Source organism: Lotus japonicus, chromosome 4 (assembly GCF_012489685.1).
Source record: "Lotus japonicus ecotype B-129 chromosome 4, LjGifu_v1.2".
In the NCBI taxonomy this organism is placed as follows: domain Eukaryota; kingdom Viridiplantae; phylum Streptophyta; class Magnoliopsida; order Fabales; family Fabaceae; genus Lotus; species Lotus japonicus.
Window position 1 is genome coordinate 68,690,377 of NC_080044.1, and position 141,697 is coordinate 68,832,073.

The window sequence follows — 141,697 nt, forward strand, 5'->3', positions numbered from 1 at the left end:
GTGTTAATCATAAGTATCCCCTATTTTGGGTGACAACACAACAAGATCACATTCATTAAATAAACTTAATCCTGACTCGGTTACTAGCTACTACTATATGATATTGATAATCTACCGCAAGTATTAAACGGCTAATTTTCATCCACGTTTGTTGCAGGACTCAAATCTCAAATTTGTGCCACGTTAGTACCTGATTATGTCCACCCTATAATTATGAAACGACATGGTTCTTACCTCGTTGCATTTGCCGTTTATACCTTCCATTCTTTTTGGTTTTTGACTCTCTTGGTCATCTTTTTCTTCTGAGTATCGATCGGCACCGAGCACTTTCCTGCCACAGTGAAGAGGTGCAAAGTCCTTATCAATTTTAAGGCGGTGCTTTTGCAGCGCATAAATTTAAATAAACTTGGGGTTTGGATTGGTTACTAGTCCTATATTTTAAGGTTATAGAAGTGTAGTAGTAACATTATTCTTCTCTAACTCCCACAAATAATTTCTTTGACAGGCTCAATAAAGCTGTTGGAACATTAACACACAGAGAATCGGTGACACTTGGCACTCATGCAATGTCCACCGACAGCAATGACAACTCTGCATGGACCGCATCCGTTAATTAAAATTTTCAACATTTTATCTATTCACAGTTAAGAGTTAAGTTAAGATATATACATCTCTCCATTTCTTTTCCACCTTCATTCTATTTATTTATCTCTTCTTTATCAATCAAATCATATATCACATATTTACTTTTTCTCTCATTTCTTTCTATTTATCTCCTCTTTCACATCTCCACACCTTAAAAGTGAGGTGTGAAGATATAATTATCTCACGGTTAAACATACCAGGAAATTAGAAATAGCGAAAAGCGTTAAAAAAAGGTGTGTGCCTCAGTTTATAATTTCACCTTCTATTTCTATATATAGTAAGTAGCAATTGGTAATATGGCTAAAAAGTAAACACTAATTAATACTAGAAAAAAGATTATAAAAAAATTAATACTAGAAAAAAAATATAGTAGATAAGTATATATGAATTAGGGGTGAACATGGGCCGGGTAGATCCAATGAATCCGTCCAACCCAATCCGATTCAATAGAAAAAATGCGGGTTGGATCGGGCAATCGGGTTAATCGGATGGATTTTACTACAACCCAACCAAGTTTGGATCGAATTTCTGATTCAGTTCAAATCTATCCAACCCAACCCAGAATCCATACATATAATAATAATGTTTTTGTAATTTTACTCATACTTGGAGTGCTAGTGTCGGAGTGATGATTTTTGAAACTTTAAGACTTAAGTATTTGTAGTTATTTGTCATATTAGAACTTAGAGTATTTGTTCGTACTTATTTGTTACATGTTTATATATAGTTATTTGACATGTTGGAGTCATCTATTATCTAAGTTCTAAGTATCATGTCATGTCATTTAGTGTTGTTTTTCACTTTTTAGGTACTATTTACGTTAGATTGTTTCATATCATTTGGTAATGAAGTTTTTTATTTTCATGATATTTGGCTATATGTCATTTATGTGGTACTATTTCATGCTATTTGATATGACTTTTTGGTCTTTTTCATGCTATTTAGTATTATAACATATTTAGTATTTTTTATAACTTTTTCTGAATTTATAATAATTTTTGCAAGATTTTTTAATATTTCAGATATATTATTATTTTAATATAGTGACCCAATCAATCCATCAAACCCAATCCGAACTTCGTCGGGTTGGTTCGGATCGGGTCCGAAGAAGAAATTCGTGAAATCCAACCCAACCCAACCCAGACAATTTTGATCGGTTTGGATTTTATGTTGACAAAAATTCATCCAACCCAACTCATGTGCACCCCTAATATGAATAATAATATAATATAACTCCAAATGAATGTGCTTGAGAGCAAGAGATAATATCATAATAATGTTCATTGTTTTTGTCTAACACAAACATTCTCAAGAGATAATAATGTTTAACGGTAGGATTATTAGCTCTTTTTTATTTTGTTACATATACTGTATTATTTAATGAATCACATGTAAAATTAAACATATAGTACGTATTAACTTTATTAAAGTCATTATCTCATATAAAAATGAGAATTCCCTCCGTGCAAATGGCAAGTAATAAGCAGGAAAACGTGGCTATTGAAACTGACTTTCCAAAAATAAACAGACAGCACAGAGATACGCTATCTTAATTCCTTCAGACTTCATCTGTGTCACTCACAGTGTTCAGTCTCTCTCTCTCTCTCTCTATCTATCAACCTCTTTATTTTCTTTTTCCAGAAAAAGAAAATTTCAATTTTAATTTGCACATTTATTTATTATTTATCACCATCAAGATATCTATAAATGGAAACCAAACCAGACAGTGCAACCTTTCCCCAAGCACACTCGCATCGCATCAACAACACAGTGCAACACCGAAAAACCGAAACAACATAGAACCCTTCGTTCAGAAGAAGCCATGGAAGCAGAAGGAGCAGCGAGAGTCAAAGCAGAGTTACTGGACGACACCAGTTCCGGCCTCTCCGACGACGGTTTCAGCGAAATCAAAGAGCTAGACGCCGTTCACATCAAACAAGAGCTTCCTGACGCCGCCGCCGCCTTGCCGAAACCAATGGAAGGGTTGCACGAGGTGGGCCCACCGCCCTTCCTCAAGAAAACATACGAAATGGTGGATGACCCGGACTCCGACCCGATTGTGTCATGGAGCCCCGCCCGTGACAGCTTCATCGTCTGGGACTCTCACGAATTCTCCAAAATCATTCTCCCTAAATACTTCAAACACAGCAATTTCTCCAGCTTCATTCGCCAGCTCAACACCTATGTCAGTCCAAATTTCTCAATCACTTGCACATAACATGTTTGATAAATGCTTAAGTCACAGATATAACAAGTTTTATGAGCAGTTTTTTATGCATACTTATTGTATAGTTGTAATCTCATTAGTTATTTATGTGAGTGTGAAGTAATTGAGCTTTGTGATTCCAATGACATGTGTTTGTTTTCCTTTTTGGTAATTATGGGAACAGGGGTTTAGGAAGGTTGATTCAGACCGTTGGGAGTTTGCAAATGAAGGGTTCCAGGGAGGGAAGAAGCATTTGCTGAAGAACATAAGGAGGAGAAGCAAGTACAACAAGCTGCACCAGCAGGGGACAGGGTTCAATTTGATGAAGCCTGGGTTGGAGGATGAGGTGGAGAAGCTGAGGAAGGACCAGAATATATTGAAAGTGGAGATTCTGAAGCTCAGGCAGCAGCAGGAGAATTCACACGTTCAGCTCACCAATGTTCAGGAGCGGATTCGGCGCACGGAGTTGAAGCAGTGCCAGATGATTTTCTTCCTCACAAGATTGGCAAGAAGGCCAATGTTTGTTGAGCAGTTGATCCAAAGGGTCAAGCGGAAAAGAGACATTGAAGGCACTGACATGGGTAAGAGACCAAGATTGCTTGGAACTCAGTGCCCTGTTACAATTCCTAATGTTGATTATAGACACCAAGGTTGTGATCAATTTGCTACACTACAATCTGAGCTGAATGGGCTCTTGTCTGAAAATGTTGATGCTAGCAGGATGCAGCCACCAGGTCCCTCTTCCCTTGATGATGAATTGTGCAGCTCAGTGCAGGGTTTAAGGGCATGTGGTTCTAGAGCACAGGATGTGTCTTCTGCTTATCATGTGATGTCAGAAAAACTGTTGGGGGAGAATTCTATTGTTGAAGAGGAACTTGATGTGAATGACTCCAATATTTATCTTGAGTTGGAGGATTTGATAAGCAAGCCAGCAGATTGGGTTGGATCAGCAAGTGGGTTGATGGGGCAAACTAGTTGAATCCTGAATGAATATCATCCATGCCTTGAGTCATGGTAAAGTTTCTCTCCTACTTTGTAAATTTTGTGCATTTCAATAATATGCCTCAGATTGTTTCATTTGACATTGGGTGCAGTGTGTGTTCATTTGCAGATTGCAAGAGCATGTCTATGCTGATTCATACTCTGCTGCAACAAGATGAAGAGCAAGATATTATAAGGCTCTTAAAGTACCAGCTCCAAAAGTACAGGACCAGATGCTCGCATCAGTTTTATATGTTCAAGCAAGAACTTTTTGTTTCTGTTGGGCTGGGTCCAAACTGTGGATATGTTGTCTAGCTCTAGCTCCTTTGTGTTTATATTTTGATCTTGAAACTTTCGTTTTCCTTGCTCGTTTCTTATATACCACCATGTACATAGCTAAGCATCTTAAAAAGCAGTAGTTACTATGTAATTTGTAATCTGAAAAATACTTACAGTTCCTTACTTTTCCGTTGTGTTCTAATATTTTAGAGTCTTAGATTTTACCAAACTAATGTATTTTGGTATGTCACCGACATTGCTATAATACTATCGATCAATTTCAGAATTTTCACACTTTTCCTCCGAGCCATCAGTGAGATACCACTCTGGAAGAGCTAGAATTCTAACCTTGTGCCAGAACCTACGGACCAAGGGATAGTCTCCCTAAAGGTAACGGAGGCGTGCAAAGGTCTTTTGTATGGGATAATCTAGTATCCTTATGCCTCAAAATAAACACGTTTCCCCTTACAAGCGCCATGCTGAAAATCAGCTTCAACATACCTTTAGGAGAGGCTGACATTCTATCATCGCTCGTTCGACTATAACTTATTTGGGTTACATGGACAACACTGACCATGACCCGATCATATGTTGCCCCCAACTGACCAAATAAATTGTTGACCATGGCCATACTACCACATGTCGTCACTTGATCATGACCATATTCACGGTACTTGGCTGAATGTCGACCATCAACTTGACCCAATATACTTATTCATGGAACATGGATCGCCAACCATCAACTTGGGTCACGTCTAGCGTCTTTCCACCACCCCCCACTGCCCCTTAACTTGCGTATTGTTTGGTGGAAATACTGCCCCTTAACTTGCGTATTGTTTGGTGTATTTCCACCACCTTCCACTGCCCCACCTTAGCGCGAGACTCCAGAGATCAATAGCTCTCTTGCTTAGAAACTGTCACAAATTCATAACACTCAAGAAATCAAAGTAGCATGCAAGTCCCTCGCATGAAGTAAGCATGCGAGCCTACCGCACACGTTTGACCAATGACACCATGTATTTCCTTGTCATATAATCAAAAGGCCCCCACGGGATAATATTGTACCATGAACTCTGAGTGACGACTTTACTTTGTCTTCTTTAAATTCGAACTTATAAAAGATAAAGAAAAATTCATAAAGTACACACTTCATATCATTTTCTCATCTCTCACATCTCACACCACTGCTTTCAACAACAACAAAAAATCTCACACCACTATTCGCACATCAACCGTTTTTCCTACTCACTAAAATACTCTCATGAGAATCTTGGTTCTTCTAACGATTTGATTGTTGGAATCTAGTCCAAAATTCTGGTTATTCTAACTATTTGAATTGTTGGAATCTAGTCCAATTGAAGTATGAGTTGTTTACGTGTATGTAAAAAGTATGATGTGTGCTCACTAATGGCGGAACATAGTAGGGATAGGAGTCTCCAAACCCATAAAAAATTATGATAGTGTATATAATTTAAATTGTACATATATTTAATAGGTGCACATCTTAAATTAAAACAACTAGCATCTTCACGTGAGGGTACTTTACTTCGTGTTTGACGAGTAGAGCCTTCTATTGTTCTTGCGTCATGTGTTGGGATGGAATAATTATTTGTTCACACCTCAAAATGTGGTGAAAAGAGGTGGAGGAGGAGAGAGATAGGAAGAAAAGAAAAAGTAAGAAGGAAAAAGTATAAGATGCGATTGATTAGCCTTATGTCTGTTTGAGTGGTTTTTGAATCTTAGTATCTGTTTGACGTCTTGTTGATTTGCGAAGCTGAAGTCGTGCAAGGTTGGAGCTTCTGAAACTGCAGTTGGTTTCCCTGATGTTAGTGTGTCTGTTAGGAACGTCTCCTTACCGTTTCTCGTTCTTACTCTTTTTGCTGGTTTTGGGCCCTTGCTTGGCCTGATTCTGATTTTGGTATGTGTACAATTTTTTTAATTCTTTGTTCTTGGGCTTGAGGTACCCCTACCTAGTACCTCCTTCTATAATATATTTTTGCCTATAAAAGAAAATGTTTCTCTTGTAACAAAAAACTCCTAGTATTTTAGTGATTACAAAACTCGATTTAGATAACCTTGTATAGGGTTTGAATCCCACCAAATTTCAATCTTTTAACTAGCTGACTCCACATTTATGTATATTTAATCACAATGGGAAAATGTGTTAAAAGTTTTAAATTTGTAGGTATATTAGTTATTAATATATCTACCACGTCAACTTAAACTAATCACATACACATCTTTTTTCTTTTTATAAAAAAGTGGGAGTTCGAAATACAAATGCAATAAATTTATCAAGAAAAAATCATCAAAAGAAAAAGAATATTTTTTTCAAGTGGAAGAATTGTAAGAATAATAAAATAAAAAATCTGATAAAGATAAGAAAAATTACTTAAAGGAGAAAATATATGGGGAGAAAATACAAAATTGAAAAAATGGTAAGCGTATTTTCAAAAATATTAACTCAACATATAATAATTTTCTAATATTCATATTAAGGGAGCAAAATATTTTATTGGACCAAAAAGTAAGAGAATGAGAGGGGAAATATTTTATTCGGCCAAAATGACCTTCCCTTGCACAATCAATGTCTGTTGCTGCCAATGCCCTTCCTTTCCTGGGCTTATGGCTTCCATTCAACACCATCCATTTACAGGAAATCCTCTGATTCTAGATGTACAAGCTTGCATTGGCACGCAAAGCTTCAATTTAGCATGGAGGCTTCCATCTCTAGGTTTATATGATTTGGGGTTACTGGAATTTCATATGCCTAGGCACTCATTTGCTCTATCTAAAACACTCTCACTGTTAGGCTCTAATTAATTTTTATTTTGGGTTTCAATTTAGGGGTTATGTTTAGATGCTAATTAGTTGTTTGTAAAATGGTTTGTGTTGTTGCTTGGATCCGTCAAGAGAGGGAAGCAACATTGCAAGTGTTTGGGATGAACGACCACACATAGTTGAAGCAGCTATGAAGCGTGAAAAGTCTTTTTCCCAACAGGAAGCAAGTTAAGCTTGCTGCACAATAATTTGTGAACTTATCTGAAATTAAATATAACCTCTATTGGTAAACAAAATGTTTTCATCAATTAATTCACAGTTTATTAAAAAAATCTAGGCGCAAACAATGCTTAGTTGGTTGAATATGAGGTTGACAAGCTTTAAAGGAACACAAGAATGTCTCTATTTAGATTTTTGAGTGAGTTTGATTTCAAATTTTCAATAATTAGTTTTCTAATTGAAGTAGGTGCCAAGTTAAGCTAGTTGATGAATATTGATGACACACCACACTCATGAGTCATGTGACTCATGTCCATAAACTTCACTAGTGTTCTAATTGTTCTAATTTCATTACTTTGTTTCATTTTCTCTGTCAATGGGTCTAATAGTCTTTGGTATGAGACTAAATTAATTAAGGCTTCAAGTATATATCTTTGGTTGAATATATCTTTCATACATTAAGTGCTTTACGAATTCATTCCCTGTATAAAAGTGCTTCCGTTTGGGCTTTTATTTTTGTTTGTCCAGGTGTGATTGGATGTAGTTTAATAACCACAATGCAGTGCACTATAATCATGAATCTTTTATGTTTTATCAAGTCATAAAGATAACAACAAACTACAACCTTATGAGAATTTCCTAAAGAATCGGCTAAATTAACATGACTAAAAAGAGACAACTTTCCCGTTTTGGATATGTTGGCTTGTTATTTCTACATTGTTTCTTATTGTTACTTCTGTTGACATGGAATTCAATGTGGCTTAGATTTAACAACAATATTCGCTGCTGTGATCTTGCAGAGGAGCTAACTAAAGCACCATTGAAGCCCTTCCGCAGAACTATGCTGAGCAGGTTTGGATTTTTGGTTTTTGATGTTTTTCCTAGTTTCTTAATTGGATAATTGTTGCTCTATTGACATACTTTTGTTCGTTATTTCATTTTGTTAAGTTATATTCAATTATTTGTTATTGATGTTTAATTAATCATCATAATTCCTTATGAGCTGATATTAAAATCAGGCAACAGGAGGCTGCCAAAATATCCTGCGCCACCAAACGAGAAGCAGTATCCAGAACTTCCTCCACCCACACTACATCTATGTAAGTGGAAGCGTTCCTCGCTAACAAGTCAACTAAAGCATTACTAGAGCGTCTAACAAAAGCAAAAGAAAAAACGTCAAAACCATAATTGAGAGTGTGACATTTGCTGAAAATAGTCGCTAAAAAAGAAACCCCTTCCCCACACGACCTCCACCAGTTGAAAAGCTGCAAACAGTCCGTCTAAAACTCAACACGACGAAATCCCAACTCTATAGCCAACCTGAGTGCCCATCTGAAGCAACCCGCTTCCGCCAGCAAAGGTGAGAGAGACGCCACCGGATACGCTGTCGCCGCTGCCATAACTTCCCCCTCACAGTCACGGGCCACCATGCCATATCCCGCTGATTTTTTATTGTTTAGCGAATGATTTCTCCCCTCTTTGATTTTTGTAGTAGCAACATTGCGCCTCTCCACTTCTCTTTGTTGTCTTTCGCTCTCGATCCCTCTCTCCCTTTCTCGAATCTCGATGGGTAGGTTTCAAAATCGGAAGAGGATTTCTAGGTTTGCTTCTCCGACTCTCGCTCTTTGCTTGAAGCTAGTTTTTTTTTTTCCAGTCAAATTTCCCCTCGTGGATTGATCAATGAAACCTATATGTCTATAAGCTCTTACCATTTGAGCTATCCCTCAATTACCGTTCGCCATTCAGTCAACCCATCATAGAGATCCACAATTCTTGAGCGATTTCGATGGTATCATTTTGATTTATGGCAGCAGAATTCGGAATTGTTTTCATCGCATTCACCTTCATCTCTAAGAAGATGGGGAGAAACCTTCGAGGCAGCAAAATGGTGGCGCTTCAAGAAAATTTTGAGGCAACAAAGTTCTTCCCTGACTCTTGTTTGTTGCAATAACATGTGAAACAAAAAAAAAAGACGAAATTATAATTCTTCAGTGGCTGAGAAGGATGCGTGTATGAGGTAAGGTTGTTAGAGAGGATAAAATTTTGATAGAGAAGATGGAGAGGTGGTGGGTGGGTGGGAGGAGGAGGAGGAGAAGGAGGAGGAGGATGATGATGATGATGCATGATGAAGAAGAAGAAAACACATTACGAAACTGATGGAGAGTTCTTCAGCAGGATCGCTTCTAACTCCACATCAGATCTATCAACCACTCGGATGGCCACCGGTGGGCTACGAGCGTCTTTCCTAACAAGTCAATCTGTCACACCATTATCCTCTCTAGGAATCCAAGTTACACTCATCTTCCAACTCCAAGACAATCGAACGAATTAAGAAAATTAGTTACTAGTAATAAAATTGCAAAAAAGTTAATTAACTTTCTAGATTATCTATGATTTTCTCTCTCCAAGTTAAATGTTTTTAAAAATCACACTATCTCTTTTATATTACATATGAGGGTAAACATGAAAAAAAATTAATCAATATTTCATTGATAACGGAGAGTAACTTATATTTTAAAATTGTTTTTAAAGAAAATGTGATGTATAATATTGGACATATAAGAAGAACATGATTTTTGATTTTTTTTGATACAAGAACAAGAACGACATGAATTAATTAAACGGTTTGGAGACTAATTTCATATATTGAAAGATGTCAAAAATGAGAGTAGGGGCCACACACGCGCCAATTCAATTCCTCATCAAACGCGTGAGTAAGCATCTGAAACAATAACAACATGAACATGCATATAAATGCCACACTCTTCCACCGCTTTCCTCTCTAACGATTGCTTTTAATGGAGGTTTCATCCTCCAATGGTCTGTCTTCACCTTCTCCAGTTGCATCTTCCGCTACAGACCGTCTTTTTTCTCACAACATTATCCTTAATTTCCAAAAAATTGTGCATGATCCTCAGGTTCAAGAACAGTATCTCAGTGAGGAAGATCGAGTCTCTGAAATTGTCAATCCAGCATTTTCAGATTGCAAAAATTATTCAATATTTGTGACTTATATTTTGGGAATTGTTTTAAAAAAATGAGACTTATAATATGGATCAAAAGAGTATATAAGAACTTAAATCCAGATATTGAATTTTTTTTTATCTTTTCTCAAAAAAAAAAATTTGGGTTTATCTTCACGCATCAAACGCGTGACATGAAAACAATAACCAAATATAAATGTTACTCCAAGCTTTCTCTCTCTGACGCCATTTGCAAAAATTTCAAATCTCAATCATTACCTCCAGACTGTTCTTCTCTTGCTTGCTCTCCAAGTTTCTTTCAAATTATCATTCGGGAACAATAACACTGGTTAATAACACAATAAATGCCAACTTTTTTCCCAAGATGTTTGAAAAAAGTAAAAACTATTTAATTTACATATTCAATTATTATTATTGCATATTTGTAATCTATTAATAATAAATTACAACCTAATTTCGTAAAAGCAATTAAAATAAAAAATCCATAATATGATTATAACTAAAAATTGACATTATTTTGTATGTTGCACCACGTTATATTAAAATTAAAATTTGAGAGGAGATGCACGGGGTTTCGTCCTAGTAACAAAATACAGTCATATAAATTGCTAGCCTTCTTCACCAAGAGGCTACTCGATCAAGACGATTTTTGCACCTGTCCAATAGAGTTGATTGTTTCGGTTAAACCTTCTCGTAACAATAAGATGAAAGAGTGATTTGCTACAAAATCTAGGTAACCCTTAATATGCGCCACTTTTAGAGTAATGCAATTTTACACCACTTTTTTTAACCTGCTATAATAGGTCAACACATCTTTTTTTAAACAAATTTAATATATAACAAATTTTTAATAATACTTTTTTAAAAAAATTAATGTGTTGACCTGCTATAACCGGAAGTAAGTGGTGTAAAATTGCAGCACTTTAAAAGTGGTTTTTTTTATAGGCTAATGTTAGTTGTTACTCCCTCCGTTCTTGATCTTTTGTTGTTTAAGGTTATGCACATTGTTTAAGAGTGCAATCATTGATATATTTGTTGACATAAACACCCCTATTTAATGTTGAGTTAGAGTGAAGAGAGAGAATGATATTTACTGGTTAAGAAAGTTGTTATGATTTTGATTGGTGAAAATAAGAGGTGGTAGATGAGAGATATAGTATTAAATGAAGGTATACATGGAATAAATTGAGAAAAAATGCATTGGGTTAGTAAAACAACAAAAGTTTTGGAATTTATGCCAAAAGTTAAAACAACAAAAGATTAGGAATGAAGGGAGTAATTGTTAGTAAATTAGTTCCTTCACCATGATTCAAACCCTGACCCTTCACCCTGCAAATCCCTTCATTCCCTTAGCTCGCCAAATAGTGAACCGGTTGTTGTTGGAGTTGCATGGCCTTCTTCATTTACCTCAATATTACCTCTGGTCCTATTTATAAGAGACACAAAAAAACTATCTCACACAGTTTAAGAAAAGAAATTTCAGTAGTTAAATGCGACAAATTTGTTCTAAATTAATGTTAAACTTCCAAAATTACACTTGTCATATTATGTGTATAAACTATAAAGTGGCATAAGAAAGTGAAATTAGTCTTAATGAGTGGGATAAGAGAATATAATTAATGAGCTACACATTTTATAGTTTAAAATTATTAAGTGTAATAGTGTTAAAAAATAATTAATATGGCACAAGCTTCAGTTTCATACTCATAAAAAAAACTACTCTTTTTTTTTGGTTACAAGGAGGGAACAAAAAGCCCCAAGCCCAATGGCTAACTACCACCAATTAATCCTTTGGTTCTTACAGCCATAGATATTGGGGTTGTAGATTTTATTTTTCCAATCATCATATAAACGTATAAGATTCCTGTATAAGATTCCTTCTGACGGAGGGTTCAATCTCAACCATGGCTCTTGCCTTCTTGCTCTTTACCATCATCATCGTCTTCATCTTCCTCCTCTCCATTCTCCTCCAGTTCAAAATCACTAGATTCCTCCTCCTCAGCCTTGTCACTGCAGGCACGGTGTTTTTCTCTCAAATCCTCCTAAAATATTTTATGTATAAGAGTAAGTCAAATGCCTAAAATATAATAAAATGAAATTATACTTGCAGTGATGTATTGACGATAAAATAATGCAACGCACAACAGGTGCAGATGGCTAACATTTTATGTTTAACTGTCTTTATTTCCATTTTTACTTAAATAACAAATTATGTAATGTAAGACATGTTATTGAGTTCTCTTAGCGGAAACTTCAAACTTGATTGTGTTGTATTGATTCTCAAACCTCACAAATTGCTAAAAATTCAAGTGACAAATACTATGCCAATGAAAGACCTGGTCCATAATATAATACACATCTTAAGTGAAAAGAATCGTAACTTCCCGACGTGAAATTGTTAATCACAAAATAAAAAACAATCAAATATTTAAATTACTAACCTTCACCAATGGGTCTACTCCATCAAGAGGATTAAGCACTTGCCCAATGAAAATGATTGTTCCTGTCAATCTTCTCATATCAAGAAGAGGAAAGGGTGGTTTGCTATAAAATCTATGTCATCTGGCACACAACAAGTGCCGAACATTGAAGCAGTCGTTGCTATAGCTTTAGTGCCCTGTTCATCTACCTCAATGGAAGCTTTGTGAAACATGCTTTCGATGTATACTCGTTCTGAAGGAGGGTCCATCATTTTTGTAAAATCTGCATCCAATTGAGAGAAAGGTGAAACTACTCCATGCTCTTTCAACAAATTAGAAACTTCAAGTGTAAAAGAAATCTTGAATTTTGGAATCTTGAATATACATACTCGCACTTTTCAGCGATGAAGCTTGTCTTTCAAAACACCAGATTCTGAAGCCAACTTTTCAATTAAAGCTGACAATCCATTGTTTGCATCTGGAAGGAAAATGTACATAGAGAACCGACGCTTTTTATCCCTACCTTGTTTATAAGAAAGACGAAGGACTTTAAAACCATCAAAAGTTCTAATAAACTGTGTCTCCTTCCCACTGCGCATGAAGGGAACCTTGACTGAGGTACCATTAAGGAGGTTAAAGTCATAATTGGATGTACATCAAGCATTAAACTTGTATTTCCACACACCCTTGAAGGAGAGCGCATTTGCATAGACAAGCTTGGTTAACTTGTCTACTGCCTCGGGAGGAAAAAGCTCAGTGATAAGGCCCTTGGTCTCTCTTTCAACCCATGAATTCACCTCATGGCACACTTGATCACCCTATAAAACAACATCAAAATTAATATTTTTTTTCATAGATGGATTTGTTGGATGGATTTTCCAATTATAAAAAATTAAGATGTTGCTAAAAAAGTGATACATAGTACCTTGGTCTGAAAATCAACTGAAGACAGAGACGCCTGGTAATGAGTGGCCACAAGTTGTTTAAAAGAATGGGATATTGAAATCGATTTATCAACCCATATTCCATCGACAAAAGAAAGATGATGTGACGATGGAGAAGCAACGTCGAAGAGTACAACAGAGACGAGATGAGAGTAAGAAGGTGGTGAGATGGTCGATGGAGTCAGATCGGAGGAAGGAAAGAAACTCGTCGAGTGTGCTGCCTTGTGAACTAGCGGCCATGATGCTAAGAACAACATGGAGGGACAAAGGTGAAAACATGAGGTTCTTGTCCTGATATTCTTGTTTAGAGAATAAATGCTTTGTGATGGTGAGGGCAACATCTGTTTGGCACCTCATTGATTCTCTGAGGTCCATCTACTTTCAATTCAATGGTTCAAAAATCTAAACAATAAGCAATTAGTCAGTGATTCAGAATGGACTAGAAAATTGCATTATCATCCCAAACTTTGCCATGCCACACAATTTGAGAAAGAAAGTAACATAACACAGTAACAATTGCCCAGTTAGTTCATCAGGAACTCAGTGAGATAAAGAAAAGATCATATACCTTATAATGTTGAACTAATAAACTGATGAAATAATTAGGGAAATAACGAAAAGAAAAGCAATCAAACTTCAAAAAGTGAAAAGAAAAAAAGGCATTTAACAACAAACAATCAAACTCATAAACAAAGAAAACGCCATTGCATGCAGTGATTGATTGAACATAGAAAAGAGAAGAACCTTGGCGAGAACGGCAGCCGCTAGGGTAAAGATGAGGAGCAAAACAAATTTATGTTGTGATTTTAAGAATTAAATTAAAAGAAAAGAAAAGAAAATTCTAAAAAACTTCTATTTTTTGATACATCGGAAAATTAACAAACAAGTAAAAGAAAACTATGTTACAACAAGAGAATCCTTCAGCAGGAGAAGTTGAAGCTCACTATCCGGCTGACTAATGAAATGGACACCAGGAGCCAAGAGGCTATAGCCATGTTTAGCAAGCCAGTCTACAGCTAAAAAATTTCTAGTTAAGTGATATCATATTCAAATCCAAATTTAAATAAGAATAATTTTTTATTAAAACTAATCAAAATTATTTTCTTTCAAATTTTCTAATTATGGTCAAATTTTAAGCAAAATATTTAATATTCAATTTTTTTTTAACTTTTATTATCTTAATCTAAAATTCCTAAAGTTTACAATGTTTTTGAAGTGTTACTTCTCTAAATTTTACATTAAGAAGCAAATATGGTTTTAAAATCTGAAATACAACCAACGAGCTACAATTTTTTTTTTTGGTTAAAAGTCAATGGATAACATTGAAAGACAGGCCGAAGCCTGTTCTGGGAATGGGTCCAGTCCATTACAACCTATTGCATAAAGCCAAGGCAAAGAACATAAAAAACGGGCTAGCAGGTTGGGCCATAATCACACTTAGGTGAATTGACCAAAGGAGTATAGAAACTACTAGGAGACTAATGAGAAAACAGAAATGAATACAGGGGACCTAATTCTGCAGAAAGAATTAAAGCAGTTACACACTCAGGCAGAATACATCTAGAGACCAAAAAACAGTGTGAATGATGTTCTTCCAAATTAGGGTCACAAGGCCAAAGACGGCACCACCAATTGGGAAGGACAGCAAACAGTCCTCGCCATCAAGTTTTCAAGTGTTATTTCTCTCCTTTGTGCATAATTGAGACTATCAGGAGATATTTTAGCTGATTTACTGCTTCTCTTTTGGGCTTTAAGTTATAGTAAGAAGTTTTTTGGGTCCATAAGTTAGTTGGAACACTCGTCAATCTTGGCCCTCCTGGAAAAAAATTACCATTGGATTTCAGCTTGTTAATTGTAATCGAAAAGTTATGGACTTAATTATGCTTATTAATAGAGATGACAAGAAAATCCAAATCCGTGGGGCCTAACCCGAACCCAACCTGAAAGTTACGGCGAAACCCGATTTCTTTGGATTTGGGTGTGAGTTTCACCCGAGTTTTAAAACCTGTTTGGGTTCGGGTGTGGCATTGATTAAACCCGCCCCCAAACCCAAACCCGAATTTGTGGTTTATTTTATTATTTTGTTATATTATTTGTGGTTGTTGTTGTTTGTTGAAGACTTCGAGTGAGAAGTTTAATTAGAAGAATATTAAAGAATGAAGTTTAGTTAGACATTTAGAATTGAGATGTTTATAAATCCATGATTTATGTTGTTTATCAGCTTATGTTCATGAACTAATTTTTCCTTTGTATTGGAAAGATGATGAGGTTTAATCAACTTATGTTCATGTTGTTCTCTTATGTACATGTTGCTTTCGGGTCGGGTTTTTGAGTTTTTTGTGGGTTCGGTGCTTAAATCGGGTTTTGGGTTCGGGTTTGGGTAACACAAAACCCAGGGTTTGAGTTTGGGTTTAACATTTGCACCCATATTGAGTTTGAGTTTGTGTGTTAAGTTCGGGTTCGGGTATGGGAATGACCAAACTCGCACCTACGGGGCCCGTTGCCAACCCTACTTATTAATCATTAATTGAACCCGAGGTCAAAGTTAATTCAGTATAATAATGTAACGAAAAAATAAAACATTCAGTATTATACTGGAGCACATACATTAACCCATTTACTAATGGGCCCTTCATGATAGTGGACCATGGCCCAACCCATGATATGCTTTTTTTTATAAGCCAAAACATTGCATTCAAATAGCACAAGGGTATCGTGGTGCGTTACACGTTTCTCTCTCCCGAAAAGAGCTGTGCTAGGGTTTTGTTAAAGCTGCAGCCGCCCCCTTGGGGGGCCTTTCTCCTCCATTAGGGAGGTTCCTCTCCTACTAGTTTAGGCCTTCTCCCACATCAGGTGGGTTTTCTACCATATTAGGTGGTTTTATTACCCAAATAAGTTGGTTTTTTTGTGTTCTCCGTTCTTTTGGCCTCCACCACCACCCTCCCTCTTTCGTTCAGCAACCATCATCCACCTTCTACTCCGCCGCTTCATCACTAGCAAGTTGTGTCTCAGATCTAGCCACCTCGCCAGCGTTTATGCAACCCAGGCCCGTGACCTTCGCCACCTTTGTCCGCCGCTGCCACCTCTGTCCTTCTCGATCCCTCAGATCACGGCTGACGCCCTCCATCCACCACTTGCGACCACCTCTGTAGCTTCCACTGTCATCCATCAACCACCATCTGCATCCGCTTGTCTATGTGATGGTGCCCAAACTCAGATCTAGCACTTTCTGCTGCTGTGGGTTTGGGTCTTCAAAAGTTTTCCTCTTCTGCTTGTACTAAGAGTTGCTGTTTTGACCCCTTGTGGTGCCGATGAAGCCACTCCGCTGACTTTCCTGTTCACGGATGCAATACAACTCTGGCAAAGTCGTTTAGTTGTAGGAAGGGAGCACTGGTTAAAATTGTTTTTTTTATCTTATTTGCTCAGAAGTCATTAGGCTCTCTCTCTGTTATTTTGGGGTTTGAGGGGCTTTTGTTTAAACTCTAGGGGGTTTACTTCATGTTTTTAGCTGGTTGTTTTCAGCTGAGTGTAGACATGCTTGTTCTTAATTTTCTTATGTTTATGTGCATTGTAGTAGCACTCTTAGAGATGCTTTCTCGCATGTTGTAAGTGTCGTTTGACAAACCCTTGAGTTTTAATCTATTCACTTTTGACAAAAAAAAATAGCACAAGGGGTGCCTACCCAAAAACAAAGAGGAAAAAAAACAAACCAAGAAAAAACTAGAACCAACTAGAAGAGGAGAAAAAATACAGGTAAATTTACATGATCAATTTCCACCAAGTGAACATGACTACAAATACAATACTAAAAAGCATGACAATTCCCTTCTTGGAAAAAACTACCCTCTACAATAACCTCTCGTTAGTAGACCATGGCTCAACCCTTGCTGTATAAATTAATTCCTTTTTAAATATTTGATTCTCCACCTACATTTTCCAGGACATGGAGAAACACTGATGCATGATATTCTAATATAAAAAATGAATGATCTATCAAAAAGTTTAACATATGTGAATAGTGTTTTGCCCAGAGTCGGTAATGGTATATGAGCTTTTTCAAAACTGTAAGTAGCAGGAGCTTTAGAGATGTTAAAAATAAGTTGGCTGATGGAAACTACTTCAAATATAATGATGATGTTTTGCTGACATGCAAGGGCTCCAAACATAGTTCATCTGCCAAGTATAGTGGAATATTGTTGTTCAACAGTAGAACTGCAGAAAAAACGTAACATGAACAAGAAAATCAGAAGGCAGAAGAAAATATTGGAAAATGGAGGTGGAGTCAGTAATGACACAAGTCAATCTACAGATGAACAGAAAAGACGACGTAAACAAAAAGAAAAACATAAGACAAAAGCAGAAAAAAGAAAACATAAGTGAGGATAATAATGAGGACTCTAATGATAGTACTCATTTTTTTTCGGGTACATTAATGGCAGTACTCATGACTCCACACAAGTAAGACATTAAAGTGTTCTTAATTTGTATTTGTATATTGCAAAATTCCTCTAACTTAAAAATTTATTTGGGTTTTGTAGATTCAGGGTAAAAAAAAGCTCTGTATATATATGTGGATTCTATTGAAGGTTGTAATGAAAAGTTGTAGGCTATCTTACCAAACTTCTCCCTATTGAGGAAACTTCTTCAGAACCTAGGATTTGAAGACGAGGAAGTCTTGTGTGATATGGTAGAGAATACAAGTGCTCAAAACATTGTTCATCTGCCAAATATAGTGGAATATCATTGTTCAACAGTAGAACTGCAGAAAAAACGTAACATGAACAAGAAAATCAGAAGGCAGAAGAAAATATTGGAAAATGGAGGTGATGTCAGTAATGACACAAGTCAGTCTACAGATGAACAGAAAAGACGACGTAAACAAAAAGAAAAACATAAGGCAAAAGCAGAAAAAAAAAAGAAAACATAAGTGAGGATAATAATGAGGACAATAATGAGGACTCTAATGATAGTACTCATTTTTTTCGGGTACATTAATGGCAGTACTCATGACTCCACTCAAGTAAGACATTAAAGTGTTCTTAATTTGTATTTGTATATTGCAAAATTCCTCTAACTTGAAAATTTATTTGGGTTTTGTAGATTCACGGTAAAAAAAAGCTCTATATATTTGTGTGGATTCTATTGAAGGTTGTAATGAAAAGTTGTAGGCTATCTTGCCAAACTTCTCCCTATTGAGGAAACTTCTTCAGAACCTAGGATTTGAAGACGAGGAAGTCTTGTGTGATATGGTAGAGAATACAAGTGCTCCAAACATTGTTCATCTGCCAAATATAGTGGAATATCGTTGTTCAACAGTAGAACTGCAGAAAAAACGTAACATGAACAAGAAAATCAGAAGGCAGAAGAAAATATTGGAAAAGGGAGATGATGTTAGTAATGACACAAGTCAATCTACAGATGAACAGAAAAGACGACGTAAACAAAAAGAAAAACATAAGGCAAAAGCAGAAAAAAGAAAACATAAGTGAGGATAATAATGAGGACTCTAATGATAGTACTCATTTTTTTCGGGTACATTAATGGCAGTACTCATGACTCCACACAAGTAAGACATTAAAGTGTTCTTAATTTGTATTTGTATATTGCAAAATTCCTCTAACTTAAAAATTTATTTGGGTTTTGTAGATTCAGGGTAAAAAAAAGCTCTGTATATATATGTGGATTCTATTGAAGGTTGTAATGAAAAGTTGTAGGCTATCTTGCCAAACTTCTCCCTATTGAGGAAACTTCTTCAGAACCTAGGATTTGAAGACGAGGAAGTCTTGTGTGATATGGTAGAGAATACAAGTGCTCAAAACATTGTTCATCTGCCAAATATAGTGGAATATCGTTGTTCAACAGTAGAGTTGCAGAAAAAACGTAACATGAAAAAGAAAATCAGAAGGCAGAAGAAAATATTGGAAAATGGAGGTGATGTCAGTAATGACACAAGTCAATCTACAGATGAACAGAAAAGACGACGTAAACAAAAAGAAAAACATAAGGCAAAAGCAGAAAAAAGAAAACATAAGTGAGGATAATAATGAGGACAATAATGAGGACTTTAATGATAGTACTCATTTTTTTCGGGTACATTAATGGCAGTACTCATGACTCCACTCAAGTAAGACATTAAAGTGTTCTTAATTTGTATTTGTATATTGCAAAATTCCTCTAACTTGAAAATTTATTTGGGTTTTGTAGATTCAGGGTAAAAAAAAGCTCTATATATTTGTGTGGATTCTAATGAAGGTTGTAATGAAAAGTTGTAGGCTATCTTGCCAAACTTCTCCCTATTGAGGAAACTTCTTCAGAACCTAGGATTTGAAGACGAGGAAGTCTTGTGTGATATGGTAGAGAATACAAGTGCTCCAAACATTGTTCATCTGCCAAATATAGTGGAATATCGTTGTTCAACAGTAGAACTGCAGAAAAAACGTAACATGAAAAAGAAAATCAGAAGGCAGAAGAAAATATTGGAAAAATGAGGTGATGTCAGTAATGACACAAGTCAATCTACAGATGAACAGAAAAGACGACGTAAACAAAAAGAAAAACATAAGGCAAAAGCAGAAAAACGAAAACATAAGTGAGGATAATAATGAGGACAATAATGAGGACTCTAATGATAATACTCATTTTTTTCGGGTACATTAATGGCAGTACTCATGACTCCACTCAAGTAAGACATTAAAGTGTTCTTAATTTGTATTTGTATATTGCAAAATTCCTCTAACTTGAAAATTTATTTGGGTTTTGTAGATTCAGGGTAAAAAAAAGCTCTATATATTTGTGTGGATTCTATTGAAGGTCGTAATGAAAAGTTGTAGGCTATCTTGCCAAACTTCTGCCTATTGAGAAAACTTCTTCAGAACCTAGGATTTGAAGACGAGGAAGTCTTGTGTGATATGATAGAGAATACTAAGTTGAACAAAGAGAATATTGTGAATTCGGTTCAAATGAGAGATTGCTAATCCTTCAATTTCTAGCAGTTAGATATGGTGGGGATAAATTATCTCTCTACTATTTTTTATGATTGTTTTCGTTTTTTATGATCTTCTCTGAGCTTTTAAGGGGACTAGATGTTGCTGGGTATGCCTTATGAACTACCGTTGGAAAACTCCATTTATGGGTATCCGTTGGAAGTGTCCAAACGAATTTGATCATGAAAATCAAACGTTTGGTCACATTTAACCTGAAATGATAAAATGTAGTTTTTGAATCTGTTGAACAACAACCTTGCTTTTAGAGTATAAACATCCAAATATGAATTACTTCATCAATTTGCCTAGTCCCATCCAAACATAGATCCTAATTATGTCTTTTGCTTTATTACCACAAATATGTTGTAAGTCCTGATTGTTGGCGGTCAACACAAAAGTCCAAAGCTGATTCCAGAAAGACCGGAAAGAAACGACAAAGAGATGGTGATGTATCCTAGGCTTTTGTGAAGAAATTGAAGACAGTGAAGATCCTCTTTGCTAGTAATTTCATTTGCCACATGTAATTGGAACAAGTAATCACATTGAACAAGTTATGAATATTTTCTTGTAATGAATCTCCTCTAAACATAACATTTGTGTTCTCTTATGTATCCGACTTTTGCTACAAATGTGGATGATTCAGGTAAACCCATTGACATCACCAAGTATCGATGAATGATTGGTCCATTACTATATCTCACTTCTAGTAGACTTGATATTATGTTTGTGTGCACGTTATCAATATTTAACATTTTTTTACTATTTAACAATAAATTTGTCACGCATCAAACACGTGACAAGGAAACAATAACCATAAAAATGCTACTCCTCTCTTTCTCTCTCTGGCGCCATTTTCAGAATTTTAAAAATTCATCATGCCTCAAGAATCTTCTCATCTTGCTTCCTCTCCAAGGTTCTTTCATCTGTATGCAGAGACACTGAAGGAAGAAGGAGCATATTCACTTCATCTAGTCATCTTTGTTCTTTCTTAGATTTCAAATTTTGTTGTTCTTTTGTTATCAATTTTCAATTCTGTATTTGAGATTTCATTCCGTTCTTCAAATGTTGTTTTTCTTTTGATATCAATTTACAATTTTATAGATTTCACTATGTTCTTTTGATATCAATTTTCAATTCTGCATCTGAGAATCACTGTTAATGCTGTTTCATCCACCAGTTTTTTTGTCTAATTCGAAATTTCCTTTTTCAGATGAGGACATTGCAATATTTGACAAAAACTGTCTTGAAATGACAGAGCAGAAGATCAAAAACCTTATGCTAGCGGATGCTGAGTCTCGCAGGCTAATCAATTGGATGGATAATGGTATGTTTAAACTTATTGTAAAGCTAAATTGAACTTTAGGATATGGTTTTGGTCATGTTCATGCCATGCGTTGTTTCGTATTACTTTAGAAAATTTTAAAAATTATCTGAATAAATCCTCTAGAAAATCACGTCCTTGTTAAATGTACCATCTTTTGGCAAGTACGGATTGAACCTTTTAACTGATATAACATGTCTATCATTTATTTATTTTAAAAAACTTCAACGACTGAAAAGAAAGCATGCAATGGTTCTACTTTACGTAAACAAAGCCAAATAGGAAAGTTTGTGTGTGGCATATTAAGAGGTAGAGGACTCTGAAGAAACATCATAGAGGTGGGGAGGTTTTCATTTTTGGATCTTCACGAGAAGAGAGTACACTTGACCTCTCTTCACATAATAACTATGTTCTATTCTTCGTAACAATAAGTGGTTCACTCATTCTGCTTTAGCTCATCTAACTAAGAAGGATATATTGAAAAAATGTATGAAGTGTGTAAGACACACCCGCATGACTTTTATGCATGATCCCTATTATGTGTGACCTAATTCTAATACAGGAGCTAAGATATCTTATGTCTTAATATGTTGGTCATGCTCATGTCATGTGTTGTTTCGTATTACTTCAGAAACCGATTTGAATAATACTTATAGAAAATTAACGTCCTTGTTAAATGTAAAGACACATCTTTTGGCAAGTACGGAATGAACTTTTAACGGATATAACATGTCTATCATTTGATTTTTATTTTAAAAAACTTCAACATCTGAAATGAAAGCATGCAATGATTCTAGTTTATGTAAACAAAGACAAATATGTAAGTTTGTGTGGGGCATATTAGGAGCCAAGAGACTCTGAAGCAACACCATAGAGGTGAGAAGGTTTTTATTTTTGGATATTCACGAGAATATAGTACACGTGGCCTCTCTTCACACGATCACTATGTTCTATTCTTCATAACAATGAGAGGCTCACTCATTCTGCTTTAACTCATGAGATATTGAAAGAATATATGAAGTGTGTAACACACATCCGTATGACTTTTATGTTCGATCCCTATTATTTATGGTTTAATTCTAATACATGAGCTAAGATATATTTTGCCTTAATATGTTTGTCATGTTCGTGTCATGCAGTGTTTCGTATTATTTCAGAAAATTTGGAAAACGATTTGAATAAATCCGGTAGAAATTTCACGTCCTTGTTAAATGTAGAAACTTCACGTCCTTGTTAAATCAACACAAAACCCATAATAAGGTCAAGCAGATTACAAACACATGGAGCCAAAACACAAGACCTCCTACAATTCAGTAAATTCTCAATGACCATATCCTGCGATTCAAACAACTCGTAGACATCTTAGTACACCCATAAACAACTTCATTACCTAGTCAACAGATGCCCAAAAATATGGATCAGGTCGTCTCTCAAAACAATCTTGGTCTTGAAGAAATGCTTGTAACATATTTGTCAGGGTAGCGCCATGTACACCAAAATTGGTTAATCCAGCATTTTTTTATCGTTCTCTCATAGCCTTACAAAGAGAATTCATGTGAAATCCATGCTTTACATGTTCTTCATTGGATGAACCAAATATTATAATTTCTCATCCTTTGTGATTCATACTTTGTGCCACCCAATCCTTGACTTGTGTTGCTGCCGAGCAATATTCCAAAATCAAAGTTAATGTCACTCTTTTTGCCACGAGCTGGAACATGCTTGACCAGAAAAGAGTTGTTACATAAAAACCAGTTAATAGAAAAACAAGTTACAAAACAATTTGTATGTAATATATTTGACTTTATCAGAGGATGTGGTTCAAAGTACAGGTAATGTAGTCTACAATTACAGGAAAAAGTTGTTCCAAACGGTTCCTCATTAAATATTATTTGATCTTCAGAAGTCCTAAAAAAACAATTGCTGACTTGCATTGAATATTTTTTTATCAGAGGTGCATAGTCCGGGTGGATTCAGTGTTGAGTGTCAACTAAAAAACAGTAGTAGGATATCCCCTAAAGGCTTTTGTGATCAAGCGCTCAACCTCACTTGTTATAACTTCTTCTGTTGGATCCTGAAATTTGTCTATGACGTCATAGAGAACTGTCATGTTCTCATCTCTAAAATCATATAGATCCCTATTATGCATGGCCTAATTCTAATGCAGGAGCTAAGATATTTTTTACTTTGATATGCGGGCTCTATTCATGCCACACATTGTTTCCTATTACTTCAATTTTTTTGGAAAACAATTTTAATTAATCTGGTAGAAAATTCACGTCCTTGTTAAGTGTAGAGACACATCTTTTAGTAAGTACAAGTTGAACCTTATAACTAATATAACATGTCTATCATTTGATTTTTTTTTTAACTTTAATATTTGAAATGAAAGCATGCAATGATTCTAATTTAATTTACGTAAACAAAGTCAAATAGAAAAGTCAGTGCGGAGATTATATTAATATCATAAGTTTGAGTAACATGATATTATTTTAAATAACAAAATGAAAATTTTGGTATAGTATAATTCATCATAATTATAAATATTATCATGAATATTATTTTACGGAGTCATCTTGAAACTAACAAAATGCAAACTTTGGTATAGTATGATTTTGTCAATAATGAACTAAGAGTAATATAGTTCACAAATTAAAATATTTTTATAATTATAATTATAATACATAAAAATCATATTTTAAATAATATTATATTAAATATGACATTTTATAATAAATAAAAATATAGTTTATGTATAGACCAAATTTTAACATGGTGAATAGAATTGCTCATATTTTATTGTCATGATATTTTGTACACTCATGACATGTTTGTTGTTAAACAAAACACATTTTCTATTTTCATCATGACAATAGCATGTATTTTAAAGCTCTGGTTTTCATGTTAATCATAGTAAAAAAAATATCATAATGAAATCCAAATGCTTTAACGTGAGTTGGAGTGGAAAATAAAATAAATTTTAATTATAGTATGAAGTAGAAAATACATAGTATGAAAACTTACGCACTCCACTCTTAAATGGTCGTTGTTTAGGGAAATGTTTCATAAATGTTAACTTACATATTATATTAAAATATGGGTTTATAAATTTTTACAAATAAATATGAGAATAAATTGATCAATAAATATAATCACATTTATGAAAAATTAATGGATATATGAATGTTTATCTTGAGTTTTTCGCTGGGGTGATGCGTCATAGAGAATAATAGGATGTTGTCAGTTTTTCGTCTTGGTGTCATGGTTATAGGATCAAGAGATGATGCTGCTTTGTTTGAGGTTGCTAAATAGTTTCGCTTGGCTCTCTGTTAGTGTGTTTGTTGTTTTGGCAAGGAAACTCTTGCGATTGTTGTGAGCACAATTGCTAGGTGTTTTTCTTTCAAGGAGGCTGTTGGTTTGTGATTTGGTTCTTGAAGTCGGGCCTTATTAATATCAACGATCACTAGTCAATTAAACCACAATGATTGTAAATATGTCACAATAAAAACAATCCTCTCACCTGATATGCCCTATATATATATATATATATATATATATATATATATATTTTGTTATTTTTTTTTGAAAATAGAAATATTCATTGATAGATAATGATCGATAGTACAACATCACATAATAATGTGAATACAAGTCCCCCGAATGCTATACAGTAAACCTAAAAACGCGCTCGTCCATAAAACATTGCAAGGCAACAAACTAACCCAGAGCCACAACCAAAAGGGTCAAAACCCTAATCAAGCGTTAATCGACCAACGAGAGGAGGCAACCGTCGGGGACCTAGACGCGGCAAGAGGAAGCCACACAAACCCAACAAAAACAAAACCTCATCCCGGCAATGGGGAAATACGAGTTAGCACAAGATATCGACCAAAGGCAGCAACAAAACGAACCACACTTCCAGGTTAACAAGGACCTCCTGCATACTCTGATTCGGCTGAACCAGCACTCCAGACAACAAAATTAGAGCGAGGCCAATGACACCTCAACCCAGGAAGTATGAGCAGGGCGAAAACCACCACACCCATAACAGACGTCAACATGCCCAACCAGCACACCTCAACCCACAACTGCCATCAACAGACGCAAAACACCAACAACCCGGCCCCTAATAAGAGGGTCCAAAACTGAGCAAAGAACCCGCCTATGCCAAGCGAGCATCATCCTAACCCTGAAATCATTGGCTAATACAACCTGGAACGAGAACACCTCAGCGCAAAACAACAATGCAGATCGGCAGAGAGTAAGAGATCAGGGAGCTCTTATCCTAAATTTCTCTTCTAGAGAATAATCTTTCTTCTTGGAAGAGAAAGCATGGCTGAACATCAACAGCCTCATCAAACAACACAAAACCCATAGAGCAGGGGCAAAAGTCCTCTTTGAACGCTCTCTCCCTCTTGCGGTAGCATCCGAAAATCGCGTGGGGGCAAAACCCCATCTTCTTCGTTATGGGGAGGCCAAAAACTAGAGGCGGCGCAACATCTTCAAGCACGGTGGAGCAAGACGCCAAGCACCACAACTTATGCACCACGAACGCTTTCCCCACAAGATCTGGCCCGACGAAAACAAGGGAAAGCAGAGGATCCACGTCAGTACTAAAAACAAGGGGACTGGAGGGAACGTCGGAGCAGATCCGGAAGAGATCCGGAATGCTAAAAAACCAACCCAAAACACCAAGCACTGTGGAAAACAGGTCACTAGAACTCGGGAGGGTTGAAGAGAAGGAGAAAGAAGGGGAAAACATAAAAAGAAAGACGAGAAACAGAGGGTTGCTGCCGCGCACAGGGTCGACGTGGCAGCCACCCATAGGAACTGGAAACTATGAAATTTCTGGATCCATTCCTCCATATACTCCGAAGGTGGCTGGTAAATGAGAGAGTTCTCCTTCAATTTCTAGCAGTGAGAGATATGATGCGTTGCTTGTTCATAGTTCGATCATTATCTATGACAAATAAAACACTAGTTAATCATTTATTACTTGGTACAAACTTACAATGAAAAGATTAATTTCTAACTTACTGTTGTCCGTCGTGATTACACTTGTCCAAAAAAACTCACATCATATTGTGAGTAACATTATCCTATATTCCTATATAATACTATACGCACTCTTTGCATACACTAGTGGCCGGACATGCCAGGCTGTATTGTACGTAAGCTAGGTCCATCTCTTAATTTTGTCAACACTTGAACGTAATTTTCACCCTATTAAAGGATGTGGGAAACAAATTAAATCAACTAGCATTGCATTTGCATGCAATTATTACTCCTCTTATCTAATTATCTTTCGTAATAGGAATTAGGGCCCGTTTTCCCATTTTGTTAGTCCCATACACATATATATATCTAAGCCAAATTATGTAGTACCCATAATATTTTTTGAGTGTGATATCCACATTAAGTTATTTAATAGATTATTACTATGTTGTTCAACGTAGATTTTACATTTTTAAATTTTACTTTACTTTTGAATTAACTTTATTCCATATAATTCATTTTTTAATGAAAAATGGATAAGTAGTGACGAAGAATGACGATAGTGGCGATGCGCGTTAAATGACCATATTTGACGGAAGAACAAAGGTTAAAAAACACAACAAACAAATTTCACATCTCTGGCAATAGAATACTACATTACTATGATCTAATAAAATCGAACCTTTTAACGGATATACAAGTTTTTACAACTAATTTAACTTATTTTGGGTACCACGCATTGAATTGACTCAAGGTACCACAACAAGCACCCTAATATAATTGCAATGAGTTATCACCTCTTTCCATCTCTTTTCACCTTCATTTTCTATATATTTCACTTTTCTCTATCAATTAAATTCATTATTACATCTTTACTTTCTCTCTTCTTTCTTCCTATCTTTCTTTTCTTCCCCATTTCCACACCTAAAAATAAGGTGTGAATATATATCTAATATAATTGCAATAGTTGTGTATATAGGCCTATTCTTTGTCAAAAAAGAAAGTGTGCTAGCTTAATCAGTTTTCACGCAATTAGATAATAATTAGACTATTTTATTGATACAAAACTATAGAAAACAGAAAATTAGGACAGGATTGACAGAAGCTGTTTGATTAAATTATGTATTTGCACTATAATTAGTTAAGCGTTGACAGCAGGGAGGATGCAGCAAGTTGCATAAAAAAAACCAGCTGCCCTTCGAAATCGGATAACCAAACATGCCGTACTGCCGACAGGTCAACTACCATGACAACTTAGTTTTGCTAATCTACTCATATAATACATCACTTATACAAATTATCTTTATCAATTAAATTAAACTTTTAGATTTCTACAAATTACAAAAAAAATTGAACATTTTTGTATTTTTTATTTCATTTACTTAATTTTGTTGTCTTTGAAATAATTTATACCACTTAATATAATCTAAATTTTTTTCATGTTGCAGTATTTTATTTTACCAACAAGCCATGCATATTTTTTTTGAACATGAACAAGCCATGCATATGTGCATAGATGTTGTACTCCTTAAACATGTTGACAAAAGTTTAATCATTATCAAATTAAATCTACTTCAGTAATTTTTACGTCTCAAGATGGATCTAATGATGTTGTTTGATTTCTGCACTTAAATGGTTCATTGATGGATAGGAAGGTTCTCTGTTATTTCTGAATTCTTTGGTCTTCCATGAATTCTGCATTTGACTACGGAAAAATACTAAAATAGCACGAGGAAAAAAAATAGTAAACCCTTTTGAAGAAGGACACCGCACTATATATATATATATATATATATATATATATATATATATATATATATATATATATATACACACACACACGGAGTTAATGAGTTTTGACCATTTTGAAGTTAAGGAAATTAACCACAAGCTCTTGCATGGCGGTTATTAATTCGTCTTGATATATAGTTAAGAATTCGATTATCATCAATCAGAATGAAACATATTTTGTAATACGCTACTTACGACTCAGCGTAAATAATCAAGTTGAGATGATTAATAATTGTGGTGGGCGAGTGAGAATCGAAAAAAAGCAAAAAAAATTCATGATATGTGTGTGTAAAAGAAAGCAGCTGGTGGTTTCTTCATGGAACCTCCCAAAAGCTTACTTTGTTTGACCGCCAGCAGCATTTACCTTTCTGGGGTGGGTGCCCTTAAATATCCATCTACGTACACTCCCTCAAATCAAAGACACAAGAGCTGAAAAACGAGAATTCAAACCAAACCACCACGCTTTGAATTCTTCAAACAACTAGTGTGTCCTGCGTGCTGCCACCAGATTCTCAGTTTGGAATTCAAAACCTGCTTCTAATTTTTTCCACAATTCAAAGCACCTCAGAGCCTATATATAAGCAAAGGTAGCCACTGTGATAGACCCATCTTCTTCAATCTTCACCATAACAAAACCAGAGTTAGATAGATATATATCTTCATTCACACATACATCACTCTCTGTCTTGAAGCTGATAGATAAATTGTCGCTTCCAAAGACATGACATTGATTTTAAGACCAGAACATGTGATCACTCAAAGAAGCCTCTCGTTTGTTAAAGAAATGGAAGAGCAGAATCAGAACAACATGGACCCAGATGCTGTTGTTGGGAGCAAAACTGAATTCAAGTGTAAAGCTGTGTCCATGCTTTCAGTTTCTCTGCCTGAACCAGTGGTTTTCTCTTCCCCTAGACCCGTTTCTGAGCTTGATGCTGCTGCAACTAAGCTTCAAAAAGTGTACAAGAGTTACCGCACAAGAAGAAACCTTGCTGATTGTGCCGTGGTGGTGGAGGAGTTGTGGTGGAAAGCGTTGGACTTTGCTGCTCTTAAACGAAGCTCTGTTTCGTTCTTCAATGTTCAGAAGCCAGCTTCAGCAGTGTCAAGGTGGACAAGGGCCAAGACAAGAGTAGCTAAGGTACTATCCAATGTTGTGACTTGTGATAATTTAGTACATGTTTGGAAATCCTTGATTCTAAAGTCAAAATCAAATTTGGAAAGAAGCTTATGAGTGTTAGAATTGATTCTGAGAAAAAATGAACTGATCCCAACATGCTATATTAAGATTTTCCCAAATTTGAGGCACCTTTTGTGATTGTCTTATGTTATTTTGTTCCCTAGTTGGTACTAATCTCAAAAGTTTCTTCTACAGGTTGGTAAAGGTTTATCTAAGGATGAAAAGGCACAAAAACTAGCACTGCAACATTGGCTTGAAGCTGTAAGTGCTTGAATCTGAACCCTTCTGAATCATTTTTCTATTAAGCTTTTCCCAGAAGGTGCTTGAAGAACAGTTTTTTTTGTTTCGGATCTAGTGGTATTAATAGAGCCAATTCTTTGTTTGTTTGTTTGTTGTACAGATTGACCCACGTCATCGCTATGGACACAACCTGCACTTGTATTATGATATTTGGTTTGATAGCCAAAGCACTCAACCATTTTTCTACTGGTAAACTCTTGTTCTGAGATATCTATTTCTTCTTTAGTGTAATTATGATGAAGGTTCTAAGATGGTAAAACAGAAGATAAGGTTCTGGATGATGATTAGTTATGTTTTTCATAATATGTAGGTTGGATATTGGAGATGGCAAAGAAGTAAATCTTGAGAAATGCCCAAGGAACACTCTGCATCGCCAGTGCATTAAGTATCTTGGACCAGTAAGTTATCATCTCTAAACAATTAATCCTAAGTTGGATTTTAGAAGATCTCATAAGCCTATATATCTTATATCTAATGTTATTTATCTTTGTGTGTTGTTTCGATTGCAGAATGAAAGAGAAGAATATGAAGTTATTGTTGAAAAGGGAAAGCTGGTGTTCAGACAGGATGGGAGGCTTGTGGATACTGATGAGAAATCGAAATGGATATTTGTTCTGAGCACCACAAGGGCCTTGTATGTGGGGAGAAAACAAAAGGGTACTTTTCAGCACTCTAGCTTTCTTGCTGGGGGTGCAACCACAGCAGCTGGAAGAATGGTGACCCATGAGGGTGTTCTTGAGGTACAGATTTAACTCTATTTCACAATCCATACATCATCATTAGGTTCATTACTATAAGCATGTTTAGATTAGCTTCTCTTTTGTGAGAATCCGTTCTAGGACCTAGACGCTACTCACATAAGTTTCACCTCAGAATCGGTTTTGACTTTAAATTCGAATTGAAAAAGAATTTCTAAACATGCAGTATACTTATATTTGGTTCTCAGAAGCAATTTTGCTAACTTATGATACAAAAATGCAGGCTATTTGGCCATATAGTGGTCACTACCACCCAACAGAGGAGAACTTCAAGGAGTTTATAAGCTTTCTTGAGGAGCACAATGTAGATCTCACCAATGTAAAGGTAACACTTTGCTCCCTAGAAAATAGTATGTTTAACGTCTTCTATTTCATCAGAATCAATTCTGACATCTCGAAGCTACTCACAAAAGCTTGTTTCCATAATTGATGTTAGCTTAAGAATAAATTATTCAATCATGCACTTGCTTGATTTGATTTCTTAGAAAAAATTATTAATGTTTGTTTGTCTTGTTTCTTGCAGAGATGTGCCATAGATGATGATACTCCTTCATTTATTGCCACTAATGAATCACAACAAACTATGGGTCCTTCATCAGCAATTAATGTGAATGATAGCAACATGGTGACAATTCATGAAAATGATGATGGTGGTGTATTTAACCTATCCAAGAGGTTGTCTTGCAAGTGGTCCACTGGGGCTGGACCTAGGATTGGGTGTGTAAGGGACTATCCTGAACACTTGCAATCAAGAGCAATGGAACAAGTCAATTTGTCCCCAAGACCCACTTCCGCATTACTCAATAAACGTTGCCCAATTCCTTCACCCAGGCCCAGCCCAAAAGTCAGGATGTCTCCCAGGCTTGCCTACATGGGATTGCCCAGCCCAAGAAACCCAATTCCAGCAACAAACTAAATGAAACTTCATTGACAAAAAAAATAAAGAAGCTTCATAGTTGACCATAAAAATGGAAGCTATGGTCATGGCAGGGTAGAGGGCACTTCTTGTGGCGGCAACAAGTAAATGATGAGAACAAAGGACTAGTGACTAACAGAGAACACTTCATTTTTTAATTACTTTTTATAAATCCACAAACCGTTTATTTCTTCATTCTTTTAGGAACTTTGTATTTCTCATGCTTAAGAGTGACACCAATTTTCGCCTCTTTTGTTTTTGGGAAGGCAGCTGAAAGATTCACTTAATCTTTATGTAGTACAGTGCAGATATTAAAGCATGACCTCATTTCTTTGTTTTCAATTATTTTCCTTTTTCATTATGATATAGTTCTTGTTGATAATATATAAGAAGTTATTTTCCGATGTGCCAAAAAAAAAAGATAATATATAAGAAGCAATTTACTAATTTTCTAGTACTTATGATAGATATTAATATTATAGTATCCATTATTATACCAGCATTTTAAAAGAAACAAATCATGTACCTAAATTTGTGAGTACAGAGTAGCAACTTTAATCTCTATTTCCTTAGCCAATGCGTATCCATGTACTTATATTCACATCCATTACCTGCACTTTTATTAACTTCCTCGTCCTTCTCATTCGCATGTCGCATGTATTGGGTTTGGGCCACTATAATTTGCTTGAGTGAGTTGATTGTAACAATAACTATCCTACTACACATGCAACAACAACCATTGAATCTTTAACTAAGGGCTGCGATGATTAACTTATCCTTTAAAGTCTTTCTCTTAGATGAGTCAAATCCTATATATTTGATTAGCTTTAAACAACTTCTATGCTTATTCAAAGCAGAAAAAGTTTATTGTTGTCTGGCTTAATTTTGCCAAACTTAACTTTAAATGACGTGGTTTGGCTTGAGTGTAGCCCCCTTTATCCAATCTTATGTCCTTTCGTATGTTCTGCCAAATACAGGTTAATGGAAAATAAACCATACTCATCTCAAATCCACCTGCACTTATTGCAATGTGGAGTAAAAGGGAGATAAGTGTGAAATATAATACATAATGTGATAGGAAAAAAAAAATGAGAAAGGAAGAGAATGAAAGTGTCACATATTAAAGTTAAAATATTTAAAACAAGGAGGTATAGAAATTCAATTCAACCCCAATAAAGAAAGAATTGGGGCATGTCTGCACGAATGAAAGTAGCTGGTGTTTCTTCATGGAACCTCACAAAAGCCTACTATAAACGAGAATTCAAACCACCATGCACCCTTTTGAATTCGTCAAAGTTCAAACAACTCGTGTGTCGTGTTGTGTGCTTCTAGACAAGGAAGAGAACACCATAACAAACCAGAGATATATAAAGAAACCTCTCCTTTGTTCAAGACCAAGGAAGAGAACATGGACCCGGATACTGTTTTTGCAAGCAAAAGTGAAGTGGTTTTCTCTTCAGGTAGACCCGTTTCTGAGCTTGATGCTGCTGTAACTAAGCTTCAAAAGGTCTACAAGGGTTACTGTACTCGAAGAAACCTTGCAGATTGTGCAGTGGTGGTGGAAGAGCTCTGGTGGAAACTGGAAAGCATTAGACTTTGCTGCTCTCAAACAAAGCTCTATTTCATTCTTCTATGACCAGGAACAAGAAACAGCCGTGTCAAAGTGGGCAAGGACAAAGACAAGAGTACTTAAGGTATTATAATTCAATGTTAATTTGAAGAACTTTCAGGTGTGTTTGTATTTCTGTCGGCATACATTTCAGGACCAATTTGAATAATTTTTTGTTGATTCATATCTCTTGTATCATTAGAGTAAATGTGTTTTTAACCAAATTGAACAAAGGTAAAGACCCACACGCGCGTTAATATTATTTTTTGTTATTTGGATTTTGGAGCCTACTAGTTGGTGCTAACCTCAATAACTTTGATGAATAGGTTGTCAAATGTTTATCAAAGGATGACAAGCAATTGAATCTGATTTAGCTTCCTTTATTTTCAATTCAACTGTCAAATGGAAGAACACTTTTTTAATTTCTGGTGTGGTGGTGTTAACCGGGTAAATTCTTTCTTGTTTGTTGTATAGATTGATCCACGTCATCGCTATGGACACAACCTGAACATATACTATGATATTTGGTTTGAAAGCCAAACCACCCAACCATTTTTCTACTGGTAAACTCTTGTTCTGAGATACCTATTTCTTTTTCAGTGTAGTTGTGATGAAGATGCTGAGATGGTAAAACAGGGTCAAGGTTCTGGAGGACAATTAACTATGTGTTTCATATGTCGGTTGGATATTGGAGATGGCAAAAAAATAAATCTTGAGAAATGCCCAAGGGATACTCTACAGAGCCAGACAGTGTATTAAGTATCTTGGACCAGTAAGCTATCTCTGACAAATCCCAAGTTTTTGGATACACTAGATCACATAAACTTATCTCATATCATATCTTATGTTATTTATCTTTGATGTTTCCATTGCAGAATGAAAGGGAGGAATTTGAAGTCATTGCTGAAAAGTGTTGAAAATATGTGTGGAGTAATTAATGGGGTTTTTAATATTTTTCATTGATGAGATTTATTGTATTTAAAGAATTTTAGTATAAATAAAGTTTTGATCTTCACTCAATCAATTCTTCTATATTTCTACAATTGGCACCTGAATACCTGATTTTCTTGTCCTTGAAGGACCGTGTGAGATTGAGGGATGACACCAAGGCAAAAATATGCAAACTAAAGCCACTTTTTCAATTGTTGCTCGTCCAAATTTCAATGGGGAGAATTATAAGATTTGCACCATTAGAATTACATGCTTGTTCTAATTTTAAGTAAGTGCGTTAGCGCAGTGATTCATTACTTCATCCTTTAAGTAAATGGTTGAGATTACGATTCTTGATGTTATCTCTTGTAAATGGGAAAAAAAAATTTGACCCGACCGAATCACTTTATTTGGTGAGTGTGACTATCACTTTTTACTAGGATAAGCCTATAATTTTCTCAAGAGTGTGTTCAACCATGAATTGCTAGTTGAGTTGCTTAAACACTATTCTCCAACCATGTCACATAGACTTTAAGCAACTCATAAACAACTTATGCAGATTTCGCTCTAATCACGCTCTCTTATTTTACTTTTGGTTGAGTCCCACTATATGTCATATATTTATTTTATTTCAATGCATGACACTATTCAAGGTCATGAATGAAAGTGAAAATATAATTTCTTTAGTTAAAAAGCAAGAAAAAAGAGAATAAGCTTATGAATGATATTTCTAAATGAGACAACTATTAAATTATGAGATCATAGGAGTAACAATAGCGCTTTTTCTTCTCTTTTTAATCCAAAATTCATTAATTTCTCCATTCTTATAGAACTTTTTTTCTCTTAGACTTTTGTGTGGTGTGACACATTAGATCACTTGCCCATTAATAGAGATGATAACCATACTTAGAAGTTAGAACTAGTGCTATCAATAAAAATTACCCCATAATGTAAATTTAAATCCAAAACTTCTAATTAAATGAAATTAGAGGTAAAAACTACCCATAATCATACTTGCAACAAGTTGTGTTAAATTAGAAAATAATTTGCAAAACCAGGATTAAATATATAACAAAATCCATAGATTCTGAGGAGTTAAAACGTGCAGTTGAGCCAACCAATTTATGTTCCTGAATCTGATATTTCAGAAAAGTAATTACAAGTACTTTAACTAATCATCTAATATTAAGATTAAAAAAAAAACTAACTACAGATACTCAACAAACACGATTAACCAACGCGTGACTGAGTCACGTGTGAGTCACACACAATAATAAACGCAAGTCGACGATGGATAAAGTCATGTGACCCAGGTGTCCCACATGGGGAGCGCAGCAGAAGCATCACTCTTAAAAAGCTTCAAGGGTCTGTGTGTCTCACCTGCAGCTACACAAAAGGAACATCCGCCAAGCGTAAACAACACGAGTTGCCACAAACTGGTTTTAGGTTTAACTCTCATCTCCCCCATAGGCTAAGGGTTCGAATCTCCTAGGTCAGTAAAATCTCAGTTTGTGGGCAACCCTCGTCGGGAGATCCCCAACGCTCCTACTCAGGAATGAGTCTTTATTGGCATCCCGAGCATGCTACTAGCACCATACCCGATAGTTCGTAGGTATTTTCTCTCCATTCTACCATCTTAAAAAAACCGACGGTTGCAACAACACCACCAACAATCAATCACAATGGTGTTGATTGTTGTTTTGCTGCATCATGATCATTAATCGGTTCATCATACCCATAACAATAACATAACACCATTTATTTAGCACCATCCATCATGATGAATCATAATAATAATAATGCAACACGCAAAACGCACCATATCCATTGCAATCTATAACCCAATCCAACCCATTCTCTTTTCTTTCCATAAATAAATTGTCTCTTTTTTCAGTTTTAACCTAACCCTACAATCATAATCCCAATTACTCCTCAGATCGATCTCGTATGGCATTTCGCATTTTCCCTTTCTAGAATCTGTGGTTAGGGTTCCAAACTTCATCGCTGCTGCTTGAATGGAACCTCGTGTTGGGAACAAGTTTCGCCTGGGTCGGAAGATCGGTAGCGGCTCCTTCGGGGAGATCTATTTAGGTTCGTTGCTTTGATTTTGATTTTGTTTTCTTCAGATTTTGTCTCTGTTTGGTGATTTCGTGACAATTTTTTTGTTTTTTGTTTTGGTGCAGGGACTAATATTCAGACTAATGAAGAGGTTGCAATTAAGCTTGTAAGTTGTTTTTGTTTTCACAAATTTGATTTCATGTTTATGCATTTGGCTTCATTTGTTTTCTTTCCTGTGAGATCAGTTCATGTTCTGAATTGGGTGCTGAGGGGTTTATGAATTTTGGTTTTGAGCTGTGTTTTCATCTTGCATTGTTAATGACATTTGTTCCTGCTTTCGATTTCTTGAGAGGTTGATAAGGGGCTCTCTTCCTTTGGAAGACGTTTGATTTGACTGTTTAGATACCACTCTTTGACCCTAAGCAGAAGTAAAATGTAAATGCTATGGAAGAGTAGAGTTGTGTTAGGCAGTTGTTGGCTAGTTCAAGGCTTCAAAGGATAAGGTTTTGTAGTACAATAGTGTTTGGCATGTGGCATTGTTTGAAACACTCTATTGTGGGTGTGCAAAAGAAACACAACGTTGTAAAAATCAGGATTCTCACGGGAGGATGAGAAATTGTAATGCTAATATGTCAAGTGAAAGAAACATAATTTAAAAGCAAATATAATAGATTCAGAAGTGGGTTAACTATGTTTAAGTTAGTGGGAGCTTAACTAATGGAAGTTTTTTGAGTGCTACTGTACCATGGGGTTCATTTGAAGTTTTCCTTTTGAGTAAAAAAAGATAATAGGGAATACAGGATGTAGAGGGTTATGTATAATATGATTTCAAAGCTGATTCAATATCTTTGTTGGGAACTCAGGTTGGTTTTGAACTTTTGTACCATCGGTTAAGGCTAAATTGAATTCCAATTTCAAAATGATAACGTAAGAGAGATGTATATGTTGTACTTGTATCCATCCATGATATTTAAGCTTGCAAAACAATATAGTCACGCCGAACAACTGGTAAGATCATAATGTATTGTATAAGCTTATCCTATGAACCTAATACAGTGTGTCAAATATGTCCTAAGTGCTAATACTACTAGTATTTTGCTGCCAATACGTAACATTCTGAATGGATTGAATGCGGAGTTAATTGGGCTAAAGTTGCTACTTGGGTGCCTGGATGTAGTGTTTCACGTTTTCTTGGATGGATGCTAGTAGTAAAGAAGTTTGATAGAAAGATTGCGGAAATGGGGGTTAAGAGTGAAAATTTATTTTTGTAACTTATTAAGCTGGTGTTTCAATTTAAAATTCACTGGCTCACTGCTACTTTCAAAATCTATATTTCTTATTAATTACTCAATTCTTGATATCTTTAAGGGCACTAGAGCTGATTTTGTATTTCTTTTTCTCTGTTGCGTGCTGCGCTTTTAAAAGGAAAATGTCAAGACAAAGCATCCTCAATTGCTGTACGAGTCCAAGCTGTACAGAATTCTGCAGGGAGGAAGTAATGACTATTCTCATATTTGCTGCTTTATCTTTCTTTTGTTTGAATTTTCTACAAGGAGCATAAGAGTATCTCTCCCAATTTGTCTAATCAATAATTTATAATTAGTTCTAACTCATGTTCTGCCCTGACAGCTGGAATTCCAAATGTTAGATGGTTTGGAGTGGAGGGAGATTACAATGTCTTAGTGATGGATCTGCTTGGACCTAGTCTTGAAGATCTATTTAACTTTTGTAGTAGAAAGCTATCATTAAAGACAGTTCTCATGCTTGCTGATCAAATGGTAGGCCCTGGTTGACTGTGTGGGTGTGAAACTTTTGTCCTTGTCTTTTTTTTTTAAATTAAAATTTCTTTGATTGTTTTTTCAGATCAACCGTGTTGAGTTCATCCATTCTAAATCATTTCTGCACCGGGATATCAAACCAGATAACTTTCTTATGGGATTAGGCAGGCGTGCAAACCAGGTGACTGATCTTGTTAAATTGCATATTTTGTATGCATTTTATGTTTTTATATGGGGGTATTTAATGCTTATTGATGTGCATGTAGGTTTATGCTATTGATTTTGGTTTGGCTAAGAAATACCGAGATAGTTCCACCCATCAACACATTCCTTACAGGTACCAAAATTAAGCTGGTGTGCATTGAATGGTGTACTTATCTAGGTTCTTGCTTCAAGATCTTTATGGCATAGTTTAATTATCACATCCTAATTTGAACTCCCTTTATCCAACAGCGGTAGTTAATTTGTCAAGTATCATATTTGTAAAGCTAATATGCGAAAAGAATAAAGATTTGGGTGGATATGTTATAATGGTTTGAGAATGTAATATCAAGCTACTATGCATCAGCAGAATTTTGGAGGCATTCGAAAGTCAACACAAACTATATATGAATAATCTAATTGTTGCTATTACTTTTCTGGACATTCACTCCATTATGGCAAAGCTCTGAATACCTATCTATCCATATTTCTATATGCTGTATTCTAGCTGGAATTTATGACTTCTAGGCGGGTGCTTGACTGGGTAGGGCTTTGATGAGGGCTATTGTATTGTGGCATACTTAGTAACAAGTTATAGATGTTTGACAGTTTGAGTATAAATTTATTGCTATAAATCTATCTCTGTTTTCACTATTTTCCATAATTTGTATTAACTGTTAATTGGTAGCTAAACTCCAAATATTGTTTGGTCAATATCGGTAAATGCTTCAAACAGAGATAAAAATTACCTTATGGCTGTGAACAGTAATTAAGCAATATATTAGTGAAGGAAAAGCGGAAGGATGTGAGAACATTAAAGTGGAGAGAATGCTGACTTGTTAGTTTTTAACATACAATTCTTGTTGACCCACCTCAAAAGATTCTTCTAAATTCACTTTTTAAGTTAATTATGAATCATATATTCTTGGAGAATTCCTATCTTTGGCATGCAAATTTAATGCTGTTTAGTCTGCTAAGACCAGGACTTGTATCTCAACTCATGAGTAAGGAAACACTTAAATATTAATGTTGCACACATGAATACTTTTGTGACTCCTAGTCATAGAATATCCTTATATATTCCTAAAAGTAGAAATTCAATGCAAGACATTTTCCTAAAATTATGGTCCTGCCCCTGCCCTGCATCTGCTTTGTTTCCAAATAGCCTTAAATTTAATGCATATGATGCAATCCTCTAATTCCTTGACCCAGATATAATTTGTAGACAACTTTTCCTTTTGCATTGATATCATTGTTTGATTCGTTTCAGAGAAAAATTATTGACTTGATGGGTTGGCGATGAGAAGTGTGTTAATTATCCATACTGTTTTATCGCTTCTATTTATTGTAGTTCCTGTTTTCTAGATTATAGGCTTCCAGCAAGTATTTTGAAAGTATAGACTTGCCTTTCACTTTCTGGATATTATTATTTTTTTGGTTATATATGTAATCTATTCAATCATCAATACTGCAGGGAGAATAAGAATTTGACTGGAACTGCAAGATATGCTAGCATGAATACTCACCTTGGCATTGGTATGTAGTACTTAATGATTCTTCACTGACATTTGTATAATGGATGGTTAAATTTTGTTATCTAATAGATTCATGTTGCTTCTACTTCTCTGGTGAATGATGCATAGAGCAAAGCAGAAGGGATGATTTAGAGTCTCTTGGTTATGTTTTGATGTACTTCCTGAGAGGAAGGTGATTCTTCAACCCTACTTTATTATTTTCCAACACTGTCTGATTTTGTCTGATCTGCGTTATATTTGTAGCCTTCCTTGGCAGGGACTTAAAGCAGGAACAAAGAAACAGAAGTATGAGAAAATCAGTGAAAAGAAGGTTTCTACATCAATTGAAGTAAGTTAAACTATAACCAGTGTTTTTTAATGCATTTATTCTCTAGTCTTTCATGAACCACACTAAGAATTTTTCTTAATTCAGGCCTTGTGTCGAGGCTATCCAACAGAATTTGCATCATACTTCCATTACTGCCGCTCATTAAGGTTTGATGATAAGCCAGATTATGCTTACCTCAAAAGGCTATTTCGCGACCTGTTTATTCGTGAAGGTTTGAAAATATTCTCATATAGAAAGGATCCTTTTTGTTTCACTTCTCAAGTTTATTGTTTGTACACTTCCATGTAAATTTTGCATTTCAATGTTGTAGTATCATATATTGAATTTGTATTTCTTATTAAGTTGGCATTTGAACAGGATTCCAGTTTGATTATGTGTTTGACTGGACCATCTTGAAGTATCAGCAGTCACAGCTGGCTACACCTCCAACACGGGCCATTGTAAGCATTTTTCTTTTTCTCCCCCTTTGTGATTATGTTGTTATTTGCAATGAATGGAACTCCAATATGCTTGCTTTTATTTAGGGTCCTGGTGCTGGAACCAGTTCTGGGATGCTGCCGACTGTTACCAATGCTGATAGACATACAGGTACTTTATTTAAGCTCTCCTATTGAGTGATAGGCCTTTCTTATGTATATTTAAATGTTCCTTTGTCCCATTGTAAGATTTGATGTTGTATGAAATTGAATGATGGGCAGTGAAGAGCCAACAGGAAAGTGCACTCAGGTTGTGAAGATGAGAATGTGACTAGCAATTGATAAAACAAGATATGATTATTTATACTATCATTGTTGAGAATATTAGAGTAGCTTACATTGTAGAAAAGATAATAGAATCTCGTTTTGTGATGTGTAGAGAAGACCCATAGAAACACCGATAGGGAGAATATTGACCAAATGGAGGATAGTTTAACAGTAAGATGTAGAAGGAGGCCCAGGAAAACTACAAGTCAAACTTTTAAGAGAGATTTGAAGTAAAACTTAGTTATCTTTGAATTAATTCATGATAAAAAATTGTGGCATTGACTGATCCATTTTGCCAGCTCCAAGTAGTCTGAAAATGTTTGGCTGTGGTTTTGTTCTTTATCACATTGTAGTTTAGAAATTTTAAGTATGAAGTGTCTTATTCATGTAATTGTGCTGTTTAATTGACTGTTAGATGTGATCAATCTTTTCTTTCTTATATTTTCTCAATTTAAATATTATTCCTTTTTATTCATTGATCAGAAATTATTGTTCTTTAGCTGTTTCCTATTTCTCACTGTTCCTTTCTGTCAGTTTGAAATTATTTATTCATTTGAAGTAGGTTTCGAAATAGCACATCTCTTGGACTTCTTCACACATTTTTGGATGGTATAATTAGCTTTTGATCTTGCTTTTTTTTCTTCTTCCATCTTACAGGAGGGGAAGATGGACGACCTCCTCCTGGTTTGGTTTCGGCAGATTCCTCAAGGCGTAGAATGTCAGGGCCCATTTTGAATACTGTAAGTTTCTCAAAATAGATAAATTCAGTCTCCACCAATTATGCTGTTATTGAGACTGTTACGCTGAGTTCTTTAGTGTGCATGGTTTGCATATGGTTCCTTTGCCAAACTCGAATCTACAATAACAGGATCTGTAAAATGATTGAGAATGTGTTGTGTTGTATATCAGCTAACCCTTGCTCTACTTTTGTAATTCAATAATTGCCTCATCTGTGATCTGTAAAGTGATTCTTATGTGATGTAATGCCAGAGTATGGACAACCAACCACCCCTGGCTTGACTTATGCAAATTCAATAATTGCCTCATCTGTGATCATGCAGTTATCAAGTGCCAATATCATGGGTCAGTCAAGTGGATCATCGAGGCGAGTTGCTGTTTCCGGTAGCCGTGAGGCATTTGTTAGTGCTGAGTCAGATGTTCGTACCCGTACTGCTGAGGCCAGTGCTGGAGCAGCGCACAGAATTTTGAGTGGGCAAAGAACTTCACCAGCTGGATCTTCTGATCCTAAGAGAGTTGTATCATCAGGGAGAAATGTCTCTCATGTAAAAAATTATGACACCGCCCTTAAGGGGATGGAGGGTTTGCAGTTAGAGAATGATGAGAGGAACCAGTAGTAATACCTCACCTTTCTCATCTAATGAATTTGTGAGTTGATAGCACTGCATAAATTGCTTATGTTGCTAAGTTGAGCTGAGGAAATTTGGATCTGAACTTGAAAATCTGGGTTTGTATTGTTTACATCTGCTCGAAACCCGACGAAGCTGAAATAATTTGTGTGCTAAACCAGGGATTGTGCTTGCTGTAAAGCTCAGGTTTAATTGGCACATCACATGTGGCCGGAAACTTCTAAGTTTTATAACAACTTTCCTGTGAGTTATTGTTTAACTGGTGTTTAACAGTGTCACATGGGACTACAAAGGTCGAAATTTTCATCAGCAAAAATGTAATTAGTCAATGTACTATTTGTTGGATAAGATTTCCCATAGTTCCCATGATGTAAGGTTCTTATTAAACTTAGATCACAGGATCTCTCTAGGTTTGTCTTGTTATTTGTCACCATAAACTTGTATGGAATTTTATTTCCATCTCTGAAAAGATTTTCATTAAACTGGATTGATTGGTGTACTTATCATGTGTGGTATCCTTTATTCCTTTTAGTTGATTTTGATGGAACATGACTTTACTAGCTTGTTCAATTTCCTTATTTGTTCATCCTTGTCCATCTATACATATTATCTAAATCTTATCGTTCGAAATATTAATGTGATACTCATTGTAGTGGCGATCCTCATCTAGGAAATGCTTTCCATATGATTTCATGTTTTTGGATACTAGATGAGTGCAATGAGTAGATTTTTCATTTCAATTTGTAAGAGTTTTGTTCATTTTTGTGTGTCTATAGATGCTTGTTAATGTCTGTTTGCATACATCTACACAGATTTCTTCATGAAGAAAGTTGTGTATGAAGTTTTATTGACTGCATTTTGGTAACTTGGATGCAAATGTTCTCCGACCTTAGAATTTGATGCTTTGGATAAAAACTGTAGAAGTATATACTTTGTTATGTACATAGCCTGGCGTTGTAAATCCCCGTTTGTGTAATATTTAACCTTTTTAAATATATAACTGTTCTCTTTGACTTTAATATTTGCTATCCCTAGATATCAACTGCGTATGGTTGGTTTACCTTTAAAGCTTGAATTTGAGAAAGCAAAGGCTTATTGGTTAAGTTGAATGTGAATTATTGTAGAAGTGGGTCAAGTGGTCAGAACCATAGTAGTAAGAACTAAGAATCGTACGATATGTATGATTTATATCGCGATTCAGAACAAAATAGGCTTTGGTGATATGAACCGTGAGTTGTACCGATTTGGGGCATGAATCGCACCTGGATCATTTGAATCGCGGTTCAAATCGAAATCGGATGAGTCCTTCACATCCACAAAAATGGATCGAGTTACATGACTCGATTATGTTTTAGGCTTTTAGCCAATTTTTGGGCTTCCTCCCCCCCCCCTCCCTCCTCGGAAGTAAGGCAAAGAGTCGCTTCAGTTCGATGGGTCGGGGTATACAAGATTTACCTTAAAATAGAGCCATGAGAGTGAAATTCATCACCGCTTATGTTCACTTTAACTTGTGTTGCTTCACTTTGACAGTGGGACTTTTGAAAAAAAGAAAAGCATGTTCAACTTCTGCAAATGTGAGCGAACGACAACAAGGTGAGAGTGAAGTTGAAGAGATCATTAGAGCTGGAGAGGAATGGAAAAAGCTTCTAGAGGATGAGGATGATGATCTCAGTGACTATGAGATTGACCTTGTGGGAAAGTAATTTGCACTTTGCTATGTTATTGATGTTTTTTTTGGAGGGGATGAAACACTTGCACTTTGTCATCTTAGATTACTTTTAAAGTTTATAATATGATGTCTTCATATATTTTCATTTATGACAATTTTTTTTGTGTATGTATCTTACTATACATAAAAAGATACGATTCACAATTAAGAAAGTAGGTCTTCTGATTCACGATCTAACTACCGTGGTTAGAACCATTTTAAACTATGCTGATATGGTCTCCTGATGGATTGCCACTCAAATATCTGTATAGCTTTGAATAATAATAGCCTAGAGCTGTTCAAAGTTCAGATATTGATAGCAGAGGGACATGGTGGCGATGAACAACTCCTATGTTGAATTTCTACCTGATATGTCAGATGGAAAAGTTTCAACATAACCCTATTGTATAGGCTGATCATGAATGAAGCTATCAATCAATATGGCTGCTGAGATAGACGGATTTCTAGTGTGATTTAGTAGTAAATTGACGTTTGGATTAGCATCTGACACACACTCCAAAACACCTTGTAGGTTAGGTTTTGATTTAAGGTGATTTTCTAGCCGGATGTGGTTTCCACAAGTGAAACCAAACACCCACTAATTCATATAGTTTTTTCATACATGTTTGGTTGCTGGTTTGCAGCTTAAGTTTCACGTTTATTTATAAGCTACAATAAGTAGCTTCTTAAAGGTGAAAGGTGCCTGCTGTAATACCATGTTTCAGTGCATTCTGACAGAAAGGTGAAAACATTAACTTTCATCGAGTGTTCATGAAAAACCCTGCCATCTGCATATCCAATTTGCTAAAAAAGGCACCAACTTGCCTGTATGGAGGAAGGAACAAATTTTCCTTCTTAAAACATTACCTCGGACTGTGATATTTCTATCAATTTGCAGCCACATGAATCCAATAAAAACAGGTCTTTGATCATTTGGTTTCATAGCTGAAAATACTAACAACCCAAGACAAGGTATTATATAGTATTTGCCATGTTCTGTTAATGCAATCTAGAATTAATTACACAAGTTCTATAACTTCTGATAGTAAACTAGTCACCTAGCAAATCATGCATGAACTAACTTAGTCCAAATAATAAATGAATGTTCGAAATGGAAGTTTAGAACTAGAAGTAAATTAATGAAACTCCATAATCACCTCAGTTAGATAAGAACAGCAATGTCTTCCCATTCCACCAGTGAGCAAGCAAGGTGATTGATTACATACATACACACTTCACAGAAACCAACATGAACACAATTTCTCTTCCAAATTAAATTACATTCCTTATGTGTACTTACTTCAAAACATGGACATACATACATAAACACTAACCAGTAAATTAAATAAACAAGGCAAACAATAATTATCCATTCATATATATATAAGACATTCAATTCAAGCTAATTAGCTACCATTCAATATTCCAACAATACAGTAACAGCTAATTAGCTACCATCCATTGACAACTCTGGTGCACCTGTCCTTAATCCACTTGAAGCTCTTCCTGAAAGAGCCTTTAAGTCTACCTTCAACAGCATAAACCTTGTAACTAGCAACCCTCTTTTTCCTCTGCAGTTCAGGATCACTGAAGCTCCAGCTTTTTGAAGCAGACCCATTTGTGGATTTCCCTTTCTTGAACTTGGCAACATCGTTTCCAAACTGAGTTTGGGTTTGAGCTGGGTGAACAGAGGAGGCGTAAGAGGCGCTGTAGCAACGGAGATCTTGCATGCCATGGACGCCGCCGCCGCCGGAATAAGGCTCAATCTGCTGCTGCATCCTTCCATCAGCGTAGGATTTGGATCTGAAATCTTCCATGACCCCAAGTTGTGTGTGAAGATTGAAGGGGTGGTGGGTTTGGTTTGGTTTTGTTTTGTAGTTGTGTGGGAAAGAGCAAAGCAGGTTTTGGTGAATGAAGGTTTGGTTTTGTAAGTTTATGATGTTTTTGTTTTTGACATGAATTTCATTTCATTTGATTTGTTTTGATTTTTCTTAATTTGACAGTCTGACTCTGTCTGTATTTGAGGGGCGCTGACTACAATGCTTTTGTTTGCGTCGGTGACTATTTAATGATAAATAAACATCATATATACTAGTACTAGATATTTATTTATATTACAACATGTCGATTCATGGGAGAAAATTGAGTTATTTGTGTCATGAATGATTGATGAGGTGAACTACTAGTTTTCGAATACAAGGATGTTAATTCCTATTTTACTTTATTTTTATCTTTCCAAACTAAATTAACCTGTCTCATTTATTTTAAGGACCAAATTGAGTAACAATTAAATAAAAGAAATAATATTAATTAAAATACTTGCTTATTGAATATTAAAAGTAATTTCTTTATTGCACACTTAAAATTAAAATGGAAGAATTTCATACCTTTAGATTTGATTTGTTATAATTTCTCTTGTAATAAAAATTTTAAAGTTGCAACTTTAGTCTAAATAATAAACCTAAATACACTAAACTCTCTCGTCTTCAAGAGTATTAGAGCAATACCCATAATAAAATCACTTGAAATTTAATTTTTATATCCTATATTTCTTTCAATCTTGTTTGGGATTTGACTTCTTTAAACACTTTAGATGGTAAAGTAAGTCATCAAATTTATTAATAGTGGTTATCTACTTTAAAAATAACTTAATTAGTTATTATGGTTGTTTAATTTACCTTCTAAAATGACTAAGTGACGCTCTCACTTTATATGAGTCAAATACTGTAAAACAGTTTAAGTTCAGTTTCGCTTTAGGTGAGAACTTGAGCTTAAACTTGTATAACTCCACATCATTCAATTGATCTACCAAATCATTCGGTAGTGATAAAAAAAAAGTTAAAGCTAGTAAATAGATAGAAAAACAACAAATTTTGTTATATTTGGACAGCAGAGAAAGACACGACAAATGTATATTAGTACTATCGGATTTATGTTATATATCATATGACATATTTGTATTAGATTGTTGTCACAAACAGCACAAACAAACGTAATGTGTCCCGATGCAAATTTCCTCCCATCTTCAAGCAACGTACCCTTTTTCAACTTCCCAAGCATTTCCCCTCGTTCATGATGTTCAACAGGCAGTAACAAAATGTTCATTTATCAGTGGAACTTCCTAACTAGAAAGGAATAAATATGTTGAACATAAACAATTTACAACTGTCCCTCTTCTAACTAACATTTAGCAGTAAACACGTTACACTGTTGTTGTTGACACTTATCAATGCCAATGCATTGCTTTCAAAATTTGCATATTGATACAATTGGATTGAGTTAATAAGTACATTAGATGAGGATGAATTGGAGTGGCATATCACGTGGAATATCCTTGGCCCAGAGCAACCACTGCCATTGTAACACTATTGGAATGGAAGAAAACAATATTGACTGATGTATGCACATATATTCTACTCCCTGGAAACTGAAGACTGTTAAGTGTTAATGCTAGCTTTGGTCAAGTTTGCTTTTCCGATTCATCAAATCGTGGTAGTATAGCAGTACGGCCATTGGTTGACCAAGAATACTGAATATGAACCAAAAAATCATGTTTCCAACCATTGAGTTTCTGAACTTATTTTGCAGATAATTTGTTATCAAGATCAAAGGAACCTGGAAAAAGAAACATTTATTATCATGTCAAGTGAAGAACCATAATAGCAGATGAGCAAACAGAAGCGGAATAAGGTAATTCGATTCTACCTGAAACATAATTCCACCAAAAGCCCACAACTTGAAAATGTGGCAAGGAACAGCAATGCACAGCTGCGCTCAGATTAAAGAAGAATTGTGAGAAAAAAATTGCGAAATTCACTTGTCTTCGGCAATAAAATTAGCAAGTTACAAACAAAGGATATATAAAAAGAGAGTTGAACAACACACCTCATGGAACAATGCAGAAACCAGGAAGGCAATTAAAATAGCAACACCCTGTATAATATGAGAAACAACTAATGCTAGTTAGAAATCACTGACGACAAAGACCAAGAAGAAGAAACTACAAGAAGGTTATAATTATGAAAAAAAAAGTTACAATAATTATTCTAGTTTCATGCGAGTCTACAAGCAAATGCATCTTTGGGCATACTAAAGTAATTTATCAGAAACGATGGCAGCTTTTATTATTGGTACACACTACACTTAGCTCCCGAAGTGCATCAAGCATATCATACATGCAATGCATCAAAAAGTTCTTTACTCGTTTACAACTTTTTTCATAATTCATTGTTTAATAGAATAAAATTAAGTGTTAATTACTTAATTTAAACTCAATAACATCAAATGCAATCATTTTTCAAGGCAACCTGAAATGGTAAACAGACTGATAATACCCAAGCTTATCATCCACACCTTAAAATTGTTTAGACAACCAGTAACATAAGGATTCTTGATTACCTTGGGTATACCATTTCTTAAACATGGAAAATATAGGTGTCGGATCATCCATTTGTGAACAGGCTGCAATGAGAAAGAGTCTATTTAACTGTATATAATGGTTTAAAAATGCACTTGAAAATAATCACAAAATTGCTGAAATGCTCTGAAATAACCGGTTGAAAACTAAACAAAGCTAGAAAGTTATATATGGACACTAGCTGTATTTTCTCTTTTTTTTTGTTAACATAGCCTTAAAGAGTTGTTACCCATCAATATACCCTGGAGGCATAGTTATACCAAATATATTTGCTGACAAGAATTTCATCCTAACATGAGACCAGCAAATTATTTTGCAGACAACAAAGAAAGAAGCTTCTCCAACTTGTTCATCAAAATTAAGTCTGAAAAAGAGACATACCATATTCCACATCCTCCAATACTGATGACAGCAGCAGCACAAATACATCCAACAAAGACAAATAAGTCACAAATTCTCTTTATGAAAGAATGGAATTATTGTAAATAAATAATGTATGTAAAGAAACTACCTCTTCAAAAGTTTTGGCATTCCACCAATCCTTGTAGAACTCGCGATCACCAAATCTAAGAAGCTCTGCGAGAATATTTAACCTACATTGCAACAGTACCATCATTAGAAAATTGACTGGGTGCAGAAGTCGAGGCATTAAACACAAGAAACAGGAACTACCATTCTTCAACTTATGGCAAGTGAAGATAATTTCATACAAATATGTAAAAGAAGAAAATACACACACACACATGTTGAATTGAATAAGAGATGGAATACCAAAGGTGGAAAAAGCAGTAGAACATGCAGAGCCACACATATAAGTTTGGAACAGACAGCTTCAGAACTCTTTCAATGGCATATAGTAGGTTTCCCTTCAAAGGATGCTGTGAATTTTGAACTATAGGATTAATATACTGCAAAATTACATGATCAAAACAATGTCAGAATTTCGGTAGAATTGGTGAAAATAAAAGGTCAAGAAAAAGTGCACAAGAAAACAAAACAGAAGAGCAGAAAGGTTGGAATGAACACAATTTAGTAACAGTACTTCTTACTTGTTCTATTATAAATCCCATTACTCCTGTAAATATTATCAGCTTGACAAGTTGACGAAGCACCCAACCTTTCCGGATAGAAGGACTGCGAGGATATCTTGGCTAAAACAATAGTTTCATAACACAAGAGATAAAAGAGATAAGATACATGTGAGTAAAACCGCGAGAATTTCACTCTCAGAAAATCTAATTAACAAATGTGATCCGCTTGGAGATGCACTACACAGGAATATGTAAAAGCAAATGAACTGCAAAGATAGCACCAGAAATTTATGCAACACTCCCCTTTCCGAAATGATAGTCAGATTGAAGAAGGAATGACAACAGAATTTGGCCTAGAAATAATGTAATGCAAGGGAATTTCGTACGAGTGGAAATTACAAGGGAAGCTAGAGAGAATTGTGGAAGTTCTGCTCTAGATTTCGTTACGCGGTTTTTGGTCCTATAATGTTTTGGGTTGTCTTGGGGCATGCGCAAAAAACAGAGTATTGAATGTGAGAAGAATATGCTCAAATGGACAAAATATGAAGATGAAAAGTAAAGAAGGGATAAGAGCTGGAGACATTTTCAGAAAGATGTAGTGAAGATAATGATTAGAGAGACATTTGGAAAAGTCCTGCAACTCAAGTGATCACTCAGAAAACTAAAATATTCCCAATCAATTATGCTTGCTAGACAAGAATTCAATTCCCAGCAGTGTAACTATTAGTGCATGGCACATTATGACAAGATTCTAAGTGAAAACCTCAGTTATATTCCATACCAAAGATATAACAGTATGGGTAAGTCCATATAGTTACACTATAAGCAATCTAATGAGAGAAAAATGGATGCAAATGTCAGTAAATTAGGTGAATCTAAATTAGGAAGCAATGACAAATTAAAAGAAATTGCATCTAAAAATTAGTTAAATCACTTTAAAAAGCTGCTACCTGGTAACATAATGTAGGAGCAATCATAAAGTATGCCAAGCTCTTGAAGCTCACATCATAAGAATAGTCCATATTCAGAGTATTGGGAAGTGCTTCTCCCTACAGTAAATAAACAAGATTAATAGAGGGCGTATCTATCACTTGTTCATGATTTAAGAGATTACCATCCAGAAATTATGACTGGATGAAGGGGGAAGAAGGACGGATGTAATTCTATTGAAGATGAAATAAAACTGTGCTTTTATCATATGAAGATGTTCTGAAAGAACAAGAACTATAGGCTTCAGCTTAGTCAAGCAGTGTGTTCCTGCTTAAAAAGGGAATACCAGTACCACAGAACCACATCCATTGTGCATGTGCAGGAGCACATCCTCATCTTTAAAGCATTCGCTATATAAAGAAGTGCAAATGACATTCTACAACGGTTACTTCCAACTCACAAGTGGAAATAAGATTCTACCTTTTCAATTGATTTGGTAAGTTCTCTCATATCATAGTTCGTATGTGCATAAGACACCAGTTTTAGCCATACAATGCAAGCAAATAACATTAATGTGACGCCTGATGGAAAAGCAGAATCAGTCCTGCAAAGGAATAATAAAAGTCAGCAAGCATCTTCACCATATCCTTACCTACTGAGATGACCAAGCATGAACAAGTACAACTGTATAATTATTTTATGTCCCTGAAGTAATTATCTTCACTATATCCCTCATAAACGGAGTTACATGTCTACAAACAGGATGCCATATCATAATTAGGAGAATAAGGAAGCCACTTAGCCACATACTTGTTTTCCTTGTTTTTCCAATTTTGCTATTACTTATCCTTTTATTTTTCAACTTTTCAACAATAACTTGCAAGATATTCAATTCCGAAATTAAAAGAACCAAAAATTAAACTAAGGTTTACCCAAGGGCTTTAAATCTCTACTCAGTTAATAATTAAAAGCAATGCTTTTAAATTTCCTGTGCAGGACAGTGATCGTAAATTTCTAATAAAGAAGGCTTGTTAGATGAAATAAGAATTGTAGTAGGAAATTTGAGATTTAAGGGCAACAGTAACCAAGAAAAAATCAACTGTTAGGTAGATACTGTGATTACAGTTAGTTCGGTTAGAAATAACAAGGGGAGGTATAAGTTGGTGAAATAGGAAATCGAGATCAAGTCAGGTATCCTGGAAATAGTTGAGTATAGTTACCAGGTCTCTTAAACCTAGGTATCTATACCATACCTGTATTCTTCATCCACCATTCTGTTTGGGTATCCTGTTGGTGCAGAGCTAGGGATTGAGGGTTCAATTCAATAACAATTTCTATCCTTTGTTACTTCTTCCTAATCCAGTTCTATTACAAAGTTTATTAATTATATGATTCTATTATCAAATTCTTTCAAAATGTATGGATGGTGAAACCACAAATGTAAAAGAAAGGGGGGCGAGGGGAGTACCAGAATCAATTTTGAAGAATTCAAGGATGAAATAAACTAACCTGAGGATTACTAAAACTGGATAGACAACTGCAGCTGTTGAAATGAATATATGAAGAACAACAACCACCTGTAATATTGAGATCAATATTCCTATGTATTAAATGCTAAAGATTCTTGAATTTGGGCCAAGGCTAACTCTACCCCCAAAAGCTAGCTTATGAGTTGAGAGTTGCCCGAGCCTTTATATAGTTAATGTGGTTTAAAATAGCACCCCACAAGACTATATTCCAAAACTAGATTAATAAGAGCACACTTGGCCAGATCACTTACTGGTTCAGAAATACACTTCTGTTGCACCAACTTCTCGACTACAAAGGCGGCAAAAGGAAATATTGCAAGACTGAGACTGCAAACCAGCAAAGCATACATAACCACTTTACAGTCAAATTAAGTTTTAACAAACAATCCTCAAAATGATTTAAGTTAAGGGAATTCACCACACTCATTACCAACACATGAAGAGTGGCCAATCCCTCAATGATTTTGAACTAAACCAAAAGCCAGTCCTAATCAACCAACCATACTGCAGCAGAACAAATAATACACATATCAAAACAGACAAAAAATTGAACTGTCAAAATAAAATGCCATAAAGAAAAACCAACTGTGCAGGTGAATGCAGAATTCAACATTGAAAATGCAAACCTTCATCAAATTCTCAATGATAAGTCTGCTATTCACTGCAACAAGCACAACTATACAAAGGTTGAAGAGACCCGCATGACTCTGCATCTGATTGAATAATTAGTAAGGAAACATGCCTATGCATAAAGAACCAAGTACTAGCATGCATGCATATACTCTTTAACTGTGATTCACATCAAAACGAAGCATCACATTCACATATGAGTTCTTCTTAGCATAACAAAATGAAACGAAATGGTTTGATTCTGTTCTATAACACTAGTTTTCAATCTGCAGTTTTCAAGTTCTGGCAAAATCGAATTATTCAGTGATCAGCAAGAAGTTTAGCGGCGGCGCTAACCTGACGGAAAATGTTGTCGGAGCTGAGGGGGCTCTCCTTGACTCTGCGATGAGCGGGGGCGGAAGGACGGTAGGCGAATTTGGTGGCTGAGATGTCATGCACCTGATTCTTCTCTCGATTGGCGGTGGCGGGGGAGACGTGTTGCTCGCTGCTTACGGAGTCGTCGACGTCGGAACCAGAATCCCTCACCGGCACCGGCTCTTCACTCGAACTCTCGTCTTCGACTGTCGCGACGGCGGAGATAGCGCTGGGCCTGCGGCGTACGGAAGAGCCGCTTTGGATGACGGAGGAAGCGGCGGCGGCGGCGAATAGAGATTCAGAGTCTTCGGAAATCGCCATCGGAGATGAAGTCCGATCGACGTTTTCTCCGTGTTCTCCACAAACCAGTTAACTATAATAATAATAATAATATTAATAAAATATTTATTAGTTGGGATTTGCGGATGTATTATTTTATTAAGGCTTGGTGGTACGCTTGGGAAAGCAGCTGACTCGTGCGGAAAAAGCTCTCAGGTAGATTCGATCCCGACACAATACACTTATGAGATAGATAGAACTTTCAGGTTCGGTCATGATACTATAATAACGATACGTTTAAAAGAGGATGAAAAGTCTTAAATGCGACTAAAACTTACTTAAATTCGGAATAGTTGTATGTGACATGAAAGAGCTAGAAGTTAAGGCTAGAGGGAAAGAGGGTGAGAAAGGAAGATGATTGGAATAATAAATGAAGGAAGACGGTTGTGGGAGTGAGTGGGGACAATAGAAAGATTGGAAGATTATTAAACAGGTCTATTTTATAGTGGAATGAAATCAAATGCAAGAGTTTAATAGGGAAAGACAAGAGGTGGTTTGGTAAGAGAGGGAGAGTTTTTGGAAACTTGTATTGGCTTATAATTAATGTATCGTTTGCTTTGGTTAGAGTTCGTTTGTTGTGTTGTGTTGAAGGGTGAGGTGAATGCTGACAGATGCAGCAAGCTGAGGTGATTTCAACCCACGCAGCCTTTCCTTCAATTCGACACGTAAACCTGCTACTCTCTCTTGTTTCTTAAGTCTTAACCAGTAAGTTACACGTATTCCTTTTCCAGTTTTTGTTCCTTTCTCAACAGTAGTACATTGTATGTACTTCTTCATTCATTTAGCTTTGATAGTAAGCATTCAAGAGGAAGAGGCATTTAGTATCTAAGAATCAGAATGAAAATTGATGGTTCCATTTGAATGGTTGGTGTTTTATCCCTTGATCAAGACCGCACATAGTTTTCATAAGAGACCTGAGACCATACTACTTGAGGTAATTAGGACCACAAAGCTCTCCTTTCAATTATTTAACACAACATCATACTCATAGCTCAAACTTTATCTCACTAGTTAAATGAAGTCAATCAAATCGTTGAATTGAAAAATAAATTGAAGTCATGCAATCATGCAAATGGAGTTGTAGTTGTACACACAGCTGTTAGATTTATGGATAAGTTGCTATCATGAAAGCTTCCACTCACCATCACAACTTCTGGTTTAATGTGCTAAGGATTGTATCATTGTTACAAACACAGTGAATGTGAAATGAAAAATAAAAGCCAAGGTTATATAGATGTGTGTTTCCTTATTTGCTCATTTGTAAAAAGCCAACATCCATTAGTCTAACTTCTTAGATCATTTGATCAACATAGTGGAATGTGAACTTAGGATCAAGAGGTCTTCTAAATCTTAGCGCCGCGTTTATTTAGCTGGATGAAAAAGATACTTTCAATGCGTTATATTCAATCAAGCCAAAACCTCATTTTCTTTAAAAGTATATCACTAATTCATTTTATTCCCTTGAGTCATTTTACATTTTTTACTCATATCAAGACGAATGTTCATGAAAGAATTTAGTACAGCCCATTGTTCAATTCAATCCCAATGACAATATTAACTTTCAAGAACTAATACGAATTTTAAATTTAGGGATTAAAATGGAGCAATAAAACTTTATCTACATATTGTAGTAGATTAGCATACTTGTAAGACATCCCGGTATACTAAATAAAAAACCATACACAACTTTGGCAGACCTTGCTTCTCTATTGTATCCCGAAGCTTGCCAATCATTGACTTGAAAATTGTGTCAAGCTCCTAGGCTTGAGATTTCAGAATTTTCAAACTAAGTGTGAACTTCACTAAATACATCGACAATGAAATGTGCACATGTGGCTGCCAAATTGTGAGATTACATCCACAAGACATCCATAACCTCCAACTGCCATAACCTGAAATAAATAATGCAGTTTAATGCAACAAATATCTATAAAATAAAGCAGAAAGCAACCAGAATCCCGTGCAGCAAGCTTTAGCTAACTAGTTAGTAACGGGAATAAATGTATGAATCTCATCTCAATACCAATCAAATTTTGAATCAGAACATACCCCAGCTGGGTTTAAGGAGATAGAAAAAGCTGATGGTGGAGCACACTGTATTTGTGAAAGGATCGCACCATTCATGTCAAAGCGATTGAGAAGAGGATCGGCACCAACTGTCAAAATCTGAAAGAGAGATACAAAAATTAATCTGAATATTTAACGTAAAATATTAGTGAGACTTACTAATATTATCAGAATAATTGATGAGTCAATATTCAGCAAAGGCCAACAATTCCCACATGACAGACAGCGAATAATAATTGAAATACTTACTGGTGACAAAGGAGTAAAAAATACATAGGTAAATTTGCACCAGAAAAATCTAAGGGCTGACAAGCAAAAATATAAGGACATAACCGGTATCCCAGAGGTTTTTTTTTTTTTTTAATCTAGAGCACCTATCCTTGCGTTTTGAAGTTTACTTATGACTCAATCAACTCTAACACCGCTAACATACCAGTTCAGTCCATTGCATATATAACACTAGATAAAACATTATTTAGATTAAATATTTCTAATAATAATGAATAAAATGGGAACACATCCTCCGCTCCCAACAAATGGGATAACCAATTTTAAAACAACTGGGGAGAAAAGAGATAGCCAACTCACTTGATTATTGTCAAATAACATGTCCTGTACAGAAGCACGAGTTGAAATCTTTGATACACACTCTGATGCAGGAAGATTCCAAAGTGATATATTCCGTCCACTACTGCAAGCCTGTAGAACGGTGACAAAAGTCCCTTAACTATGTACAGAACCCCAAGCTACAACGACACAGACCATATTCATCCAAGCATGTGTGCATTTTCACTCGTTTGCCCCAACACAAAGGACAATCTTAAAATGTGAAAACTATTCTGGTTTGAAAAATTTGAGTTGTTGATGATATAGAAAAAGTATCAGCAAAAGTAGTTTTCCCATATAACAATGATGCTGATTGCATGAAACAAGAAATAGTGTATCATAATTAGGAATAATGGTTATCCTATCCAAGTCTTAATTGCCAATATGCCATATACCAAAAAGAAGCCATTACATATGTAACAATTCTGATTTCCATAAAGAAGAAAGTGACTTCATTATCAAATATCTGTCTCATAACTTCACAAACTGACAATGCACTTACCAACCAGCTCTCACTTGCATCCAAAGCAATACAGCCAATGCATGAAACAGATCCTTTTAACTTCAAATGTTTTGCTGGATTAATCAGTTGGATACACTTCCCACTTTTGCAATCTAGTAAATATGATAAATACGGTAAATAAGCCACAGAAACATAAGTTCCCAATAAAGCTACTCCAATGTATTTGATTAACCAATTAATTTACATAAAGAATAAGCTTATTTTAACTTATTCTACTGTAGTAACTGGCACAAACAAAAATGAAGATTACCCCAAATTCGTGCGGTCCCATCCTCTGACCCTGTTATAATCTGAATGTTGATCAGAACGACTGATAGTTAAAATCTCAGACAACACATTGTGGGCACACAAGTAAGATTACTAAGCACAACAGAAATGGAAATAGAAGATGCTTTAGCAGTCCAAGGTTTTAACTTTTAAAAATTAGCGCACATATTCTCTAGCAGTAGTAGAGTAGTGTTACTTCTTCTATTACTAGTGCAAAGATTTAACACCGCATATAAATATAACATCGCATATAGAAGAAGTATATATCTCCCCTTTAACAGTATATATCTCCCCTTCTGATCATTTCCCCTTCAATGGCCTTCTATTAGGTATCTGTATTTGTTACAAATAAATATAACATCGCATATAGGGCCATAAATTTTTTAAAAATTAAAATAAATTTTACATAATATAACTGAACTCCATGTTATCTATCCATTTCCTTATTTTATAATATCATTATCTCCACTAGGACCACTACTTTTCCTATCTTTTATATTTTTGAATTATGAAAATTGCAAAAGATCGGCTACATACCACCATATTCTGTTGCTCATAAGTCCATAAACTAGTATCGGAAAACTTTTAATCAATATTCAATAATGCAAATATTCCTGAAAATACTTTATACTTTATAAACAAAAATTGCTATGGAGAAAAATGAACACTGTTAAACATATAGGGATGTTGCGTTAGTCTTATTGTTTTAGTTCTGTATCTTTAGTGTGTTATTATTTTAAATTATTTTGTAAAGCTACAAAAGCCTGTAACACAAGCTCTCTTTATTTAATAAAATTCAGAGCTGAACAGAACACAAACTCCATCCACTATAGGGTTTATCCCTCTGTTGAATTCAAATGACGAAAGTATAAAGTCAAGAGTCAAAACCTGATTATAAGTGTTGCGAGCAACTATACAATGCAAGTAGTCTGAGTGCCCCTTGAATACCATTTTTAATTTACCAGTTTCCTGAGAACATTACTACACGTTAGACCAGCGTCAACACAAATACAACTGTATCCAAGAAACTTCATGCACAAATTATATTCACCTTCCATGAATACATACCACATCCCAACAATATGCACAGGAATCACCAGAAGCAGCAAAAATAGATCCCCCCTGCAATTAAACAAGAATGTTTAAGCTCATACTTGATCATAAAATAACAAACAAATTAATGTGACAAAACAGTAAAGAAAAATCACACACCTGAGTATTAACAGCAATAGCATTATTCTCAGGGATAGGTGAAAGTGCACCCCAAGGACCTCTAAAAGACAACAGTGTGAGCATATAGAGGATTAACCAGGTAACCAAAACAAATGAAAAAATTGAACTATGGTCAATATAACACATGTTACTAACTTTCTGCATATGTCTAGATTGTCAGAATAATCCCTTTTTGTGACAAGTTTCAAGTCAGGCAAATACCAAAAAACATTGACAATTGTAAAATCTTATAAGATAAATAAGAAATGTTTCAAGTCAAGCTTATCTCCAAGTTGCTTTAAAATACAATTTTTTAGTGCAATAAGCAATAGTATCAAGTAAGAAGCCTGAATGTACAGGAGTATAGTCAGAGAATATACAGGAAATATTAATCAAATAACAGTGAAATCAATAAGGAAACAGACATCTTCTACTTCAGCAGTAATCATAGAAAATGTCTAGTTAACAAAGCTGAAGGGTGCAATGATTCTTGAAGAACTCACTTCTGCTGAGGATTTACCACATCAAGTACAGGCTTGATATCATTTCCTGAAATATTAAGGAATGACATATATAAGACATTACAAAACATCAATTTACAAGTAAAAAATAATAATGACGTTAGGAATATAATATGAAAAATCATTCATGAGTCTGTACCCAACACTAAGGCTTTTGGGATAGTTAGTTCATAGAGACGACTTAGCAGAATGGAGGTGAACAGCACAATAACCTAGTCAAATCAAATGCAAAATATATTACCTAGCGAAGAACCAGAACAATTTGAGCTTGTAAGGCCATTCCATCTCCATCCTCGAACCCGACCATCATCACCACAACTGCAAGGCAAAGCTACTGTCAGGAGTAGTAGTGCCACATGGTAAATTAAACACCCTCATCTATTTTAATACAGTCAACATGTTCGTATCATGCACGTAGCGAGACACAATCATTTCCGCACACATACGAATTGTATAAACATTCCACGTCGAAAGTTAACACCAAATAAAAGAAAACCATTATCTCAGCAAACAAAGAAATCACTGAACAGCCAGCCAACAGGAATACCCTTCCCTCTAAAACAAAAGTATTACGTACATAGCAAGTTCACAAACTAGCTCATCATGCAATTGATTCCTTCAAAATCACACCAAAGAGTGCAAATACACATTAAAAACATAAAATGCATAGCATAGGTATAGTTTGAACCTCAGCAACAGAGCATCTTCACCATCACCATAGAATTTGACATCATACGCCGGTCCATCATGCGCTTTAAAGATACAATCCGGTTCAGCAAATAACCTAGATCAATAACACAATACATTCCATGTGAAAACACAATTAACCCTAAAAACACTGAAATTAACTAAGCATAATAGCAGAACATGCACTTACTCATCTGTATCACTTTTGACAGAACCAATCGGCTGCAACAAATCACAAAAACAATGAAATCAGATTCAGTAGCTTCATCGAGTGGAAACAAAAAGCAGTGAAATGAAATGAGGTAGTTACATTGTTGAGGTTATAGGCGGAGATGGAGTATGCGGCGATGGAACCGTCGCTGGATGCGGCGATGAGAGAGTGGAGGTTAGGGGTTTGCGGAGGAGCCCAGGCGGTTCGGAAAACGGTTTGCGTTTGAATCTCACGCTCCTTCAGGATGCTTTCTCTGTACGCATCTTCGTCCCAGTTGGTGGCGTCACCGCACATTGTACTTGTACAGTTGCACCTCGCTCACTCACTGCCACTTCTCTGTGACGGTTTCTTCAGCTTTTCTTTCTCCTTCGGTGGTTGACTCTGCCACCCTCCGCCGCCGCGCGTTTGATAAACAAGCAAATGTATTTCAACGACGACGTTTGGACTTTGGAGAGCATTCATACTTCTCATTTCCTTTTCTTTTTCAGTAATAATATTTAGCAATGATTTTTAAAGAAATGTCAACAAGGGTTTTATTTGTAGGTTAGAGTATTCGTCGCCGACAACAATGACTAATTTTTCATTGGGGTGCTTACATAAAACGATAAACGGTTCATCACAATATGTGTTATATTCTCATTAGTGATGATCGAATCTCAACCTCATGGTTAAGAGATGAAGTGAACTAACTACTATATCATTTTTTATTGGCTTAATTGCACTTTTGGTCCCCCAACTATGGCCTTCCTGCGAAAATCGTCCCTAAACTTCAAAATTAGCAAAACTCGTCCCTCAACTATACACACAGTTGCACTTTTGGTCTTCCGTTAGCATTCCGTCAGAAAACTAACAGATTGGGACTAGTGACGGAGATAATCCGTCACAATTCACAATCCAGTCACCAAATTTCTTCATCTTCCTCAATATAACCACCACTCATCCCCCCCTCCTCATTCCTCACTTTCTCCATCTTCATCAACCTCAATCCCTCATCCTCCCCTCCCTTCTCCTTTCATTCCTCTTCACCCCTACCTCCCTCAACCATCAACACAAACTCTCCATACTGAAATTGAATTGGAGCGGATTGCTGGAGAGAAAGGGGTTTCAATCATCTCTGCCATCTGCCCTTCTGTTCTTGGTGTCGGAACCCCGCCACCACGCCTAGCCAGCAACCACCACGTCCTCCACCGATCCAAGCCCAGAAACGCCAACCTCCACCGATCCAAACCCAGAAACACCAGTGCTCCCCCCGACAACAACCGCAACCAGCACATAAACAAATCCCCCAAAACTCAATCAAAAATCAACATGAAGAAGATGAACAGGCAAGTGGGAGGGAGAAACTGAAGAAGAACACAACCTCGACGCTCTCCCTCTCAATCCCGCGACACCACCACCTGAGATCGGAATCTTTTTCGCTGGAGCTACCCTTATTCATCTTCCCCATCGTGTTTGGCTTTCCATACGAGAATCGATGCACCACCGCGACACCAGATCTGCATCGCACTAACCCAGATCTCGTTTGATGGTTGAGGGAGGTAGTGGTGAAGAGGAATGAAAGGAGAAGGGAGGGGAGGATGAGGGATTGAGGTTGATGAAGATGGAGAAAGTGAGGAATGAGGAGGGGGAGGATGAGTGGTGGTTATATTGAGGAAGATGAAGAAATTTGGTGACTGGATTGTGAATTGTGACGGATTATCTCCGTCACTAGTCCCAATCTGTTAGATTTCTGACGGAATGCTAACGGAAGACCAAAAGTGCAACTGTGTGTATAGTTGAGGGACGAGTTTTGCTAATTTTGAAGTTTAGGGACGATTTTCGCAGGAAGGCCATAGTTGGGGGACCAAAAGTGCAATTAAGCCTTTTTTATTTTGTTGATATTCTTATTGCACTAATAAATAAATTAAGGGCATGCTAGCATATTGCTACATGAGATAGTATATATTTTTGGGTAAAATTATATTCATTTTGATGTAGGTTAATTTTGATGTAGGTTAATAATTTAAATTTAATTGCACTTCTTGTCCAATACCCTAGAATGTGTGGCTGATAGTTTTGTTGTAAGTAATTTTAGTCCACTATAAGTGAGTTGAGGACTACATTAGTTGACGATGATATATGCGGCTTCGTTTAAATAAAAGTTTGAGTGGACGTAAACATATATTCATCTAACGTTACAAGTAGGTTGTGTTCACTGAATTTATTTTGGAAAGCGGAATTCATACGTGAAATAACGTTGCAACTGACTTGAACAAAAAGCGAACACACACAACATTTTTGGAACCGATACTAATTGATGGTAAGTTGATGTTATAATTAAGTGGGCTAGAATTGTTGGTAGCTTTGGAGGATGGGGAGAGTCGTCGCTTCATGTAAATTCTGTTAGAAATCAACTATTGGGTGTAGAAAAATTGGCTTGTGGAGCTCAAGGTGGTTAGTAGGGATGTGAGCTTCGTTGCTGATCGCTTAGCTTTTTTGGGACCGAATTCGTCGCCTCCCAGGTTCAAGGTCTTCGAGTTGCCGCCTCTGGAGGTTCAACACTTGCTTTTAAGGGATGCTCTAGGAATTAGTTAGTTGTGGGTCTTCTTTATGTAATTTTCCGATGCAGAAAAAAAAAATTAAACCAACCATTTGCGTCTGATTAGATGATGCTAAATAGGTAAAAGTTGGGGCTAACTATAATGAAAAAAAAATAATATATATATATATATATATACATATATATATATAATAGTGATGTACAGGATAACTTAATTGTGCTAGTGTAAACTAGGACATTCAACTGAAACTCTTTATTTATTTATAGTTTATATATATATATATATATAATAGTGATGTACATGATAACTTAATTGTGCTAGTGTAAACCAGGACATTCAACTGAAACTCTTTATTTATTTATAGTTTGTCTTTTATTGGGTTAGTTTCTCACGTTCCACATATGGGACCTGAAAAGCAAACCCCACTATCCCAAATTCCCTTACAATATTATAACAAGTGAGTTACACATAACCACACCAACCTAAGGAAACCATTTCATATTTTCCCAAGCATGATGCACATTTCTAAGAATTTATCACCCTGCAATTCTTCCTAATCTCTCCATCAGACCCAGTCTTTGGATTAATATTCCCCATCTTGATCATAGAATTGACAAAGTCTACAAAGAAAAGTGCAGCATTGTTGCTATAGCTTTGAACTAAAGGTTTGGTAGTTGAATTAGCGGCATCACTAGAAAACAGAATCTGATCAGAACTGAGAATGCCCTTTCCGCTGAGCAAGTTCTTGAAGTAGTGGTTGTCGAATAGATCCGACGAGTTCCGATCGAGGACCGCGGTTGTGTTTCCATCTCCATTTTGAGGACATAAATTTTGCAGATCGGTGAGCATGGTTGAGTCTAAGGTACTGTCTGGTGCACCTGTTCCTGAGAAGTTGGACAATCTGTTGCTGAAAAATACACACCTTGATCGGCCAATTGTATGAGCACCTTCAAAATTTTAAAATTGAACCAATGAGTAAATTAGTTAACAATACAAGAACAATTAAACTAACTTGAAATGTGTCCATATCCTTAATTAAATTTACTAGCTAGCTTTGAAGGGATTAGGATTCTAAGTTGTCCCTGGAAATTGTCATAACATGAGATTAGGATCCTGGAGTCCTCTCATGAGTCATGACATATAACAACGTCAAATGAAACATTTTGTGTATTTCTCTCGTTAGTATCATGTGAAATTTTCACATGAAAGGATTCTGATCCAGATCCTAATCTTTGACTATTTACAACATGTTTTGATCCAATTTTAGTAATTCATTCATAATCATTTTTCCCCTCACAAAAGCTATTTCTATTAGCTTCACAAAATTAGTTCTCTAAACATGGTAACATACCAAGTTTTCAAACACGTACTCCATCATTACCTGATAAAGAAACAACATCTGTGAGATTGAGGCCTACATTAGCAAATTTTGTAACGATTGAATCCAATGGATCAAATGGAGAAGGAAGCACTTGATTTGCCAATGATCCATTTGAGACTGTTCCATCTCTTCGTCCTAGCAGAACACTCCATGAAGGACCACCACTCTACAAAACATCAGGGGTGATATAATTATGGAAAACACAAAGAGTTTAATGGATATGCACTGACAGTGTAAAATAGTTTTACACAGTCATCCAACCAAAGCATGCCACATAGGAGAGATAATTGCATTTGACTTTAATTTTAATTAAAAGAATAAGATATTTTCTGATTTGGCGGAATTCAATTGGATGTCTGTGTAAAACTATTTTACACTGTCAGTGCATATCCATTAAACTCAAACACAAATTTATCACTTCATAAAAACTTTAAGCCTATATCTAGATTCATTATAGATTTATTAGTCCATGTTTGGAAATCATTTTTAATTGATTCTATTATCTAAAATCAATTATGGAGATAAGTCTTTGTAGATGGTTTCTGAGTGTCAGAATTAATTCCGAGAAGAATAAAAACTTAATCAAACATGTTATTATAGTTCATTGGAAAGTTATACCCTTCCAATAGTATAGGGATTTATACTATGAGATCTAGCTTGTATATCTAATTCTGTTATAATTTTTTTGTTACTTGTTGGCAACCATGTAGTAAGTTGTGATCAACTTTTCCAACTGGCTTGAGTTATTTATATTTCATTTCATGCAAAAACAATAAAAAAATTAATCTATGGATAATAGAGGGAATTGAATATAATTACTAGCAGAACAGAGTCTCTGGCAGCTATGGCTACTATATCAGCACAGGACACAACCCCATTACAAGCACTCTCCACTGAACTTTTGATTGTATCTATGACATCAAATCCCCTAACAGAGTTCAAGTTGGGAAGAGCAGACTTTTCAACATCATCACCACCATCTAGTAATATTGATCCATCACAACCCTGATAATGAAAGAAATTTGTAAGATATGATCAAATCAAAGACAAACTGTATCAATTGTGGTGTAACATATATGGTTGAAGGAACAATGCATACAGCATACATATAATAAATGAAACAATCATGTATATATGTTACTTAAACTTACATTGACAAAGCAATCATGAAAGTGAAGGCGAAGCAAAGAACCACCCATTCGCATTTCATTCATTAGAGCTTTTTTAACTTCTCTTCTTACTATTTTGAGAAGGCTAGGACATGAGGAGTTATAAAAATCTGTGGTGAGTTGGGACCTTACTGCCAAATGCAACAGGAGCATATTGATTAGCCAAAACCAAAAGTAGTAATAACTGCTTTTGCTACATGAACTCTTCATTGTTACTTTGCTAGTTCTAAGACAATTAAGCAAGGATAAAAATTATGCAAGAGGGCTAGGCCACGATGAATGTGGAAATGTAAAGGCTTAATTTATAGACAATGATACTAGAGATATTGAATTTATATATTCCCATATGGTCTCCACTTGACTTAATTTGCTTCTAAGTGCTGATCATGTTTGACTCAATTAACGAATACTTAAATAAACAAATAAATGAATCTATCTTAAATTAATCAAACTCGTAAATTGGAGGAGTTAATATACTAGGCTAAGGTTTAAACTGAGTTAATGAAAGTTCCTAGCTAGTTAGACACCACTACAAGAAAACAATTGAATACCCAAGGAAAGTTACACACACAACACATCATATCACTTGTCTTCCGGCATACTCCGGAATTACGTGCTGAGACACCCCGCACATCGGGCCCTCACATTCACCTAACCCACTTTCATTACCTACTATTGTAATAAGTATAACTCTCTTATACTTCATTTCAATATATTTTTTGACTTATAAAAAAAAGTAGGAATAAGTATGGGTGTTTGTGTTCTGTTTTTTAGTTTAATGGTGCCTTGTTGCGGCTAATAACCCTAGTGCTTCACTTGAACATTGGGCTTATAAAAAAAAGTGAGAGAACACCTCCTAAACCACTACAACTCTCTTACGCATTGTTTGTTTGTGTAGAGTTTCAAGAGAGAGAGAGTTAGAAGAGAGGGAGTTAGGGAAGAGATTGGGTGTTCCACCCTCGTTTGGTTGGCAGAGGGAGAGAAGAGACAAGATCTGAAATGTGGGACCCATGGCCTTTTTTAGGTCTCTTATATTTGCGAAGAGAGGGGAGGGGCTTTCACTAATTTTTTTACTTACCAATTTTACCCTTGGTTTTTCTTTCTTTTCTAGCATGTTAATTGCACTGCACTTTGGACTGTGGATTGACAAATCATTTCCGAAATAAATTAGATTGCTTGTATAAATAATTTTCTATTCTCCAAATTGTAGATTTCATTTTTTTCTAAAAAAAGTTTTTGCTGGAGGTAATTATCTACATTAAATTTAGTTGTTTAAACTGAAAATAATAATAATAATAATAATAATAATAATAATAATAATGTTGGGTTAAAATGTCATTTCATACAAAATTAATCTTCTCTTTTTTCACTCTCTATTCAACCAAACAAAGGGAGAGAGAAGCCACGTCATTCTTTCTCTTCATTCTCTCTTCTCAACTCTCTCTACTAGTCTACTCTATTTCTCACCCATTTCTCTCTACTCTATTTCTCTCTTTTAAACTCTCTCTACTCTATCTCTATCTTCTCTACCAAACAAAGCATTAGAGTGATGTAATAGAAGTGATAAACCTTCAATTAATGAGTTCATTATCCATCTTAAAATGCTAGTGTGTTGTTATGCTGGCAAGCTTCAGTGTGCTCGTTATCACATTCTATTAATCTATTCCATGTAATTGACAATTAAGTTTCCCGCCGCCTCTAAAGTTCATGAATCTCATGACACTTCAATAGTATATAATAATAATAGTATAACCTTAATTTCAGTTTTTGTGCATGCATACATCAAGAATATCCTCAGTTTTATTTATTTTAATCACCCCAATTTTACTTAATAAATACACTCATGCATGGTGCTTCTTACTTTAACTAGCTTCCCATGCTAACTTTATATCGGAGTCCAATCAGAGTTCTTCCTGTTGGGCTGAAAGTGGATGGCTATTTGATCCATTCACGGTTTATGTGAGCATTATATGCGCTGGAAACTTGTCCTTACTATATCTATTCAATGAGAAATTACAAACAATTCACAGCAATAAATAGATAATTGAATTTTTTAAATATTTAGTTGATGGTTTGATCCCTAAACGGTGTGTATTGAAAATGATTCGTTAGGAGACGCATAAATATTTTTGTGATCTTCGAGTTTTGAGAAGATTAATTTCATGACTGTCAGTTGTAAAAAATAAAATATTAAATGTGAAATTTTCTTTAATTGTATTTGGCAGACCCACTTATGGATACAGAATTCCACTTTTCTACAACTACCTCTTGACCTCTTCTAGCAAATCAAGTTAATTAAATAACACCTTCAAGCAGACCCAAGAAATTCCATTATAACAATATATGAATTCTTTTTTATAAGCGAAATTTTATTGTATAAAAGTAGAATGGACATTTTAACATAATACAGAAGAAAAATAAGATTTTTTTTTGTCAAAAGATAGTTTTGAAAAGCCTCAAGAGATGCTACAACAACTTAAACAGACAAAAAAAAAACAAGGCAAAAAGCAACCAGGCCCAACAGTAAAGAGTTCCTAATAATATCAGAGTGTGTAAGTAAACTCTAAATTTATATGGATTTTTTTTTACATGGCAGGGCAAGGCACAAACTACAATGAGGGAGCACGAAGGGAGCCAGGGAGGCCTTTGAGGCGTATATCTGGACGATGTCTTCGGTGGGTTGGTTCAAAAATGAATCACGGTGATATAGTTACTATTCCCCACTTAAGTTACGAAAATACCCATTTTGTCTTTTCACTTCCCTTCTTTCTCCTTTACTCTCAGCCTCTCCTAGCTAGTATCCAGCGACACGCGCCGCCGCCGCCTCCAACCCCTGCTCCAGCCTTCCACAGTCTCCTCTTATCTATCATCCTTCATTCCTTCTATGGATCCTCTCCCCCACCTAGCCATTTCACCATTTGTAGCATGTAGATTTTGCACATAGTTGAAGAACCCTCCAAAGTTGAAGCTTCCACGAAATGTCTTTTGAGAAAAGCTGGCATCCGCAAAAAGAAAGTTGAAAACCACACGGGCATTATTCTAAAACTCTGATAAAAAAAAAGCACTCAACAACCAAATGCTTAATATCTTAAGAAGGATAACTAGACATTGTACCTGTTCTGAATCAATTTTCCAAAACATGGTCAACCCAAAACAATGAATCACATCAATTATACAACAAACAAAATCATAATTCCCAGAAACAAGAGACGAGCTTGCTTTCCAGAAAAAAAAAAACAAGAGCTTTAATTCCTTTTTGTTTAATTCTAATTCTCTTTCAATTGAGTAGAGAGAGAAAAACTACACAATGTGCATAAAAATGAAGCCTTTATCATCAAAATGTAAAAGAAAATAGTGAATTTTCAGAGTTTGCTGGAAATAGCCAGAATTGAGGCAGGCAGAGAGAGAAGCATGGAGAAAAATTGAAACTTTATGCAAAGAAAGAGGGGGATTGCTTGCACAGTTATAGAGAAAAAAAGAAAAGGAGAAAAGGAGGAGGAAGGAGGGCTGCAGTGGCAGCACCGTGGACCAAACAGTGGTTAAGGACGGTGGTTCGGCGGAGGGAGAGAGTTGCACGGTGGTGATTCAGTATGGTGGGAAGGAGCTGCGGGTTGGGGATTTAACGAGAGGGAACAATGGTTGTTGGTGGCTTCGCCATTGAGCTTGAACGACGGTGGTGCTGGGCAAGGAAAATGAAAGACAGAGAAGAACATTCTGGAGAAGAAAAGAGGGTAAAATTGGAAATAAGCTATTAAAGTTAATTGAATCTGAACCGTTAATTTTTTAATTAATATATCAAAGGTGTATATTGAGCTGAACTACGGTGATTCAGTTTTTAACTGTCACACCGAAGCCAACACCGTATATCTGTTATATTTCTGTAATTTTTTTTGAAGGGCCATCAACTTTCCAACAATGGCTGCCGGAGGATTACACCTGATGGAAGATGGATTTTTGTTGTTTATTATAGTGGTGGTGATGGATTTTTGTTGTTTATTATAGGCCTTTGAGGCGTATATCTGTTATATTGTCTGTTTTACATTATTTAGAAAAAAAAGCTTAAAGGGTCCAAAGGCCCCTGAAATTACAAAGGGAATCAAATCCAGGACCTAGAAAATTTTTGCATCAAATTGGGTCCCTAGAAAACTTTTTTTAATTCAATTAAGGCCAAAGTGTGCCAGAGCCCAATTTTGTCCTAGTCAGCTTATCCACGTGGCTTTTTTTTATTTTTTTTAATTAGAAAAATTAATTAAAAATAAAATTTTAATTCCAACTCACTTAAGTCAGCAGAAAAAAAACTTAATAAAATCCTAATCTAAACAAAAATCTCTAATCTAAACATAAAATCAAATCCCTAAACATAAAATCAAATCTCTAAACTGAACATAAAATCAAATCCCTCAACTCAAATAATATCAATTCAGCCCCAAATTAACCCTATCCATCCATCGTCAGCCCCAATTCAACCCTAACGAAGAACACCTCCACCTCCACTCGAACAGCGGAGCACGAGGAACACCTCCACCTCCACTGGAATGGCGGAGCACGAGAAGAGAAGGGAGAAAATGAATTCACAGGACCACGAAGCTTCAAAGAAAGTGAAGAACCATAGGGTCAGTTGTCGTTCATCCACCTCGTGCCCTTCACCCTCACTGTCACGCAAGACTTGTGGCTGTGGGAAAGAGGTTATTCTCTACCGATCTCATTCCAGTAATAACCCAGGAAAGCTATTTTGGAGGTGCCCTGATTGGAGGGTAATTTCTTCTGTATCAATACATGTATTTTAATTTCTCTGCCTTCTGGTTCTGGTTGTAATGTTTGATTTTGAAATTGTTCCAGGTGAAAGGGTCTTGTGGGTTTTTCGAGTGGGATAGAGGTGTTGCTAATGAAGATGAAGATGGTATGGAGGGTTCTTCAAATCTGAATGAAGACATTAATGACATGATGGAAAAAAGAATTGCTAGTTTGAGGGAAGAGCTTCACGAAATGCTGCAGAAGACAATGGTCAAGTTATGTGAAGACATGAATGAGAAGGACAAAAAAATTGAGAGGATGAAGATGAAGCTGAAAAGAGAGGGATTCAAGATTAATGTGCTATTGTTCTTATTAGGCATTGCTTTGGCTGTAGCAGTGTCAAAGTTCTTCTAGGAATGGGGTGTGTTGGATTTATGGTTTAGGTTGTCATGTATTCTGTTGTTTATCCTCTTATGTGTTCTGTTGTTGGACTTAGAGTTTAGGATGTTATGTGTTGTGTTATTGTTGATCTTTTTAGGCATTACTTTGGTTGTAGCAGTGTTAAAGTTACTTTGTATTGAATGAAAATGTCCTATGTAATGAATGCAATCTCCAGATGAGACATTAATACAATATGTGTTGGTTGTTTGGAACATTAATGCAACATGGATCTTGTTGTTTTCCCTTGCAGTGTTTCATGAGTTATACAATATGTGTTGGTTGTATTGAATGTCAAAGTTCACACCCTGACTCACAAAAAGGTATAGTTGGTGCCCTGTTTTGGCAGTGTATGCACATGATGCAGAATTGAGATAATGCTTAATAAACAACAATTCTTATAGAAAACACAACCTCAAAACATGTGAGTCTTGAACATAGAAAATGAGAGTCCTAAAGCAAATACAAAAGTAATGGAAAGTAATGTCATCCAAGCATTTCATTACAATAATGGTGCTGTGGTCCCATTTTCCACTAAATAATACTAACTATTACAAAAAAGACAGATATGAGCATCCAAAGTTGTCCTGCAGCATCATGTGACCTTCACTTTCTTCAGATATGTCAGACTCATAATCACTCTCAGCAAGGAATTTTCCTTTTCCCTTATCAGGAACTTCCCTAACATGTGTTCTCCCAGTTGGAGCTTCCTCAGTCACACGAGTCACTTCCACTTCAGGCAGTGTAACAGAAGGAATGCCCTCCACTTCCTCAATAACATGTGTCTCCTCCACTTCCTCATTAACAGGAATCTCTTCAACTTCAGCATTCTCATGACTGACTTCCACATCAGGAATCACAGTACTGACTTCCACATCAGGAATCACTTTCCCAGTGAAAGCTTGCCCAGTCACTTCCACTGCATGCAAGTCTTCATCAAGCAAATCAGCATATTCTTCTTGCATCTCTTCCATTGCAGGCAATTCTTCAGGCAATTCCACAGTATGTTCCAGGTATATATCAACCACCCCCCCAGAAGCCATTGCATAACTAACAAGTTCCATTGCATCCTTATCATCCAGTATCTTCTTTAAGCCTTTTTCAAACCTCAGTTCTGACTTGCACCACCACAATTTGTAAGCATCATGAGGATATCCCAGGTCTTCCTTCATAGTAGATTTGATGGAGAAGTATGAGAACAAATCAACATCCCCATCAATGTCAACTGACTCTCCCCCATCATATGTCATAGGAATGCCTCTAAAACGACCCTTGTGGTGGATTCGGGTTTTGATCATACCTTCTGCCATTCCTGCGAAAGGAACCCTAACTCGTTAAGCAAGTATTCACCCAACAAGTCAGCAAGTATTCATCCCCAACAAAGAAGAAGAAAGCATGGTATTCGTCCAAACAAAGAACAAGTACGCAAGTATTCATACCTTTCTAAATGCAGCACACCTTGGAAGTTCCTTGTTCTTCGCTCCCTCAGTTTGTGCTCGTTGTTCTTCGCCTTACTCTTCGATCTTCGCCTTCTTCGTCGATTCCTGGAGGTGTTCGTTGTGGCCGCCATTCGAGTGGAGTGGAGGTGTTCTCTGGAGGTGTTCTTCGTTAGGGTTGAAATTGGGGCTGAAGATGGATAGATAGGGTTAATTTGAGTTAAGGGATTTGATTTTATGTTCAGTTTAGGGATTTGATTTTATGTTTAGATTAGAGATTTATGTTTAGATTAGGATTTTATTAAGTTTTTTTTTTCTGCTGACTTAAGTGAGTTGGAATTAAAATTTTATTTTTAATTAATTTTTCTAATTAAAAAAAATTAAAAAAGCCACGTTGATAAGCTGACTAGGACAAAATTGGGCTCTGGCACACTTTGGCCTTAATTGAATTAATTTTTTTTTCTAGGGACCCAATTTGATGCAAAAATTTTCTAGGTCCTGGATTTGATTCCCTTTGTAATTTCAGGGGCCTTTGGACCCTTTAAGCCAAAAAAAAATCCATTATACTTGCTATGTTTTATTTATTTATAATATCATTTACTATAATTTAGGCTTAAATACTCTAAAAGTCCCTATAATTGTAAAGGGAATCAATCCTGGTCCTCAAAATTTTTTTGCATCAAATGTAGTCCCTAAATTTTTTTTTTAATCCAATTGGCTCCAAAGTGTGTCTGTTGCTTATGTGTCAATTTTTTTTTGCCACTAAGCATTTCCACGTGGCTTTAAGCCTAATTAAAACCTAAATGAACCTCTCATCAAAATTAAATACATAATCTTCATCTTCATCATTCTTCAATCCTCAAAACAAAACAAGAATCAGAAAAATTCAGAGAAAAAAAGCAAGTACTTCCTCACAGAAACAGATTAGCAAAAGCTCAAAATAAAAACCCATCTTAGGCAACTCCTGTATCCTTCACGAGCCCAACAACCTTCACACTATATCTCCTCTAACAGGAATTTTCAGCAGCCAATCATAGGATTAGGAAGCAATAGATTTCAAGCCACCGGATTCATGGTCCATTCATAAATAGAATAAAGGAAGCCTTTAAACAAACCTTGTCCATCTTTGGCATCCTGCTGCAACCCATAATTTAAGAAGAACCCAGGAGATTTCAGAAAACAAAGCCGAGAAACTGAACAAGAGAACGAAGAGGAACTTGAAACTGAACGCCTCCAAAACCCACTCGCCGGAGAAGACGGCAGTGGCGGCGCCGGAGTTGACGGCGGCCGATCATCAAATTGATTTAGGGGGTTTGAAGCTGGCTTCAAGGGGAGTCTAGTCGTGATGTTGGTTTCACCTTTGGCTCAACCATCTCGCCGGAAAATAGGAGAGAAATTGACGTCGTCGTGGTGGTTCAGTCTCTAATTCTCGTCACTTTCTCTCGTCGTACTTCTCTGCTCCTTCGTCCATGGGGCTTGTGGATGGAGCTAGTCGGAACAGAGGAGGCTACGGTGGTGGTGTGGCCGGTGGTGGCTCTGTTTCGTTCTTGCCGAAGACAGGGGGAGAAGAAGGAATATGCTTGAGTGGTGGTTGTCACGTTGGGGAGAGGAAGAAGTAGCATGGTGGTATGGTGGTGTGGGTACTACACCAGAAAAGGGAAGACAAGAAGGAGGTCGGTCGTGTGTGATGAAAAGAGATGACAAATTAGGGTTTTAATTTGGGTTTAATTTTAATTTTTTAAAATCATTTACACATATGCATTAAAAATATAAAAGTAATCCACCTGGAAATACAGATTGGACAAAATTCATGCCACATCATGCTCAAACACACTTTGGAGTCAATTGGATTAAAAAAATAAATTTAAGGACTACATTTGATGCAAAAAAAATTTAGGGACCATGATTGATTCCCTTTACAATTATAGGGACCTTTGGAGTATTTAAACCCTATAATTTATTGTCTTTTTCCAACCACACCAATTTACAAGTTACAACTGTAAATGTCAGAACATAACAGAAAGTCAGAAAACTATAAACTCAAAGGTAGAGAACAGAACACAGTGAAGAAGGTAGTAAGTCAATTCATTACTCATCCATCAAACATACACCCACCCCACTTGTCCTTTCTTACAGAAAAATGGCCACCCTGAGATCGGTTGCTGTCGCCGTCAGTGGCGGCTCCGGCGCCGCCAAGGGTAGCCGGCGAGCTGTTCAGTGGGCGGTGGACAATCTCGTGCCTCAAGCAGATAGGTTCATCTTAGTTCACGTCATCCCCAGAATCTCTTCAATTCCAACCCCAAGTAACGTGCCTCAACCCCATTCTTCAATCATATATTCACTATTGTTCTTTCTAGCTCATACCTACTACAAATTTCAAAAGGAAAAAATAGTTTTTTTTTTGTTTACTTCAATTTTGAATTGGCTGTAGCAGAAAACAAGGATTTTTTTTTTCTTTTGAAGTACTGTTGATGGTTAAAAAATAAATTTTTAAGTTAATTGGGCAGGAGAAATTATACTTGAGAATGAGCTGGACAGGATGCAGTATTAGTGCAATGTTTGGTTTTGTAGTTTGTATCATTGTAAAGTTTGTTTCTTCTAATATCATGTAGGTTGTTTGGAGAACCTTTTATAATTTATTTTAAAGCCAAAATACAATCCGGGGAGAAGCTTTTCTGAGTAGATTCTGGATGTCAGAACTCTGATTATGAGAAAAAATAAACTGATTCGAATAAGCTAATTTTTGTCAAAACGACACGACTAGTATTTGAAGATGATTTTGAGTCTCAAACCATGATTTGAATAAAAAATAAAAAGTGTTTTGTGTTAATAAATTGTTGCTTTGCTGTTAAGTTGGATCATGATTTGCAAACTATTATCTAATTATGTTTATGTTAGGCAATCACATTTTTGTGATACATGTACCTGTTTAGCGTGTGTTGTTAATTATATGTGATGACTAGACATTGATTTTGATGACTGTAATGTATTGGTGGTGTTTTGGGATTTCTAATTCACAGCTGGAGAGTATATTCCCGTTTCGGAAGCAGATGCCGATGCCTTTGCAACTTATGTGGAGGATGTGAAACAAAAGTCTGAACAAGTCTTTGTTCCATTCAAGAAGCTCTGCGAATCAGAGATGGTGTGTTGTTCTGAAAAAGTGCATGATATGATTTTTAAAAAATAAAGATATGACTATGAAAATATACTGATGTAGCTTAAATAAGAAATTTTCATTTATATGTAAAAATATACCTGTGGCTATTCATGATTGTGCAATTTGAGAGTATCAGATCTCTAACTCTTTTAGTCCAGATTGACAGAATAAGATTATTGCTTTGGAAGAGGTAATTGGTGTATACAACAGGTCTTAAACCTGTATCTCGGATTATCCAAGCAGTAACCCTATCAAGTCAATTTGTGTCTATCTTTTTCTTAATACACATTGAGTAGGTGCTGCCCTATCAAAGTATGTGGATGTATATGAAAAGAAAGATAAGCATAAACATGAGAAGATCATTTTCCATACAGACATCAGAACTTTCTTTATTTGTTTATGGGTCTGTGCTAGTTTCAACTTGGGATTGAAAATGAGGCATGAGAATACGATTAACATGGGAATTTTTTAGATGGAAACCATGCTGCTAGAAGACGATAATCCTGCAAATGCACTTCTTGGATTTGTCTCAGAGTCCGGGGTCCAAACTTTAGTGCTGGGTGACTCGTCAAATTTCATTACAAGGTATTAAAGCAAACATTTTGTCTTTCCATTTTATTGCTATCAGCCCCTGCACAAGAACCGTACAACATTGTACTCCATCTTGTCATGAACCAACTACCCCCAAAACTTTATAAGTTGTTTGGAAATCCATTGGAAACCTTTCCATCATCCGTCCATGAGTTCCATTGTTCCAATGCAGAAAAAGTAGAAGCAAAAAATTGGCTTGTTTACTTGAACGTCCATTTCAGTTATGTCAAACTTTTTATCAAACATACCCTTAACCTGTTAGATGAAAACATATGAATAAGTTTATATCTAACATGTCTATCTCAAATGAAGTTTCATAACTATTCTACTATATAATAATATAACTTACAATGATGGAAATTATAATGTGCTTTCATGTAATAGGTAAGCTTCATTTTTCCTTCCTTTATGTATTTGGTTGTTTAATTAGTGTTTTGGAACCAGAAGTTTGGACACTTATATGCTAAACCTGTCGCTACAACCAAAACCTTCCATTGGAAGCACAATGAAATTAATTTTTACAAACAGTTCAGCAAAGAAAGAGAAGGGATAGTAAAGCAATGTAGAACTGTTAGAAATATAAATATAAAACCATTTGCTGTTGGGTATGGGCCACATGAATGGTTTTATATTTTTATTTCTAACAAGAACAATGCCCCTTTTACTTAGCTTCTCCTAAATTTGAGTTTTTCTGCCTCCAGGAAGCTAAAAGGACCTGGGATACCAAATACCATTCTAAGATGTGCTCCTGACAGCTGTGATGTATATGTTGTATCTAGAGACAGAATTATATCAAATTTAGCTGATTCTTCATCTTCAAATCCTCATGGTATGACTGAAGTTCTTGCATTTCAATTTCTTAGTTTCTGCAGCTAACCCCTAATTGTGCGGCCATCATCTATTTGTTTTTTATGATGCTTATTATAGAATTGAGATCCTGAATAAGTTGTTGTCAAGTTTCTGGTTTTCTTATTTTTCCTTCAACAGAGACTAGCACAAGCTACTTCATGTCTACTCAAGTAAATAAAGCAAACTATGGTGCTGGCTTTGGTGGAGAAATGTCTGGAATTAATTCATCCTCAATGGAACCCAAAATTCTAAAAAATTTCAGATTTTTATCATTATCAGACCGTAGTTACATTGGTCTGCAAACAAATAGTCGTAGGAGTTCTTTTGAGAATTCTATCCAAAATGAAGAAGAAATTCCAGAATACATCGGAGATGATGTTGAAACTATTAGCCTCCACTCATTTGATTCCATTGCTTCTGCACAACTGGAACAGGTAACTTCATTTCTTTTTCTTGGTTAAAAGGAACCGTGGGAGTGTGGGCTCACAGATTAAACATGAATTTGCAATAGTTTGTGATGACTGATGAGTGGTGTTAATATGATGTGTATTTACGCAGTTAGGCATGCAAGAAGAAGCAGAACGGCTGCAGCTGGAGTTGCGGAATACCATTGCCATGTACAGACAGGTTTGTGAAGACCTAGCTCGTGCTCAAAGCAAGGTGAGAGTTCGATAATATTTGCTTTCTCTTTTGTTTGTAGAAAAAAATACAAATCCTGGTCTCTGATTCAGCTAAACTATCTCCTTTATTCCTCCTTTCTCCATTTGCAATGCCTAAGCTGATGCCTACAAAAGGTATCACTGTAAATAATCTGTTAAATGAGTATATTGTTTTGCCATAAGAACATATACTAGGCATTTTGTGTTTACACTTTGGATAGCTAAATCTGATCTGCTTTGAAATAATAATAATAATAATAATAATAATAATAATAATAATAATAATAATAATAATAATAATAATAATAATATTCAGACATAAATGTATGCCGCCACACCCATGTCTGCTTCATTGTGGCACAGTTACTAAAATTAGAGCTAAATCTATCATTTAGAGCTTTGGCGCTCCACATTGCGTCTGCCTAATCAAGGACATTTATGGTTTTATGACATGATTTATCTCTTTTCACATCCATGCCTTCACTTTCAGGCCTCTTTACTTTCTTCTGAGTCTCTTGAAGATTCTAAAAGAATAAATGCTTCCCTGAAAAGAGAGGAGAATTTGAGAAAGATTGCTGCTGAGGAGAAAACAAAGTATTTAGAAGTCAAGAAGGAACTTGAGGAGGCAAAAAATGTGCTTGCCAAAGAATCATATGAAAGACAGATGGCTGAGCTTAATGTCCTTAAAGAATCCATAGAAAAACAGAGAATTGTGGATACATTGCTCTCTAAGGACCGGAGATACCGAATGTACAGCATGGATGAATTCAAGACAGCGACAAACAACTTCTCAGAGGACTTGATGATTGGTGAAGGTGGGTACGGGAAAGTATACAAGTGCAATCTTGATCACACACCAGTGGCTGTAAAGGTTCTGCATCATGATGCAATCAACAAGAAAGAGGAGTTTCTAAAAGAGGTTTTCTTTAAGCTTTGTTTTTTCTTCCTTTTAATTTTTTTATGAGATTGAGTTTATGAGACTTATTAAATTGTCACGTTATATGATGTATATTGGAGGAGAAGATAATTAGTTCAGTTAGATAAGTTACACAATTAGATATCAGTTGCAGTTAGTTGTCAATTTCTCTCTCTGTTAGTTACTTAGTTAGATAAGGACAACTAATTAATTGTAGTCACACTCACTAGTGTACAAATGAGCTCGGTTATAAACACATATATACCTTACTCTGCCTTAGTTGTATGCTATTCAATCATAAGTTGAATTTCATTTCTCTCTCAATTTCAATTTCTCTGGGATTTGAAGTTTACTTAGAATATAGTTCTTCATGTCATATTCTAAAACTTCTAGAGCATGAACTGGTTTTTAAAACTAACAAATGCAAGCTCAAGTATTCAAGTCTTGCGGAAGTTTTTAGAAGTTACTATCCCACTACCTTCCGGAAAAGTTGTGCGATAAATAGTTACAAACTCAGCTAATCCTTGACTGGTGTAGCTTCATCAGGGTTTATTCTTTGTTCTCTGTGAGCAATAGCCCCCATTTGAAATCTTTCTTATTTAAAAGTTAAAGTTCTAGACTTGCACTCCCTTTGGAGTAAATTTCCATTGCTTCCTAAAGACATGTGCTTTTCAAATATCTCAAATGTATTTAATTTTTTAATGCTGCAATAACAAGATCAAGTGTTTCTTCCTAAATTGTCTTATTTGTTGCAGGTTGAGATTCTCAGTCAGCTACACCATCCAAATATGGTTTTGTTACTTGGAGCCTGTCCTGAGAATGGTTGCCTTGTTTATGAATACATGGAAAATGGAAGCCTTGAAGACTACATTCTCAGCAAAAATGCAAAACCACGACTTCCTTGGTTTATTCGATTTCGTATTGTTTTTGAAATGGCTTGTGGCCTTTCATTCTTGCACAACTCGAAGCCAGAGCCCGTTGTTCACAGAGATTTAAAACCTGGCAATATCTTGTTAGACAGAAATTATGTGAGCAAAATTTCAGACGTTGGTTTAGCTAAACTCCTTTTCGAAGTTGTGCCTGACAATATTACAGAGTACAGAGAGTCGGTGCTTGCTGGTACTATCCACTACATGGACCCGGAATATCAGAGAACCGGCACTGTTAGACCAAAATCAGATGTATATGCTTTTGGAGTTATAACTCTCCAGCTAATAACTGCTCGCCATGCACGTGGACTCATTTTGACTGTTGAAGATGCGATCACAAATGGCTCCTTCCGTGATATTTTAGATAAATCAGCTGGAGATTGGCCCCTGGATGAGACATTAGAATTAGCTCAAATTGGCCTTAAATGCACTGCACTTAGATGCAGAGATAGACCTGAACTTGACACTGAAGTTCTTCCACTTCTCAAAAGACTTTCTGATATGGCAAATGCTAGTGAAAAGATGGGAAGAAGTAGTACATGCACGCCAAGCCAGTATTATTGTCCAATCCTTCAGGTATAATCCTGCACTTATACGATGAAGGGCATGTTTGGATCATCATTACCATAATTGATTTTGAATAAAATTTATAATGGGAAAAGTGAGTTGAATGTGCAGTGATTTATTTTTGGATACGTGATGTAAAAAATGATTTTTGCAGGGTAATGTTGTGAAATCCAGTTGTAAAATCTCACAGCTGATTATGTTTATAGAAGCTACTCTTTCTAGCTTCTACGCATGATTAATTATGGGACTGACATCAATTCTCTGAGATTACTCATAAACATTTATACTGTCATCCAATAGTGATGTTGCTCAATGAGAATTGATTCAGAGGTTCTGGAGAACCAAACAGACGCGAACATTTGGTTGTTGTGTTTCATATCTTTGTGATGCATGCCCTTTTCATATTTTTGTTCATTCTTGGCTGAATTGTGAGTGATGCAGGAAATTATGGATGAGCCGCATATTGCTGCAGATGGTTTCACTTATGAGTACAGAGCAATCAAGGCATGGCTCAGCAAGCACAATGTATCACCAGTGACAAAGGTTAAACTCCAGCATTCTGAGTTAACTCCAAACCACACTTTACGTTCTGCCATTCAGGAGTGGAAGTCAGGAGCAACCTCTCTTTATTAGCATGCTGTGAATTCCTTCCCTCTCATCTCAATCTACTTTTACTGGAAGCATAAAAATTGTTTGAAATTGAATTGTACAAAAGTTTTGTATAACAATTTTCGGAATATAGATGCTCATGCTGCAAATTGTTTTCATAGAGATTGTATAGAAGCTTTTCTTAAGCCATTGTATTCAGCCAAATTACTGACATTTGTTGCATAAGAATGTAAGTTTATTATAGATGAAATAATAACAGTTAAGATATTCATGTATGTTAAGACATTTTCCATAAGTATTGGCATTAACATATTATTATGATATAAAATGGACTTTTATTGCTTTATGCTATGAAGTTATTACATTACCAATGGGATCTTTACGCACCACCCTCAAGCAAGTGAAGATATGTAATGCAATGGGCCTATTATAACACTTGTTAAAAATACTATTCATCAGAAATAAAAGCAATATAGTAAACAGTATTTTATTTGAAATATAGATAACCTGCTGATTAAGCTTTGGTTCAATATAAGAGAGATAAGAGAGATAAATGGTTTGCCTTTGAAGCCTTGTTAGTTGTTAATTATTTCAAATGTTAATATTTTTAATGAATAATAAATTGATAAGTTTGCATTTTTTTATGTTAGTTAAATTATCTTTTTGAAACCCAGTCACCTCTAATCATGTATCTTGACCATATAAATATCAAGAAGGCTGAATGAAAGCAGAGTAGAGTTTCTGGTAGAGAAACCATTAATGGGAAGGGGAAAAAAACAAATCATGCAGAGAGAGTAGTGATGTCTTGGAACATAAATTTGAGGGTGATAACTAAACAGCTTTTAATCAACTCGTTCATCCACTTTTTTCTTTCAATAATTTTTATGTTTACTTTTTATTTCGTTATTAAAATAAGTTTGAAATGTTGTGTTCTCAACTAATGTTTTTTTTTTTAAGATTTTTTTTTAAAACAAAGATAATAGGAAGTAATGTTGGATTCATTGTTTTTGTTAATATTTGTATATTAATGTTTTGCTTTGTTATGACTTTTAAATCGTAGACGTCATTTTTTTATGCGGCTATGTTAATTAGTTTGAATTTCTTTATCAAATTTTTTTCGAAAGGAATATTTTTACCAAATTAAATATTAATTAAGTAGAAAAATACATTTGACTTTTTAAAAGAGAAGAATTTAAATAACATAAGAGTTATTACTTATTAGGATTGCCTCTGTAAGAGACAGTGGTTGAATTTAGTCAATTTACAGTTGCAGTGCACAAATCAAATAAAAAATAAAAAGTTATGTTTCTTAATGAGCCACTGAGCATATATAAATTACTAAAAGGAATATATAAAGGGTAGTCATATAACATAATTATAAGCAAAAACATTATTCATCATCAAAATCCACCCTCCTAGAATGGTAAAAGTTAACATTGTATTATTAATATTGGATGACTTAAGTATAAATTTGAGTAGATAATTTTAATAAATACGCCATTTTAATGACTTAACTTATTCTGGTAATACATGTTCAACCTAAAATGAATGCTAAGAAAATTCAAACAACTGTATGAAAATTATATATATTTATTAACTTTTGCATATCAAACAACATTCTATAATGGCACATCCAATAGTTACCATTTAAAACTTGACAATTGAGATCTTACCACACAAGTAAGATCGGATATTTGGTGAGTCAAAGTACCAAAAATGGACATTCCAAAACAATATCAAAGTATAGAACCTTTATAATTCATTTTTAATACAAAACCCTATATAATCAATGTTGTCAAAGGTTTTTAGCTAAATCGTAGCCATTCAATATAAGATTTCATCTAAATCTTAGTCTTTTCCACCTATATATAAAGCTTGTATGTGAATCATACAATATTATCATATAGTACACTCAGAGTCACATAATATAATCTCCCCATCCAAAGAGGGAGAGATTATTTGGAAGCCAAAAAGAAGAAACAGATCAATATGGATGATTTTTCGTGCAGCCTTCTCTGCGAAGAAAGCATGAGTTGCTTGGAAGATGACTTGGAGGATGAAGAACCACAACACCCTTTCATTGATGATCCAGAGGATGAGTACATGGGTGTTTTGATTGAAAAAGAGATCGGTCAGTCGGTCAAGTGTTTCAAAAATGATGAAACTTTGGTGATTGAGGACTGGTTGAAGCTTGCTCGCATTGATGCAATCGATTGGATTCTCAAAGTTAGTCCGAAATTACTCAATTTTCTTGTGCTTTTGTTTTGTCTTAGCTTCAATATTAATCAAATTGCACTTGTAAACAAGTATTGAATTTTTGTTCTCATTTTAGACAAGAGCAGCATTTGGTTTTCGCGTTGAAACGGCTTACTTATCTGTCACATACTTCGATCGAATTCTTTCTGGGCAACCAGTTGAAAAGATTCTATCAAAGTATGTGAGTGACAACAAGTGTTGGGCAATTCGATTGCTATCAATTGCATGTCTTTCTTTGGCTGCAAAGATGGAGGAGAGCAATGTGCCGGCACTATCAAAGTATTCCTCTGAGAAAAAATTGTGTGTTTGTATTTATGTTCAAGTCGGTCAAAAGTATATTCACTCGAATGACATAGAAGATTACATGAATTGGTTAAAAACACATTCAAACTGCATTGGAATGTGCAGTAATAAAAATGCAAACACACTGGAAATGATTCGAAAAATGGAGCTTTTGGTGTTGACCACATTGGAGTGGAATATGGGCATTGTCATTCCCTTTTCCTTTCTTTCTTATTTCATCACAAAGCTATGCCCAGAATCCCCTTCAAGTCCTGTTTTTTCCAAGGCCAAGCAACTCATCTTGGCCACAATGAAAGGTGAAAAAAAAATGAATTTTTTGCCCAAGTCTAACAAATTCTATTTAATTTCCACATGCACTAAGCAAATGTGTGTTCTCTTGCGCAGAGGTCAATTTAATGGATCACAAACCGTCTGTTATTGCAGCAGCTGCTACTTTGGTGGCATTGGATCAACAATTGACCTTAAAAACCGTGAAGTTGAAGCTGAGTTTAATTCCTCAACATGTGCTTCTTGAACCTGTGAGTTCTGTATTTATATTTTAATTTGTCCATTTGTTTCAACTTTTTTTTTTCGATAACAGGTATCATTTTTCGGAGGCAATCATGTCCAATCATTCTTTTTCTTTAAAAATCCCTTTTTAGTTAAAAAAACCATTTTTTTCTAATTCTTTAATTGTTTGTTTCATATTCTTAAAATAATTACTATCTTCAAAAAGTTGAAACAAATTATTTGAATAAAATACTTTAATTAGTTTATTAAAAAAACTATTTTGAAAAATAAGAGAGAAAATAATTAATGATTTTTATTAAAAAATTAATCAAACATAAATCAGCTTATATTGTTCATGAGATAAAAATCATTTTTTATAATCATAAACCATGGATGGAAGAACATGTATACTGATCAATTTTGTCATATTGGCTTTCTTTCTTCACAGAATGATGTATTTGGGTGCTACATTCTAATTCAAAGATTATATACTAGAGGAGGGAAGCTTTTACATACTCCATATTTTGAAACGAGGCCAAAAGATATGATAGAAAATTCTAATCAACATACTTCGACTAAGAGAATAAGACTCGCATTCTATGATGAAGAAAGTCATGGCAAGGGACTTCACTTGGAAAGTCCAAAATTTTGAAGATTATGTGTTGTCCTTTTTTGCTTTTTGTAACTTTAGAAGAAAGGTGTCCTTTATTATGATTCAACTCCTAATAAAAAAAATTCAACAAATAAAATCAGTTTTGTGACCATTGGGTACCAAAAATTTGGTCCATTTATTCACTTGTGCAACATATTGCCACTTAGATAGTTATAGTTACATACTTCCATTTGATTAGTTAAAATATCTTCAGAATAAAAAAATAATAAATAGTATTAATATATTTCAATATTGAAAATACTAAAAAATCATTTAATAATTATTTTAAAAAATTTAACTGTAATTTCCAAAAATATATTAAATATCTGTAAAAAAATTATTAAAACAACTATATAAAAATGCATTAAAGCATTTAATTTCCTCTAGAAATTAAATTACTTCTAAAACTATTTAAATGATTACTAATAATTTTATTAATTTTTTATTAGTGAAAATATTTTAAGATTTTAAAAAATTAACTATAGATAGACAACTAGAACAATTTCAAGACTTGGCAATGATACCACAGAAAAGAAGAAGAAAGCCGCTTACCACAGGTAAGAGAATGCATGGCTAATAAAATCTTTTATTAAAACTAAATGAAAAATTAAGAACTATTTAAGAAATAATTCTTAACATATTTTGATATATATTAGTGAATTTTTTTAACACTACCATTGATATTGAAATTGCTTCAAAATAATTTAAGAATTCTTAAACAAATACTTGAACTGTGATTTCCCAAAATATATTAAATTTATGTCACAAATTAATAGAATAATTATATGAAAAATATGTAAATTTTATTGTAGAATTAAATTTTAAATTATTTTATTTTTGTAACTTTAGAAGCTGATATTTCCTTTTTTCTTTAATTCAATTCATAGTAAGAGAAAATAAAAATAAGAATAAAATTTATTCAATTAAAAATAGATTTTTCTGACCATTGGGTACCAAAATTTTGGCCCATTTATTCAATTGTATTCTCTTACTAGTGTAGTGACCCTCATGATGCAGGCTTAGACATTCTATATAATTGATTAAAATAAAACATTCTAAATAGTATAAATATTTATTAATATTAGCCACGAGAAATATTTTCAACTTTAAATTATTATTTATTTAATGCCTACCTACTGATATGTCTCCTGTTTGCCTCGTTGAGTCTATCGTGATGCACTTTGGAGTTGTCTAATGCTATGGAAGGTAGATGAATTTAGAGAGATTAAAGGACATGTGTGCTGCCTTCTATGAATAGTTACAGGTGTTCATGTGATGCGGCTGCGTATGAGAAATTTTTTACGGATACAATCATTGTGTTAATAGGAATAGTAGGGTGAGGGCCTAGGTAGTTTATGGGAGCAATTTAGGAAAATAAATAGTCTTGTGCATGTAATGTGACAAATTCCGTAAAAAATTAACGGAATGATTGTTTTGCACGCACGGGGGTTAAATAGACCTTTTTAAAGATCGAGGGTTAAATCGCACGGGAGTCAAACTTTAGGGTGCTAAGTTACATTTTCCCTAATTTTAAATGTAGGTAGTTTGTTGGATGAAATGTATCAATATTGCAATAAAAACAATGAACAAATTTTAATATATATATATGTATAAATATATAAATGTGTAATAAAAACGGAGGGTTATTCCATATTCCTACAATATGCTGAAATATGTATGTTAAAGGGAAGAACGGGAGGATCTCAATTCAAATTTAGGTTTAACATGACATGGTTTATGGAGTAAGCTTGGAGAATCTTCACTTTGCAACAAATGAATCACACCACTGAGTTTAGCTCTTTGCTCTAGTAGCGGTTGGGTGCACCACGTTGACCATTTTCCTGAGGATCTTTTTGTTAGTTGTTGAGTATTTGATCACCTAGCCGCAATTGATTGTTCACAATCTTATTATATACCTTGCGGGGAAATTCTGCTTCATATAGCATTTGACCTTCCACTATTTCTAGTAGATAGTATCATGTCATAACTATAAATATTCGCCATTGGAGTAACTTTATCAAATTCAGGAATTAGTTTTGGCAATGCCACCTTGGGAGTCACATACCCACTTGTACCTTTACCAATTGATATAGATGCAAAGCTCTCCCCAATTCGACAAGTCCCAATCAACCCAAAATCAGATAATTTTGGACAGGACATAGTCCATTTAGAGATTTTGGGTTGGCTAGGACTTGTCAAATTGGGGAGAGCTTTGTATCTATATCAATTTTGGTAAAGGTACAAGTGGATACGTGGCTCCCGAGGTGGCATTGCCAAAACTAATTCCTGAATTCGATAAAGTTACACCAATGGCGGATATTTATAGTTATGACATGGTACTATCTACTAGAAATAGTGGAAGGCCAAATGATATATGAAGCAGAATTTCCCCGCATGGTATATAATAAGATTGTGAATGCGGCTAGGTGATCAGAATATCTCAACAGCTAACAGAAAGATCCTTAGGAAAATGGCCATCGTGGTGTAATGTGCACCCAACCGCTACCAGAGCAAAGAGCTAAACTCAGTGATGTGATTCATTTGTTGCAAAGTGAAGATTCTCCAAGCTTACCCCGTAAACCATGTCATGTTAAACCTAAATTTGAATTGGGATCCTCCAGCTCTTCCATTTAGCATACATATTCCAACTTGTAAAATTAATATTTCAGCATATTGTAGGAATATGGAATAACCCTCTGTTTTTATTACTTATTTATATATATATGTATAAGAACTAAAGTTTGTTCACTGTTTTTATTGCAATATTGATACATTTCATCCAATAAACTACCTACATTTAAAATTAGGGAAAAGGCAACTTAGCACCCTAAAGTTTGACTTCCGTGCGACTTAACCCCCAATCTTTAAAAAGGTATATTGAACTCGTTAAAGTTTTTAAGGCGTGCAAAACAATCATTATGTTAACTTCTAACGGAATTTGTCACATTACATGCAAAAGACTATTTATTTTCCTAAATTGCTCCTCATGCCCTCACCCTACTATTCGTATTAACCCAATGAATTGTATCCGTAAAAATGTTCTCATAAGCAGCCGCATCACATGAACACATGTAACTATCCATAGAAGGCATCACATATGTCCTTTAATCTCTCTAAATTCATCTACCTTCCATAGCATTAGATAACTCCAAAGTGCATCACGATAGACTCAACGAGGCATACATGAGACATATCATTAGGTAGGCATTAAATAAATAATAATTTAAAGTTGAAATTATTTCTCGTGCCTAATATTAATGTATTTTTATTTTTTAATAAATAAATATTTATACGATTACAATTATAAATAATTTTTTTAATCAATTATATAGAAGCTCAAAATCTTCTGGACCGGTAATACGCTTGGCTTTATAGCAAAGATATATAAGATATATCAATGATATAATTGCTGCACCTATTAAACCTTTATTAGCAAATATAATTATGAATTAATAAATATTTGATGTATATATTTTTAAATATCATATCACACATATATACATTAGCAAATTAACATTCCAACATATTATAAATATCATATCACACATATATACATTAGCAAATTAACATTCCAACATATTATAAATATTGAATAATTTAAAGTTATAAATGATAATATAATAAGAAAATTCGATTTGTCTATTTATACTAAAATCTAATGCTTAGCAATAATGATTTGCAGTTGAAGACTTTCTGCTATCCATTTGTTATGCTTTTTACTTGGTCCTATTATTTTGAACACTATTCCTGTTAGTTGTCCTCTACTCTTAAATGTCACATCTATGTTTGCAAGGAATTTTTTTCTGCTGAAGTTATGGATAAAGTAACAATTGAACAATTGTGTGGTTCAATCCCATCCAACATCTAAATTTGCAGATAAATGGAATTTGAAAATTAATTAGGGTAAGGGGAGGGGATTTTTGGTACTGTTTTTTAATGTGATCATTTTTAGTACGATTTTGTCTCACATCCATAATTACATACTAACAAGAAGCAATGAAATGAAGCAATATTCAATGATCTACATAAAGTTTTTTTATATCAATCTCCAATAACATATATTACTTGCATACCTTTATTCAATGGTGGATTGCTTTTTAGTAAACTGATTTTTCATCTGCATAGTAAACTAATAATAATGCAAAATCAGAAGAGGCAAAATACATACCGGATTGTTCAGCTGGGTCTTTGTCACACATAAAAGCATTTTTAATTGTGTCGTACATACATGTTCCACCATATATTTTGCAGCTACCACATTCTTTGTTGTCCCCATCCCATCTACACTCAAATCCTTTCGCTAAAACAATATTCACGTTTAAAACCGATTGGTCAAAAGCACCTCTCGCTGAAATGTTTGATGGACGTATGGTCTCACTTAAAATCAGTGAAATTCGCACCATACGTCTATCAAATATTTCACCAAACGTGAATATTGTTTTAGCGAAAGGATTTGAGGGTAGATGGGATGGGGACGACGAAGAATGTGGTAGCTGCAAAATATATGGTGGAACATGTATGTACGACACAATTAAAATATACATCAATGGAAAAACAAGAATATAGGAAGAAAATGTATGTGGAGATATGGGAAGATGAAGTGGATGTTCCTCTGGGTTTTATAGGATAAAACAGTTTGTTATGAGAACACGTCTTCACCGCACAATCTCAGATTTTAATTCCTAAAAACTTGGATTTGAATGGACGAGTAACAACTAAATACATAAAATAACGCAACAACGAAATAGTCAGAGTTCAAAAAAAAAAGAAATAGTCAATACATAGTTTAAAAAAGAAAAAGAAATAGTCACTACATTAAATTAGGGATTTCAAAAAAAGATTAGGGGAAATGCTGAAGATTACAAAAATCTACATCAACGGAAAAACAAGAATATATATAGGAGGAAAATGTGATTGACTATTTCATTAATTTCTTTTGAACTATTCTATTTCACTAATTACTAGCCTGATTTCTATGAAAACCAATTATGATTGGTTGTATATCATTTTCTTGCCTGGAATGTTTCGTACTATATAACACCATTCTTAAATTAGTGCTTCAAGACCCTGTAGCCGATTTCATGGAATACTTTCTACACTTAAACTTTTTTTTAAAACCGATAATTTTATCTTATATAGTAATCATTTCAATTTGTCTGAAACATCACCGTTGGATCACTTTGATTTTATTTTATTTGATGTTGTTTATTTTGAAAAAAAATTAATTAATTATGGAACATGGGTCGTGACTAATCGGCAGGCGCTTACATGACATGCCTACATCACGTAAAAGATGACGTGGAAGATGGACGTGTCAATTGAAGATAAAATCAATTTTTTAAAATTTAAGTGGGACCAAAAACTTATTTAGCCTTAAAAAAAATTAAGATTTTCTCCTCCACTTAAACTCTTTCCTCTACCAACACGAGGCTAGTCTAGTCGTAAACAAGTTGGACCCTATCAGGACGAGAGCACAAATTTGAATTTCGGGAAAGACATTTTTAGCGAGGACACAGGTACATCTGCAGACTAAAGAACAACAAAACTCCCTTCCCCCACTCCTCAACCTATTCAACCATAACCACACACATATAAGTCGGGCCGGTCCAACACTAAATGAGGCATAAAGCAAAGTTTAAAGTTATGTCTTTTTAATTTAGTAAAAAACATATTTGAGGCCTTTCTTACTTGGTAAAAAAATTGAGGCATTTTTTACTTGATAAAAAAAAAATTAGAGGCCTAAAGCGGTGGCTTGGGTGACATTACCCTTGGGCCGGCCCTGAAGCTCTAATTTTGGTCACAACCCACAAAAAGAATAATCAAGAAAGATTCAAACTTTAGTCCTAATTTGTTTAACCTCTAATCTCTTCTTCCATCGTCCTCATACCTCTTCCTCTTCTTTGTGTAGAATGCATGGAAGATAGCAAATGCAATCAATTAATCCTCTAACTGTTCTTTAAAATATGTATATGACAAGTGTTTATATGGCAGCTGCAACAATTTGAGTGGCCTGATGACCTTAATTATTGTTAGGGTTAAATTGAAACACACTTTTATTCAGCATAACGGACACTAGCTTTTGGTTCTCCACCAACAATAACCTAATAAATGCACTGCACCTAGACCAGAACTTGATACTGAACTTCTTCCACTGCTCGAAAGACTTTCTGATATGGCCAATACTAGTGAAAAGATAGGATTTAGTAGTACATACATGCCAAGCCAGAATATTTGTCCAATCCTTCAGGTATAAACCTGCACTAATCTGATGAACATGCTGTTAACTTTTGAAAAATATATTCTTGCTGATCTTCCATGTTTCCATCAAGTAAAAGTATAACTTTCCATAATCTTGTCAATTTCAATGCTATTTCTCATTATTCATGATCCATTTATCATTACAGATTTACTATAAGCCAATAGCATATTCTAAGTTTGAACATAGAAAACTTAGATGAGCCAGTACTATGCTGCTTCTAGTGCCCACTGCATAGCAAAGCTACTTTGCTACTAGTTGCAATCTGTTCAGCCTTAACATATATGCAATCATATGTGCTGCTGTGCATTCATTTCTACCTTCTGATGACTTATTGACACCAAAGGGTGAGCTAGCAAGTAATATCCAAATTCATCAGTCATCTATTTGTGTAAACTCCAGAGCATTTGCATCAGGATCGCGTGTAAAAATTGCTGGTCTTCCAGAACGGCTAAGTGTGTAGGAAATACCTAAAATGTAGAAGAGAAAACAGAATATAAGAGTGTAGGCTAGACCTACAAGGTAGAAAAGCACAGAAAATAGCACAACATAGAGCATCTCATTTGGCAGCAAATCATAGTGAAACGTCAGAACACTTGTTATATAAAGAATGAAAGAAGGAATACCAGCTTTATCAAGGATCGCTTTCAGCTTGGAAACATCCCGGATCGCGATACATGTATGACGATCTCGACCCCCATGTTGAGGTCGTCCGGTTAAAGGGTCAGGATTTGGAAGCTCCATCAGATGAATCATCTCGGAGCCTACCCACAACCAAGCACCTCTGTATGGAAGCTTATCATGTGGCCTTGCTTCATTTATCTCGAGGCCTAAATTTCATTGAACTTTTAGCTATTCATTCGATCGTTCATACACTTTCTTGTCAAATAGTGTGCACAGCAAATATTGGTTTGAAAAGCTGGAATACCTAAAACGTTTTGATAGAAGTCAAGTGATCTTTCCAGGTTTTCACATAGAATTCCAACATGGTGAATACTAACAACTCCATAATCTGAAAAATACCAGAAAATAAAATTAGTAAAAAATTTAAAGATAAGCTCCTACACAAAAACAAAGCAGAAAATGAACTATAACCAATTACACACCACTTCCTTCATTAATAGGCTCTGATTCTTTGTCAAGTACATCCCCCTCAACAGCCACCTGAGCTTTTATTGACATGCTTGGAACATAGCATCTCCCATTTTTAACACTAGCATGATAAAATTTGGACTGCAGGTTCATGGTTAGGGGTGAAAAGCTGACATAATTCAACTGCAACAAAAGGGTTGGTAAACAGGAGAATTAAGATTGGGCATTAGAAATGACAAAGCATAGTAATATGTCAATGTACAAGGCTCACTGCTCAGAAATTGCTGAAAGTACAACTTGAACTAATATTGCTAGCATTCAGTTCAAAATGCTTCAAGATCATTCATCCAGACTTGTTTTTTCCCAATCTGGTAGGCAAGTACAAAAGAAAACAAAATTGTCTTCTTTTTCCTTAGCAAACAATCAAGTACGGTTACCGCGAAAAACAACAAACAAAGTACTAAAATTCCTAAAAACATAAGTACTTCTAAATTCCTAGTAAGCCAGGGTATTAGATTAAAACAACCCAACAACATAAGTAGCTAATGAGTTAAAAATCATGCAATTTGCACCTTGTAATACTAAAACATGTATGAGTTGCAAAAAATTAAGCAGCTGAAGAAATAACAGACAACCCAAGACAAATTTCCTGGTTAGGAACAAAAAGTCAAAAGAAAAAACATCCAACACCCAAGTCTACCTATACTGCAAACCCGGATTAAAATCCCTTTGTGATGTTTTTAAGACCATCAATTCGCCAACTTGACGCAAAACCCCAGATGGGTACAGATACATCATGCAAGTAACATGAGATAGCTGAAATCATGGATTCAAAAATTACCTTTTGGTGCAGAGGAGATGTAAAGGAAGGAGCTCTGAGAAGGGACGCCATGGCAGAGCCAGAACTAATCAGTATAGTTTTGCGGTATGATTATGAAGCTCACTATTGAGTAATGAGTGGACACAGAATCCTCTCTGCTTATGGGGCTCACAATTTTCAGGGTAACACCAAACATAGGCCACTAATTTGAGCATGAGACATATTACAAATTACAATATATAAAAATGAGGAGTACATTCAAAAATTGCACCTTGTAATTTTTTTTTTGGTAAATGGTATATGGATCACTTTGAAAATTTATGATTTTGTTGTGTGAAAATTTTGATTTCTCATCATCAGTAGTCATACAACTAATTTCTTCGAGACTCAGATTATATGGATGAAATTATTCACATAGCATCATGGCCGTGTAAAGGCGACCAATAAGGCTATAGTCTAAGGCTCCAAATCATGAAAAGAAAAAATTAGGCCCAAGAAAATTAGTTGCTATTCAAAAATTTAGTAATGAGATTACACTTTCACCCTATAAATCTTTTTGTATTGAGTATTTATTTTAATACATATTATATCACTCAATTAATTTTTATTGAGACATGATTTGAACAATTTTTGCAATATGAGACTATTTTTTATTTGATTCCAAAAAACTTTAAAGCTTTAGATGGGGAAGTACAAGTTCCAGAAGCTATTTTTTTATGTGTAACTTTTTTAATTTAAGGGTATTGTTGGAATTAAAAAATTTAAAAAACATATAGTGTATTAAAATTAGTGTGTGCAAAAATCAATACCCCTCAACAAATAGAAAACTATCAAGTTTAAAGTTTCTCATAATAATAGATATGTAATAGATCAAGGACTAGTTTGTAATTAGTATTAGTTAGAGTCCTTGTCTTTAATTAGAAGTTAGTTAGTTGTGTTTTCTGTTAGAAGGTTATCTTGTTATATAACCTAGTATCTTCTATTCTGTAAACTACTGAAGCATTATCCTTCTGTATTCTTCTTCTTCATTTCTTGATTCAATGGAAATTAGTTTCAGTTTTGTTATGGTATCAGAGCCTATCCTAGATCCATTTGTTGTGTGGAGACCTCCCATATTTGGGCCACTCGTTGTTGTTTCCACGTTCCTTGTGTTTTGTCTCAACACTTACCAGTCACAGGAAGAAATTTGATCCTCGGGCTACTAAGTGCATTTTCCTTGGTTTTAAACCTGGCACTAAAGGTTTTGTTACCTATGACCTCAAAAGTAGAGTCATTTCCATTTCTAGAAATGTGACTTTCCATGAACACATTTACCCCTTCAAACCTCTTGATAGTGACTTAACTCCAACACAAGCTTTACCTACTATCCTTCCTCCTATCTTTGATGATGACATACCTGTTCCAGCTACTGTACAAGCTCAGGAACCACCAGTTAATAACCAAAATCAGGTTATTGCTCCACGAACATCACAAAGAATAAGGAAACCACCATCTTACCTTCAAGATTATCATTGTACTCTCTTGTCTTCTGATAGTGTGCCAATTACTTCTTCAAGCACAGGTATCACTTATCCTTTATCCAAAGTATTGTCTTATGATCATCTTAATCCCAAGTATCAATCTTTTGTAATGAACATTAGCTCAAGCTTGGAACCAACAAGATTTTTGGAGGCAGTGAAACATGAGTGCTGGAGAAAGGCTATGGATCAAGAGATTGAAGCCTTGGAGAGAAATCAAACTTGGATTTTGGTGGATAAACCTCCTGACTCTAAACCTATTGGCTGCAAATGGGTGTATAAGGTCAAATACAAGCAAGATGGGTCCATTGAGAGGTATAAGGCTCGTTTGGTGGTAAAGGGTTACACTCAAGTTGAAGGAGTGGACTTCCAAGACACATTTTCCCCTGTTGCAAAAATGACAACTTTAAGGGTGATTTTAGCTTTGTGTGCTTCTCAGCAATGGCATCTCCACCAATTAGATGTAGACAATGCATTCCTACATGCATCCCTTGATGAGCAGATCTATATGACAATTCCTCAAGGACTAGTTTGTAACAAAGCTAACCAAGTCTGTCTTCTTCAGAAATCCTTGTATGGCTTAAAGCAGGCCAGCAGACAATGGTTCAACACACTTAGTGCTTCTCTCAAGAAACTAGGGTACAAGCAAAGTAATGCTGATCACACCCTCTATATTAAAGCATCCTCAGGTTCTTTTACTGCTTTGCTTCTATATGTTGATGATGTTCTTCTGGCTGGAAATGATATGCATGAGATTCAACTTGTCAAATCTTCACTTCATGATCAGTTCAGGATCAAAGACTTGGGTGAGGCCAAGTATTTTTTAGGTCTTGAAATTGCACGGTCCACATCAGGCATTGTTCTCAATCAGAGAAAGTATGCTCTTCAACTGATTTCAGATTCAGGACATTTGGCTTCCAAACCTGTTTCTACTCCCATGGACAACTCACAGAAACTAGGAACAAACATTGGCACTCCTCTTACTGATATAGGGTCTTATAGAAGACTAGTGGGCAGACTCTTATATCTTAATACTACAAGACCTGACATCACGTTTGCAGTGAATCAGCTCAGTCAGTTTCTTTCTGCTCCTACTGACATTCATGAACAAGCAGCTCACAGGGTTCTCAAGTATCTCAAAGGATCTCCTGGATCAGGCTTGTTCTATCCTGCTTCATCTTCTACAACTCTAACTGCCTTCAGTGATTCTGATTGGGCAGGTTGTATTGATACTAGGAAATCTATTACTGGCTATTGCTTATTCTTAGGTGATTCTCTGATTTCTTGGAGGTCTAAGAAACAAAGCACTGCATCCAGATCTTCTTGTGAATCTAAGTACAGGGCCATGGCAACAACAGTGTGTGAAATTCAATGGCTACACTACCTTCTTCAAGATCTGAATCAGCCACAGCTAGCTCCTACTTCCATGTTCTGTGATAATCAAAGTGCTATGCACATTGCACACAATCCCAGCTATCATGAGAGGACCAAACATATTGAACTTGACTGTCATATAGTCAGAGAAAAGCTTCAACAAGGATTAGTTCATCTCTTGCCTATTTCTACTACTCTACAAACTGCTGATGTATTCACAAAATCTTTGACTCCTGCACCTTTCAAGACTTGTATTTCCAAACTGGGCATGAAAGACATTCACCTCCCAGTTTGAGGGGGGCTAATAGATATGTAATAGATCAAGGACTAGTTTGTAATTAGTATTAGTTAGAGTCCTTGTCTTTAATTAGAAGTTAGTTAGTTGTGTTTTCTGTTAGAAGGTTATCTTGTTATATAACCTAGTATCTTCTATTCTGTAAACTACTGAAGCATTATCCTTCTGTATTCTTCTTCTTCATTTCTTGATTCAATGGAAATTAGTTTCAGTTTTGTTACATAACTCAATAATAGTATAATTCATTCTTTAAGCGATAATCAAAATAAAGACAACACATAAAATTTTAGTCATCTACATCTGTTGTGTTGTTGCATTGTTGATATCGTCATTATAACCTATGTTTGTTATATATGTTTTAAGCATTTGAGCTACTCTTTGTTTCAGGAGGACTTGATAACATAATACATAAAAATGCTGAGCAGGAGGCTAAGGGTCATTTAGAGATTTCAGAGGAGGAATATGAAGGATTGAAGGTGATGATGATGATGACGATGATGATAAGCTTGAGGTTCCACCAAAGAGAAAAAGGTCAAGAAAGGATTAGTAGCTCCATGAAATTGTTTCATGCTGTCATGTGTTGTGATGGGATGGGGATAACGAACAATTAACTGTAACAAATAAAGTACCAATAGATATACTTTCTCTGTTTCATAATAACTGTTCACATAGAGAGAAAAAGTTTGTTTCACAATAACTGTCCACTTAGAATTTCAATGGAGCATTAATTGATGTTTTTACGTATAATACCCCTATGAGAAAAATAAATGAGGAGAGATAAAAGTATATTTTAAAGGGTAAAATAGAGAAATAAGTGATATGTTTCAAAAAGTTAACCATATTAATTGCATTTCTTAATATGTGTGCATCTTCTTTAAGTGGGCAGTTATATTGAAACGCAGGGAGTATCTATCAATCATAAATAGAATAAATTAGCGGGTTAAAACATGTGATTTGTATAGTGAATATTATTAGTGGGTTAAAACCTGTGATAGAACAAATATCGTATGCATTATTACTATTTATAATGATGCACTTACATAAATATTACATTGTTGTAGACTTCTTCTTGTATTAATAAGTGGTTTTTATAACAATTTGGCTCATTTATTGTAATTACATGTTGATTGTGTAAGATGCTAGTCTAGCAATAGAGCCAACTAAACGTTGGGAACAAGCATTAAGTTGAGAAACCAATATAGTTGATGATGAATACTTCTCAGTGCTGAATGCTGATTCATTTTTTCCATTATCAATACTTGAACCTTTCTTAAAGAAGAAAATTGTACAGGTCAATTTAATAAGGATAAACTCAAACATTAAGTTCATATTTTCTATCGAACTTGACAGGTTCATATTTTGTATCAAACTTGATTAATTTGATAGACCATCATTTTTTACATTAGAATATCACAAATCAGAGTTTCTCCATGTCCTCGAAAATGTAGGGGAAGAATCAAATCAATTTATTTTTTTGTCAAAATCAAATCAAATCAAATATTTAAAAAGCAATAGAATTAATACAGCAAGGGTTGGGCCATGGTCCACTGAAGTGAGAACTACATATACATATCCGTCTATTATTTTAGAAGTTTGTTTTTCGCTCCTCATCTTTACCATAGCTGCTGCCGTTCTGTTTTTCTGAGTTTGGTTCTGCTCTTTTCTATGTTCAATCAATCACTGCATGCAATGTCGTTTTTCTTTGTTTATGAGTTTGATTGTTTGTTGTTAAATGCCCTTTTTTCTTTTCACTTTTTGAAGTTTGATTGCTTTTCTTTTCGTTATTTCCCTAATTATTTCATCAGTTTATTAGTTCAATATTATAAGGTATATGATCTTTTCTTATTACTGACTAATTGCTTATTGTTTAGATTTTTGAACCATTGAATTGAATTGAAGTAAATGGACCTCAGAGAATCAATGAGGTGCCAAACAGATGTTGCCCTCACCATCACAAAGCATTTATTCTCTAAACAAGAGTATCAAGACAAGAACCTCATGTTTTCACCTTTGTCCCTCCATGCTGTTCTTAGCCTCCTGGCCGCTGGTTCAGCAGGCAGCACACTCGACGAGCTTCTTTCCTTCCTCCGATTTGACTCCATCGACCATCTCAACACTTTCTTCTCTCAACTCATCTCCGCTGCTGCTCCTTCTTCACATCCCCTCACTTTTGTTAATGGAATGTGGGTTGATAAATCGGTTTCCCTTTCCAATTCTTTTAAACAACTTCTGGCCACTCATTACAAGACGTCTCTGTCCTCAGTTGATTTTCAGACCAAGGTATTATACCCTTAATTTTAAGGAACTTCTTAACTTGTTTTTTAATTGGCCAATATATCCTTCTATGAAAAAAAATACTCCCTCCGTCCCTAATTATAAGCTAACATTGAGACTTTTTTTGTGTCACTAAATATAAGCTAACCTTGCAAAAGTTAATATTTCTTTCCATATTCACCCTTGCATTTATTGGTAGTGGAGCACCACCATTAGTAGTACAATGATGAAAAAGTGTTATCATAAATAGGGGTAAACATAGAAAGTTGTACATTTTTTTTGAAAACCAATGCATCAATTAAGGCTTTCTTAATAAGTGTGATTTTTACAACTTTAGCTTATAATTAGGGACGGAGGGAGTATTAATTATGATTTTGGTGTGGATTTGAAGGGAGATCAAGTGTGCCAGGAGGTGAATTCATGGGTTGAAAAAGAGACTAAGGGTCTTATCACAGACCTTTTTCCTCCCAAGGCAGCAGACAAGTTAACCAGGCTTGTGTGTGCAAATGCACTCTCCTTCAAGGGTGAGTGGAAACACAAGTTTGATGCTTCATGTAATAATAAGTTTTACCTCCTTAATGGTACCTCAATCAAGGTTCCCTTCATAAGCAATGGGAAGAAGACGCAGTATATTAGAACTTTTGATAGTTTTAAAGTCCTCCGGCTTTCTTACAAACAAGGTAGGGATGAAAAGCGTCGGTTCTCTATGTGCATTTTCCTTCCAGATGCAAAAGATGGACTCCCAGCTTTAATTGAAAAGTTGGCTTCAGAATCTGGTTTCTTGAAAGGCAAGCTTCCTCGCCGAAAAGTGCGAGTACATACATTCAAGATTCCAAAATTCAAGATTTCTTATACACTTGAAGCTTCTAATTTGCTGAAAGAGCTTGGAGTAGTTTCGCCTTTCTCTCAATTGGATGCAGATTTTACAAAAATGGGGGACTCTCCTTCCGAAGGAGGTGTATCCGTTGAAAGCATGTTTCACAAAGTTTCCATTGAGGTAGATGCACAATGCACTAAAGCTACAGCAGCGGCCGGTTCACTGTTAGGCACTTATTTTAGACCAGCTGGCATAGATTTTGTAGCAAATCACCCTTTCCTCTTCTTGATACGAGAAGATTTGACCGGAACATTCCTCTTTATTGGGCAGGTGCTCAATCCTCTTGATGGAGCAGACCCGTTGGTGAAGGTTTGCAATTTCAATATCTGATTGTTTTTTATTTTGTGATTAACAATTTCATAAGGGGGAGTTACAATTCTTTTCACTTAAGATGTGTATTATATAATGGACCAGGTCCTTCATTGGCATAGTATTTGTTACTTGAATATTCAGCAATTTGTGAGGTTTGAGAATCAATACAACACAACACAATCAAGTTTTAAGTTTCCGCATGTCTGACTTTACATAATTTCTTATTTATTTGCTTATAAAAAAAAACATAATTTCTTATTCAAGTAAGAATGGAAATAAGGACAGTTAAACATAAAATTTTAGCCATGTCCACCTGTTGTGTGTTGCATTATCTTGTCGTCAATACACTGCAAGTATAATTTCATTTTATTATGTTTTAAGCATTTGAGTTACTCTTACACATAAAATGTTTTAGGAGGATTTGAGAGTAAATGGAGAGGAGGAAGATGAAGACAATGCAAGAACAGTGGATGAATCCTCCGCCATAAGGGATCTTTTACGTCTACATGATGATATGCTAAATGATTATGTACTAAGAATGGAGCTATGGAGCTAGATGAAGAAGGTGTTTACTGCAGCTACAATAGCAACCGATTCACTGTTTGGGGGATCAATGTGTTTACCAACAGGTATAGATTTTGTAGCAAACCACTCTTTCCTTTTATTGATATGAGAAGATTTGACCGGAAACTTTATTGGGAAGGTGCTAAAGTCCTCTTGATGGAGCAGCCCTATCGGTGAAGAAGGCTAGCAATTTATATTTTTTTTTTTGATAAGCCAACAGCTAGCAATTTATATGATTGTATTTTGTTACTAGTATGATTCTCGTGCATCTCCTTTTAAATTTAAAATTAAATTTAACGTGTTGCCACATACATAATGATGTTAATTTTTATTGTTATAATTATATTATTATGGATTTTGATTTTAATTTTTTTTATGAAATTTGGTTGTAAATTATCATTAATAGATTACAAATATGCAATAATAATTGAATATGTAAATTAAATAGTTTTTTCAAATATTTTGGGAAAAAGATAGCACCGTCGGTACATAGAAATTAATCCCTTAGTTAGTATTTGTTTTGTAGTCGTGCTATTATGTTTCTTAATTGTTAAACTAAGCTAGTAATTAACAATAGATACGGGAAACCTATGAATTCATCACAGATTTCGAAAAAAAAGGAAAACCAAAGTCCTTGTATGCAAGAGAGTGGATTGGAAAGCCACTCATAAAAAGAATAGCTAAACTCCTTGATATGCTTTTAACCAAGACCAAGACCAGGACTGTCGTTTAACATGATCAAAAGCCTCTTCATAATTAAATTGTTTACCTCTGAATATGAGTGAATTTCTCCCCATCCAAAGTGACCAAATCATTGCCATGTCAATGAAACACGCCTATGAGTGTTGTTCCAGCCCACCTTGAACTGAGATAAATGTTCCCTAGGAGAGGTCACAGTGCCTGAATCCACTCCAAGCAAGCTAGCACCAAGTTGCCAAAAGTGCATGGAAACAGAACATGAAAAAAACAAATGCGAACATGATTCCAAATGAGCATTGCAGAAACTACATAATGCTTGCTCCTGTTCTACAAAGACCTTCCTCTTAAAAAGATTCTCCTTACTAGCAATACGATCCAGCAGAACCCGCCAAGCGAAGGCCTTAACCTTTGAAGGAGCCAAGGACCTCCACACATCAGAAAATACTTGATCCTGCACCAAAGAAGATGTTCCCTGCATAAAAAGATAGGCTGAATTTACTGAGTAAACACCATCATCGCTTGCCAACCAGGTCCAACGGTCAGGAGAACCTTCTATCAAACTGATCTCTGAAAGATCAGACATCAAACTGTTAGGTACCAGAGTAGCGAGATAAATATTACGCAACTAAAATAAGAGATGAGAGAGTAGGAAATTGACACACAATATTTACGTGGAAAACCCTCAACAAATAAGGGAAAAACCACGGGCACCGGTAGAAAAGTTTTTCACTAAGTGGAAGAAGTTACAACACCTGTCTCTAATACAAGGAGAGAACACTCACTAGGAGAACCTCACAAGAGAACCTATATTTCTCTCTATTTTTTCTCTCTAGCTAATCAATTCTTCTTGCTGAATTGAATGAATTGAACAATGGCAACATTCTCTATTTATAGCAAATCTTCACTGCCTCTGCATTGCTTTATCTCTTCATTTCCAGCTTTGCTTCTTATCTCTTCATTTCCTAGTCAATTACTTGTTCTAATTTACCAAGTAATTGACCACTTCCTAGTCAATTACTTGTTCTAATTTACCAAGTAATTGGCCACTAGTTTGCAGACTTTTTCATTGTTAAGTAAACAAAAGTGGCTTTACATTCTATTCTTTAATATATCATGAAGAAGTTGAGTGATCAATTTGATCACTACAACCAGCAACATTCTGCATAGTTGCCGACATTCTCCCACTTAAAGTCACTTTTGTGATCTTGCAAAATTTTCTCTACCTTGCCAGTTCCATGCTACTCACGTTTTTAATAGGCCATAGGAGGACCTACACCATGCAAACTTATCAGAGTTGATCGGCTTCGTCATTACATCTGCTAGGTTGTCTTTGGTGTGAATTTTCTGCATATCCACACTTCCTTCTTTTACTACCTCTATGACAAAATGGTATTGAACTCCTATGTGTTTTGTCCTGGAATGAAAGGCTGGATTCCTTGCAATGTGCAAGGCGCTCTGACTATCACAATACAAAATAATCTTCTGTTGCTTGTGCCCGAGCTCTTCCAACAACCTTTGAATCCAAATAGCTTCCTTGCATGCTTGAGTAGCTGCCATGTATTCTGCTTCTGTAGTAGACAAAGCTACAACAATCTGCAATTTGGATACCCAGCTTACTGCTCCTCCTGCAAGTGTGAACACATAGCCTGTAGTAGATTTTCTTTTATCAATATCACCTGCAAAGTCTGAATCAACATAGCCTCTGATAGTGAATTCTGATCCCCCAAAACATAACGCAGCACCTGAGGTTCCTTTGATGTATCTCAGAATCCTCTTCACCGCATTCCAGTGCTCTTTGCCTGGATCTGCCATAAACCGACTGACCGTCCCAATTGCTTGAGCAATATCTGGCCTAGTACATATCATAGTGATAAGCGCATAATTGATGCACTTTACATGTGTCTTTCTAAGCTTCATTATATACAATTTTGTGCTTAATTGTTATGACTTAGCCATGTTTTGACCATTAGTGCTTATTTGGATTATTCATGGAAAAGTGCTTAATTCTACACTTTTAGTTTCTGTGACTGTTTTTCTAGAACAGGTTGAACCTGGAGCTACAAATATCCAAATTGGGCGAATAATATGTCGTTCGAAAGCTAACTCGAAGCTCTACAACTTTCATGTTCAGCACAATTTGAGAATCAGCCTCTAACTTGGTCATAATTTCCTTGCAAAGTTGCTGTCGCTAATCCTGCGAATCTGGAACAGTCTGCACTAAAATGATCATATCTTGGGCTACAGAACTCCGAATCAGGATCCAATTGAAGGCCCGCGAAGCTGACTTAAAGAGCTACAACTCTCATGTTTACCTCAATTGAAGATTCAGACTTCTTGTGGGACCCGCGAATGCCTGATTGTTCAGCAGCTTACTCCTTTATTTGGGCCCGATTTTGTGAAGATTTAGAAAAGATTTAGATAACAAAGATTGTTACTTGATGAACAAGTTTATTTATTAGTATAAATAAGTGAGTTTAGGCTTTTGTTAGACACACCACCTCACCACATCTCACCATCACCTCCTCCACCTTCTCCTAATATCTCTCTCCATCTTTTCTAGTATGAGTTGCTAAACTCCATAGTTAGTCTTAGGATTTTTAATATTCTTGTGTTTGCAAACTTGAGGTTCTGTTCTTAATGCAAATTTCTTCTTTATTAATTCTCTTCATCTCTATTTCTGATATAGGGTTTGCTTAATTCCGTAGTTTTAGAAATAAGAGTTGATGCATGTTCGCTTAGTTCATGTTAGTTCGTAACTGTTTCTTAATCGCTTAGTTTAGGAAACTGTGAATTAATTTTCGCTTAGTTAATTAGTTCTCACGAATTAGGGAAACAATAAGGAAGAATTAATCTTTTGTAACCAATGAAGGTTTGTTGCACTGGAATGTTATAATCCGATGACTAACGCTTTCTCTCTTCTGTCTAGTCTATTTAGTTATTGCTTTGTTACTTTTCAATCCAATCAATCAACCCCCTTTTAAGTTTTTTTTGTTTTACTCTATTATCAATTAATACTTCACTGAGTCCTTGTGAGATCGATCCTGGTGTTCAACACCTTGTACTGCATTCAAAGCAGAATACTTTGGCACGCACCCGCGACAGTTCGTTCGTCACATAGCATACATAAGGCTTCCCACCGCTGATGCATACGGTACTCGAGACATCTCCATCCTCTCTGCTTCACTGCTAGGAATCATACTTGAGGATAATTTGTAATTAACAGGAAGTGGGGTTGAGATTGGGTTACAGTCTTGCATGTTGAAGCGCCGCAAGACTTTCTGAAGATAATTCTTCTGAGAAAGTCAAATCTTCCTGTCTTTTCTGTCTCGGTGAATTTGCATCCCTAAAATCTTGTTTGCGGGTCCCAAGTCTTTCATATCAAACTCCCTAGTCAACTGTGCCTTCAATTCTTGGACTTGATCTTTGTTGGGGCCTACCACCAACATGTCATCCACATACAACAGCAAAATGATGAAATCATTATCATCAAACCTTTTGTAGTACGTACAATGGTCTGAACTCAGCCTGTTGTATCCAAGGCTCATGATGAAAGAATCAAATCTCTTGTACCAACACCTCGGCGCCTGCTTTAGACCGTACAGAGATTTGGTCAACCTGCAAACCAAGTTTTCATTTTCATGATCTTCAAAGCCTTCTGGTTGGAGCATATATATTTCTTCTTCAAGTTCTCCATGAAGAAATGCAGTTTTCACATCTAACTTCTCAAGATGTAGATCAAATGCGGCACACATTGCCAGGACTATTCTGATAGTAGTAAGTCTTACCACCGGAGAGAATATCTCATTGAAATCAATGCCTTCTTTTTGAGCATATCCTTTGACCACCAGTCTTGCACGGTATCGTTCCACTTGATCGTTGCCATCTCGTTTAATTTTGAACACCCATTTGTTTCCAATGGTTTTCCGACCTTTGGGAAGTTCAACAAGTTCCCAAGTGTTATTTCTATGTAAGGCTTCAATCTCCTCCTGCATTGCTGCCATCCATAGAGAAGCATCTGAACCATTTAACGCCTCCTGAAAGGTTGATGGTTCTCCATCTTCTGATAGAAGACAATATGCATCATGACTTGCCATCACATATTCTGAGTGCCATGATGGTTTTCTTATTTGACGTGTTGTTCTCCTGAGTTCTTCATCATTGACCTCATTTGGTTCTTGTTCTTCGTGCTCTGGCTCTGCTTCAGAAGAATCATCTCCTCCTGACTTTTCCTCTATCTCCACTGTAGCAGTCTCCTTTGTAGTGCCATCATTTTTCTGCTCCTTTTGTAATTCATTTTCTACAAAGATTACATCTCTGCTGACAATAATCTTGTGGGCAGCGGGATCACACAGACGATACCCCTTTACATTGTCAGCATAACCCACGAATATGCATCTCCTGGATTTTGGATCCAGCTTTGTTCTTTCTTGGAAGTTGTACATCACGTACACAGGAGTCAGGACATCCAAACACACGTAGAGAAGAATAATCACCTGGTTTTCCCTTCCACATCTCCATTTGTGTATTTAAACCAATTGCTGTTGATGGCGATCGATTTATCACATAACATGCAGTTTTGTCAGCTTTTGCCCAGAAGGACTTGCCTAATTCCGCTGTTCTCAACATAGCTCTTGTCCTCTCCAGAAGAGTTCTATTCATCCGCTATGCTACTCCATTCTGCTGAGGTGTATGAGCAATTGTAAATTGCCTCGTTATACCTTCTTGCTTGCAGAATGCCAGGAAATCACCATCTGTATATTCTCCTCCATTATCTGTCCTCAAGCACTTAATTCTTTTCCCAGTTTCAAGTTCTACTTGTGCTTTGAACTCCTTGAATACTGAATACACACCTGACTTCTTCTTGATCGGGTACACCCACAATCTCCTGGAGTAATCATCAATGAATGATACAAAATATTTGGCTCCTCCAATGGACATTTCTGGTGACTCCCACACATCAGAATGAATCAAGTCCAGTATGTGTTTGCTTCTAGCAGTTGATTTAGCAAACTTTAGTCTATGCTGCTTGCTTATCACACAGTGCTCACAGAAAGGTAAATCTACCGTCTTGAGCCCAGGTATGAGATTACGTTCTGCAAGGATTTTCAAGCCTCGTTCCGACATATGGCCTAGTCTGCGGTGCCACATCATCGTTGTTTCTTCTTGGCTTCCAGCTGCAACTAATGCATCTGCCATTTGCAACGTATCTCCCAAGAGCATGTATAGATTTGCAGCGACCTTCTCTGCTTTCATCCCTACTAGTGAACCTTTCACCACTTTCAAGATCCCATCTTGAATATGGGTCTTGCATCTGAGGTCATCTAGTTGCCCAATAGACAACAAATTCTTTGCTAACCCTTTCACATGTCGTACCTCTTGAAGTGTGCGAATAGTACTATCATACATTTTTATTTTGATAGTACCAACTCCAGCAATTTCCAAAGCATGATCATTTCCCATAAACACATATCCCTTCGAGACAGGTTCATAAGTGCAAAACCAATCTCGTGGGGTCATGTGCCATGTTGCTCCTGAATCTACTATCCAACCATCAGTGAGCTGATTTTCGCCTTTGGTGCCAACTGCTGCTAAAATTTCGCCATCATCAGAGGTACTAGCAATACATCCTTGAGATGTACTTGCTTCAGAAGACTTCTCACCATTCTTCTTGTTGAACCAACAATCTTTCTTCAAGTGTCCTCTCTTGCCACAATTGTAGCATTTGAGGTTTATCTTTCTTTTAGATTTTGATCTACCATGGTTCTGGCTCCCACTGGGGCCACGCTACGTTGATCTGCCTCTCGTCACCGTCAAACCTTCCATTTGTTTTGAGCTCTCCTAACGATCTTCCTTATTTTTTCGTCTGGTCTCTTCTTCAAGAATAGCTCCGGCAACATCATTAAAGGATAGACGGTCAACAATATTCTTGTTTGTAATATTGATGACGAGTTGATCATATGAATCTGGTAAACTCTGAAGAAGAACCTCTGCACGTTCATTTTCTCCAATTGTGAAATCTGATGCAGATAGTTGAGCAAACATTGTGTTCAGATTGTTGATGTGATCCGGCGTCGAAGTGGATTCACTCATTCGAAGAGTATAGAGTCTTCTTTTTAAGAAAATTCTGTTGTGAAGTGACTTGACCTCGTAGAGTTGGATAAGAGTATCCCAGATATCCTTTGCTGTTTTCTTTTCAGCAATACTAGACAAAACTGAATCTGCCACTGCTAGGTGCAAATTGGCTACAGCATTGTCGTCCATCTCTTTCCACTTTTCATCAGTTATATCAGCAGGTCTACCATCAATTGCTGGTAAGCAATTATCCTTCCTCAGGATCGCCTTTATCTTCAATTTCCACAGGGAGAAGTTACTCCCATTGAACTTTAGGATCTCAAATTTTGCTGCCATTTTTTTTTTCTTTCACGGAACTGGTTTACACAATTTCACCGTGAATAGCACAGTATACGTGAGTAGTATTGTATATTTTTACCGCACACTAGAATAGATCTAGTATACGTTAACAATCACTACAAAAGTATACAATCACACGTGTGAATAGTAACCGTACACCGCAGCGGAATAAGGACCGACACCAACAGCTCTGATACCACTGTTGGGTACCAGAGTAGCGAGATAAATATTACGCAACTAAAATAAGAGATGAGAGAGTAGGAAATTGACACACAATATTTACGTGGAAAACCCTCAACAAATAAGGGAAAAACCACGGGCACCGGTAGAAAAGTTTTTCACTAAGTGGAAGAAGTTACAACACCTCTCTCTAATACAAGGAGAGAACACTCACTAGGAGAACCTCACAAGAGAACCTATATTTCTCTCTATTTTTTCTCTCTAGCTAATCAATTCTTCTTGCTGAATTGAATGAATTGAACAATGGCAACATTCTCTATTTATAGCAAATCTTCACTGCCTCTGCATTGCTTTATCTCTTCATTTCCAGCTTTGCTTCTTATCTCTTCATTTCCTAGTCAATTACTTGTTCTAATTTACCAAGTAATTGACCACTTCCTAGTCAATTACTTGTTCTAATTTACCAAGTAATTGGCCACTAGTTTGCAGACTTTTTCATTGTTAAGTAAACAAAAGTGGCTTTACATTCTATTCTTTAATATATCATGAAGAAGTTGAGTGATCAATTTGATCACTACAACCAACAACATTCTGCATAGTTGCCGACACAAACTTGTTGTCCAAATTACCTCCCGACCCATCAGCGGTCTTTTCCACAAGAACTCCCACTGCCAAGCACCATTAATCCAGTTTCCGCAGTGACTTACCATAGCCCATTTTAATTTTGAAAGATGATACAGACGGAAGTATTTTCTGCGAAAGCTTCCAATCCCTGACCGGTTCTCTTGTCAAAAATTCATACTATTGCCCATACGTACTGATTTACTAGAGCCTGCATCAAGCCAATTTACATCATCAATAAGACATGCTCCTTGAACATCCTGCCACTATACATACTCTCGGGGAAAAGAACTCTCTGAATATTTAGCATGCATCACCCCGCTCCATAAACAATTGGGATCTGACCGCCATTTCCATAGCCATTTTCCAAGCAACACTTTATTAAACAGAGATAAGTCCTTGATCCCCAAACCCGCCTTATCTTTGGGTTTACAGATATTAGCCCAGCTCACCCAAGCAATCTTGCGATCCTCCTCACTTCCGCCCCAAAGGAAATCCCTCATCATTCTATTGTAGATTTTGACCACACAAAGAGGCACTTTAAAGAACGACCGAAAGAATAGTGGAAGAGCGGAAAGAACACTCTGAATAAGGAAAATGTGTCCCCCAAAAGATACAGATTTACGCCTCCAATCCGATAATCTACTCTTAATTTAACAATGACCGGTTCCCAAGTTTGAAAGTTAAGATGTGTATTATATAATGGACCAGGTCCTTCATTGGCATAGTATTTGTTACTTGAATATTCAGCAATTTGTGAGGTTGAGAATCAATACAACACAATCAAGTTTGAATTTTCCGCATGTCTGACTTTATATAATTTCTTATTTAAGTAAGAATGGAAATAAAGACAGTTAAACATTAAATTTTAGCCATCTCCACCTGTTGTGTGTTGCATTATCTTGTCGTCAATACACTGCAAATATAATTTCATTTTATTATGTTTTAAGCATTTGAGTTACTCTTACACATAAAATGTTTTAGGAGGATTTGATAGAAAAGTATTGTGCCTGCGTTTACAAGGATGAGGAGGAGGAAGAATCTAGTGATTTTGAACTAGAGGAGAATGGAGAGGAGGAAGATAAAGACGATGATGATGATGATGATGATAAGCCTGAGGTTCCGCCAAAGAGTAAGATGGCAAGAACAGTGGATGAGCTTGAATCTTCCGAGGAGGAAGATAAAGACGATGATGATGATGATAAGCCTGAGGTTCCACCAAAGAGTAAGATGACAAGAACAGTGGATGAGCTTGAATCTTCCGAGGAGGAAGATAAAGACGATGATGATGATGATGATGATGATGATGATGATGATGATGATAAGCCTGAGGTTCCACCAAAGAGCAAGATGGCAAGAACAGTGGATGATCTTGAACCTTCCGTCCGAAGGAATCTTATATGTTTATTTCATGATCGGCAAAAAAATAACTACTAACCCTATGTTCGTGGTTTCCATGGTTGTTCTTTTTCTTTTTTAAGAATCAAAAAAATAACTACTACCCCTTTGTGATGTTTTTAAGACCATCAATTCACCAACTTGACGCAAAAACCCAGATGGGTCTATACAAGCAACATGAGATAGCTGAAATAATGGATTAAAAAATGACATTTTGGTGCAGAGGAGATGTAAAGGAAGAAGCTTTGAGAAGAGACGCCATGGCAGAGCCATAACTAATCAGTGTAGTTTGCGGTATGATTATGTAGCTCACTATTGAGTAATGAGTGGACACATAACCCTCCCTGGTAGGATCCGAGTTCTCCCTGGTTATGGTGCTCACAATTTTCAATGTAAACACCAAACATAGGCCACTAATTTGGGCATGAGGCATATTACAATATATAAAAATTAAAAATGATAGTGACTCATACATAAATATGATAAAATTAGGAGTATATTCAAAATTTGCACCTTGTACTTTTTTTTGGTAAATTGTATGTCATGGATTACTTTGAAAATTAATGATTTTGTTGTGTGAATCATCGTCTATAAGACTAATTTCTTCAAAACTCGAATATTATATGTATGAAATTATTCACATAGCAATGTAGCATGTTGTGATGGGTTATCACTGTAAAATTGTTTTACACTCACCGTGCATATTCATTGAATTTAAGAATTGATTTTCCAATTCGTATAACGCGATAATAGGACATTTGATTGGTCACGTAATTGCTTATTACAAAAAAAAAGATGTTGATTATGTATGTTTTCTACTTATTAATCACACGTGATTTTAATAAATAAGTATTGAATATGTTGCTAGGACAACTAAAGGGTGTGAGTGTAATTGTTTTTACGAGTTTAGGGTTTATAATGAACAGGAAAAAAATTTACACTCCTGGAATCTAATTTTCACTAATGAACTTTCAACTGTCGGAAGGGTAAATTTTTTTGCTTTTGAAGTATCATGAAAGCATGCGAGAAAAAAGAAAACTCGGGTCTGTGTCGTATGACTTAACATTAGCATGCAGTAACTTAATGCATTTAGGCTTTACTTTATTGTCAACTCCTGGCTTATATTGGATCTCAAAATCCAGTCCTATAAGCTTAACTGCCCACTTAAATTGCTCTTCATTATATAACCTCTGGTCTTGCAAAAACTTGAGGCTTCTTTGATCAGTTTTTATGATGAAATGTCTGCCCAAAAGGTAGTGCTTCCATTTCTGGACAGCTTGAACTAGGGCCATCAATTCCCTCTCATACACAGATTTAAGTTGGGATCTAGGAGAAAGACCCTTACTCCAATAGGCCAAAGGCTTTCCCTCTTGCATGAGGACTGCCCCAATCCCCTTACTGGATGCATCAGTCTCAACTACAAAGGTTCTATCAAAATTTAGGACTGCCAATAATGGTAATTGAACCATAGCCTGCTTGAGAGCTTGAAAAGAAGCTGTAGCTTCTGCTGACCATACAAATGCATCTTTTTTGGTCAAATCTGTTAAGGGTTTAGCTATTTTTCCATAATCTTTGACAAATCTCCTGTAGTAGCCTGTCAACCCTAGGAAACCCCTCAATCCCTTGATTTCTGTAGGAATTGGCCAGAGTTGCATTGCTTCTACTTTCTTCTCATCAGCCGCTACCCCCTGTCCTGAAATAATGTGCCCTAAATACTCAAGACTGGTCTGGCCAAAAGTACATTTCTTTTTATTTGCCTTAAGAGAATGGAGCTGAAGTGTAGCCAACACTTGCTTGAGATGAGAAACATGGGCTTCTTGGTCCTTACAATAGACCAAAATGTCATCAAAGAAGACTAGAACAAACCGCCTCAAAAATGGCTTGAGAATGTCATTCATCAAGGCTTGGAAAGTGGAAGGAGCATTGGTGAGCCCAAAAGGCATGACCAAGAACTCATAATGGCCCTCATGAGTTCTAAAAGCTGTCTTAGCCACATCCTCATCCCTCATTTTGATTTGGTGATAACCAGATTTAAGGTCCAGTTTAGAGAAAATAGTAGCTCCACCTATTTCATCCAAAAGTTCTTCTATAACAGGTACAGGAAATTTGTTGGGGATAGTCACCTTATTCAAAGCTCTATAATCCACACAAAATCTCCATCCCCCATCTTTCTTTTTAACCAAAATGATAGGACTAGCAAAAGGACTTATGCTAGGCCTAATAATTCCTGAATGTAACATCTCCTGAACCATCTTTTCTACCTCAGATTTCTGGAAATGTGGAATTTTGTAAGGTCTCAGATTAGGAATATCAGCTCCTACCTTCAAATGTATGGCATGATCATGCTTCCTTGAAGGTGGTAATCCCTGAATGTCTGAGCTCAGTAGTTTCAGATACTCAATTTTAACTTCTGCTATATCATCATCTTTCGGAGGGAAGTCAACGTAGGTAAGTCTCTCCGCTACAACCATTGCTAATGTGGGGGCAAAGTATCCCGTCTTTACTAATGAAACTATTTTGCAATGAGTTCTCGAAGAATCATAAAACTTAAACCTTTTTCGTCAGACATTAAAGTAACAATCCTAGTTGAAACTACCTGACATATGAGGCTTAAAACTTCCAGAGTGAGATCCGCATGAAGATGAAGGGCTAGAGATTTAACGACAACATGAGCTACATTATAACCATATTCATCTATGGCAGTAAATGGTAAGTCCTTAACACAACCCGTAAGGTGCTCGAAAAACAAGAGGAAAAGAATTTGATTTAGCGGGAACATGAGCTACATTATAATCATATTCATCCATGGCAGGAGATGGGAAGTCCTTTACACAACCCGTAAGGTGCTCGAAAAACAAGAGGAAAAGAATTTCAATTTTGTACGGATAAGACATTAAGTTGGAGTTTTGGTTTATGGTTGTTTCTTGAGAGTGCTCTCGTGAAATTATCAATTATCAAAGAGCCTTATCAAAAGACGAAGACGTGTGTGAATTTTTTTTAATTACCAATTTACCATGGATCTGGATTAATAATACAAATGTTTTATTATAAGTACCCAATAGTAAAAAAATAGTATCTAAGTTTTCCCCATTCTTATTACCCAAAATGCTTCATTTGAATGTCGTAATATCTTTGATTAGGTAATAAAGAATTTTTTTGTTATGGTTGTGGGCGGGTGGATCATAGACTGAGGGAGTATCGTGAAAGCATGCTAGAAAAAAGAAAACTCGCGTATGTGTCGTATGGGGTTTTGGTTTATGGTTGTTTCTAGAGAATGCTCTAGTGAAATTATCAATTATGTAAGAGTCTTAACGAAAGACGTTTGTACGAGTTTTTTTTTAGTAACAAATTTACCATGTACTTAATACGGATGTTTTATTATAAGTAACCAACAGTAAAAATAACATCTAAGTTTTCCCCTTTCTTCTTACCCAAAACGCTTCATTTGAATGGTGTGATTTATTGGATTAGGTAATAAAGAATTTTCTGTTATGGTTGTGGGCGGGTGGATCATAGATCGACTGAGTGAGTATCATGAAAGAATGAAAGAAAAAGAAAACTTGTGTACGTGTCGTATGGCTTAACATTAGCATGCAGGATCTTGATGCATTTAGGTTTTAACATGGATAAAATCAGTGAGCTCAGTAGTTTCAGATACTCAATTTTAGCTTTTGCGTTGGTAAGTCTCTCCGCTGCAACCATTGCTAATTTGGGAGCAAAGTATCCCGATGAAACTCCTTTGCAAAGGCAAAGGAGTTCTCGAAGAATCATAAAACCTAAATCTTTTCGTGAGACATTAACATAACAATCCTAGTTGAAACCGCCCGACATATGACGAGGCTTAAAACATCCAGAGTGAGATCCGGACGAAGATGAAGGGCTAGAGATTTAACGGCAACATGAGCTACATTATAACCATATTCATCCATGGTAGGAGAGGGTAAACACCAAACATAGACCACTAATTTGAGCACGAGGCATATTACAATATTAAAAATGATAGAGATCCATACATAAATATGATATAATGAGGGGTACAATTAAATTTTGCACTTTATAAATTGTATGTCATGGAATACTTTGAAAATTTATGATTTTGTAGTGTGAAGATTTCGGTTTCTTACAATCAGTAGTTATACTAATCTCTTCAAGACATGATGATTATATGTGTGAAATTATTTAGCGTATTCCTTTTTCTTGTAGAATTTAAACATCAATTAACTTCTATAACATCATATCTTTAATTCTTTAATATTTTTTATAATACAAATTTATAAAAAAAAATTTCCCAATTTGTATAATGCTATGAAAGAGCATTTTATAGGTCATGTAACATTGCTGATCATGAAAAAAAAATGTTGATAGTGCGTTTAGATATGAATTCATTGTGAATTCATAACATGTTAAAATCCCACTTCTTGATCTATGTTAAACATGACAAAATTGAAAATTGTAACTTCTCCATTACTATTTTAAAACAGATAAATTCACATCAGCATTGGCTTCAACAACAAAAATAATCATGCCCTAAGAGACTCGGACAGCAACCAACTTCATTTCTCTCAGACGGCAACCAACTTCATGTCAATGGAGAGATATTTATTTTCTACTTATTAATCACATGTGATTATAATAAATTAGTATTTAATATGTTGCTTCAGTTTTTTTTTTTTAATAAGCCAAATTGTATTAAATTGGAGTACAAGGGGTACTCAACCCATAATACAGCAAGAACCAACTAATAAACAAAACAAGAAATAAGACTACAGGCAGCAAAAGGAACACCTACAGTAAACCTTGCAAAATTAAAAAAAGGAAAAAACCCAACAGTTGAAATAATAGGACAGGTAAAGGGTGGGAGTGGGAGTGTAAAATTCAGTTGACAATAACACACGGAGATGGCTTTGAACGTAACCCCGCGGTTTGAAGATAATTATTTTTCTCAAGGTCAAAATGCACGTGGCTTCAAAGAGCTGTTTAAAAATTGGAGATAAATTTAATCAAGTTGTGGTTTGATTTAAATTTTTAAATTGTATGAATGAGGACTTAATTATTCGGTATGCTCACCCACAAAGAGGATCATTGTATGAGCATATTTTTAGTACAATGATATCAGCACATGTGACGCGTTATAATAGAGCTACTCACCTAGAATTTTATTTTTTTTAGGGGGTGTATGATTTAAAAGAGTGAAGAGTTTATATAAAAAAAATAAAAGAGTGAAGAGAAGCACATGAGGGGATGGAAAGAGAGAGAGGGGGAATGGAGGGAGAGATATTTTAAATTTTGTTATGTTTGGTTAAGAGAAGGAAAATAACTCATTTTTTTATTTGGAATAGTAAGGAATAAGTCATTACTTAATGAGTTAAATATATTTTTAGTTTCTAACTTAACTTATACGCTCGAATCTAAAATGACCATGAAAAAAAATTCCTAAATTTGTTTGTTTGATTTAAACTAGTTAATAAATCGTTATAAAGCTTTATCAACAATCAATCAACGTTGACTTTTCAAATTATTTTTTTATATCCCTAAAAAATCATCAAATTTAACCCTTCTTCTACTTCTCCTCTTCTTCTTTCTCCTCCACCCATCACCCTTTGCTCTTTGCCATTATTTCCACCTGAAGTTGGGGATTCCTGTGGGGGTGGGATGAAAAAAATTGAGGAATGTTGAGAGGGGTCATTGTCCCTACCCATGAGGTCTCTATCCCGTATAAGTAAGTGAAAAATAAAAGCATATCCTTATGAATATTGGTCTGCTTATAATCAAAATTTCACATTTTAAATGATTTGATCAATGCTCGAATGAACATTTCGAGTATTAGACTTCACAAATTTGATGAGATACATGTTAGACTTTACATTTCAAAATGCTTGCTTTGTGGGGATGAATATGTATAGAGTAGGGGTTAGGACTTGATTTATAAATAAAGTTCATTTGTATGTGTCAAGGGTTCACAATTCACTACTCAAAGAAAAGATATTCCCCGAAGAGATTAATTTTTATGCACCGACGGTATAAATAAGTTTTACGTCGTCATTCAATCACATCCCTCCATTTTGTTATCTCACAATTAATTTTGAATTTAATAATATCTAAAATATAAAATAGAAGGTTGTGATTGAATGATGGTGTAAAACTTTTTACACCGTCGGTGCATAAAAATTAATCTCTTCCCCCGAAACTATACGTCCAACTTAAGTGACAAATACCATTCAAAAGGATTAAGAGTATGATTCTCGTGAAACCGTTTAATTTCACTTCCTTCTAATTTTCATTATTAATGCAATTTCTTTTGTTTACTTCTTCTTTTTTTTTTCTTTTCTTTTATCAATCTTTTATTCAACTTTGAATGTTGTTTGTTTTTTGAATAATTTTTATAAAAACAAACATTCAATTTGTTTTTGTATAAATCAGATTTGATATTAATTGGACCATTAGAGTCATGAGAGTCTGAATGGTTTGTGTAAATTTGACTATTAAGAGAGGCAATCCACCCAAACCAAAGTAAAGCCACATCGCTAAGACTTCTTAACTCTTAGCCTTAGAGGGTTGTGGATCGTTAGCGTACTGGATTGTTTGTTGACTTGTGAAAACCTGGATATTAAGGTAGGTCACCTACCCAGGTCAAATCAACATCATGTTGCCGAAGCTTGTTGACTCCTAACCTTAGAGGTTGTGAACCATTAGGGTATTGGGTCGACCAAGTTACTACTGAGATCTTAGCAAGCTAACCAGGTACCTAGCTACTAACATGAGTCAGCTACCATGGAGAAAGTTGTTCAGATGCATCATTCTCCTCCTTATGGCTAAGTCCTCAAACCTCATGTACTCCCTCACAAATGCAATTTACGTGATTCCCCCTCCCCACACGAATGAAATGATGCAATCATGACCCGCGCTCTAATGACCATTGAAGGGGCTCTTAAGTCCTAACAACGCAAAAGGATTCCTCACAGTGTCACACCTTGTATTATCATGTTCATTTTATTTGAAGAATCTCATAGCATTTATGTGACTAACTTAATTAGTAGTGTCACGCGACTTTTTGGTAGATAAACACTTTTCGGTTTTCAATTTTCATATTAATCATTAAACTTTCATTTGTTTATCAAAATTTGAAGTAAAGAAGGGTACAAATAGAAAAAAGATAATAAAGAATTTTCCAAAATCTATTAAGAGTTTTTTAGGACATCAAGAATATTTCAAGTTAAGAGTCTTTTAATAGTAAAAAATATTTGTAAAAAGTGATATACATAAAATTTAATCCTACACCACCATAGCTGGTTTCCATGCTAGTTCTCCTGCAGTCCTGCTCCCTTTTAACCTTTTTTGTCTTTATCCACCTCCCACTGTCGAGACAGAATCGAAACTTGTTTCCACCTTCTTCAGCCCCCAATTCCAACGTGTTTTCAACTTTTTCATTTTAAAACGCGTTCAGACAAAAAAACAAACACGTTCCTCATCTTCCCCAAAAATCACTGTCCTAGTCAAATGGTCAAAGCTACCGCGTTCACATCTCCGTACACGCTTCTTCACCATCCTTTTTCTCTTCCTTTCCCAATATGTATAAAACCACACTCACCACTTTCTCTCATTCATCACCAAATTCTTCACCGTTCACACATGGAAATTCAAGACTACTCCTTCTTATTCACAGATATGGATTTCAATTTCGGCGTCAACAACCCCACCACTAAGAAAACTCACCAAAACAACGACCCAGAATGGAACCTCAACGACACCGTTTTAAACGACTTACTCACTTCCTTCATTCACTTCGATGACACCAAGCCACACCAACAACTAATGGATCCAAATCCAATTGCAAACCAGTCCCACATCGAACAGTTCGAACCAGAGTTCGATGAGCCACCAACCAAAAAACCCCGCCGCTCCGACGGAACCGCCACCACCCCGCCGCGGCGTTTATGGGTGAAGGACCGGTCCAAGGATTGGTGGGAGCGCTGCAGCCACCCTGACTTCCCGGAAGAGGAGTTCCGGCGGTCTTTCCGGATGAGCAAAGCCACATTCGAGATGATCTGCAGAGAGCTCGACTCGGCGGTGACCAAGAAGAACACCATGCTCCGTGAAGCAATCCCCGTCCGCCAGCGCGTCGCCGTCTGCATATGGAGGCTTGCCACCGGAGACCCTCTCCGGCTAGTTGCAAAGCGGTTCGGTTTAGGAATCTCAACCTGTCATAAGCTGGTTTTGGAGGTTTGTTCCGCTATTAAAACAGTTCTCATGCCGAAGTTTCTCCGGTGGCCGGATGAAGCCGCCATGACAGCGGCGAAGAGCGAGTTTGAAGCGCTCTCCGGGATACCGAATATTGGTGGAGCAATGTACACCACTCACATTCCGATTATAGCGCCGAAGAACAATGTTGCTGCTTATTTCAACAAGAGGCACACTCAGAGGAATCAGAAGACTTCTTACTCTGTTACGGTTCAAGGGATTGTTGATTCGAGAGGTGTTTTCACTGATGTTTGCATTGGTTGGCCTGGCTCTCACCCTGATGAACAGGTTTTGGAGAAGAGTGCTCTGTTTCAGAGAGCAAGCAGGGGAAGTTTGAAGGATGTTTGGGTTGTGGGAAACTCAGGGCACCCTCTAATGGAAGGGGTTCTGGTTCCTTATACTCACCAGAATCTTACCTGGACGCAGCACGCGTTTAACGAGAAAGTTGATGAGATTCAGGGGCTTGCTAAGGATGCATTTGGCAGGTTGAAAGGGAGGTGGTCTTGCTTGCAGAAGAGGACTGAGGGGAAGCTTGAGGATTTGCCTGGAGTTCTTGGTGCTTGTTGTGTTTTGCATAATATTTGTGAGATGAATAATGAGAAGGTGGATCCTGATTGGAAGTTTGATGTTTTTGATGATGAGATGGTGGCGGAGAATGGTGTGCGCTCTGTTTCTGCAGAGCAGGCTAGGGATCACATGGCACATGATTTGTTGCATCGTGGCCGTGCTGGAACAACTTTTTTCTAGCAGTTCTGTTTTGTGAGATGATACTGAAACTGTTGTTATGTACTGTGATTTTGTAATTCTTTTGGCTATGGTTTATTGTGATAGTCACATTAGGGAATAAGATTGTAATGTTAGTCATGAGTATATGTAATATAAGTCAATTCAATGTGTATAGAGATTTGTGGCTCAACCATACTATTAATGAATTCTTGAATTTTCTCAGCTGAAGTATTTTTGTTGTTATTGTTGTCCAGTTCCTCTTTCTACTTTGTTTTGTTGTCTTTGATCCAGTTTCACTCACTTGGACAGCCCCTCTAATATATGACTTGTTGGTCTTAGTTCCTCTTTCTATTTGAAACTGATTATTCTCAATTAATATATGTTGTTATGCTGTGTCCCACAGTATTTGACCCTAGAAATCTATCTCTCCAACCTAGGAAGATCATGGATGTGGTTCTGTGTTCTGACTTTTGTCTTGTTGGGAAATCAGGGATCACTTGTCCTCTCTATTTTTTAATCTTTCTTTAATGATTGATGAATTCTAAAACTGTACTGACAGGACAAAGGTCAATGAATAACAAAAGTGGAGTATTTTAGTTGTACCTCTGCATCTGGAACCTAGTACATTTTTGGTAGCTGGGTTGTTAGTTTGTCTAGTTAGTGGTTACCCATAATTGTAGTCCTTCATCCCTTGTCTCAGCTACTTTCAGTGTGTTTGCTTTTCAGTTGTCAACTGACATATTTGGTCTGTTAAGACAATTTTTCCAAGTGAACAGAATTGTTGAGAAAAAACACGTTCACATTCAAATTCAATGGATAAAGAAACACACACTTTCACTTCACTCTGTTCACATTGGAAAGTAGGACTCTCTGAAGGGAATGCCTAAGTCATTGTATGGATGTTTCATGTCTGGTATTTTTCTTTCAACATCAAGGAATCAACTTACTCAGTTACATGTTTGAAATTTGGAATCTGACATAACAGGTGAGACATTGAAGAAGCTGACACTGTTTAAGTGGACACATTCATCAAATCCAGGGGAGGTGATGGGTGCATTACAATTGCAAAATGCATAACTATAGCCTACCAATACCTTGTAGGACATGAGAATAATTGATCCTAGGATCATTTTACCAGATTGTTTTTTTTTTAAGTCCAGATTGTTATTTCTTTATAGATTTAATTTAAAGAATATCATATTATAACCTAAAAATCTGAATGTATATACACCCTCTTACATTCTCAAACAAGCTTGGATATCCACAAAGAAAGAATTAAACTCACAAAAAAAACTCTTCTAAAGCTTCGGTCACGTGGCATTTTCTAGTTCATTAATCTCCACTTCATTTTTTGAAGACAAATTTTAATGAATTCATATCTAATTTTCCCCCTATATATCCGTTTGGCCAATTTAAACGGATATAATTTTCCCCTTATATATCCGTCATAACACATTTGATTTTCCACTTCATACCTGTATTCTTGCTGTACCTTTGCCTTTGCAGGTGTGTTCTGATATTCTTTTCTGGCCAGAGACTTCTGACGGTTGGTATACCTCCAAGTTTGGCTATGATTTTATTCGGAGATGGCAATACCAAGCGAAGGCTTCATCCTCCACGGCTGTTGTCCTACCTGCAACATTTTCACAAATGATTTGGAAGTCAACGGCGATTCCTCGTTGCAAAGAGGTGGTTTGGAGAGCTAGTTCTGGCTTCTTGCCGGTTAGAGCATCGCTTCGTCGGAGGGGAATGGATGTTGATCCATCTTGCCCGTGGTGTGGAATAGAGGAGGAGACGACCAGCCATGTTTTGTTTTAGTGCCCGGTGGTTGCACGGTTCTGGTTTGTTGCTTTGGGTCTTCGTGTGGACGGTGGGGGAGATTTTCATGAGCTACTCTCGGGTTTCATTCAGGGCATTGATTCAGCGGTGGTGGAGTGAGTTTTTACGGCAGTGTATGCCGTGTGGGAAGCAAGGAATGCTCGGGTGTTTGAGGACCAACAGTTGCAGATTCTACGCGTGATGGAGAGGGTGGCAGCGCTCCAATCATTGCTTCGACCTACTTCTGTTCAGCACCCAGCGGTGGATGGTAGATCGACCTGGAGGAGGCCAGCTCCGGGATGGCTTAAAATCAACTTTGATGCCTCAGTGCACAGGTCCGTTGTAGGTTTTGGCATGGTGGGCAGAGATGAGGATGGTGAGGTTCTTGCGGCAGCGACTTTAGCTCCAGTCATGATGCAATCTGCAGGTTTATCCGAGGCTCTTTGCCTCTGGTGGGCGATGCGGCTAGCTATTGATCTTGGATTTCATACAGTTTGCTTTGAAACAGACTCTCTTCAGCTATTCCAGTGGTGGCGTCGTCGCAGCCGAGGGCGTTCCTATTTAGATCTTATTATTTTTTATTGTCGTTCACTTTTGTTTTCTTTTACAAACATGGAGGTTTCTTTTGTTCGTCGTTCCGGCAATAAGGCCGCAAACTTCTTAGCCCGAGGTGCTTCCTCTTTTTTGGTTTGGATAGAGGAGGGACCGCCGGGTCTAGATGCTTTTGTTCATTTTGACATTTTGGCCTCTGTGCCCACTTAGTTTCAATATATTGGAATACATTTAAAAAAAAAAACAAACCTATGTGTAAATAAGCCACCAAACCTGCAGGTTATCAAGATAAAATTTACTAAAACTACATAATCTATAAATAGGCTAACAATATTAGATAGGTTAATATGTACTTAAAATAAATTGTATTTGAAGTTTCACTTTATAAAAAAGTAATTAGGGCCATAAGTCTTCTTAAAATAGATTCATATGGTTAAATTATTATATAGTTTAACATGTTTAAACATGTAATAACTTAATAGTTTCCTTTATAGACTCATAGTTTATAAGACTTTCAGAATAATCAAGTTTAACATTTTTAACGTTCAAAAAAAAAAGTTTAGCACGGCTTGAGCTAGTGATATAGATAAATTATAGTTAACTCGATGACACTATTGATTGAAGTGACCAAAAGTGACTATTTGAACCCCAAAAGTCGAAAGGTCGATTATGAATAGGTGCACTCTTAAAAAAACCTTCAGCTTTTACCACATAACTGAAAACGAACTCAAGTTAAAAAAAAATAAACTCGCATAATCACGTTCATGATAAATTAATGTATCAAATACAATAGACATATTTTTCGTACAACGCGCGGGTAAAAACACTAATATTATTAGAAAAAATTAAATCATAGTTGAATAGGAAGGGTATGACCTATAGGCTATATCTATCCCAACATGACATCATAATAACCAGAGCACATGTATACTACACATTGCCAGATATACGGTCCTTCACCTATATTTCCGGAAAAGCCCCTGTTTGAACGCGGGCATAAATTTCATAAAAAGCCCAAAAGATGGGTAAAAGAGTAAAATGAAGTTGGACCAATTGTTGTCGATCATTGATCAAAACACCGTACTCGTCGTCGTCGTCGTCGTTCTCCTCCTCCTCCTCCACCTTCGTTTCGCTTCGTACGAATTTGCAGCTCCGATTCACCGTCACGCAACTCAAACAACCTCCTTCAAAAAATTCAAACCACCCTCTGATTCTTCCCATTCCCAGTAACACTCTCTCTTCATTGCAAGATTCAAGGTCTTCTTCAATTTTCAATTCAGCTCTGTTTATTTTTTCACCATTTCTTTATTTGGTTCAAATTCAACTTTTAGGGTTTGTTCTTTTCTTTGCTGCAATTTGAAATGCTTTTGCACGGTCATTAGAGTAGTTCGTTTTTTTCCCGTTTCTCTCGATTCAACTTTTTAGGGTTTCATCTTCTTCCTTCTCGCTCAATTTTTTTCAATTTTTTTTGAAATTGTGCTTTCGAGCAAATTGAGATGAAGAAAATTGATGAGAAGAGGTATCTGCTTGCATGAACTTGTTACGTGCTATCTTGTTGATAGATATGTATTTGCTTCTGTTGAATTTGTACTAGAATTGTGTTGTATCTGATCGTGTATTAAACAAAGCTAATTTTTCAAGTTTAGACTGCATTTTTGTTTTTAATATGCCGACATTGCCTTATGAAGTAGTAGTTAATGCATTGAACTGAACAAGTAAACTTGAGTCCAAAAGAAGAAGGGTGTGATTGTAGGATGTACTAATCGTCAATAGCAGTATGCGTCTGATGTTATTGAATTTTTTATGAAATTTATCAAGTGTAGTGAAGGATATAGTTTGTTATTTCTTTTTAGTATCCATTTTAAGTAGATTTTAATGACAATGCGGGTGCTGATAGTCTTATTAACTTCTATAAAATTTTGACATTTATGTGGACTTGTTCCCGTCATCTTTGGAAATAATTAGTAATATGTCGAATGTATTATGCCTTTTCAAGTATAGAGCACTCGGCCTGGGAACAGGAGAGTGGATATAACTTGAACCATTCAGATAAGCTCTAAGCTTTTAATTAGTTTGGATTGTTTTTTGGGAGTTCATTTTACACATTGGTGGTGCTTTTGAACATGAGTCCTTGATTGCAATACCAAGCCATACCTGTCTGCACATAAATATTTCCATATTTGATTTTTCTCTTTGATTATTTTGACCTTTTCAGGGGCGTTGTTTTTGTAATTTAGATTTGCCCTCTATGTGCTATAGTTCCACATCTTTGTCATGCGCCACCCTCTGTTCTGTATTTTCGACTCAAAGGATGTTTGGGAACTAGTCAAATGGCAACATCTAGCAAGTTTGATCCATCTTCCAGTAGCCCAGATAGACTATTGTACACTGGGCAGCGTGGATCCCACATAGCTTCTTCATTAGATAGATCAGGTAGCTTTCGTGAAAGTATGGAAAATCCAATTCTGTCTTCTCTTCCCAATATGTTAAGAAACAGTTCTTCAGGAACACATGAAGATGTTGAGAACTTCTTCAATTATGTCCATTTTGATCCAAAGTTGTTAGTGCTGGACCATAAGTCTAATCGTCAAATGGATTATAAGCGACTTGTTTACTCCGCTATTGGAATTTCACCTGATGAATCTTTATCTAGTTCTGCAAAAGCCAAGCTAGTGCCATCCCTGGTACCAGAAGACATCAAGCGACTCAAGGAGAGTTTGTATGCAAGCAATGTGAAGGCGAGGTAGTTCTTTATAGGTTTTGTTACTTGCATTGAAGTTAGATATGTGTAATTAAGGAATAAAATTTCATAATTTGCATTGTTCAACAGGGAACGTGTTAAAATGTTCAGTGAGGCCTTATCTGTATTCCACCAAGTTTTCCCAACTACAACTTCAAAGAAGAGATCTCGAGCTGAAGGCTTTTCTAATGATCGTTCTAGTATCATGTCTGGGGATCGATCAGTCTTGGGGCCAAGCATGGGTAAGGTTGGAGTTCAAGGTCATCCTGTCACAGGTGGTTTTGAACATGAGCCGCAGAAGTCGGAAGAACGGACCAAAAATCTTGTTACAAATAAACGCACTCGAACTTCTATGGTGGATGTAAGGGTACGTGACATTGAAAATTTGAAATTTTCCGTTCCTTGTTTGCTAGTGTTGTAGTGTTAACACTACACAATTTCACTAATTTTCATGCCTCCTTGTGTTGCTTATTCAGTTTCTAACTGTTATAAAGTAAATACTCCTTCATCATAAATAGTATTGTATTTAAAACATTTGTTCTCCATATCACTGTTTTACACGGAAATCTACTTTAGCTAAATTCCTCTGCAAAAGTTACCTGGCAGAATATTTCCCCGATAGTGTTTCAGTGGATATCACTTTTCTCATATAATACGTTTTGTATTCTAACTTCTAAGCTTCTATGTAGGTGTTTCATGAGCTTTAAGTTTTTTTTTTATGCTTCTTTCTTTTCTTGTCTGAAAGTTGTGAAATATAGAATGAGTATGCCTTGTGGCTTTAAAATTGTGTTTTTTCCTTTACATTGAGAGTCCACTTTCAGAATAACAATTCAGGCTTGGAAACCTGTTGAGTAAAACTGACTTGGTCTTTGATAAATTCTAGATGGATGTGCGGACTAATTCACTTGTCAGGCCATCGGGGACTATTGATAGAGATAAGGAAAAGCCACGGGTTCCCAATAGTGGTATCCTTCAGAGTGAAGAACGGACCTTACCTATTGGCGGTGATGGTTGGGAAAAGTCAAAAATGAAAAAGAAGCGCTCTTGCATCAAACTAGATGGTTCTCCAAGTACAACATTGACTAAACCTGTTAATGGTTTACAGGAAGCTAAACAGGGAATGCAACAAAGAATTGCCACTGATTCTCGGTCCAAATTGAGTAATGATTCTCATTCCTTTAGGTATGAATATGTTAAGTAATCAATGTGATTTTCCTCATATTCATTTTGCAGTGATTTTTTTTTGTATATTAAAATAATGTTAATAGAAAGGTTAGAGAGGTTTTACATCACTGATAAAATATTCCCTAATATTAAAAAGAAAACAGTGTTAAAGTTAAGATGTCTAAACAAATATCATTAGGTTTTTCAATCTCTTTGCATATCAGCAATAGAAATTCCTTTGAAATAGCTATGAGCACACCCCTTTAGACAATCTTATTCCTATCAAACGTAGGGCGAAAGAGGCGTTACGGAAAATACAATCATTCCGTTTCCTCTCCAACCAACTGTCCTAGAACTGCATAAATTGCAAACTTCCACAGATTTTTTGTCTTCTGTTTGTAGTTAATACTTTTAAAACACATTGTGTGATCTTACTTCAAATTGGGAGGTCAAGCAGGATGTTCACCAAGAATACCAAACGAAATATTCTACAAGAAAGTTGCTGCAATATAATGCATTAAGCTACAAGCTACATTTTCTGAATTAGATTTATACATGGCTGTATGGCACACATCAAGAGAAAGGCCGAACATACTATTATATATATGGTTCCTTTTATAGTTCTGTTTTGTTTTTTTACTTTCTTTTTTATTCTCCAGTTTCTTTATCCCATTTTATCAAAAATCTGTTTACTCTACTTTCAAGATTTTAAAATTATTGTTTTTATTTGATTACATATGCTCTACGTTTTGCACCAATGTTCACATATCTGTTCTTTGCTTTTCTTATGTGAATTTATGCTTTTATGGACATGATATATATATATATATATATATATATATATATATATATATATATATATATATATATATATATATAGCTGATATCAGGTGCCTCACCTCTATGAAGTGGAGTTTTAATTAATAAAATGATAAATAATTAAATAAACTGGTGTCTTTAAATCTGTAAAAAGAGAAAAATAGCTGGAAATGAAGATTTAGGAAAATAAGAAAACACACATGGGAAAAAATCTTTTTATTTGTACTGTTTATTTATTATTGTGCTGTAGTTCTATGCTGTATTCGCCTTGTATAGATTATTTTTTTACTTTCTTACTTTTTAACATATAGAAAAAACTTCGTGCTAAGGTTTCAAGTGTGTGAATTTTCATTTTAAGGCCTGCTCAAGTATTGCCTTTATCTATCATTGCAAGGCAGGCTCGAAATATTGACTACTACTATATGTCTATCAATTTAATTTTTTAAAAGAAAGTAATAGTAAAAAGAGCGTTTGGAGTGAATTATAATTATGTAGTGAGAAGTTGAGTATTAAAAAGGTATTTACCACTTTATCCTTTTTATGTTTATCTATATATCTTTAAATGTTCATCTATGATTTTATCTTTATAAGTTTATCCTTAAAAATTCAGATGACATTTAATAATGGTGGTTTTGTAAATATCAAAGAAAAAATATATATGAAAATTTATTAATAATTTTACTCTTATATAGATTTAGTAACCTTAGTTTATTATTACCTACGGATTAAAAGTTTGTGAAGTCACACTCATCTAAAGCTAGGTATATTGAATAACAATTGCATAGTTAGTGGAGCAGTTTAAGACAAGGGCTTCAGTAAAATGGTGGTGGCTATAATGAGTGGATGAGTTTGTGTTAAAAAATTAAGGATGCCAAAATGAATGCCTAATATATAATTGTAAATCAGTTCACAGTATATATAATTACTTATGAATTATAAGTACATATGCGTGAATTTGTAAAGAAAATATTATATATTAAAAATTTAAAGTTATTTATTGAAATATCAAATCCCACACTTTCTTATGAAAAGCAAAAGTACCTTTGTAGATCACTTGGTATATGCTAAGTAATGTGTCACACATAGTGCTGTACTGAATATTTAGGCATATTTGGTGTTAAACTGTATTGTTTATACATATAATGAGAGACATATAAATTGAGGTTTTTCTATTGTGTAGTGGGATAGATATGATCCCCTTTTATCAACCAACCGTGCTTTATCCAATATTTTTCCTCTAAAAGATTTAATCCAATAACGGAAGAATGAAAGTAAATTTTAGGTGACAACTGTTATGGTGTGTAAATGGTGAAAGGATTTACTTCAAAGAGTGAGATTTCTGTATGAGGGATTTTGCTAGTTTCTTTCTGGTGTTAAATACTATTGCTATCTCTTTAATAGAAAATGCCGTGTAAGTGTGTAACAAATTTTTTTTAATCATCTAATTCTAATTCTTATTGATAATCTTGCTACTATGTAGGCTGTAAATATAATATTTCATGTATCTTTGTGTAGGCCAGGAGTTTCTAATGGAACTACTGGAGCTGGTAAATCAGATGGTATCTCTCAACCGACAGGATTGGGTATACGTGTCTCTACCCCTAGGAACGACCAAGATAATAATTCCCTTGTCAATGATAGGCGGGGCCGTCCTGCTAGTTCAGACAAGGAAAAGGTGAACTTCAGAGCTGTTAACAAGTAAGCACAAACTGCAGATCATTTCTTCTTTATATGATTACATGCTTTTGCAAAAAAGATTGTCTTCAGCTGCGTTTTTTCAATGTTGCCTTTTCCTTATTTTCTTCTTGTTTCGATGGGGTAGTTCAGTTGTTCCATTTGCAAGTGCCATGGAGCCTTGTGATTAGTGTTGTGATCTCTCTTAATCTTTGTGATTTGAATTTTATTGTTGATTCAGTCCCTATATTATGTTATATCCCAGGGCAACTGTTCGTGATGAATTTAATTCAGCTAGCCCTACCTCAAATACAAAGATGAATACCGCTATTCGGGCTCCAAGATCGGGCTCAGGAGTTGCCCCTAAGTTGTCACCAGTTGTCCATAGAACAGCTGTTCCTAATGATTGGGAGCTGGCTCATTGCGCCACAAAACCCCCTCCTAGTGTTGGTACTAACAATCGCAAACGAGTTGCATCAGCACCGTCATCTTCCCCCCCGGTTGTCCCTTGGCAGAGGCCGCAAAAGAGCTCTCGTACTGCCAGAAGAACGAATTTTGTGCCCATTGTTTCAAACAATGATGAAGCTCCTGCTTTGGATGCTGTCTCTGATGTGGCTGGTAATGATCTTGGGTTAGGATTTGCCAGACGCCTGACTGGTAGTTCTCCTCAGCGAATTAAAGTAAAAGGTGAACCCTCACCTTCAGCTGCATTATCTGAAAGTGAAGAGTCAGGGCAGGCTGAGGTTAAACCAAAAGAAAAGGGCAGGAAAGTGGAAGAAACCGATCAGAAATCTGGATTAAATGTTCCAAAGGCCTCCAACTTAGCATTGACAACAAGAAATAAGCTTGCTTCGGGGGAAGAACATGGAGATGGTATTCGGAGGCAAGGGAGGACAGGACGTGGTCTTACAAGGTCATTGATGCCAATGTCATCTGAGAAGCTTGGAAATGTAGGAACTGCAAAACAACTTAGAAGTGCAAGACAAGGATCTGAGAAGAATGAAAGGTCTTTTTTTTTGTAAGTTATTTGACAATTCTTTTGGGCACATGAACTAAAGTTTTACGGTTTTATAAAATCCTTGCAGCAAGACTGGTCGTCCCCCAACCAGGAAACTTTCTGATCGAAAGGCATATTCACGTCAAAAGCCTACTGCTATTAATGCGGCAGCAGACTATTTTGGTACTAGTTAAAGCTCTAGAAATTATTCATGAACTGGAATTTTGTTTGCAGTCAAAGTCTCATCATTCACTTTTGGTTTTATTGGTTTAGTTGGATCAGAAGATGGACACGAAGAGCTATTGGCTGCTGTTAAGGGTGTTATCAACTCTAGTATAAATCTGACTGAATTCTATCTATATTGGCAACCAATGTTTTCCCTTCATAGAGTAATTTTAAATTTTCTTATTATTGCAGATCATACATTCCCCACCCCATTTTGGAAGCGGATGGAGCCTTTCTTCAGTTTGATATCTGAGGAGGACATCATTTACTGGAAGCAAAAGGTGCTGATGCTTACCTTCTCATTCTGAATGATTATAGATGAGTGAATGATAATTGTTACTGGCAATAGTTTGTATTGAATCAGTAGTCATGCTGACAATTGAAACTTAGTCAGGGTACTTCATATGTTGGAAATGAGCACATTTCAGCTAAAAGCTCCAGATTTTTGTGATGGTGTCCATAGTAGATTAATTCCTAGCGACAGAGATCTGGTGAGGATTACAGGAGAAGTCTATCTCTCTCGATTCTAGGATTAGGGAACCTTGGTTCCACTCCCTACTTTCTTGCAATCTGTCGCACCCTGCACTGCAGCTCCTATCCCATCTTCTTTTTATTCTGTTATTTCCCCTCTTTTCCCCCAATTACTTCCGTTAGAGCCCCTAATTACTGAAATCTTACTAACAAAAACTAACTCCGGCTTTGTTCTCCTACTTTCACCCTTATTTTTCCTAACATGCACCTTAGTCAGTGGAGGTTTACTAGCACTGTTACTTCTGAGAATGGTTGTGTCAACTAGGAGGTATATGTAATTTGCCTTTTGGTTTAGACATTTATATATGACCTAGCAGATAAAAGGCTGTACATACCATTGTTGTTCTTGGACATGCCTTCGACACAGGTCATTTTTTGTATCCTGGTCATTTAGTAACTATATTTACTAAATAGTATAATGCTGTGCTACCTTTTTTTTAGGTTAACGTAAGGCTGAATCTTAAAATGCTCATTGTGGCATCTGTGTTTAATTTTGCTATTTACATTAGGATAGAAGTTCTTGGCTGTTATTAATTTCAGGCAACACATTTCCTTTATAATATAGCATTAGTAATTTGATATGACCTTTCGGTGATTATTTCAGAGTTAGAATGCTTTTTTTAATTACAAATATTTATTATGTTCTGTAGAAGCATTGAACTATGGCCATCAAATTATTTGTTTATTATGTTTGTTCATATATCTGTTCTGTTTTAGTTGATATGAAAAAAATCCCCTTCAGTGTTTTATAACTTATATTTTTATTTTTTCGATGATTGAATCAGAATTAAATTAGCTTGAAAAGATGGATTTCTTAGGCAAACCTAGTATAGGAATCGAACTATTCTTAACACTTCACTTGCCCTTATAGGTAAATCTTGAATCAAGCTCACTGGCACCAACTCCAGTTCCTTCAAATATGGATATGGGTTGTGAAACCATTGTTAATGGATATGGGTTGTTTGGCTGCAAAAGAGATGCTTGGCCTGAAGCTCCATGGAGTGCTACATTGACTACAGAACAGTTACAACTTTCCAAGAGAGATCATAATGTGATTCCACTCTGTCAAAGGGTTTTAGCTGCTTTAATCTCAGAGGAGGATTGTAGTGGTGGAAATGAAGATTTCCTGTCTGATGCTTATGATACTGAATTTGAGCCTGATGGGGAATTGGAAATGTGTGGTTTGGATCATCGCTCACGAACTAATTTTGAGTTTGCTAGTCATTCTGCTGATAATGGTTATAGGATTATTAGGAAGCCAGAACATGATGAAACTGAAAATAATATAATTGATATCCGTCCTACTGGGTTGAATTCCAGCTTTGGCAACTCAATCAATGGTTTTCTTCATGATAAAGCACTAATGTCTGGCTTGGCCCGTTCAGAGTTGCAATATGATAGCTTGGATATAAATGATAAGCTTCTCTTGGAGCTTCAAAGTATTGGACTTGCCCCAGAACCAGTGGTAAGCTTACCTGCTTAATCTAATGAATTTACAGTATATTGTTCCTGTTTGTTCTGTAGTTGTGAGGGGTGCTTTTGTTGATGTAACTAATGTACTAATGTATTTACTTCAAAATGATTTGACCTTTATTGTTAACCCTTTAGTGTGTTAGTATGATACTTACTGTTTTTTATTTTTTTAAGCCTGAAATGTTGCAAGCAGACGATGAAGGAATATTGGAGGATATTACTAGGTTAGAGGAACTTTTCCAAGGACAGGTACTCACTGATGCTATAGTCAAGTTATACTGTGCTAACTGTTAAAATATTTTATCCCCGTAATTATGATTTATATTTATGTGTTGTTTTCTAAGTTTCTATAAATGTCTAGATCAGTTGTAGAGATGAAGACATTGGATTATAAATTTCTTTTAATATTTAATGAAGTTCACTTTTTGTTTTATGCGATTCACTTTATGGTTTTTTATTTTCTTGTGTATCATAGGTTTCCAAGAAGAAAGGCATGCTGGATGGATTATTGAAATCTGCCTCAATGGAAAAAGAACTTCAAGAAAAGTAATTGCACGGCCATTTATGCCTGCCTTGATTATTTGTAAATTATAATCTTTTGTTTATTTATTGTTCTGAATGGACATATAAACTTCGGTTTTCCAGGGAATTTGATCAACGTGCTCTAGAAAAACTCGTTTTAATGGCTTATGAGAAATACATGGTAAGTCTTCAATATTCCTTGCTCTGCTTTTTAAATTCAGATATATATATTCTTGGTTTTTATAAGCAAAACTAAAATCCATGCTTTACCTTATCATCTTGCTTAAAATAATTTAAATTGTCTTAGAAAAAGAGTCAAGCTTTCCATATTAGAGTCAGTATAAGGGCGGCTCATGCATGAGGCTCCCTAGTCAGTTCCACAATTGACAAATGGTTGATTGACAGGCTTGTTGGGGTCCTAGTCCCTCGGGTGGGAAAAATTCAAGCAGCAGAATGGCCAAGCAAGCTGCTTTGGGATTTGTTAAACGTACATTGGACCGGTGCCATCAATTTGAAGATACAGGCAAGAGCTGCTTTAGTGAGCCGTTATTCAAGGATATGTTCCTGACTGCTTCCTCCCAGCTTAGTAACGTTCGGCTATCAGATGGAATGGAGACTGAATCCTCAAAACCATATGCTTCTCCACTTCCTCTGGAAGCAAGAACAGGTGCCTCCTTCATGACTTTCTGGAATAAATGCTCTAATATACTTTCTGTTTCTTCTATCTTATCCGGGTTCAGCTTGATCTTTTACATCCTCAGATAACACTAATTTAATATCTTTTTCCCCTTTCTGCAGTTTCAATGGGTTCACAGCAGAGCCCATCACAATTTATTCAGAATATGGATAATCATGATTTCAATGCATCAGACATGCTTCCTGCTTTGAATCATTCCTCTGAACAAACTATTGGAAAGGAAGATATTTGGTCTAGCAGGGTGAAAAAGAGGGAATTGTTCCTTGATGATGTTGGTGGTACTCATGGTACTTCAAGTGCTGCAGGTGTTGGAAGTTCTCTAACAAGCAGTGCAAAGGGGAAGAGGAGTGATAGAGATGGAAAGGGGCACAGCAGAGAGGTACTATCCAGAAATGGAACTACCAAAGTTGGTAGGCCAGCATCATCCAGTGCAAAGGGAGAAAGAAAATCCAAGGCAAAGCCTAAGCAGAAAGCAACTCAGCATTCTGTTTCTGTAAATGGCCTCCTTGGCAAGCTACCAGAACAACCAAAACCAGAACGCCCTTCTGTTTCCAAGTCTAATGAACTGTGTACTAACAGCACTGCCAAAGAAAAAGATGAGTGTGGCATGGGTGGGTTGGATGAGCACGAGCCTATTGATTTGTCCAACCTGGCACTACCCGGAATGGATGACCTTACTGACCAAGGTCAGGATCTTGGTTCATGGTTGAATATTGATGACGATGCGTTACAAGATCATGACTTTATGGGCCTTGAGATTCCCATGGATGACCTTTCAGACTTGAATATGATGGTTTGAAGCTACTGTCTTTGTATAGTCCTGTTCATTACACCAATAACAAAGGAAACAGAGTACTTTTAAGAAATGACTAGTTACATAGGATGCTGTTATAGCTAATCCTGTCCACAATTAGGTTATATAGATTCTTTGGTAGACTTTTCCCTCCAAGTTTTGAGTGACCTTTCCAGCTGTTTCGAGTTTTGCTCATCTTGAAGTTCTTGACTTCCACTGTAAAGATCTTTTTGTTCAAGGTACAAGTTAGTATTCTTCCTAGTGATTATATATTAGCAAACACTATGCTGGTTGTAGCTCTTACAAACCAGAGAACAAGGCCTCTTGTACATACATTTAATATTTCTAATAAAAACAGCTTTTCATTTGCTGAAATGACACCCAGCTGGCTACCTCTTGCATGGTTTTTCTTTTGGTATTTTGCAGATATACTTCAGTGTGATATAGTGCAAGTGGTTTGCTGCAGTGGCCACATGCGGATGTTATCCAGATTATTCTCCAAGGGTGAGGTTAAAACTGATGACTGATGTGAATGTGATAAACTGACTATTGTCTGTGTTTTCATCAGATAATCCAGTTGCTGCCCTGCTTTTGATACTCTGGATATAAAGCAGATTCTGGGAATCTATCATTGCTCAGGCTTTTTTTTTCTTTTCAATTAAGGTTTTGGTATTGAATCTTGATTACATACTTTGCCTGATCTTGTAATAATCTATGCATAGAAGTTCAAACTAAGGTATTGCGAATTACACATATTCCTGTAGTTGATTTTGACTTCATAGATTTTTTAGTTGGGGGGTTGGGAATTACAACCTTGGGAAATTGAAGGGTAATCTTCTTATTAGTGATTTCAATTATTCTTGACTGGAATCACCTTTGTGATAAATTAACATGCAAAGGAGTTTTCTCCCCTGACGAAATTGAGCTGCAGTTCCTTACACGTAAGGAAGTAAGCTTCCAATTCTTGCAGGCCTTTCTGACTTCCATGTTTCTATTTAAACTCAAATGTTAGTGTTTTAATACAAGTTGAGTGTAACTTGAACTGACTATCAACTTGAAGTGCATGTGTTTATTTGTTTTTTTACTGATTTAAAGGGATAACAAAAAACACACTGTTATGATCTTATAGTAAAATTCTGCTTTGGACAGATGTCAGACTCCTAGCCACTTAGGTATTATCCATGAATAATTAAGAGCATGTGACTCACATGGATTAGCTTCCTCCTTTAGCTTGATTTCCACTGTTGTTGCGTACTAGTATATCTGCCCGTGCTCTGCACGGTTAGTTTTCCATGATAAATTGTGTAACACAAACAATACTCTACCCATATATTACATATTATTGATCAGAAAATCTGGGCCATTCATTCACTTGTGAACACAGTTCATCGTTCATTTCACTACATGAAAACAATACCACTTCAGCAAAACCTAGAAATCCTATTAGGTCTGATCATGTATTAATACATCAATAATGGCTTCTTTCTCACAGGTAAAAAAAAAGGTCAATGTATCTCCTTCCTTTAATCCATGTGTTCTGCAAAAGGTTCTCCAACCCTTACCAAATCTCGCATATGTGCGTCGTGGAACACCAAGAATCTTGCATTGAACTTCTTTGCCAGTTGGCCCTCTCAATAGCCAGTTGTAAACTTCACCTTGTCGTAGATATTCATAAACATGTGCAGGCAAATTCTGCAAGCATCATTACAACCTATTAGGAACCTTAATTAGCATGTTAAAAAGCTTAAGCAAATTAGTTTTACTATACCAGCTGACTTGAAGATACTTGATTTGGTGATAGCCTGGAGGCGAAAAAACAGGGATACACAATCCATTCTGGGTCCCTACTATTTTGGATCCGGGTGGATTCAGCCTGGCTTGAAATTGCAACATCAACAGTAGGGGGTGGGGGGGTTAAAACTGGAGGTGGAGGTGGGGGAAGGTAACATACTTCCTCAATACTTTCATTGTATATAAACAAATCAAAGTTGGAAAATCCCTGGAATTTGAGAAGCAACCAGTTCAACCCTTCCAAAGAATAATACTTCCGTATCTCCGGCAGACCTTTAAACAAATAGGGCTTTCCAGCATTTTTATCATATGAAACAAAATGAACCTTTCCAAAGGGATCAATCAACTTCCACTGGTTGAGTAGTTCATGATCAAATTCGTTAGCAAATTGTGGTGAAACTAAGGCTACTTCCTGCACATTCAAATTAAGTCAAAAAATATACACACATACACTAATAAAGCAAAATCTATATGATGAGCTTTATCACCTGGCCAGGTAATGTGAAAATGGCAATGGAGTCCCTACAACAAAGAAGATCATCTTCAAAATTCAGCTCCATCTACACAGTTGATTTTGGATATGTGGAATGAACTCACTGCACTCCGGTGTGTATACAAAGGATTATAAGTAGTTGCTACAATGGGTGTCTATGATATGCTGGCACAGTTGAATATTGGAGTCAAAGTTAAAAAACATGCATACCTTTTTGCAGAGCCTCAAGCAGAACTTAAGTTATTTCCAATTAGCCATCAAACCGTTTACTACCAATTCTACTTTTGGGTGGCTGAAATAATTAGTAGACGTTGTGTCAGAGTTGGGAATTCGTAAAAACGGGGTTGCCCTTATTGCAGCATTTATATTTGACTGTGTAATGTTTGAAAAAATATACTGACAAAGAAAGGAAACAGGTTTATTGATTATACCATATATCATGAATTAATTGACCTTCTTTGATTTGGTGGCCTTTCTTAAGCATGAATTATTACCTGAGCCTCTCAGTCGGTGAAAGGTGTTTATCAAAAAGACTTGGAAATACTGATTTTATTTGGCATCACTACATGGGCAGTATATTAGGATATAGATTGCAACCTGAAGCATCTTGACATAAGTTTTTTCAACTTAATAGTAGTAGATACAATATGTCTGGCATTAGATAACAGATTAGAGTATTTGGCTTATTACAGAATATAGATGGAAAACTAAAATAGTTAATGTACTGGATCAATGGGAAGTGGACAACATGGAACTGCCACAAAATTACACATATGATTTTAAGAGAGCCCCCCAAACTGTTTTGACCACGTAATTGTCTGCAAAAACATGACAAACATATATAAAAAAGATATTGAAATGATATCCTTACAACAATGTTATAATTTAATACATATAAGAGTAAGATTTAAAACTTACAGTATTTCATATATGATGGTTCTTCAAACGTTTTGAAAAACTTCATTGTATACCACATTTTTGGTGACCTTTGAGATTAATCCATCTTCATCTAACAATAAAATTTTGAGACCTTTTCTGGACTTTACTCTTGATAAGGCAACATATAACTGTCCATGAGTAAATACTGGCTTAGGCAAATACAAACCGACATGAGAAAGCGTCTGACCTTGACTTTTATTAATCGTCATTGCAAAACATAAAGCAATGGGAAACTGTCTCCTGACAAATTTAAATGGTAAACCAGAGTCTGTAGGTACTAAATCCATTCTTGATATAAGAACCTTCTCACCTAACTGCTTCCCTGATACTACATTGGCAACAATAACATTTTTTCCCATATCTTTAACAATCATTCTAGTACCATTACAAAGTCCACCTGCTTGGTCAATGTTGCGCAACAACATAATAGGGACACCCACTTTCAAACTCAATTTGTGATTTGGTATACCGGAACATTGAATATTATTGAGGAACTCAGTTGTGAACCATTCTGCTTCGACCTCTGAGTCTTCATCTGACCTGCAAGTTGTATCACAACTCAAATATTCTTTAATCTCACCTGGAATTTTACCTAGCATTTCAGTATTAATAATTTCTACACTTTCTAATGTAGGAGCCAAAATAGCCCTATCTTCAAAGAATTTGTAATTCTTTTCATTCAAATTTTGCAGCATTTGAGGGTAAGCAAAGTCAATCAAACTTTGAATTGGATTATCAGAGTCAAGAATAAGAAGATCATCTGGAATCTGAATTGTAGAATCTTCTGCATCAATTGTATTCACCTTTCCGTCACCAATGTCTAATAGCCAGTCAGCAAACCTTTTAATTTCAATCTTTTCATCATGACATTTTGAGCTAATAAGCCTCATGTTTTTGGTAAGTTTTAGCACATGACATTGCTTCCAAAGATAAGACGAATTGATTGTGGCACTAACAATTTCAGAACGACTTCCTTTCTGAATAACTGGCAAAATTTGCCTAAAATCTCCACCCAAAACCACCACTTTACCCCCAAAAGGCATGCCACTATCAACACTTTGATGCGACTTCATTATATCATTTAAAGTCCGGTCCAATGCTTCAAAACACCATTTATTGAGCATGGGTGCTTCATCCCATATGATCAAACTTGTTTTTTGTAACAACTCTGCCTTTAAAGAACCTTGTGATACATTGCAAGTTGAACTCTCTTTTATAGAAATTGGAATAGAAAACCTAGAATGTGCAGTTCTGCCACCAGGTAAAAGCAAAGAAGCAATACCACTTGAAGCAACATTTAATACAATCAACCCTTGTGCCCTAGCAGCAGCTGATAATGTATTCCACAAATAGGTCTTACCAGTACCTCCAAAACCATATAAGAAAAAGAGACCTCCAGCTCTATTCATAACTGCATCCATTATGGATTTGTATATCTTATGTTGTTCAGCAGTTAATGAATTGAGTAATGATTTGTGCAAATCTTCCATTTCAGCTTTATCATAATTCAATTCATCCGCTACAAATTTGTTCTCAAATTGGGAGTCATCAAATAAGTGTGGAAATGGTAAGCATGGATAATCTTTTAAAGATCTTCCATTCATATGCAGTAGTTTCTCCAATTCTATTAAACAAAGATTCTTTAAATCATCATCATTTATATGAAGATCTACACCAAAAAAAACCCCAATAATTATCTCATGCAAATATATACATTAACATAATTTCGATAAAAAAAATTTCCAAACCTGAATTGCGCAGCTTTTTCCTCCTTTCATAAACTATACTGTCAGACAAAATTCTCCAAGACTTTTCCCACACAAATTCAGGTTTGCTCATTGTGTTTGTTGTAAGCAACATTACAAAGAACTTTCGCAGCTGGGTACCTACAAAAATATATATGGTAATTAGATAATACTATCATGAACAACAGAGGAAGTTGATATAAATTTCGTGCTGTATTTTATGACAAATAAAAGACATTAATTGGATGTTACACACCTGATGCTAATTCATTTGCTTCCGTAATTGCATCTAAGAATTCCTTATCATCAGCTAATAATCCTAAGGCGTAACATGCGTCACGAAATGTAGGATATTCAACATCATCCACAGTGCGAATGCTCTCCCAACTTGTGCAACCTTTCTGTAGAGTCAATAAAATTCTCAAGTAATAAAGTTCACCAACTCCATGAGGAATATATTGGAGTCTTCCAATAGATGTCCCTTTCTTCCTTGGATGCCATGAATGAGTGTCTTCATCATATACAAAATGGGATGGGAACTCTGCATATGTAAACGCTTTTCCTTCACCATACTTACAATTGGCTTTCATCCAAGCTATAAACATAGTGTCTTTTTCAGTAGCCTTGTCTACCACGCGCTTTAAATCATCATGATCTTTAAAACAAACACTTTGTTTATTTGGAAGATGAAATGTCACTTTTTTAACCGAAGGCCATTTGACATGAATAAATAATTTCAATGTCCTCCAAACTGCTTCACACGGAGTAAGGTATCTACAATCATAATATTGTTTAATTTCATCTTTGACCTCAGTCTCCGTGCAATCTTTGTTCTGATTGGATATCTCAACATTTACTCTATCCGGCCCTTTGCTAACATATTTGAAGAGATATTTGATTGCATTTGACTTGTTGCAATATTCAACATTGATATGACCATTGTATAACATGAGTAATTGAGGATTATAAGGGACAACAAAACTATTATCCATGCGAATACCTTTCTTGTCCACATAAACTCCAGTGTCTCTTCTTTTATAAACAGGATAACCATCATCATCAATTATAGTGCTTTCTTGGAATTTTTTCGGAAAAAATTTACTGCACTTTCCATCTGTCATGCAAGGAGATTTGTAATGTCCCGAACCACAAGGCCCATGCAACATGTAAGTAGACACAACGTTGTTTAATTTAGGATATAATATTGGGTCAGGAATCTCAGCAGAAATGCATTTATCAATGTCAGAAGTTGTTACTAATTTGTTCTCTTTAGAAAGCCATAACAAAATATGAGCATGGGGTAATCCTCTTTTTTGGAATTCAATTGTATACATACCTGGAAAAAAAACATACAAATAACTATATATACAATAAGTTATAATTTGAAAACAGTAAATAAATGGAACATACCTGCATCCAAAGGTCCGAAGATGATGCCACTCTTCAAGGTTGCTATTAAATGGTCAAGTTTGATTTTAAACACTCGACAACAAACATCAGGACGTTCGTCAGCACGAACATTTCGTGGTCGCACAAATCTATCAATTTCTTTCCATGCAGAATTGCAGGTGACAGTAATGAAAAGGTCAGGATAACCATAACGCTTGCATATAGCCATTGCATCCTGACAACAATCAAACATATAGCGTTTTCCACCAATAAAGGATGCTGGGAGCACAATACGCGTCCCTAAAAAACTTGGATCAGTTTCTCCTCTAGACATTGCTTCTTCAAGGCCATTGAGAAAATCTGCTCGAATCAGTTTTTGATTATTTCTAATAAATGAAAGCCTTTGTGATTCAATCATAGTAAAGCAATCAACCACAAATTGTTGAAAAAGCCTTCTGCATAAAACCACATTCCCATACTCATTATTCCTTTCTTGAATTCTGAATGTTATGAATTCTCTCAATGTGACGCGAGGTTTCAAGCGAGAGCTAGTAGTAGCAGAAATACCAGATAAAGGAATATCTTCTTGCCAACCATCTTCGCCATAAGGAAATATCAAAGGATATTGTAAAGGAATAAACGAAGTATGAGTTTCGTGAATCCTAGAAAGGACACCATCTTTTTTGACAATAATATCACGACCAACTTCAACTGTATCAAAATCTCCTACAATAAGTGCTGCAATCTCGTCAGACGTAGGAAGGTTATATGTTCGGGGGTCCTTACCTCGCTTCCGAAAAAGTCTCAAAGCAAATGACGAAGATTCTTTCTCATTGATATAATCTCGCACTTTGCGAAATGATTTTGCTAAAACATTGTTCTCATCAATCATTTGCTTTAAATCCTCAACTAATGATATATCCAAATTCTCCGCTGTGTTCATTGAGCTGCACATGGGCCAAAACACTTGTTAAATTTCATGCCAACATATTACATGTAAAAATGATAAAAAAAGATAAATTACTATATAGAATATAAAAACTTACTTAAACGGCTTCATTCTATTGGAATTTTCATTCTGTGTGTCATAGATATAAAGTTGGGCAAATTTTGGTGATTGACCGGCTTGAGGTAATAGAGTACCAATTCTGTGATAATTTTGGCCACTCAACACAAATTGAGGGGGGCCTCCACCATTGTTCAAAGAGGATTCAACCTTCCCACCAATTGAAGTAAAGGCGAACATACTATTATATGCTCTAATATTATCCTTAAAGTGTTTTGATCGGGAATCTATACCATGAAGCAAATTATACAACAACAGTGGCGGCTTAGATATAAATGGTAAGACCACCTTTCCTTTCATACAACACCGATAGAATTCGGGATTATTAGACTGCTTACTTTTGTCTATTCGTTCTTCATACCACATCTGAGCATGGCAAATTCTGCACAGAAAAGATGCATCTCCAAGGTCTACCTCGTCTGTAAACACACAAATGAAACGTTACATTACAGCTCGGTTGAACTTACGCATGGAACCTCTATTAGATAACAAAAACTAAACAATTACCTATTAACTCAGCATCGTCGTATATGTTTGGAACATTAAGTGGAGAATTAGCAGCTGCATTGAACTCAGAAACCAGTTTCCGACACAGAGATACACCTTCCCCAGGCTTAGTCTTAACAACAGAACTCTTTGAGGAACTTGCTCTAGACTGTGCTATATTCGGTCTTTTACCAATATTTCTTTTCTTGACCTTCAGTCTGGGGGAATCACGTGTTCCTACTTAACAACATTTACACATGTTATTAACTATGAAAAGAAAATAAATTAATCATTAGCAATTCGGGACGACATACCTGTGTTGGAATCACGTTGTGGAAAATTTTCTTTGTCCATGACCAAGCAGCTTCTTTTGATTTTGACATGTTGTATTCTCCTTAACCTTGCAGCTGCACTCTGCTGGGTTATAATAATGTCTTCAGCTGCACATATTGAACATAAAATCATTTCAAAATATAACATTTATTGTCAATCATCAATCATTTAAATCATAGTAAAATGATTAGATACCAGTTTTTAGGGAACCATTGGAGTGGACATCTTGCAAAATCGAAATGTGAGTCAAATTGGAAGAAGATGTTGAATGAAACCCGCCTGAATCAAACACGGATTTCTGTGAATAATACACAATACTTCCAATTCAACCTCAAGGATATAACACGAAATTCAGATCTTACAAAATGTGCTTTTTGTATATCCCTCGTTAGGAGTGGCACCTGGAATGTTGATTGCTCTATCCAAACGCATCCCACTGGATCTTCCATCATTTGGAACTGACATGATATTTGTTATATTTGATAACAATGGACTGCAACTCATCTTCCTAGACTTTGAACCTGTTTCATTGAAATTAAGAGCATTATATAAATTAGTAGACACAGGATAGGAAATGACCAAAATTTTAGCCATTTCACTTAACACTAAAGTGGAAATCACAAATTAGAATTTATAGCATAATAAAAAGTGCATAACAACTGCAATGCTTGCCTTGCCCAGTGCTCCCACAATTTTCATTGTGAAAAATTTCTACAGAACTTCTTTTACGATCCATTATTTGCTTCCTGATACTTCTGGATGCTTTGCATAATAATGCTGCTAAATTTAGACCATTAAACTACTTGGCATGTACAAAAGTGTCTTCGTTAAACGAAAAATGGTACTAATATTAAGATGAATTCAAAGGAAGCTTATATAGCAATATGACCAAATTACCTTGGACCTTATCTTCGCCAGGCGTGTCCCTATGCACAGATGAAGAGTCCATAACAAAACTTTCCTGATTGTGCCCAGGTGAAGAATCCCCTTATAGTAATACCAGGGTATGTTGATACAATAGCCAAGAGCAAACTCCTGATGAAAATACATACACTAAACTACAATTACTATCTCCAAATTCAGAAAGTTCAGCAACAGGTGGTATGGAAAATTCATGATTCAACCTTGAAGGTCAAATATGAGTTTGTGGTTTAGATATTTATATCCATTGCCACCAATAAGTGAAACACATGATACCAAATACCACAATAGCATAGGCGAGAATATCACATCAATTGGATTTGAATAATGAAATATAAAAGCCTTTATTAAAGTGGTTTGGTAAATTACATAAAAAAAAATGTGAATGGAAGTCAACATCAAAAGTAACTCGAAATGGGCCTTTGATAGCTTAATAAAGACAAAAACTTACACTTAAGATTTAAATATACTACATAAGATTATTTAGGAGCCATTACTCTTTAAATAAAATCTGATATAAATGCTACCCCTTATATACACTGTCTTGAAGTGATGTTCTCTTTGCCATGTAAAGATACTTTTCTACTCCAAAACAACCATTTGCATGGTTTTAAGAAGAGAGTGAAATCACTTTTTCATAACACAACTTGACATTAATATTAATAATATTTTACAAACATATCTTGATTGGTAAACATAGATGACATATTCATATCGTGAAACAAACGTAGACATAAACCACTAAACAACACAACATCCTAATTCCTACAATTAGGCCAACCTAAGCCTTTCTTGAAATGTCCACACTGGACCAGATCTGGCATTAAAAACCATGCAAATAAGCAACCCAAATCCCCCTAAAAGCGTGTACAATGGCCAACAACAATCTCTACTTGAAAATCTCCACATCAATCAACCTGGATACACCATCAGTGAAGTGCATTGACATCTTCTGACCATGCTGAATGTCATGAAGTTTACAAAATTTTCTCCAACCCTTTCCAAGTTTAGTGTAGGTTTTATCTGGCCTGAAAAGGATGTTGATGTCCTTCTTAATTCCAGTTGGTCCTCTTATGACCCAGGGCTGACGTCCGTTTTGGCGAACATATTCAGCCACCTTTCGAGGTAAGTTCTAGAAAAAAAAATGAAAAAAACATCATATACTTAAGGGGAAACGAATGGTATCAATAAGCCTTAGTTTTACAATTTAAATCAAACTTACATACTGACTTCCGTACGCACGGTACGGGGTCAGAGTCGTGTTGAGGTGCATGCGATACTGAGGTGGCCCTTCATTTGCTTGCACAGTTGTTCCTCCCAGGTGAGCCACCATTTCAAGCTCTTGCTCGGCCTCAACAGAAATATCAGTGCTAGAGGGTGGTGGAGCATATGGCACAAGGGCTAAAGCTTCTGACAAAGCATCTTCTTCAGAGCGGTCTATCCGGACGCTCTCGACTTCATCTTCTTCCCCCCTGACAGACCCAGAACCTTCTACAGGTGCTCGAAAGGGATCATAGCTAATCTCATTGTCCAATAAGTCAAAAATCCTCATGTGGAAATGAGATGCAGCAACCATTTGGAGGACACACCAATGTGTCTCATCCAAGCCATAGAATGAAACAACTGCACCCCAACCTTGAAGGAGAGTTGGTGTTGTAAAATCCATATTAAAGTCCACAATGTAAAGCCTCTGCAAAGGGTCTTCAATCAACCATTTGGCCCCAAGAACATTAGCCCAGTTAAGCACGAATTGTTGGTCAATCACAGCAATTTCCTAGATGCAAAAAATAACCAGAGTAAATAAATTAAAATGAAGCGTTATAATAGTTTAAGAACATGTGTTTCCCAGTAAATGCAAGGAAGCATAACGTGCAAAAGGAAACTATCATGAAGCGTTAGAATAATCAATATTTAGTATGTTC

At 35.8% G+C, this 141,697-nt stretch overlaps 14 protein-coding genes and 1 pseudogene across 19 annotated transcripts; 8 read left to right on the plus strand and 7 right to left on the minus strand.

Annotated features, from left to right (window-relative positions):
* Positions 1–2,134: 2,134 nt before the first annotated feature.
* Positions 2,135–4,294, plus strand: LOC130716270 (heat stress transcription factor A-7a-like). Of its 2 annotated transcripts, none has more exons than XM_057566479.1 (3): positions 2,135–2,830; positions 3,036–3,865; positions 3,946–4,294. In XM_057566479.1, the coding sequence occupies exons 1-2, from the start codon at positions 2,468–2,470 to the stop codon at positions 3,828–3,830; spliced, it is 1,158 nt and encodes a 385-aa protein (XP_057422462.1). In that variant the 5' UTR covers positions 2,135–2,467; the 3' UTR covers positions 3,831–3,865; positions 3,946–4,294. The 2 variants fall into 2 exon arrangements, with proteins under 2 accessions (XP_057422462.1, XP_057422463.1); XM_057566480.1 differs by having other exon boundaries at positions 2,136–2,830; positions 3,963–4,294.
* Positions 4,295–12,510: 8,216 nt separating this feature from the next.
* LOC130713236 (serpin-ZX-like) lies at positions 12,511–13,716 on the minus strand (annotated as a pseudogene).
* Positions 13,717–28,868: 15,152 nt separating this feature from the next.
* LOC130710882 (IQ domain-containing protein IQM1-like) lies at positions 28,869–32,039 on the plus strand. The gene is made up of 7 exons (XM_057560267.1): positions 28,869–29,684; positions 29,919–29,984; positions 30,124–30,212; positions 30,334–30,421; positions 30,533–30,763; positions 31,005–31,106; positions 31,305–32,039. Exons 1-7 carry the CDS (start codon positions 29,271–29,273, stop codon positions 31,695–31,697), a joined length of 1,383 nt encoding a protein of 460 aa, XP_057416250.1. The 5' UTR covers positions 28,869–29,270; the 3' UTR covers positions 31,698–32,039.
* Positions 32,040–35,992: 3,953 nt separating this feature from the next.
* Positions 35,993–42,745, plus strand: LOC130710973 (casein kinase 1-like protein 12). The gene is made up of 14 exons (XM_057560384.1): positions 35,993–36,327; positions 36,420–36,460; positions 37,720–37,789; positions 37,924–38,072; positions 38,158–38,253; positions 38,339–38,409; positions 39,748–39,809; positions 39,917–39,980; positions 40,052–40,136; positions 40,221–40,347; positions 40,494–40,576; positions 40,661–40,724; positions 41,537–41,619; positions 41,941–42,745. The coding sequence occupies exons 1-14, from the start codon at positions 36,252–36,254 to the stop codon at positions 42,232–42,234; spliced, it is 1,365 nt and encodes a 454-aa protein (XP_057416367.1). The 5' UTR covers positions 35,993–36,251; the 3' UTR covers positions 42,235–42,745.
* Positions 42,746–45,188: 2,443 nt separating this feature from the next.
* Positions 45,189–45,918, minus strand: LOC130715639 (uncharacterized). Its single transcript, XM_057565756.1, has one exon. The coding sequence runs from the start codon at positions 45,769–45,771 to the stop codon at positions 45,406–45,408; it is 366 nt and encodes a 121-aa protein (XP_057421739.1). The 5' UTR covers positions 45,772–45,918; the 3' UTR covers positions 45,189–45,405.
* A 932-nt stretch (positions 45,919–46,850) lies between these two features.
* Positions 46,851–53,591, minus strand: LOC130710170 (diacylglycerol O-acyltransferase 1A-like). Of its 3 annotated transcripts, none has more exons than XM_057559340.1 (15): positions 52,828–53,590; positions 52,488–52,568; positions 52,292–52,365; positions 52,113–52,188; positions 51,842–51,909; positions 50,813–50,936; positions 50,353–50,451; positions 49,421–49,522; positions 49,143–49,279; positions 48,883–48,964; positions 48,753–48,773; positions 48,353–48,415; positions 47,840–47,887; positions 47,660–47,722; positions 46,851–47,569 (listed from the first exon to the last, which is right to left on the minus strand). In XM_057559340.1, the coding sequence occupies exons 1-15, from the start codon at positions 53,164–53,166 to the stop codon at positions 47,405–47,407; spliced, it is 1,542 nt and encodes a 513-aa protein (XP_057415323.1). In that variant the 5' UTR covers positions 53,167–53,590; the 3' UTR covers positions 46,851–47,404. The 3 variants fall into 3 exon arrangements, with proteins under 3 accessions (XP_057415323.1, XP_057415322.1, XP_057415324.1); XM_057559339.1 differs by having other exon boundaries at positions 52,488–52,574; positions 52,828–53,587; XM_057559341.1 differs by lacking the exon at positions 48,353–48,415 and having other exon boundaries at positions 52,488–52,574; positions 52,828–53,591.
* A 1,152-nt stretch (positions 53,592–54,743) lies between these two features.
* LOC130710171 (THO complex subunit 6) lies at positions 54,744–59,740 on the minus strand. The gene is made up of 13 exons (XM_057559342.1): positions 59,378–59,740; positions 59,258–59,289; positions 59,069–59,164; positions 58,622–58,698; positions 58,363–58,408; positions 57,860–57,920; positions 57,716–57,769; positions 57,536–57,616; positions 56,631–56,670; positions 56,360–56,472; positions 55,840–55,950; positions 55,234–55,350; positions 54,744–55,076 (listed from the first exon to the last, which is right to left on the minus strand). Exons 1-13 carry the CDS (start codon positions 59,570–59,572, stop codon positions 54,987–54,989), a joined length of 1,113 nt encoding a protein of 370 aa, XP_057415325.1. The 5' UTR covers positions 59,573–59,740; the 3' UTR covers positions 54,744–54,986.
* A 2,413-nt stretch (positions 59,741–62,153) lies between these two features.
* LOC130714616 (peroxidase N) lies at positions 62,154–64,655 on the minus strand. Its single transcript, XM_057564526.1, has 4 exons — positions 64,351–64,655; positions 64,019–64,204; positions 63,200–63,365; positions 62,154–62,765 (listed from the first exon to the last, which is right to left on the minus strand). Exons 1-4 carry the CDS (start codon positions 64,576–64,578, stop codon positions 62,344–62,346), a joined length of 1,002 nt encoding a protein of 333 aa, XP_057420509.1. The 5' UTR covers positions 64,579–64,655; the 3' UTR covers positions 62,154–62,343.
* Positions 64,656–73,002: 8,347 nt separating this feature from the next.
* Positions 73,003–79,528, plus strand: LOC130711435 (U-box domain-containing protein 34). 2 transcript variants are annotated; one of them, XM_057561055.1, is made up of 9 exons: positions 73,003–73,279; positions 73,997–74,118; positions 74,606–74,718; positions 75,426–75,553; positions 75,682–76,007; positions 76,132–76,233; positions 76,723–77,151; positions 77,904–78,653; positions 79,086–79,528. In XM_057561055.1, the coding sequence occupies exons 1-9, from the start codon at positions 73,117–73,119 to the stop codon at positions 79,275–79,277; spliced, it is 2,325 nt and encodes a 774-aa protein (XP_057417038.1). In that variant the 5' UTR covers positions 73,003–73,116; the 3' UTR covers positions 79,278–79,528. The 2 variants fall into 2 exon arrangements, with proteins under 2 accessions (XP_057417038.1, XP_057417039.1); XM_057561056.1 differs by having other exon boundaries at positions 73,004–73,279; positions 75,712–76,007.
* A 1,704-nt stretch (positions 79,529–81,232) lies between these two features.
* LOC130713238 (cyclin-D5-1-like) lies at positions 81,233–82,953 on the plus strand. The gene is made up of 5 exons (XM_057563023.1): positions 81,233–81,479; positions 81,586–81,809; positions 81,918–82,108; positions 82,197–82,330; positions 82,750–82,953. Exons 1-5 carry the CDS (start codon positions 81,243–81,245, stop codon positions 82,951–82,953), a joined length of 990 nt encoding a protein of 329 aa, XP_057419006.1. The 5' UTR covers positions 81,233–81,242.
* Positions 82,954–89,294: 6,341 nt separating this feature from the next.
* On the minus strand, positions 89,295–99,244 carry LOC130716050 (glyoxylase I 4). 2 transcript variants are annotated; one of them, XM_057566225.1, is made up of 6 exons: positions 99,104–99,244; positions 91,143–91,276; positions 90,316–90,484; positions 90,138–90,221; positions 89,836–90,039; positions 89,295–89,679 (listed from the first exon to the last, which is right to left on the minus strand). In XM_057566225.1, the coding sequence occupies exons 2-6, from the start codon at positions 91,191–91,193 to the stop codon at positions 89,585–89,587; spliced, it is 603 nt and encodes a 200-aa protein (XP_057422208.1). In that variant the 5' UTR covers positions 91,194–91,276; positions 99,104–99,244; the 3' UTR covers positions 89,295–89,584. The 2 variants fall into 2 exon arrangements, with proteins under 2 accessions (XP_057422208.1, XP_057422209.1); XM_057566226.1 differs by lacking the exons at positions 91,143–91,276; positions 99,104–99,244 and adding an exon at positions 90,573–91,133.
* Positions 96,210–98,021, plus strand: LOC130713239 (serpin-ZX-like). Its single transcript, XM_057563024.1, has 2 exons — positions 96,210–96,587; positions 96,919–98,021. Exons 1-2 carry the CDS (start codon positions 96,210–96,212, stop codon positions 97,786–97,788), a joined length of 1,248 nt encoding a protein of 415 aa, XP_057419007.1. The 3' UTR covers positions 97,789–98,021.
* Positions 99,245–115,230: 15,986 nt separating the features above from the next.
* LOC130714393 (protein ANTAGONIST OF LIKE HETEROCHROMATIN PROTEIN 1-like) lies at positions 115,231–116,835 on the plus strand. The gene has a single exon (XM_057564295.1). It carries the CDS (start codon positions 115,273–115,275, stop codon positions 116,626–116,628), a length of 1,356 nt encoding a protein of 451 aa, XP_057420278.1. The 5' UTR covers positions 115,231–115,272; the 3' UTR covers positions 116,629–116,835.
* Positions 116,836–119,997: 3,162 nt separating this feature from the next.
* Positions 119,998–130,987, plus strand: LOC130710312 (uncharacterized). Its single transcript, XM_057559529.1, has 15 exons — positions 119,998–120,234; positions 121,193–121,720; positions 121,808–122,084; positions 122,601–122,899; positions 125,216–125,398; positions 125,640–126,380; positions 126,460–126,554; positions 126,645–126,704; positions 126,789–126,877; positions 127,999–128,592; positions 128,775–128,849; positions 129,076–129,146; positions 129,246–129,303; positions 129,528–129,789; positions 129,921–130,987. The coding sequence occupies exons 2-15, from the start codon at positions 121,308–121,310 to the stop codon at positions 130,616–130,618; spliced, it is 3,915 nt and encodes a 1,304-aa protein (XP_057415512.1). The 5' UTR covers positions 119,998–120,234; positions 121,193–121,307; the 3' UTR covers positions 130,619–130,987.
* Positions 130,988–133,837: 2,850 nt separating this feature from the next.
* LOC130713240 (uncharacterized) lies at positions 133,838–141,441 on the minus strand. The gene is made up of 13 exons (XM_057563026.1): positions 140,998–141,441; positions 140,669–140,907; positions 139,923–139,978; positions 139,752–139,841; positions 139,217–139,375; positions 139,050–139,133; positions 138,836–138,961; positions 138,543–138,758; positions 138,016–138,454; positions 136,991–137,916; positions 135,837–136,916; positions 135,584–135,721; positions 133,838–135,504 (listed from the first exon to the last, which is right to left on the minus strand). The coding sequence occupies exons 1-13, from the start codon at positions 141,439–141,441 to the stop codon at positions 133,838–133,840; spliced, it is 5,664 nt and encodes a 1,887-aa protein (XP_057419009.1).
* Between the last annotated feature and the right edge of the window lie 256 nt (positions 141,442–141,697).

What these genes read in the sequence shown, in the direction of transcription:
- LOC130716270 (XM_057566479.1), top strand. Translation starts at nt 2,468, where the DNA reads ATGGAAGCAGAAGGAGCAGCGAGAGTCAAAGCAGAGTTACTGGACGAC. An exon ending in TTCGCCAGCTCAACACCTAT is followed by an intron (nt 2,831 to 3,035) that starts GTCAGTCCAAAT and finishes TTATGGGAACAG; the next exon opens with GGGTTTAGGAAGGTTGATTC.
- LOC130710882 (XM_057560267.1), top strand. Translation starts at nt 29,271, where the DNA reads ATGACATTGATTTTAAGACCAGAACATGTGATCACTCAAAGAAGCCTC. An exon ending in CCCATGAGGGTGTTCTTGAG is followed by an intron (nt 30,764 to 31,004) that starts GTACAGATTTAA and finishes ACAAAAATGCAG; the next exon opens with GCTATTTGGCCATATAGTGG. An exon ending in TAGATCTCACCAATGTAAAG is followed by an intron (nt 31,107 to 31,304) that starts GTAACACTTTGC and finishes TGTTTCTTGCAG; the next exon opens with AGATGTGCCATAGATGATGA.
- LOC130710973 (XM_057560384.1), top strand. Translation starts at nt 36,252, where the DNA reads ATGGAACCTCGTGTTGGGAACAAGTTTCGCCTGGGTCGGAAGATCGGT. An exon ending in CAGAATTCTGCAGGGAGGAA is followed by an intron (nt 37,790 to 37,923) that starts GTAATGACTATT and finishes CTGCCCTGACAG; the next exon opens with CTGGAATTCCAAATGTTAGA. An exon ending in ATGTACTTCCTGAGAGGAAG is followed by an intron (nt 39,981 to 40,051) that starts GTGATTCTTCAA and finishes TTATATTTGTAG; the next exon opens with CCTTCCTTGGCAGGGACTTA.
- LOC130715639 (XM_057565756.1), bottom strand. Translation starts at nt 45,771, where the DNA reads ATGGAAGATTTCAGATCCAAATCCTACGCTGATGGAAGGATGCAGCAG.
- LOC130710170 (XM_057559339.1), bottom strand. Translation starts at nt 53,166, where the DNA reads ATGGCGATTTCCGAAGACTCTGAATCTCTATTCGCCGCCGCCGCCGCT. An exon ending in AGAAGTGTATTTCTGAACCA is followed by an intron (nt 51,910 to 52,112) that starts GTAAGTGATCTG and finishes TCAATATTACAG; the next exon opens with GTGGTTGTTGTTCTTCATAT. An exon ending in TGGGATTTATAATAGAACAA is followed by an intron (nt 49,280 to 49,420) that starts GTAAGAAGTACT and finishes GTAATTTTGCAG; the next exon opens with TATATTAATCCTATAGTTCA.
- LOC130710171 (XM_057559342.1), bottom strand. Translation starts at nt 59,572, where the DNA reads ATGTGCGGTGACGCCACCAACTGGGACGAAGATGCGTACAGAGAAAGC. An exon ending in GTCAAAAGTGATACAGATGA is followed by an intron (nt 59,165 to 59,257) that starts GTAAGTGCATGT and finishes TTATTGATCTAG; the next exon opens with GTTATTTGCTGAACCGGATT. An exon ending in TGTTATTTGACAATAATCAA is followed by an intron (nt 55,351 to 55,839) that starts GTGAGTTGGCTA and finishes TCTCTCTTTCAG; the next exon opens with ATTTTGACAGTTGGTGCCGA.
- LOC130714616 (XM_057564526.1), bottom strand. Translation starts at nt 64,578, where the DNA reads ATGAAGAGTTCATGTAGCAAAAGCAGTTATTACTACTTTTGGTTTTGG. An exon ending in TTCATGATTGCTTTGTCAAT is followed by an intron (nt 64,205 to 64,350) that starts GTAAGTTTAAGT and finishes TTTCATTATCAG; the next exon opens with GGTTGTGATGGATCAATATT. An exon ending in CCAGAGACTCTGTTCTGCTA is followed by an intron (nt 63,366 to 64,018) that starts GTAATTATATTC and finishes GATGTTTTGTAG; the next exon opens with AGTGGTGGTCCTTCATGGAG.
- LOC130711435 (XM_057561055.1), top strand. Translation starts at nt 73,117, where the DNA reads ATGGCCACCCTGAGATCGGTTGCTGTCGCCGTCAGTGGCGGCTCCGGC. An exon ending in CTCTTCAATTCCAACCCCAA is followed by an intron (nt 73,280 to 73,996) that starts GTAACGTGCCTC and finishes TCTAATTCACAG; the next exon opens with CTGGAGAGTATATTCCCGTT. An exon ending in ATTATTGTCCAATCCTTCAG is followed by an intron (nt 78,654 to 79,085) that starts GTATAATCCTGC and finishes TGAGTGATGCAG; the next exon opens with GAAATTATGGATGAGCCGCA.
- LOC130713238 (XM_057563023.1), top strand. Translation starts at nt 81,243, where the DNA reads ATGGATGATTTTTCGTGCAGCCTTCTCTGCGAAGAAAGCATGAGTTGC. An exon ending in CAATCGATTGGATTCTCAAA is followed by an intron (nt 81,480 to 81,585) that starts GTTAGTCCGAAA and finishes TTCTCATTTTAG; the next exon opens with ACAAGAGCAGCATTTGGTTT. An exon ending in CATCTTGGCCACAATGAAAG is followed by an intron (nt 82,109 to 82,196) that starts GTGAAAAAAAAA and finishes TCTCTTGCGCAG; the next exon opens with AGGTCAATTTAATGGATCAC.
- LOC130716050 (XM_057566225.1), bottom strand. Translation starts at nt 91,193, where the DNA reads ATGGCGTCCCTTCTCAGAGCTCCTTCCTTTACATCTCCTCTGCACCAA. An exon ending in CATCTCCTCTGCACCAAAAG is followed by an intron (nt 90,485 to 91,142) that starts GTAATTTTTGAA and finishes CTTTTGTTGCAG; the next exon opens with TTGAATTATGTCAGCTTTTC. An exon ending in CTTCTATCAAAACGTTTTAG is followed by an intron (nt 90,040 to 90,137) that starts GTATTCCAGCTT and finishes AATGAAATTTAG; the next exon opens with GCCTCGAGATAAATGAAGCA.
- LOC130713239 (XM_057563024.1), top strand. Translation starts at nt 96,210, where the DNA reads ATGGACCTCAGAGAATCAATGAGGTGCCAAACAGATGTTGCCCTCACC. An exon ending in CAGTTGATTTTCAGACCAAG is followed by an intron (nt 96,588 to 96,918) that starts GTATTATACCCT and finishes TTACAACTTTAG; the next exon opens with CTTATAATTAGGGACGGAGG.
- LOC130714393 (XM_057564295.1), top strand. Translation starts at nt 115,273, where the DNA reads ATGGAAATTCAAGACTACTCCTTCTTATTCACAGATATGGATTTCAAT.
- LOC130710312 (XM_057559529.1), top strand. Translation starts at nt 121,308, where the DNA reads ATGGCAACATCTAGCAAGTTTGATCCATCTTCCAGTAGCCCAGATAGA. An exon ending in AACTTCAGAGCTGTTAACAA is followed by an intron (nt 125,399 to 125,639) that starts GTAAGCACAAAC and finishes GTTATATCCCAG; the next exon opens with GGCAACTGTTCGTGATGAAT. An exon ending in TCCTCTGGAAGCAAGAACAG is followed by an intron (nt 129,790 to 129,920) that starts GTGCCTCCTTCA and finishes CCCTTTCTGCAG; the next exon opens with TTTCAATGGGTTCACAGCAG.
- LOC130713240 (XM_057563026.1), bottom strand. Translation starts at nt 141,441, where the DNA reads ATGGATTTTACAACACCAACTCTCCTTCAAGGTTGGGGTGCAGTTGTT. An exon ending in GTGCGTACGGAAGTCAGTAT is followed by an intron (nt 140,908 to 140,997) that starts GTAAGTTTGATT and finishes TTTTTTTTCTAG; the next exon opens with AACTTACCTCGAAAGGTGGC. An exon ending in ACAACGTGATTCCAACACAG is followed by an intron (nt 138,759 to 138,835) that starts GTATGTCGTCCC and finishes GTTGTTAAGTAG; the next exon opens with GAACACGTGATTCCCCCAGA.